Raw genomic sequence first — 113,106 nt, forward strand, 5'->3', positions numbered from 1 at the left:
ACCCTTTCATCGGTTAAATTTTACAGCTTAAGCATCCAACACAGTATAGACCACTTTTTAAAGTGACCCAAATATAATCTTCATCCCACACATACCTCTAGACATATTTATTTTCATCAAAGACGTGTCTCAGAAATGCTGAATCACTGAACAGAGGTAACAGAAAATGTTATTTTTATCAAGCAATTAACACAACTCATACTGCATTCCTACACATGTTAAATGCTCCTGTCTTATATGAAAATCTTCCACTGCTCTTTGTGTAGAAGCAGAAACGTCAGAGGATCATGTCTGATTCTTCCTCTGCCTAATATCTGACTGCAGTTGTCGGAAATCAGGATAGTGAGAACAGCTTTCCTCTTCACCAGCAGTGCTGAACAATTAACTGGTCCCACCATTGGGAATGGGCTTGTACACATATCCTTGCTGCAGTGTGCTTTGCCCAGCTGGCAATCCCAAGCCTGGCAACAATCTGTTAGCATTCTCCATGCTGATCTAGATTCCCTGCATGGGCAGACCGACTGGAGAGGAAATACTCACGCTGAGGATTCCTGGTCTCATCTATTGGGAGCCTCATCCTGTAAAGAAGGTGCTAATAAGAGAGAAAGTGGAGAAGGAGGGTCTCTAGAACATCAAGGTGACCACTGAAAGGTAGGAGCTCCTGTCTCAGCCCCACCATCACTTCCCAGGGACCCCCACAGGGATCTGAACAGTGGCAGTTAAAGCCCAAACCCAGGCTAACCTCCTCTGTAGGCTCTGGTACTGTGGCACTTACGTAGGTGACTCAACATACCCAGTTCTTATGGCTAGAGCAACCTCTGAGTGAGAAACACTCAGGAGCTCTGCCAGTTTAGTGTCCAAAGAACTCACCAGTGGATATTGCTTCCCATATGTGCTCTAACTGCTTTTCACTCTGTCACTCCTGTCCTTGTCTGAAACATGGTTCTGCCTGTCATCAAGAAGTGAAGTACATCCCCAGATGGCTCTAGATATTTGCTTCCTTTAAGCAGAGCTTTGTACTGCTGCACAGGATTGCAAGACATTACAGAGTATCAGAGAAAGAAAACACAATGCTCAGCCTACTGCTAAAGAGGCTAAAAACTACAGAAGATGTTATTATGAAAGGCACCACTTGGAACACAGGAGGTACACAGTAACTTAGGGGTTTGTTGAGCCTCTGGTAAGGGAATCTGGCATTTAATGATGTATAGATAGATAGATTGATCATTCCCAGGGAGAAAGAATATTCAGTACATTCGGAGGACCAATAAAGTAGTTGTTGTAGACTGAAAATGTACTGACAACAAAAACTGAAACAGGTTTTTATTTTACTGCTAGTGCTTAACAGGCAATTAGCATATGCACTTGTGGTAATTACAAATTAAAATATGCAATTGGTCATGCATTTTGTGTATGTAATTTTGAGTCCAATTCATCATCTGGCCCAGGAAATACTGGGAACAGCTATCATTTACAGTCGTGTTTATTTACACCACTCTGGAAGAGAAACTCTTGGGCTGGCTGACTGTTCCCTGCAAGATCAGTGTACGGTGATCGGAGCATAAATGTCACAGAGTTGAGTAGAACAGGCATTCAGGTGTTCCCTGCCTACCCAATCACTACTCATGTGCTTTTGCTTCATGTTACTACATTTGGCAAAAGAACTCCAGCTCCTGCCCAATCTTAAAAAAAAGAATTACTGAGGAAGGCTGGGAATTCCAGCAGGAGATCTGCAGGTGATAGACAGGCAAAAGGAGGAATACAAAATCCTAAAGAAACAAGGTCCACGTTAATGTTACACATTCCATAAGCCTTTAAGCTGCCAGCAGAGTATCTCTTTGATTCTGCACTTTTTATAACTGCTACAGGCTTCAAGAGCAGTTCCAGCCACTCACAAAACGAAGGGTCAGCCCCTCAGAGACTGATAAGATTATTATAGAGATTACTAGAAAGGAAGAGAGACACCCACTGAGGGTGTACTCTGCTAAAAAAGGACATACTAGGAAAAAAACTGTCTTTCAAAAGAAGCAGAAATCAGGTAGGATCTGCCTTGTATTGTGGCTGGGTTTAGAAGCACAGCACAGCCCAACTTAGGCAAAGGCCTAAACTCAAATTAAGGAATCCCACCTTCCCAGAAGTAGGAGAAGAAGATGGATCTTGCGTTCACTTAAGACTCCTCTCAGGCTTGCTCATCATTCATTATATAGTTTTGTAGATGCTGAAAAATGAGTTCCTCACTGAGGAATTAAAGAGGAGGCAGGCTAAGAGTGCCATAAACACGGCATGGGAATGAGATGAGAACCTAAGGAAAATCTCATACCACATTTCCTGGAAGTGAGCTTCTGTCAGAACGATGACCATGACTGCATTAACAAGCCCCCTAGTTATTCCCAGCAACTTGACTTTCAACATAATGACAACTTTGCAGTATTAAAGCTTAATTTGTTGTGAGTCGAATTCTTCCCTGATTTTTCTCTCCACTGACTCTGATGCAATTAATTCCCCTGACAATGCTGCTTATAAAACCAGATAAGTCAAGTTAAAGCAGTTAGTAAGAAATGTATCTGGATTTTTTCCCCTGCCTGCAGTATCTTGTGCATATCTTTATGCAGAAACAGTGATTCTCCTTGAAAGTTCTATATAGTTCATGCGGTGAGAGGCTGGAATCCTTGGTTTTACAAACATATACATTAACAAACTTTGGAAGAAAATTGCTGCAAGTCAGAACCTTATGCAGCTTTCAGAAATGAGAATTGGATCTAGGTCAAAACTGAAGCTTTAAATAAATACCACAGACTTCAGGGAAATTGAGGTCTAGACTGTGCAGCTTTGGTTCTTTAAACAGGAAAGATTATTCTGTACTTTCACTGGCATGTAATTCACGTTACAATCCAGGCTTGAACAAACAAATAATGTGATCGCTTCCAAAACGTTTTTCCTAACTGCTAATGAATCCTTGGGAAACATAATAACAGGGTAGGATGTTGGGATCTTTCCTTCTGCACAACCCTCAAGCACACACCCCCTGGAAACTCCAGATTATAGAAGGAGATGTGGTATGTTGAATAAGGCTTCTCTATGCCTGGAGTTAACTGAGTCTTTGCCCTTTGATTCCACAGTCAGCACTTCAACGATACAGGCACCTTGCCGCTGAATCATGGGCACCTCGCAGCCTCACAGTCCTGATCTGGTAGCACTGCCTGAGGGTCCAAAGCAGGATCAAAGTTCCCCTTGCAAAGTTTTTTGTCAAAGCCATATTGTGAATATAATGCTTTGGAAAGACCTGGATTGATGCTGTAGACTATGAACAGCTGAACTGGTAACTGCCTGACTGTGACATCACCAAAACTACTTATTCTTCCAAACCAGTCATCCATAATCAGACCTGGGACATACACTGGGAGTCAGGTACTATTAAAATACTAATAGTATCAATAATAGCACCATTAATGCTATCATAGACTTGCACTGGTACTCTGAGAAACATGTTACACAGTGTGTAGTTGTGCCCATAGAATAATAACTGCTCCAGGTTCGGTGTGTCATCTCTATTAAGCTATCACACATACTGCTGCACGTACAACATTCCACCTGACTTGGAGCTGACAGACAGTATTCACAAGCAGAGCACAGCTTTGCCCAATTTTCCTCATCAGCCTTTCAGTGGCACACTGCCAAAGAGCTGCAGTCATGGGCAAAACCGTACCTACCCCACAGAGCTTACAGCCCAAGCAGCACTGCACAGACTGCGTGGAGTTACTACTATGAAGCAGACAAGCTGGGTCTGCTCACCAGCCATAGGTAAGTCTTATGTTCACTCTCCATTCTAAAACTGTAGGTGCAAGACCAAGTATTTCTGTGAAACAACCCTCCTATCTCACCCATCAGTAGGGGCACACAAGGAGAGCTGGCAGCAGACAGCGTACCAGCCTCTGCTCCCAACTCTTGCATGTAAAACTGCTGACTTCATTAGAGCAAAAGATGCTTGGGTTCCTGATGAAGTTAGGTGGAAAGCAAAGCAAGGACTTCGATTGTGCTGCAAATTAGTTAGTGGTCAAACCACTCCTGGATAAAGGAGGATGCTGGCTTTGTCCTATTCTAGATGGATCCCATCAAGGCCTCAAGTTCACTCTTTCATAGCTACACCACCTCCAATCCCATTCACTGGAAGTACAAACCCCTCTTTGGCTGTCCCAGCCAGAAGCAAGCCCAGGCTCACACTGTCCAATGTAACAAACATTAGCACTGTCAGGTTAGCTCCATGTTCACCTCAACTCATTCTGTGCCCTTGCACCTATGTTTCTGGCTCTCTTCATTTTAGATATTTTCTCCTAAAGCCTCATACAGACTATCTAGGGCCTTGCCAAGAAGAGCTTCAGAGCTGCCTGCCGTTCAGCTAGTGGGAGGAAGGCATATAAAATCTGTTACCAGCAGGCCAAAGTTTCTTTGCAAACCATTCTATCCTTTTAGAAACCATTGCACTGGTGGTACATCCTTAAACCATGTTGTCCTTTTGCAGTAGTCAGTCCCCAGACTCCTCGACAGACGTGAGTCTGACCAAACATTGGTTCAAAAAACATTCTGTACATCAAACAGAGCCCACAGAAGTACCAGTGGGACATTCCAACACTAAAGTTGCTGTTCCCATCCTTTCTATTGAGAAATGAACTCCTAATGTGCTTGCAGAACTGCTAATTAAAACCTACTAAGAGCTTCTGCAGACACAGTATGCCAGGTAAGTGCCAATCCTTTCTGTAGGTAACATACGACAGTGGAAAGGTAAGAGAACAGCAGTAGTGAAACAGAGTCAGAAAGTGCTATCAGGTGATAGGCAGGAGAGCGACTGTACCTGAACACGTACCCTTGTAGTTAAAGAAGGCTGTTCTTGCTACATGGAGACATGCAGGAGTCCTGACCAGAGCTGCTAAAATATAAACATTGTAAAACTGCTGGGATGCTGTTGCTGCCACTTATCTTTGAAGAGGACTTTAGCTATTTTTGATCTGATGGAATGGTTTGAAATGCATCAGATATGAAATTATTACTCTTTCTCCAATTCACTGAACCTTTTGCTGCTCTCCCCCTTTCTAATTTAATTTTAAATCTCTGAAAAATGAAGTGTGATGCATTGCTGCCAGTAGTAATGGGTGAAAGGGAAAGGATTCCTTGCACCACAGAGCAGAAGTCTCATCCTGATCCAGGAGAGAATGCCTCTTTCTCCTCACTGCCATGCTTTCCCTTCCTCCAGGCTCCAGCTACAATGCATGTTGCCCTTAGCTATTATCTAACTTAGAAATGCACAATATTTACTTTCAGAAAACAGTTGCTCCTGACCCTTGATGGCAATTCTTCATTGTGCAAGCATCTGAAAAATGCTTTGCATCATCCAGCTTTGGCTGGAGGCACTCCCAACAACAGCAGCTGGGTGTGTGCAGCCATAGTGACTGGGGTGAGAAGAACTTCAGCAATCTTGTTTCTCAACAAGTCCTTAATGTTTTGTTTGATGTTCTCCATGCCAAGAAGCAAATCTCTGGTGGATTCGGGGGATCAGGTATGTGGGAGCACATTTCTCCCCTGGTCTGTTGAAATCTGTACTCTCAGTGAATGCCTTTATGATGTGGCTGAAGTAATTTCTCTGAAGAAACAAAGAACAAATAAGACATGGAGATGACTCGTTAGCACAAACAGATCTCTCTGTAGGAAGTGCCCTCACTATTTCTTTGGCTCTGGATGCCAGAAAAACACTGAACATCTACTGAGGGACAAATCACTAAGTGCTTCCTGTACTCTAACTTCATATTAAAACTTCTCTCCAATAATCCTGGGTGGACAGTGCGGGCCTGAGGACCTATGGAGTCAGGGTGTTGAGACAGGCAGCTCAGTTATCAAATGGCTATTTCAGACCATCTTCAACAGTGAAAAGTATTGAGTTACCAGCTGACCACTGGCAGCACGCAGCTTCTCTTCTGCATGCCTCAGACAGGACGTGTCCCAGCTCTCCTGAGAACTCTCTTGTGTGTGTTGGAGTCTGCACTGACAGAATGGCAGTGTCAAAGGCACCATCAGGAATCAGAAGTCCCAAGGTCCCTACATGACTGCTGGAGCATGGAGATGCCTTCTGCACCTCAGCTGGGGACAGAACATTCCCACCAAGGCACTACCTCGGGAGCTGCTTAGGAACAACAGAAATGAGAGCAGAGGAGGAAGGGTATCACCCAGACATGGCTGAATGTAAAGACATCTTCTGTGATCACACTGATAAAATAGATTGTGCTTGGGTGGAAACTACTGGGACAAGAGATGACACAAACTACCCCAGAAGGACAGTGCTAAGGATCTTTTGCAGCCTTCTTCCTTTATTCAAACTGCAAAATAAATTATAAGGGATGTAAAATTACAGGAAAAGAATTAGTTTGTGTTAGAATTTAACTTCCCAAACATAATGCAGGAAATAAACGCCACCAATGATGGCAGAGCTCCATCAAAGACACAGGCATGGTAAAAGATGGATTCCTTTAATAATCCATTAACTAACAAGAGCTAGCAATACTTCAGTGAGAAGTAGAAGACCTTTGCTTTCATTTACATAAGGCTGATGACAGACAGAGATGATATGTAAAGGAAACAGGAGCAGTGAAACAGGAATTACAATATCTTTAAAGAAACAGTTTTTCTTACCACAAAACCATTGAGGGATACATACAATCTTTTCCCTAGTATTTTGTGATAACAGGTATTTGAAAGTATAAGTAAAAGCACCCAATGTTTAGTTTAATGAATTTGAATGAAAGATTGCCTAGAATTTCAGTATAGCAAATATAATGTTTCCATTCTAAAAAAGGGTTTTGATAAAGAATATATATTCTAAAATGTGGGTTTTTTTAATTCAGTATAATGCTACCTCTCAGAACAAATTTTGAAAGAAAGAACAGATAATTGCAGGGAGGCACAGAGAATGTGAGAAAAAAAACATGGTTTACCAAAGTAGAGGAATTCAAACTGAGCTAGTGTATTTTGAGTAAGATAATTGTCTTTTTAGAACTGAATAATGCAGTGAATTCAGTCTGCTGAAGTTGAAACAGATCGTTTGATACAGTGCTCCGCAGGAAATCATTACTGAAAGTGGAGATTATAGGGATTAATCCAAAGGCAATGTGAGCAAGGAGCAACAAGTCATCATAAAAAAAGGAGTTAGAAGAATGGAGCAAATTACCCGAGGGTGTTCCTCGGGGACCAGTCTTTGGAGCAATACCATTTCATGTATACTCCTGTGAACTGGGAATAATGATCAGGCCCAGCCTCAAAAAGTTTGCATGGAAGGGATTGCCATTACTGAGGAGGACCAGATCATCATACTGGAATTAGATGACCTTCTTGCCTGCAGTGATAGAAATTTAATAATGTGAACTGCAAAGTCATGTTCTTGGGATTCATCAGCTGGAAGCAACGGAGAAGGAAAAAGATCCGAGTGTTCTGATAGACTGTCAGTGTGCCAGAGCTGCCAGGGCAACACAGCTGTGGAAACAGATAATGGAATGTTCACATGGGGTAGGGGAGATTTTTTAGGAGAGAAGGAAATATTGGTACTTTCAGACAAGGCACTGGTAAGATTTTGTGTGAAATATTTATACAATTCCAGTCAGCAGTATAGAAACAGGTGAGCTTAAACTGGGATCAGCGCAGACTGGCTATTAGAATGATTACAGACATACCAGTCTTAGGGAGGGATAAAAGAGCATGGTTTGTTCAGTGTGACAGAGGAGAAACAATACACAAGTCCTTTATAAATAGATTTTTGAGACAGATAGCATGGAAAAAGAACCAAGTTCAAGTTTACCATGACTGTGAGATTATTTTTTTACAATCTGATCAGCAGTATGTTTAGATTGAACACTAAATAAAACACTTTTAACTATTCAAGAAGATCACACATTGGCATGATCTTTCAAAGAGAACAGTAAGGGCAAGGAACCTAAACAGTCTTGGGATGGAACTGGATGAACCCATGGGAGAGCTGTAGAACTAAGAAAATGAGTCTGTGGTTAATGAATATTTTGGATATCTGTGAGGTCTGAGACGAGTAGCTCCGTATTTCTTGTGTATGGATCCCATGCTGCACAAAGCTTTCTGATTGCCAAGAGTTTCCACCAACAGGGAGCCAGTGGATTCCTCCCAACACCTCCCCATCGCTGCACAAGTTAGCTTGAGGTGTTTCCATGCTCCTCTGGAACGCTGGAGCCTTGCTGATTGTTCCGTGTCAGCTCTGAAAGAAGACATCTGCCTGGGCAGCGAGTGTTGCATTGGGTGAGATGTAGCTAACCCACAGCACCACACCAATGTGTGGAGGGACACACATGGTGGGACCTCACCAGACCAGCTCCTCCTCTCCAGTTCCCCTTCTCTGGTGCAGTGGCACAGCGCCTAACAATGCAGCCAGGCTCTCCCTTTCCAAACTGAATACACTCTCTTCTGTCACCTAAATGAATTATCAGTTGACATTTTATTCTCTACAACCTTATGGCTGAATTTTCATTCCTTAAGTGCCTGCCTTTTCTATTCTTACTTATTCAGGTATAAATCAGGAGTAATCCTTCTGTAGGTTCCCCCAGCAATTGAAATTGGACGTGGAGTTTTATAAAGGACTTGGGAAACTCGGATTGCTTATCATATTCTATTCAAATACCCTTTGCCTCCTAAGAATTCTATTCAGCATCAGCTGTTCAGTCTCCACTCTCTGCTTTATTGATTCTTCTCCCTTTTATCAAAGTATGGTATGTGATAAAGAACTTTCCCTCTGATGCTATTTGAGTTCAAGGACGCCACTTCTGTACCTGCCAAAGGTGATTCTCTGAACTACTGCAGGATGGCTGAATGTCTTTGTATTACTCTGTTCTCTACAGCTGTCATCTTCCCCACCCATTTTTATGAAGAGAACAAGCCAGAATAGTTAGTTACCTAACATGTTCTCAACAGGAAGCAAACTAATTGCCAATATTGTATTTTATTTATGTCAAACTGGAAAAACACTCCTGTCCCAGTGTGAACTACCTGGCCAAACAGAATCCTTTCTTTGGGGGGAACAGTATTAGCAACAGTAACAATAACAACACATTTACCAGCGTTTGAACCCACTCTGTTATGTTCCTTTTAAGCTTTTTCCCAACGGTATCATAATCTGTCTGCAGAGCTCCCACATAGCCCACTCAGGTTGTCCATCACAGCAAATCTTTTCTTATTTTTCTGGATTTTTAAACATGTGAAATTGGTGTGAACAACTCTGATTTAATCACAGAATCCTCTGTAACTTGTAGCCTGTCAGGATAAACTGATTTATTCTCTTAGAATAAGTGTAATTCCAAGAGGCTCTGCCCATGCACACAGACACTGCAGCGTCCCAATGGATATAGTACTGCAGGATATTTCAAATCCCAGAGGACTCCTTTGGTTGAAATTGAGTCCTCTATTCAGTCAAGGATCCACTTTCTGAAGTTCCTACATAATAGAAGGCATCTACATAAGGTTTAGCATGGGTGGGTATGATTCAGGTAGCGATGCCAATGGGAGCTCTTCATAGCTCTATGGGGAAAACCTTTCTGGAGAGCTGAACCTCCACCGTGGAGAAATGCACTAGGAAAGATGGCAGCAGAGTGAAGGCTCTTGTGTAAGACACCCTGGCAGCATGAAAGGGGTTGGGACATCTCAGAGCAGCTCTGTACTCACCTGTGGGAACTGGAGAAGTCACAGGAGAACAAAAACAACAGAGGAGCTGGAAGGGGCAGCACTGGAAACTTCCTCAACTTTGCTGCTGATATCTCATTTCTCCATTTTTGCACTTCAGGGCAGGATTCAGTGATCTATCACTAAATCCTCCCAATCATCCTCCCAGCTAACTCAGCAGTCAGAGGGGTAGACTTTTTCATAAAATATGACTGCAAGTGCTTTTACAGGTTGTATTTTTACATACATAAGGCCTCAGCTTGTCAGCGTAGCTTGCGTGCACATTGTAGAACCCAACAGCATGCTGACAGGACATGATGTTCTGTGAGAACAGTTAACTCCCAACCTGATCCTGCTGCCTCCTGGCACAGAAGAACCACTCCTCATCCCTTCCCCACCAGCCCCGGGACCTCGTCCACAGCCCAGCAGCCACACGGTGGTGCTCCTCCACCTCTGCATGCCCAGAGCCTGGACACCGCAAGCTGGGCTGGGCTGGAGACAGGCTAGTGGCTGGGAGCCAAGCTGGGAGACTCCTTCAGACACTTGGTTCTCGAACAAGTGTTTTCTACATGAGAGGTCACATTTGAAAATTCTCCACGTCTAGAGGCTTTACATTTTAACAAGTCTTATGAAGGGTAACAAACATATGAAGGGGAAGAAAACTGAGGGAGTCAAGAGACTTGCTAACGTACCGATGTCGATCCTATGAGAGCTCATAGCTCAGTGTTTCAGGCTCACCACCCTTGTCCTGTTCCCTTCTCCCTTGATCTCTCATCAGTCTCCATTCTCTGCTTCTCAGAAGACATAAAGGAAGCAAGCCAGCCCCTGACTGCTGTGCACACAGCCTCCATCTCCCCAGCCTTGCCGCAGCGGCCGCAGCAGCACCATACTGCAGAGTGCAAGTCAGAGATGGATCGCTCGCTGCAGTCTGAAAACCAGCTTCTGTCTAAAGAGCTTACATTTAATCATAGCTTAATTATTGTAAGCAAAGGAAAGACAACTACACCTCACTGGTCATGATGGAAAGCTCTCCCTAAACAAGATCTTGGTTATGATCACAGCCCCCTCTTTCCTGTATTTCTGCTGTCAGAGCAGGTCAGGCCATGTATGCTGCATCGTGTCAGTGTGCAGCCCATGCAGCACATGGTACCTGTGTTGATACTGGTTGGGCAAAAGAAGGTCTCTGTATTTATTTCTATTGTACTTCGTCTCAGAACAGGTGGCCTCCCTGATTTCTTGGCATCCCCAGCATGTGTGAGGCCCATTCTTGCATGCACTGACGTCTGTGGCTGCTATAGTTGTATGACTTATCCCTGGGTAATGCCAACTAAATCAAAATTATGTTTATGCATAAGAACTGCTTTATTTTTCAGGCATCCAGCTTTAGTGCAGGCAGCTCATAAATGCTTTCCCTTCTTTCCTCCCTAATACCTTGTCAGAATTTGATTAGTGTGTTATCCTTCTATTCTTCCAGGACCAGCCTTCAAGCAACACTCTTCTTTTCCATCTATTCTTATGACATTTCCTCTTAGACAAATCCTGACTGCTCCACGATTACAAAAGACTCCAAAAATAACCTAATCTGCAAGGATTGACTACCAAATGGGCACAGAATTCCATGGCGGTGGCCACATCCTGAGCAAAGCCCAGTTTCGTGGTTGTTGACTGCCACATACCTAGAAAATAGAACAGAATGCAAGGCACATGCTTAGGATAAATGAAAATCCACTGCCATCGCTCCACATCACCCTCCAGGAGCATCACAGCAACATCAGAGCCATTAAAAACCCTCTGGTGGCACTGTGCCCATTGGCCCTGGTGAGACAGCTCTGAGCTGCTGCTGAATGCTTCAGCTAAGCTAGAGGAGACAGAACTCATCCTCCCGCTTTGGTTTGAGTCAGGCCAGTCAATTAGTCCAGCTTGATCCCAATACTGCTCCAGCAATGATTATCCAACATACAGCATTCCTTTGACCATGGTAAGAGCAGAACACTCCAGGGGACTGTTCCAACAGGATACTTTAAGCATCCAAAAGCAAAGCACTGCTCATCTGCTACAAAAAGCTGGAAGACCTCAATTCCCACCTCACTGCTTCAGTCACTCAGGAACAAGTCCTGAATCTTTAAATGCCATTCAGAGATCACAGAGATGTGTTGCCATATCCATGACGATTCACCAATTGTTCAGTTGCTCTTTTGTCAATCAGAACAAAGTGATTAATAAATCCCAGCAGTTTCAAAAAGGCCCGTTGGACATTCAGGGGATGGTGGTATCTATCACTTTGGGAGTTCTACAGGCCACCCATGAACAGCTACTTTTAATTACAATTAGCCCCCAGCTCTTCACCTATAGAAGGAAGATAATTCTGTGATGAGTTCATAGGTTTGTGCTTTATTTAAAGGAGACACACTGAGTAAAACCCAAGTGCAGAATTACTGACTGACCAACTGAGCAACAGTCAAAATCTGCATGGTCTTTCCCCACATTTTTACACTGGTATAGCCTCTAACATTACTTAAAGCATTCCCTACTGCTGAGAGTAATCTAATTTATTTACATATTTATTCTTGTGCTGCTCCAAATCCCAGTACAACAGCTACCTCACAGAGAACGGGGCTTTGGGGAAAAAAATTAATCAAAACAACCTACAAAACCAGATCCAAATAGATCTGTTCTAGAACTGAGCTTCCCCTCATTCATCCACACAAACACTGCTGTTCATATGGTTTATAAAAGTAGCTGTTGGGCACCTGCCTAAAAATAGAAAGCTCTGAATTTTTAACTTCAAACAAAAAGCAAACCAGATAAAATATTCTCTGAGTACTCTCTATCTGATGCTGGAGGACTGTTTTAGAAGTTAGCTAATTACTAAAAAATATAATTCCCTTTTTTTATGAGAGTTCCCTGGCACACAGTTGGTAGAAAGTCACAGGTTAGGTTTTCAGGGTGAAAGGTACTTAGAGAATATAATCATGGCCCTACACATTCACTTTTATGATACCTGTTGAGCCTGTGAGGACTAATACAGCTGATTACCAGTAGAAATGCAATGACTGGCCCTTTCCTTAAAAAGGAAGCACCTTGCCCCATCTTCTGGTCAAAAAGTGGCTGAACAGGACGCCGAGTTTCGCCGCAGGCCACTCCAAGCACGCACACTCACAAGTACCAGCGATGAGGAGTTCAACACACTGAGTTTGCGAGGGGATGTCAGCAGATTTTAGGTCTAACCCTGGCTCTGATATGGGTTCACAAAGTACAGTATTGGGCTGTAAGACCGCAGAGTAACGGTGTTCCCCGCAGCCCTGAGCAGAGCTCCTCACTGGCCACCACTCCCGAGGGTAATGTTAGTACACACAGGGTAGGGAGGATGGAGGGTTAATGTAGCCCAGTGTCAGCATGTCACTTCTTAGCTTCAGTAAGCTAGGGATCTTGTGTCTGCACTGAAGAATGACTCATTTCAAAAGAATGTAGGTATCAAAATGCAGGCAGTTCTCCAACTACATGCAAGTCAGACTATCTGTTTCTTGCTGATACAAATTTTCACACACTAGGGGGGAAAAGTGCTGGTTTCATGCATCACTTTGCACTGGATTGTGTCCAGTTGCTTTACTTATCATTATGCAACTTAACCCAGGGCAATTCAACACCCGAAGACAAAATTAGAAATACATAAATATATTTGCACTGTTTCTTTGCTCTCCATAACAATATTTGTTTCACTCCCCAACCCAAGATGAACTGTACACCACAAAACGAAGGATGGAAAAAATACCAGTGATTTGATTTTTCTGACCTGTTTTGCCATTTATTGTTGTCTTGCATGGCAGATCAGGTAGGGCTATTTCAGTTTAAAAAAAACGTACCATCTTGATAACTGGGAAAATTCCTACACTGACCAAATCTACCACAAAGCAGCCCTAAATCAGGGAAAATTTCAAGTCACTTCCAGTAGCAGCGTTGTCGATACAGGGATAAGCAAGGACTCAGGACTAACGTAAGCCCAATTCTGGTTTTACCAAAATCAAGAATCTACAGAAAAACTAAACCAAAAAGAACTGGCCTGTATTTAAGTTCAATTTTTCATCCCCAGAATTAATTAATGGTAATTAGCAAGTTCATTCGACACCTTATAAAGTCACTAACGAGATGAGTCTTGTTTTGCTCATAGGGAAACAGCCTCTTAAAGAACATATAAGAACTTTGTGATGGACCAAATGGATCTGATTCCTAAATCCACTTGTAATGAAGCAGTTTGTAGCACAGGAATCTATCCAGCAGACACTGAGGCGATGTCACAGTTTGCCCTTTTGGCTTTATCCTCCTCCTTCGCCCCCCTCTGAGGCACAAAGCCTGTCACTGGAGTGCACGGGTGGCAGACTGCGCAGGGAGGAACCGACACAAAGCACATGACAAATAATCGCTGTCCAGGGTCACTGGGAGGCTCAACATCAGAATCAGGATTCAGATGTCCCACCCTGAGTTTTGCTTATGTCTCTCTGATAAGTGTAAATGGTTTAAATATAAAGAGAGGAGTTAGGGGGTGGCAGAACTACAGCACATACAGCACTGGGTCCAGCCCTGCACGTGCTGTTGGTCCCTAGTAGAGTGGATCCTTACTCCTAAACTCAGCTCATGTGAACTACTCAGCCAAATACCAACCTGCTGCCTTACCTGGGGGTCTCAGGAGTGTCCTGTTTCCTCCCCATACTGAAAATTGCCACCTTCCTTTGACCATACGTTGAAATGTTCCTCTTTTGACTGCAAATTACATTAAAGAATCCAGCTAGTATTCTGAAGAATATGACTGATAATAATGACATCACCTAAACAGAAACTTTCATTTGCTTTGACAAAGAGCCCACAAAGTAGGTTCCACTAATAATACAACAGCTTTAACCAGGCTGAGGTACAGGATGAAAAATTCATAGAGCTTGGTAAAAACAAGGACACTATTTAATTTTAAAGTAGTAGAGAAACAAAGAAAGGCTCAAGTCATACTAATGATCCACAGCTTCTGCAGCTATCAGATCTACCTCATTAAGTAGCTTCCCAATGCTAATTATATCATAATTTTAATGGGAAACATTTGTCTTATTGCGGTCCAGATTCTGTTGGCACTGAAGTCAATGGGAATTTTGCCACTGACTTCAATGGAAACAGGAAGTCTGGGTATAGTATGCATTTATAAATATCATATGTGTGTTTCCCTGGAATTTAGAAATGATTGCTCTGCTTGGGAGACTGAATCTCACTTCAGTCCCTGTAAAAAGCCATGGAATTTCCTTGTCTTGGACCCAGGAATGCCGTGTAGGCGCTGCATTGTATTTGTGCCTGTAAGGGAAAGTTCATTTCATTCTGCAATCTCATCTGTTCTCTAGCCAATACAGAAATGAGAGCAGCAGCCTCTGAAACAGGCTCTGATGTCCAGCTCTCACCAGCCAAAGTCACTGTCACTCTGCTATATGAACTGGCAAGACTGGAGGGGCAGGACACAGGGATATTACTCATCTCGGACAGACCCTGGGGACACCCAGGGTGAGACCCACTGAGGTTTCAACTAGATCCATTTGCCGAGAAAAACTAATCCTGGTCTGCGGGATTCCTTAATGCAGGATAAAACCACCTGATTGCCAACAGTTGCCACAAAGTGCAGTTCTCTGAGCATCCCCTTCTTATAAAGTACAAAGAATCATGAGGTCTGATACAGCTGCCGCACACATACAGGATCTGTCTTTCCACACACAGGGGAAAATCCTTTCTGGATGCTACCACCTTCAAAAGATCATTTCTTTGCAAGTATTTCAGCTGGGAGGATTTAAATACAAATACTAAGTTAAGAGGCCACAATCCCAATGCTGAGAAACTCAGGAGATTTTACAAAAATGAAAAGCAAAGAAAATTACTATACATAGGTGCATGTATTACATTTCAGTGTGGTCATATTTAGCAACACAGTACCAAAAACCCTGTTGTATAGGCCCTTTGCCCATATCAAACAAAGAGAGAGATTGATCCCACGATCTGTATTCATTAAATTCCCACCCACTCCTTACCAGAGCTCTATTTAGAAATTTGCCAAGACTCCTGTTCCCTATAACTTCACAGCTGTAGAGTTTACAATCCAATTCACCGCTGAGCAAACGTTGCCTGCAGAAATGCCAGATGATGCAGATCTCAGAAAGATATGGCAAGTGCTCAGTGTTCCTCTGAACAGAAATAGCTGTTACCACCAGGGAAACATTCCTACCACATACGATGCAAAGAAATGGACATAAGAATATTAATTGCATATATTTAAAGGTTGGTACAATACAGACAGTGCACTACACTTGTTTGGGGAGTGGGCTGATCATCAATGTTCACTGCACCAGCAGTTTCTGCTATGGTATTTACAGACATATCTTTCAAACCTTGTATTCAGTGAGCAGCTCTTTCAAAAAACTAACTCTAGTAATGTTATCAGGTACAAGGCAAAAAGGTGTTTTGTCCACATTGGGCAGGAGAAACGCTGTTAGCTCTGCTTCTGCAGACATGTGCTCTGGGCATCATCAGAAAACACATCCCTTCTCCCTAGCTTGGCAAGACTGCACTTTCTCACCTGCATGAAAAGAAAGGAAACATGATGCTGCATTTTTACCAACACTACAGAGAAAGGAGATGAAGTCCTTGAGAGGTAAAAATTGGATGCATTTAAAGAAAACACCTTCCATCTATTTACCTCCAAACTTCATCCCTCAACTAAGCACAATCTCATAGATTTTGAAACCAGTATGTGGCATGTAACCAACAGGAGAAGCTAGGGAGAATTTGGATTCCAGTGGCTCTTTTGGATACGGAGGCAGAGTGTATCACCCAAACACAGAACTCAGTGTTTTTGTTAAATATAGCCCTAAACTCTCGCTATGCTTGAAAGCATGTGTCAGCTTTATTTGCATTGACCAGTCTGTAATTTTACACCCTATCAGGGATCTGTAAAAACAGTCTTAACATGAACAAGGTCTGTTTAGCTCACAGAGAGCCTGTACTTTTATAAAACCCTGGGGCTGCAGTGAAAGTCATGCTCTTCTTCAATTTTGTACTGTTGCTTTTGCAGCAGGACCTCACTGTTAGTGCTGTGAGCAGCAGCACAAGCCAGATAGTTCTTAAAACAGTGTCATTCAGCTCTGCACAGTGTAAGCACAGTGGGAATAAGATACATGATCCTTAAAGACTAGAGTTTTGAAGGAAAAAAAATTAATGAAGGGTCCTAGAAAGATTCTGACTTTTCACTTAAATTTTTCGTGGAATTTCCCACCAAGGAGAGCGATGCATTAAGCTTCTCTTATTTTCTACTTAATTCATTGTTATTAATGAATTTCATTAAATAGCAGCAAAAATTAATAATATTCAAGGCACCATCCTTTACTGCTGAGATTCTTAATACTGATGCCATTATATTTTAAATTAAATCTTCTGCCATGATCAGGTAAACAAGTCTGTGGGTCACTAAGTATGCATGGTTCTCTTAAGAGTCGTGCTAAAGCCATCATGGGGATTTTGGGTCAGCTGAGACACAGGATATCTGATCCAGCAGATCCGAACTGGAATTTCCTTAGTAGCTGAAACAGTAGAGGACAAGCTGAATTATCAACTTCATCAGACAACTTAAAATGGTCCTAAATTAAGTGGTGGAGTTAAACATACTGATTTGTTTTTGCTAGGCTGGAGTACAGGGAAATGAGGATCACTTTGATAAACACTGTTTGAGTCAAATTAATTTGATTCTTCTTTTTTTGTATCTTAAGCCTTTTTCACCCTAACACCCTTCAAAATAATCAGGAGAGAGACATACATAGAAATCTCATGTTTGTCACTTTAATTGTGCACATTTCTCATCTATAATTCTAGGGCTTTTTTAATCTCTTCCATCTGCTCTGCATGTGTTCAGCATTCCCTGGACACACACAGACAGTTTAGTAACTGTATTAGCTCAGTTCTGAATTTCTTACATCAAGCTCATGTCATTATAAGCAAGTAGGTTTGGCTGCTTAGGCTTACTCCTACTGCTTATAGTAAGGCTGTAGAATAGTTACAGCAACTGGCCTACAGGCCACTGCTGGCACTCTGGAGTACCTTCTGTAGATCGCTTCAGGGAAACAAATTGCTGCTGTAGTTCAGTGGGGTTTACCCAGATTATTTTACATGAACAAGGAAAAAAGTTATAATGAGGCAGTGTCTCAAAACAGATTTTGCTCTTTGGAGAAAGCCGAATTTCCGGCTATTTTTCTTCCTAGATGCACCCAGCACAGCTGAGTTGGGACATGTAACCGTGGTTTCTATTGCTCCAAGCCAGCTGCAATGTCCCCAGGCTGCCGTGGGCTCTAACCAGGCTTACTGGAGAAGCTGAGATAACAAGGACCAAAGAGCCATGCCATCACCCCATGACTCTCATGCCATCTCAAATCCCACCTCCCAGGCAAGATCCTTACACAAGGGATACTCTAGAGTGCAGTCTCCAGAAGGTTTATGGATGTTTCCCTCAATAGAATAGCAAAAAAGCAACTGTGGAAAGGCAGTTACAGCATTTTAACCTCTAAAGTTTGCACTTTTATTTTCCATTTTACTGATTGGTTTTGTTTTTCTGATAGCTGTCTTGCTATTTTTGCCATTGTTGTTGTTTACACAGTTTCACTTGGAAAGCTGTGGGGTTGCTGAAGAACTGGCAGAATTAGGACGCCAAGATACAGTGAAAGAGATGCCTGATTCTCAGACTATGCTTTACATACTGCTAGCTTCAAAACTGTGTGGAATCCAATTCCACTCACCCAAAGAAAATCCTCCTTTGGGAAGGCAATGTCCTGGCCATATCAGCAGAAGATGAGTTCCCATGTTACGCTTTGTTTTATTAATAACACTTAGCTAAATGCTGTTGACATACCTGGGGTGGAACTAGAAGTCTGTTCTGTGAATATAAGTGGTACTGAAGATGTTCAGGTGAATGCCCCAGATAAGCAGGTCACCCCTATGTCAGAAGTCCTTCTCCTTCAGATCCATCAGAGTTACTGCTTGTCAGAGAGCTCCCTAGACCACCTCTGCCAAGATGGAAGCTAATCGTTCCAGCTGCCTGCATCCATAAAGGCACTGACATAACTGCTTACAGATACTTTAATTGAAGAGCGGTGCCCTTATATACCAACCTGGAACAACTATCAAGCATTATTCAGTGGGTGCTTCCCTATCTGATTTGTAACACCTACATATTTAACAGAAAAATACGCTTGGCTGCCCAGATATTCATGAACGTTAAACCATGTCTAACTTTGTACTTTCCTCCAAAGCATGACTTGAATTCTTCTACTAGTTCTAATAATGCATACCCTTTAATTCCTATGCCAAAAATTTCCATCATTCATAACCAGAAGCATTCATAATTTAAATGACTGTCTCTGCTGTTGATGACACCATCAATTATAAGGTTACGTGGTGGGCAAGATCTTCTGCACTGATTAGCAGGCATTTTTCAACATCGCTGTTAAGTAAAGTTTTATATAGCTGTAGCTTTCAGGAAATAGCTGGGATTTGGTAGTCTGAAATCACCTCAGATATTCTGAGATAACATCTTTGGAGCACTGCTTAGTAAAGGCTTCACATTCAATATCAAATTTCAGTAACAACACATTGTGCACAGGAGTAATTAACATTCCAGCAAAAAACCTTAGTGCCAAATTTTGCCCAGAACTATACAGCCTCTACAGCCCAGCTCAGCACTGTGTACGACATACAATACACTTGCAAAACGGTCTTCCCTAATTCAGCAAAGCATTTAGGCACATATTCTGCTTAACACCTGCTTCCATTCCTCTACTCAGAAAAGGACAAGCCAATATGGAAAACTCAGGAATCAGCAAGATACCTTCTGCTCTCACCTTCTGGATTTTCAAATCTGGAGGTTGCTATACAGTACATCCAAATGCAGAAGGGAAAAAATAACGAGTCAAACCCTTCAAAAACTGTTAGGCTGATACAAGAATCTGAAGAGTTTTATTCACCTATTGGTTGCCTATGCATTAGAAAGTTACTCTGCAAGCTGTCTCACAGACTAATATATGCAGTCAAGCATCTCCCCATTTACAGCTGGCAGGCCTCGTCTTGTGTGAGCAAGAGCTCGCGGCCGATTTCTGAACAGTTCAAGGACATTTTCTGCTGCAGCAGCTAACCATCACAGCCAGGCTCAAATCAATTGAGAGGGAGACAAGACACCAGCGTTACAGCTTCACCTAGCCTCTTCCTCCTCGGTTTCCAGTTTAGTAAGACTCCTTTTTAAATGTATCCTTTTAATAAAGCACCATCAGTGCTGTAATTCAGCTCAGAGGGGGGCCATGACCAACCAAGGAAAGACTGTTACATCAATCTGTCACCAAAATACATTTATTTTTTTCATTCAGAGCAATGGATTTGAAGTGATTTACTTCACACCTGACTGCAACAATTTGCTAATAGCATCCATGGTGAATAGAATGCAGTTTGTCCATAAATGAGCACTAAGAACTCACATTTTCTGTCTGTGTTGCTCTCTATTGTATAACAAAGCTTGGAATCACTGGCCTGTCTGGACACTGGTATTACACAGGAGCTACAGCACAAATGCAGCGCTGTATGGGAAGAACAATGCCCGCTTCTGTCTTTTCATCCCACTGATCCTTTCAATATTTGAACAGTGGAATCACTTTATTGATGCACCATTTGATTAAACCAGGCTTAGTTCTCAAGTGCTCAATGAATTCTTATTTGTAAAGACCTAATGCTGTCATATCCGATGCCATTATGTCTCTAGTACCAATTTCCATATTAATTCAGCTTACTTTCCTATAGTCCTCATTCTAATTATTGTCAGTGCTGTTGGCAGTGTTTAGTGGGGGTGGAAGGAACGCCTCTGAGTTCCTGAGTGCGGGTGCATGGCCCGGAGACATCAACTCCACATTTGGACAATGCCCAAACACACATCAGCCCCTCATCACGCTCTAGTTTCCATAGAAAAGAAGCCCAAGCACACAGGCTGTCCTGGAGCTGTGACAAGTTGTGACCATTTCCAGATCTCAGCAAATGCAGGAGTGAGGAGTTATGTCACACCTCACCAGGCACTGAGAAATCAGATGGTTCACGGGCTTGGTGCACAAGGAAAACACCTCAGAGAGTAAATCTTTTGTTGGTTAGCTCTGGGATTTTTTGAAACCCACATATCCTTGAAATATATATATGTATATATATACCCTTGACAAGCAAATCTGCCAGAAGCATCAAAGGCCCTGCTTTATTCAGCACTAGATCAGTATATACATGAATAATGACCCAGTTCTCATCTCATGCTCCTGCAATTACGTAACTGCCAGGAGTTGTTTCTGTTTACAGTGGGATACGCTGTTTACACAGTGTGATCAGGACTACACAAGAATATACAGACAGGCTCAAAAACATCTGAGTTCGTTTCAAACACCTATATTTGAAAGCCTGCTGCAATGGATGATTATTTATAGTGCTTATAAACCACAGTCAGGTAGCAGGACTGCACCTCCCTACACAGTGTAAACACAGACTAATGTTACAAGTCCTGTGAAAAGGACCCTCTTCAGGGATGTTACCAGTCACCAGCTGAGGGACCCAGCTCAAGAACAGAATAACTGGATCAAATACTGAATAAAACCTCTGTCTTCAGCACGTATCTTCACTTCCAACTTAGCTAGGGAAGATTGCCTTGCCAGAACTGATTTTATTTTCTACTCAAAAAACATGATTATCCCACACAGACCTTTTTATTGGCAATTTCATTAGGGTAGTTCCAAAAACAGTAAGCGTTTTTTTTCAGAATTCAAGCAGGAAAATGATTTGTCCTGTAGGCTTTCCGACACTTGCTGCATGTAATTTTTAAACCATGAATGGAGTCATTTGGAGGTTCAAGTATTTTGTTCATTTATGGATGACTGTATCAGATTTAGCAGACACAGGAATCTATCATCTCAGAAATCATTCTATGTGAACATCTGTCTTAAAAAAAAGAGCTTTCTTCTTTCTGCATCAATGCATGAACATTTTCAGAAAGCAATAGAAATGGAAGCGAACTAGAAAGTCTGAATTGAGAAAAATCTCAAACTACAGCTTGGGAAATCATCGATTTTACATCTGGACCATATTCCTTTCAAATTGTGGAGTCAGAATCGAAACTCTTTCTTGTTAATTTCGGATATGCAGAACCAGAAATTGTATGATGGATGTAAACAATCCAATTGGCTTAAAAAATTCTCTTTACACATGTAAGAAAAAGATGGCTGAAGAAATTTTGCCAATTAGCACTTTAAAGGGTACTCAAAGTTGAAAACTTAAATCGTAAATTCTTAGAATGTCTAAAGATCTACCTCAGAGGCTGAGGCCTCTTGTCACTAGAATGATAGAGGGTGAAAAATAATTTACCTAATTTTTTGTGCTCTGTTCAAGTTTGCAAGAATAAGGCAGATGTTGTTTGGTATGTGCAGTTTCCTCTCCCCCAGAGCAACTGGTTTAGTGTTTTTCTTTTTCAGCATTTTACCAGGGGGGCAGTTGCAAGGTGTCTAAAGATATTAGATTAAGGAATATAAACCTAAACCCACTCACAAATATTTCCAGATCACTCCAAGAGTTATGCTCCTCAAATGACAGGAGCACGATGCATTCATACAATTACACTAAATTACATTCATACAATTGCTTTCATCTCACGTATTCCCAAAGCAAATTACAAGCTGAATGAATGAACATTTCACTTTCACTATTCACATGTCATTTAAGAATAGGCTAAACACATTATACAAGGTGATTTTGTTCTGTGACTGGTGACTATGGATATGCTGAGCGCTGGCATTCAGGGAGATCAATCATGGACTTACGCAAGGGCAGCAGATCACACCCATTCGAACCAAAGCAGGCACTCAAAACTGCTTGGTGTATTCTCGTTATTTCATTGCATACACCACTCATGTCAGCACTCAAAGAAGGACAAGCACATAGTCAGGAACAAACAGAGAATTTATGATGACCTAGAATACAGTTTTTCAGCCTAGGGAGGTAACTTTGGCTATTAGAAAAGCTAAGATGGAAAATGGAGCATCCCATTAGAGGGTCCTCTAGAAGGCAATGAGGCTTAAGGAAAGTGAAATCCTCAATCCCAGAGTTTAAAACTGCTTTTAGTGGTTACTTGACAATCTGAAAAGGATATCTTCTCCTTACTTTTTAGTACTTCCCCAGGTCCTCTCCTGCCCAGTTGGACAGCAGCTGGAAAGTTACTAACTGTATTTAAGAAAATCAAAATGACCAGACAGATGTTTTTGCAATCTCTAATGTAGAGCTTGAAAATAAAATGGTTGTTGGAGGCTGGTTGTAAATAGAGTTACATGATCCTTGTGCATTTCATCCTGCCAGCCAGTGCACGTGTTCTTGGATCTCTACTGCCTCCAATCTCACTGCAAAAGTGACTCCAAAATTTGCTGGAGTCTGAATGTAGCTCAACAGACTAGAGCCATAAATCATTTGATGTTCATGCTTTATCCTTAAAATTTCAGAGAACAAAAGGAATCATCTTGTTTAAAAAACAGAGCACGCTTTTGAAGACTGGATCCTTATGTGATTTGCACACAAAAGTTCAAACTAATGGCAACAGTCCACAGGCATTAAGGGAAATAACAGCAATCAATGCTATTTTTAAAGGGAAGAGTGGGGGCGAGGGGTTAACATATGTGGAATTAGCTCTGGGCAAAATGAGAAGCCGTTGCATCTAAAATCAAATGCATTCTCTGAAACAGACACCAGAGACCAAATTCCCATGTAGACTCCTGCAGTCCAAGAGTTTCAGCAGAATTTGGCCTTCCTCTTAACTTAGCTTCATTAGGTCATATCATGCCATCAGTTTTTATCTTGGACGCCCTACTTACTTCACATCAGTTGTCGACACTATGTAGGCAATTTTCCGAATTGGAGGGGGACAAAAGGGACAAAAGGGTGGTCTGTGTGCACAAGGGAGAGGAATTTTCTTCTCATGTAGAATAAAAGTCGTTTCTCAGAAGAGTTGAGGGGGGGATGTTTGTATCCCTTCTACCAGATGTCACCAGTGGCAACAAGAGCCAGTATTAAATATCTACCCATCAAATTCTTCTTGAAATTTTTCAGCGTCAGCTGGTCAACAACCCATTCAGAAAACTGGGAAAGCTGCAATCTTCCACAGCCATCCTTAACCAACAGCTCTTCCCCTCACAAGAATCATCTGTCTGAAACTTTTTCATGAAGGCCAGGCATGCAGGATTTGTAAAAAGGGAAAAAAAAATCCCAGCCTCGTAGCAACCATTTTTCTTATGTTTATCTGCAGTAAGTGAACTAACAGCCCCTCTGTACACAGGATCTTCTGCAATAGCCTTTTGTTGCTTTTCCATCAGCTGCTGTCCATGTTGGACACGCTGAGGTCTCACAGGTACCCCATGTGCTGCTTTTTCTGCCTCAGACTGTGGTTTGTTAGCAGTTGGCTTCAGTGCTTGGCTAGGTTTGCCTTCCACCTTAGAGAGAGATGCTTTGGGAAGAAGATGCCTCGATACTCCCTCTGACATTAAGCCAGTGTCTGCACTGCCACCTCTTCCTGTGCCACCACCTCAAGCTGTGATGCCAAGTGCACTGTCATCCCTCGCCATCCCTTACCCCTGGCCATAACGCTATCATGTGCTGTCAGCCATATGACTTGTCTTTCACTGTTCCGCTGCCTCAAGCCGCAAGTGAGATCTAAGCTGACAGGCTCCTCACCCAGTTAGGCTGCAATGTTCCTGAGAGAAAATGGAGATGATCACATTGTTTGTATGGTAATTTAGAACCGAAAAGTAACCAGCACAAAGGAACACTTGGAAACAGCGCTGGCCAAAAACTAAACTAAAAATATAATAATGAAATAATCAGTTAAAAGGGATCAGAAGGCAGGCTGCACAATTGCTAAAGCACTCTTCGCACGTTGTTCCCTGCAGTGATGCTGCCATCAACATTTTTCTCTCTATTCTGAAAGCAAAGATCTTTCAAGCAGGGCTCAGGGGCTTTTGTCTCAGAGACAGCTGGGTAGATCACAACCCCTGTGCTTCATACATACGCGACTAAACAGGATGTCAGAACCTTGCAGAATTCTAAGATTTTCTCTGGAAACATACCAGACGAAATACCCTCCCCCAACCAACTGTTCCATGGATTGACATAATATTATTTTACCTCCTGTAGCAACAAATTCACTGTGTGGTTTGGGGTTTTTTTTGCAAAACAACAACAGACCAGACGTTGGGGAGACAACACGACTATTCTTTTCCCTAAACACGAGCAGTATTTCAACAGGATGTCTTCCATTTTTTTCATGTTTCATGCTCTAGTGATGAAACTCTACCACATGTAGTGTCTAGAGATAAGATAACAAGTTAGCACATTTAAACATTCATTAAAAGCATCTCTTCAAAGTTGGTAAGTGTTTCATTTCATCTGACTCCTTGGATCAAGCGTATCACATCATGGGGTGTTTTTTTTCTTGCCCTACATCAGATAGAGAAGTTGGTAGTTTCTGCTTAAATCAGAAGAAATTTAATATGACTCTGTCCTCTTCGCCTATCTGGCCACTTATCTTGTTTCGTTTGCAAATATCATATGTATTCTCTTGAGATAAAAATAGTGCAAGATGATTAGTTAGGCAAGTTCATTTGACACCATTCCCCCTTCGTGACGCTGAAATCTAAAATCTGTATATGGTATACAACTTAAAGTATATATATGCAAGCTCAGCTCTGCTGGAGACACACAGCAAGTACGTTCCTCCCAACCAGACTGCTTCCTTACCCAGTCCAGAAGACCACAAAGGTAAGCTGATTAGATCCTCTGCTTTCAGAAAATGAAACACAAAAGCAAAAGGCTCTCTAAAATGAAAGCACATATGCAATTAAAATATTCTTATAACAGCTTCCAGTATGTTGTATCTTAACAAGCTAACATAGAATAGAATCAGCCTTCAGATCACAGGATGGAAAAAGACAGGAGTGATGCCCCGTGTTAAAAATGCTGCAGTTTTTAGGTTTTCCTTCAGCTCTTCCCCGTTTTTAATCCTGTCAGCAGTGAGAATTGGGTGAATGGCAGAGCTCCAAATGATCTGCCTCATGCTGAGAGGGGAAGTACTTTGTAGAAGAAGCCACTGGGACAGAATAATTGCTAGCAAAACAAAAGTAACTCATCTGCCTTCGCTGGAGAAGTACGCATTGGCATCAGCGTGAATTTGTCCCATTGTCTCCTTGCACCTTCTGAGATATTCAGAAAGGGACAGAAATGATGGACAAATTCCTCAGCTGTAAAGCAACAGGTACAGAGGCATTTATGGAATCACAGAACCAGTCAGGTTGGAAGAGACCTTCAAGATCATCGAGTCCAACCACATATTTTAGGCAAAGATTAAACCTGACTGTAGATCTCAGACCAGCACACTGACAGGAAATGGTTACCAGCACTGGTTTCCTTCTCATGCATGCTGCTTTCTGTGCTTAGACAGGGAGAAAGATGATGAAGATCAGTTAGGGACTCATGAAAAGGTGTTTCTGTTCTCTTGTGGCTTTCAAGAATGACTTTTCTGTGCCTTAGTTCCCCTTCCTTCATTAACGTGATGCTACTTTACAGTAATGTGCAAGTTTGACGCTGTAACCAGCCCGTGCTGGGGCAGTTTATCAAACTGTCAGTGCATCCCTGCCATGTTCACACTAAAAAAATGATCAGAAATTCAGGGCTTCCAGCATTTTCTGGAGTGACAGATACCACAGAGGCAAACCAGTGCAGCTGTTGGTGGCTGAATGGGACAAAGAGTGTATTTTGTCAGATGCTTCTGAATCAGAAAAAAATGACTACTAGGAACTAATACTAAGTCTCAATGTTTATTAGAACCTCTGTTCAAAGCCCATCAATATACTGAAATGCCAAAATCTGGATAAAAATCTGGTTTACTATCACCTATGTGGAATTAAAAGAAAACCTGACAACATACTGAAGAAAACTTTTCTATTAAGCTATTGTGGAATGTAGTCTTTTAATGATGCAGCAGCCCAGCAAGCCAAATTGATAGTGTAATTATATTTATTGTTGCAACTAAATAGAGGAGGAACTTACTCTCCAAATTTAATTTCCTTGAAATGAGTAAAATTACTATTCCTTATTCTACACTATTAATTCTTTGAAAAGATCACTCACATTTACTGAGAATAATTTTTAAAATTCCAATTACATTTCTGCCAGATATAGTTCTAGGGGAGATACTGAGCCTTATCTTTTATGTATGCTGTAAATATACGCCGATTTTAATTGAGTAATAATCCACCTCCAGGCAAACCCACACAGAAGTCATGAAGATTTGTGGTGCTAGACACCTTTGATTCGCTCTCCCAGCACAGTACAGACATCAGATCTTCCCGCAGACCCACAGAATTCCTCCCCCATTACCCAGCTTTAAGTGGAAGCACCTGCTGCAGACATCTGTTACAGTATGCTCTGCTCACAATTAGATGAATAATGTCTCCCCTATCATATACTGTCACAGCAGCAACTTCAAATAGAGCCATGAACGAGGTAGAGAAGTCATTTTAATGACTAAGTAGCTCACATTTAATTTATTTTACAGTTCAACAATGGCCATCACTGACATCCTTTCTTCTAAAGATATTGAATCTGCTCTCTCCAGCTGCCAGGGTAAGGAATGGTCTCTCTGCAGCCAGAAGATGCATATCATTTTTATGTCTTAAGACGACATGCCTATCATTTTCCCCTTAGATTCCTTCCCCGTGAGATCTCTTTCTAGCTACATTACAGTACAGCCCCTTGAATTCAGACGGCTCCCAAGTGGGTGGTTGGTGGGTAACATTCCCCAAAACACAGAGCAGCTATTCAAGTTTCAGTTAGGGCTGGCTTAAGTCTAATCTCTGACAAATTTGAAACCTAATACAGACTTAAATTTAAATAATTAGTCTTCTCCTTCAAAATGCCCCAAAAGGCCTCAGCTTGCAGAATTGAAGTGTCATTTGTGAGGCAATGACCAGTCTCAGTTCTATTATGAGATCCTTGCTGAGACCAAGCCCATTTCCCAAATGCTCAAAGAGCTACTGTGACTGAGAATTCCTCCTTACTTTCCTACCAAATTGCTCACTGAAGTAAGGACTAAATGCAAAGGAAATAAGAATTACAAGAGTTGGTCTGTAAACCACAGTAGCATCCTCTAAATACTTACAATTAATTGCATGTGACACATTAAATAAATCTGAATTTAGCAGAGTGTGCATTGTAGCAGAAAACTCCAAATGGGCTGAAGGGATGTATGACCACAGGCAGAGGGGAAATTATCCACTGGATCTTCAAGGAGTGGACTGGTGCTTAAGACAAGACATACATATTCCCAAGAAATACATACAGTAGTAGCAACTTCCAGGCAAAATATCTGAACAGCTTCTGTTTCTTTCAGCTGCTGATTCCTTCAACTACAAGTCTTTCTTCTCCACTGTTGGTCTATCCACCAAAACCCCTGATCAGATAAGGAAAGTTTTTGGAATCCTTGATCAGGACAAGAGTGGTTTCATCGAAGAAGAAGAGCTGCAGTAAGTACTGTTCAGCTGCTGTGTTTCTTTAAACAGTGTAAACCTTTGAGCTTGCTTGGTCTACTAGAAGAAACTTGCTGTTATTTTAAAAATAAAACACAATTCCTGGTCTTTCCTTGAATCTGTGTGGATCTCCTCAGATAACAAGAGCAGGCATTACCAGATGGGATTTTTGGCATGGGTTTAAGAGAACCAGAAATACCAACACACCAAGGACACGTCAGAGAATAAAACTCAAGCACAGTTCTGCTCTATTTCAGGCTCTTTCTGAAGAACTTCTCTTCGAATGCCAGAGCCCTCACCTCTGCGGAGACCAAGGCTTTTCTGGCTGCAGGTGACAGTGATGGTGATGGCAAAATTGGAGTGGAAGGTAAGACTTTTGGAAACTGGAAATTTGTGCTTTAAAATGCATGCATTTAGGGCTGCATTTAAACTGTGGCATGAAGAGTATGTACAGGTACTTTGGCCTGGTACGTTCTGCCACAATTTTTATACTAGCAAATACTCCTTTATTTTCACAGCTTTATTCCCATTTGGTCCCTGTTGCTGCAACAGCACATTTAGGCCTGATGTAAAGCCTTCCAGTAATAACAGTGTTGGGGTTAATTCTACCCTGTGTCTGATCCACAGGCTCAATGTGCCAGATTTTTAAGACATCCTCAACACCTATTCATCTTCTGAATTTCCGTTTTGGTGGCAGATGCTCTGCACTCCTGGCTATATGTCACCATCAATTTTAAACATTCTACTTAAACTTATTTCTTCAACTACCACTATCAAACACTGGCCAGTATTACTGAGTGGTTAATTCAGTAATGTAAAGTAAGACTGGTATTGTTCTTTGAGGCTGGAACTGCTGCAATGCAGCATGGAATTCTGTGCAAAGAGCGAATTTCACCGGGCAGTCCTATGAGAAAGAAAATCAAATTCCTAAGGAAAACCTCCCAGGGATGATGTGAACTGGCCAGGATGATTTCTTTTAGAAACTGCAGCAAAGGAAAATAGGACATTATGCATCATATATTAGAGCTGAAGTCACTGAAAACAGGGCTGTCTCAGCTGAACTAGGACAGGTGGCAATAACTCTAACAGACACACGTGCTAATCTTAGCCAGAGTTTGGGAGGAGAGGGAGATACACTGTTGGAGGAATTTGCTTTAGCAGCAGCTTTTGCAGCTTCTGAGTCCCAAATAGGGCATTATATTATTCAGCCCTTAGCCCTTAACCACTGAATCTCCCATTCTGAAATCACATCACTGATTTTTTCCCTTTGGAATAACAAACCAAAAACTCCCTTGTATTCAAAGCTGCAGGCTCGACCTAATTCGTTCTCTGCTGCTTTGACTATTCTCAGTTTGTAATGGGTTAAAGATAGTTTACCTTTAACTCAGGATTTCCCACAAATATGAATCTACAGGAGCAATCCTCCTCTCTGCACTTACTCTTTTTAAGGAGTGAAAAATCTGTTACGCCTCCAGAATCTCAGTTTAGCAGTAGCTTGTGCAGTGTTATAATAACTTTGGGAGCCCTCCATGGCTAGGAGTTTAAGTCATTTTTATCTCTCTTTTCTAAAGATGTTAAAACCCCCTTTCATCTGGTTTTATTCTCTGCCTTTCTCATTTTCTTCCTTGACAGAATTCCAATCTCTGGTGAAGGCATAAACAGCATTAGACCAAAGGCAACCTTGGACTGACTCTTCCAATTACCTCGTCCAACAAGCACTTCACACTCAGCATGTGTTTGTACATTTTTGTATTATTTCAGGCCTTAACAATTCCCCTCACATCAAGTTCACACAGGGAATTGCTGAGAAATCTTGCAACGTACAGATGTTTCAGTCATGTGGTAGTGTTACATTTCCACTGTAAAGAAGGCACTTCGTGATTTTCAACCACTCCTAATGTTGAAATTGTGGCTGGAAGAATGGGAGAAAAACAAATAATAATAAAAAACCCAAACAAACAATTTGGGGGGAAAAAGCTGCTTTTTAAATTTTGTTTAGGTTTTCCATCCTTGACCATGCTGACTTGCCAAGACAGTTTTGATGATCTTAAGCAATGTGGCAACTTTTAAGGCTCAATTGTACTGATTTCATTGAGTTTTATTTGTGCTTAATTCTCTGATCCTTGAGGAAAAGCAATGCTAGCAAGATAACGAAGAAGAATTTATACTAACTCCCAATCCTGGGCATGGGAGAAAAAAATTTAAGAAGAGTTGACACAGCTCAAAGGGGGGGGAAGAAGTTTGTGGGCAATTTTACAAAATTAAGTATTAGGCTACAGCATGTATCATCAGAAAGTGTTTATGGCTGAAAATGTAACTCTCCCTTAAGAAGATTTATCTTTCATGAAATCTAAGGCAGCTGTGAGATAGAGGAGAAGGGTCTAATCCCAACTCTGACACTGCCACAAGTCACAGTCCCCTGACAACGTGGGCCACAGGCCTGGAGGTTTTTCTGGGAATCACAAACACGTTGCTTGTTACCTCTTACCAAGAACAAAACAATAGTACTTGGCCTCATTGGTGAATTTCTGTGTTTCCTACAGAGGAAACAACAGCCAGTTTTGCTCTCTGATTACCTGCAAGGTCTATTACATCACTAAATAACGGCCTTTACTCAATTCTTTCATTTATTATATGAACAATCTTCTACAGAACCCATATTATTAGCCATTTTCTTCAGTCTAAAAATTACTAAGAACTACAATTTCCTTTGATAAGTGTCTTAGAGGATTTAGAGCTAGTTATAGCATTGTCTTCATTAATGGACAAAGTAAATAATGCTTATAGTTAAAAGCAGAGCTCAGTGGGCTGAGTGGATGTTGTGCCTTTCTGGCTGAGTGGGTTGGAAATTTCCCACCAACACTGAGTCGTCTCCTTTCCCATCTACCATGAGGTGGTTCCAGCTCACAAGTAGACTGTCATTTTAAAATTCCCTGCTGAAACTGGATAATTATAACATAATTTGGCAGCTGTTTTGAAGAAGAGCAGAAACAAAGGCTTTTGGAACTTTTATGTAACATTCAGTGTCGGCATTTCCATGAATTGGGAGATGATTATGTGAGGCAAGCACAGCTCGCTGTACCCAGGCATGTAAGAGAGCTGCTCGTCACATTTCAGACAGCTAATGCAAAGGAGGAATTCTAGCAATCATGCTCACTGAAGCCCTGGCAGAATTATAATGAATATAAATCCTAATTCTATCCCCACTGCCTTTGATGTTAAATCTGGGCTTAAATTACAGCTGTTGTTAATTGCAGCACTGAAATGTTGTGCATAATGATGAGACTCTGTTGGTTCCCTTTACCTCATTCATCTTCCTATCTGCTGAAGACAAAAACCCAGAGCAATCCAGACCTGCAGTACTATACAGATGTAATACATACATTAGTGGGTACTTCATGCTGCCAGTCACTAAACCAGCATGTCACTAGTTCACAAAGCAGATGGCTCACACAATACCATAGGTGACAAACCTGAGACTGCATTTCTTGCACATCTGAATGTCTCATGTGGAATGCAAGAAAAGCAAGACTACACAGAGATGCTAAACTGCACGTCCCATGTTCCAGAGATGTTAAACTGCACAACCCTGGCTGCTGCTGCGAGGGGGATTTAGTACTTCTGAGAATTGGGCAGTTCTTGTCCATGTCCCAACTTTACAGAAAACTTAGAGAATTCTGTTTACAAGAAAATGTGTTGCTACACAGTGACATGTGGGGAGATGAGTTTTACTAAAATTGTTTATGCTACATCAATTCAGAATGGATCTAACAGCAGCCTGCATTATCCCACTGATGGCCTGTTCTGGGGTTTAGAGTGAGACCGCCTACTGCTTCATAACTCCCAGGTTGGTGCAAGTGTTGCTTATACACTTTACTGTTACTTCAGACAACTAAATAGCAACCCAAAATGTGAGTGGCAAATCTGAGTTCCACTGACCCCAAAGACTGTGAGCTCTCAGACACACGTCAGTCCCCCAATTTCCCTGCATGGCCAGTCAGTCATCTAATCCTCCCAAAACTTCTTGTGAAATAAAGTCACACTAAGATCTCTTTAAGTGGGAACTCAACAGAAATAAATTAATTGTCCTACTCAAGCTCTTAGACAAATGGTATAGAGGGCCTGAGTGTGGAACCCAGTAACCCCCAATCCTCCCTAGTGGAATCCATCAGCTCTCTTAGCATCCACCTTATCTTCTCCTAATAGAGAAGCAGAATCATGCATAAGATAAAATCTCCTGCCTTTAGTGGAAGCCAGCTGCATCCCAACTTCACGTTCCTTTGGAAATCCCAACCTAGAGCCATTTGTAAACTTCAGATTCTATTTCAGCTCTCCAACTGTTCAAAATCTCAGAGTCATCTTCTAACAAGTAAGAGAGCACAGAAAGGGCAAGGGGATGTCAGAACATTCATTGCACACACAGACTGGTAAAGTTTCTTCTTTGAGTTAGCAGCCAGCCCATGTGGAAAATGTTTGATGCAGCATCATCAGAGGCGCCTGGAGCTCTTCACACAAACAGTGTGGGCAGAGGGGGCCAAGGCTGGATTCATTTCCTGGAATGGGTTATTGAAATAGATACATCTTGATTAAATCCCTGAACAGACGTGTACCCAACATTTTCACGCTTAATTGTTAATATATTTTAAAACATTTTCCTAAGTGTATGCTGTGGAGTATCAACTAATTGAAAGTGTTCACATTTCATGAAACCTCATTTCCATATTACTTTTGCCTGCAAGTAGAGAGATACACCACAACTTCAGACTGGCCTCTCTGTGCCAAAGGCCTATGGAGCAAATTGTCCAGCAACTGGGATATGGCTGCTCCATGCTTATCATCATGTCCTACACTCATGAAAAGCAGGAAATGAGGTTTTGTAGATCAAGCTCCGGAAAAGCAAATCAGATCATCACATTGGCTACCATATGCAAAGATGGTACCCCTAGAAAATGCCTTCCCCTGCAGTTATAAAGATATAGTTCAAAGGGGAACTCGTGTCACAGTAGAACACACAAATACTTGGCTCCAGAATGATTTCTAAGTTTTCAATTTACAAATTAGTCTGTTTATGTTCCAGTCTTCTGAATTATTTGGTAGGCTAGACTTCTTTTAAATCTCTGTTCCTTCCTCCTCTGTGCTTTGCTCATGGCCACCCACCTGTCAACCTGTTATTCTCAGTTCCTTGGTTTTCTGTCACCTTAAGTAGTCCCAGAGAGATTTCAGGGCTGGACTTGACTGTCTTTGGTGCCATCTACAGGCAAGTTACCTTTTATCGATAAATACTCGGTGATCTCACTGTGGTCTTCTCACAAGGATTAGTTCTTGAATGCTTAGTAACTGTGGCACAGTTACCAGATCCTCCGATCCCAGGTCAAGCTCTCCATTATTTCCTAGGAATCTGACACAAAGGCAAACCTTGGTTCCCAAATGGAAAGACCAGATCATCTGGTTTATATATCCATCAGTTCAGGATAAAATACCTTTAAAAGTAACTTTGTCAGTTGATTTTATATAGTCCAGAAAACTTTGCTTTCACAATGTTCAATTTACCACACAGCATGGGTTTAGAATTGATAATGTTCCTCCTAAGTGTTCTTCTCTTGAAGACATCATCAAGGGAAACTAAGATGTGCAAGGTGAGGTTGTCTGTATTTCATTTATATAATTTTTGAAAGAAAAGACAGCAGTTTCATGTTATATTGACCAAGTGTTAGGCTTTACTTTAAATGTGATGGCATCACTCAAATATTATTTAAATCTCCGTGCACATTTATGTATGTGTGCCTGTGAAATGTTCTCCCAGTGGCTTTTTGCACCTTTGCCCAGTTTCAGCCATTCCCAAAGCCATTAATTTCCAACAGATTTCATGAGATAGCTGAGCAGAGGATCCTATTAATAACTGGTAAGAGAAGAGCTGCAGCTTGAGCTAAGCTACTGTCTGAATCCAGATATCACAGATTTTACTGCTCAGTTTCACTCGCTGCCATTAATTGATGCACACTCCTGAACTGACAAGCTTCATTCTATAAATGGACACATTTATTATGATGATTTAAAATGTGCAACTTGCAATGAATTAATATTGAGAAAATGTCTTCAGTATTAAGACTTTTATAGCCTGAAGCACGTATTTCAGTAATTGGGTAACCAAAGCTTATATATCAGCTTATTAAAAAGAGTTTGGGCTGATTGAAAATTAAAAGTTTTACCTGTGAGATTCTACTTGTATGTCAGATATGTCTGTCACAAATCAATCAGTATTACTGTTATTTGAAGACTATTAGGGCAATTGCAGGAGTAATGTTTCCTGGGTAATTCCTATCAGGATCAGCCCCTCAGAAGTCAGTCTCCTATGAAGATGTTGATTTGTTGCTATCTCTAAGCAATACATTTTTATTTTTGTTCTTATTCCCAGATCAAAAATCATTCACTAGACTAAAAATAGGCACAAGCTGAGTAGATTTACTTTGTATGGCACTAAACCTTATATATTGTCTAAAACACCATGCACATTCCTTTGGGATATAAATATCAATCTGATTAGCTAGCAGGTCTTGTCAGCCACTGTAACTTATCCCCTGGGGTATCTGAGCCATCACGTGGCTCTAGGACTTCTGTAAAAGGTCAAGAGGACTTAACTAAATTCTATATAAGTCATTATCTCTGTCATTTGAAAAAGAATTAAGTCAAGAGGACTCTGCAGATCTTTTACCTTACAGGTTTTTTCTGTTCTTGCTTTTTTATTGCCTAAAGATGCAGGGTAAGATCCGAAATATTCCTTTTCCATCTATCCCTTTGGATAAGAGACAGTGGTGTCTATGCACACACGTGTGTGTGCTTGTGCTAAAGGAACTGTGAGACAGATAATGAAGAAGAGGCTGGATCACAATGAGAAAACACTTGTTTCATGTAGGGATAACTGACACTGTGAAGATAAAAACAGCAGTTCTGCTAGAGTTTGCTTTTTATTATTGCAAGATTTTTTTCTAACTGAATTCAAAGGGCTATTTTTCTCTCATCTTTCTATCACATAAATCCTATCTTCCAGATCACAGTCGTTTGTCTTTGAAGTTAAAAAGCAAGGTTAGAAAAACTCTTGCCATTCTTAAGAGACTACATCACAGGAGAAGAGAAGGAGGAAGACACAGGAGGGAAGATGAATCCTGCCAGTGTAGAATCAGTTTTAACTCTGCCTTTTTAATCTAATGAAACCAAAATGTCATCAAGGATTTTTACATGTTGCGACGTAACACCCCCTTACTTTCTTACCCTTATTGTCACTGAAGGAAGTTTTGAAGTTGAATTCAAAATGATTTACAAAAAGCCTTTGACATAATCTCAAGAATTAAGCCAGGCTTGGAATTTCACAACTATGACCAAGAAGAAGCTCTGACTGCTTTCAGAACTCAGTACATCTCACTCATTTGTCCTCTCACCTTTAACCAGACTTTTCCTCCAGACTGATGCTGAGACAAAGGCATTCCTAGCAGGAGGTCACAGTGATGGAGATGGTGGAACTGGAGCAGATGGCAAGGCTGCCTTTTATTAAACAGAGTAATACCTGCTTTTGAGATTTCCTAGCAGCTTGCACTAAGGCAGCTGTCCTGCTCCATACACTTGATGATATGGATCTGATTCTGAGGTGCTCAAATCTGCTCCATACTGTAAAAGAGCATCTAATACAGCAAGTGGTCTATATTCTGCCCTTGGCTACAGGTGGTCAGTCCCTTTTTCCATCAACAGAGATTCTTTCAGGACTGGAACCTGAATTAACATTTTAATAAAATTGTAGTAAATAATGCTACTGCTTTTTACTACTAAACTATTGTACACTGTGATACTGGTTACAGTAACTGGTGGCACTGGTATTTAATCAAGAGGTATATTTAATGCTCCATATAGTCTTACATCATTCTTTATGCTACTATTTATATTTCATATACTAGTTAAATGGCAGTACTTAGCACTAATTAGCTGTCAATTTGAATAGAAGATCAACTGGATCCAGGATGAATCCAGCTACTGAAACAGTGATAGATTCAAAGTTCTCCAAGGAACCGCTTGCCTTCCTGCCCACCTGATGGCACTATTGTTCCGCTTACACCACGTTCAGAGAGTTCTGTCTGCTCGATTTAATCCAAATCGGAACACTTCCAGTATCCCACCTCCCCACTTCTGTTAATGGCTTAGCTTTTCCAAATTAAATCCCCTCTGAACACAGGTTGCTAACATTTTGTTCTCCAGAGGGGACCCTATGCCTCAGATCTCGGGAGCAGGATGGAAGTCTCCAGAAAGCTCTGTGGTGCTGGTTTGGGAAATAAATCCCTTTTGTTGGGGCACACTGGGTGCCCTTTAGTGCAATCCATATGGCACTGAATATCCAGCTGGATTTGGCAAGTGGCATGCCACGGCACAGAGATGAAGAGGAGCAAGACATGGGGTACCCACACTGGGGCAGGAGTGCCCCTCCCTGTCAGTATGAGACTTGATGCTCTGCACAGTCAGTACCCTTTAATCACATCAACACCACTCATGCTATTATGAGTTCTTGTAAGATGACTCTACAGAGTATTAATTGCTACCATAGTTCTATGGTTTTTATTTTACATGGAAGTCTAATTAGAGAAGACATGTTTTCACAACCCTCACAAATGCAACAGAAGGAAAGGGAGCTATGTTTTGGATGCAACTAGGTGAAAAGCACTGTGAGAAATCAACTCGTGGTACTCCATAATGGCAAATCGGGGCAAGCTGCACCAGTAATCAATATTCTGCTGCTCTTCTCCATCTGAAAACTGAGGATAACACAATGCCCACATCTCACAGGGTTGTAAAAATAAATGCATAAACATTTGTGAGGAAAGTATAATAAAATGGAGAGCACCACACTTTACAAGGCAGACATAAGGAATGGGATGAATGCAAAATTCTGAACAGTTTCTCATTAACTGAACTTTATCCAGCTTGTGCACCAAGTTAGGGTGCCAGTTGAAAAGCAGGAAGATGGTGTCATCATGATTTTATCATAATACAAACACACAGAGCAATCGATTAGATTACAAAAATGAACTAATTGCTAAGAGGACACTAACTAGACACTATGATGCATGGCTTTTTTAGGCTTACACATGTGATCAAAATAGACATTCGAGCAACCTTTTAAACATTCCGGATGGCTTTAACCATCCTGATCATTACAGTTCCAGCATAACAGTTACTCCTATGCACCCTACTTGAAATATTTGGAACTCTTGAAAAGTGTATTCTTGGGCTTTAGTCTTGCAAAAGCCTGTATGACAGCTGTCTTGTACTGTATTGGTTGGAGCTATTTAGTTTGTCTCAGTATTTGCAGATCAAAAATCTGCTCTTCAAAATTATCTAATAATGCTATAGTGGTTCTGATGCACAAGACATTTATGATATTATGGGGAAGGAAATACATCAGTACAACGTCGGGGAAAGCATCATATCACACAAAATTAAAGCAATCTGCAGGACTTTAATGAATACTCATTAATGGGTTCATGAGATCTATGTTAGCCAAAAATCTGTTTCTATTAACTCTAATGAATTAATCAGGCCCTAATATTGTAGAATTTTTCTTAACAGTGAAAAAAATAATTACCCATCAAATTCACTTTTGTGATTTCAATGTCATCTCAGAAGAGCAATAAACAAAGGAAATTCTGAGGAATTAGTAACTGCAGTCTGACTGCAGGGCTAAGAGCTCTCATGATAGTCAGAAATGCTGTCTCTCAGCTGATAATGTGTTTTATATTTTCACCATATACCAATATTAATGGCCAAATGAGAGAGAAAGGCCCAAGCAGCTCAGATAGAAATTATGTGAGTTAGCAGGCTGCTCCTTGATTTTACCACACTCACTTCCACAGTGATTAGCTTGCTAGGTCTACAAATCTAAGGCAATTTCACCCCTTACCACACCATTAAGTACAGTAAAAAATTAATGACTAGATGAGTCTGATATCAGGTTCGGTAATCACTCCAGAAAGTTAAGAAGACCTTCTGACTACACACGTTTTTAGACCTTTCCTTCTTTCAGCGTTACCACTTAGCAGATGGGTAGAGAAAATGCTTTCTGCCTACAAGAATATACTTTTTTCCTTTCTTTTCTTCTCTGTCTCTCTCTCACCCAGGCTGTTAGGCACTGTGAAATTTCTGAAACTGCTTCTCATGTGCTTTAAGAAAGCTCTTCAAACTGTCCCTGTAAGGCCACAGCTGGAACGACTGCTCAAGATCATAAACATACATTCCCACACAGCTCCCTTACAAAGTGAAGAACGCTCTTCTGGAACCAAAAACTTCGAGGTCTGAGCCCACAGCCTGTATTCTGCAAATGTTTCCATCCAATCCTTTCCACCAGACTCTCTAGATATGTGGTTGCTTTTAGTCTTGGCACATGCTTTATGTGTGTGTTTTATGTGCCTGTCTGAATCCAGACACCTGCTCCTCCTATACTTTGAAGGCCACTGCTGTTAAAGAAGTGACTTTTGACGATTACTTAATATCAGGTTAACTCTAATTATAGGGTATTTTTACTTTATACCTCACTAAGGGTTACACATCCTTTTACTGCCGAAATTAACAGCAGAAATCCCACCAACATCAGTGAAGATAGGCAGTGACCCTTGATGATCTTTAAGTCCCTTCCAGCCCTAAGCATTCTATGATTCTGTGAATATAGAAACCCCTGGAACCACTTCAGTGCCATTCGCTCTCTTTTACCATGGCTGCGTACACTATGAAATGCAGCCATGGCCAAAAGCCTTTGGTAACAGTATAGTACCACTGCACATATCTTTTACATGTCACAAACAGCAGCATCCAGATTATTTCACAGCCTCCAACCTTAGGGCACAGTTATTCATAAAATACACAGAAAAGCTGAACGATGCAGACTTTTAAAGATCATTCCATCTGACACTGTGTATAATGCTGATAGCAGACAGAAACATCTTAGACAATTACATTTAGAGACAGAGACAGAAAATTGTGTTACTGAGTCACAGAAGCACTTACAAATGCATTTAAAGACAAACACACAGCATATCAAATGCTGACAGAGATCTTCCAGGACAGGTTTTAAGTGAAAAAAATATCCCGATTAGAACAATCTCTGTGAATTAGTTAAGCTATTAATCAGTTATGTAAGTCTATTCTGCTATCATTTTCAAACAGAAATCAATGTCATTTACACAGAATGACGAGGACATAATTTAAACTGGGAAAAACACATAAGACATTTTTCCTAACAAGAGAGAAGTACCTGTCTTTGTTTAGCTCCACACCCACAGTGCTGCAGGATGTAGCTTGTACCTTGGATTCTACGATCCAGATCTCTGGTCAGTGCTCTGGGTAATATTCTCTCTGTGCTGCAGGGAAAGAAAGCTTTGTCACTGAGGCTTCCAAGGCCTGCATTTCATCCCTCATTGGAATAACAAACAGTCCCAGAAAAGTCAAATATAAAATCACGTTCTTAAACTTCTCTATTAAGATACGGTAAAAGACCTTGGCCGAAGAAACTGTTCAAATCAATCAGATTCTGCAATTATTTCTACAGGATTAAAACATGTGCCTTAAAAGACAACCTGAAGCAGCAGAATATAACCGATATTTTGTTGCAAAGGCCCTTTTCAATGATTATAGCTACATCCATACCAAATTCTCTGCCATCACCGTTGAGACATGACATTATTAATGACCAACCACCTAGGTTGCTGAGTATCTATTTTAGTTACTTCCAAACTCATTACAAAGGCAGAACCTGTTATCCAGGATCATGATACAATTGTTCTGTCCCTAACACAACCAGGGCTGAAAGATGGGGTTGTATGGGTTTTAGAACAGCTGCTACAGCATCTCTTTACACTGCTGTAGTTGGTCTCAGGTTAACACCTCTCCTCTGATCTCACCCGAGACAACTGCTGATGTTTCTTTTGCATCTGCTGGAAGTCCTGTCCTTGGTTGATTGCCACTGCTAATTAACTCTCTACTTTATACCAAACAGAACACAAAGAGTACAAGACTAGTCCAGGATCTGTCAATGATCTGTCAAAACACAACTTTCCTCTGCTTATTAGAGAAGTGAATGGTACTTGTTTTGTATGTTTAGATTCCAGGCAAGAAGTTACTAATAGGAACATTTTCTATTTCTCAGAACTACACTTTCAAGTTTAATTCTGGAAGTCTGAGACAAAAAAATGGCTTTAATTTTCCTATGTACATTGTGCATAAAAACACCTTGGGGGAAAGCAACATAAGTAAAGTACATAAATCTTCAGATTAAAAACTCAATAGCGCTCTCAGATGTCCCCAAGGAAATAAAAAAAAAAAGCCCCAAACCAAATAAAAGCAAATAAACAAAGAAAAACAATTAATATTTTTCATACATTCCTGGAAGCTATGCAGTACTCAGATTCTGTATCAGATTTTGCACTACTGTTAACTGCCCATTCCCTAGCAGTGCATTATTAGGTATTTTCTTTATAGCATTGCATTGTTTGCATAATATCTTTTGGAAAATTCCCTCTGTAGATCTCAGTTTTTGAACCCCTAAAGTGATTACAATCACCTAAGCCAACACATACCCCAGACACAAGGAAAACAAGCAGATAATTTAGATTATCTAATTAAAGCATCATTTTATATAGTATATTCATCCCTGATTATTTCATTCTAATTGTAGTGGAGGGAAACCTGTACTTCAGATGAAGGGTCATTAATAAATAAATAAACCCCAGTAACCCTAGATTCCCACCTGTATCAATATACAGTGACATCAACTTGATTCTGAAATTCAGCTCTTTTAGGCTTTTGTAAACCATCTTTCCGCCAGCATTAGCAGCACTTTTGTTGTCAGTGTTGAATTTCAAACTTTCAAAGATCCCTTCATAAGCAGTAACAGTGAGGTTAGCGTAGCAACTACCTCACTTTCATTTGAAATCATGTTTTAATATGTCTACTGCTGCTGAATACATGTAAAACCAACTCAGCACCCTGTGTGCTGTGGCAGAGTGTCTGAGGTACCCCGATGCCATTCTTTGAGCATTCAGTGTTTATATTTTAACGCAGTGCCTGAATTACTCACAGACTATTTTGAGCTTGAGTATTACATGCTCACCTTGATCTTGTCATTTTCCTCTACTTCAGTTCTATTTCCTCATTCACATTAGCTATTAATAATTAGGGTCATATGGCAAGTCAAAGATTAAAACAAAGCAAGCAGTTCAAAGAGCAGTGTGTAGGAGCAAAGAGAATACTATTAAGTAACATCTATGGTACTATCATAGAAGTCTAAAAAAAACGTTTCTTTTCTCTAGAAACATCTTGGCAGTAAAAATGTCAGGAGGAATGGGTATAAAAACCCTTCTGTTACAACTCATATCAACTTGAGATGCTCATAAAGGAGAAAATTCACAACAGACTGCAGAAAGGTGCCTTCATCATGCAAGCTTTGTCAGGATGATTCTGTAGGAAGCAGAGTGTGTGCTTCATCCCCACTGCCACTGTCTGATAGATCACAGTATCACGCAAATCTCAGGCAGAAAGCAGTATGAATAGATGGTACTGAATGAAGAAGAGAAATGGGAAGAACTCCAGAATATCTGAGATCAGATCTTCAACCTGTACAAATCAACACTGTTCAATCTATTTTAATCAGACAATACTAATTTACAACAGCCCATAGTTCTTAGGTTTACTGGGAAAGCATTCTCGATTACTATAAACAATTTTCCCACTGAAAGAGGTACCAGAGAGCGTTCTGATACAGTTAATATTTGGGATTAAAGGTACATCTGATTGATTATGATTTATGCCTCCTTTTATGAATTTTCTCCACACAAACCCTCTTAAAGATGGAAACGAGTTTTGGTCTGAGAAGGAAAACCTCATATCTGCTGTTCCCAACTTTATTAAGTTTTTTTTTCTTTCTTTCCAAACTGAATGTTCTTGAAACACATAAAAAACTCCAACTTATTTATACATGCAGTTTGATTTCATACCAAGGAAATAAGATTGCAAGAGCGGGTGTTGTAAGATGCATATAAATCTATCTCCACACTAACAAAGTCTGACTCCTGCAACTTCAAGTGAGTCTAGTATTGATTTAACATAATTGAAAATATTCAAAATAGATCATTAAGTAGGCCACTGGATTATACATAATCTTCTGAGGAATACAGACAAGAAGATTAGTTTATTCAGCTTCACTGCATTTCAGGTTTGTGGTCGCTGCAAGGCAGAGGTAGGGACAGCACTGCAAGTCAGAAAATGGTCAGGAAATATGAAGGTTACTGTAGGGAGATCACCCCAAATTACAGCATGCTTTCCTCTGTCCTAGTGACAAGCTATCTTTGTCAGAATGACACACTGTCACCTATGATCTTTCATCCCCAACTTCCTTTATACATTCCAAAGGATCATCAGACTTAAGGAAACTAAACTAGTTTCTTTTCCTAAGGATTTGACCGCTGAAGTCGCCTTCCGATGAGCTGCAAGGCCCAAAGGTTAACTGAAAAATCTTTAGCATACTTGGGCATTGATCTTTTGATGCCAGAGCTGTATTTAATTAAGCAGAAGTGGATTTATTAAAGAGAAATGTTCTTCTTCTCCATATTATCTTAAGATATAAATAGAAAGAAAAGTTTAATTAGTTAAGGAAGAAATTTGAGCTAGGTCTCCAATCAAACATTTGATCCATGAAACAGTAACCTAAGTAGTGGTTATTGTCACCTTTTGAATCCTTTATAAGCCAGAGTGGCAAGCCAGAGCCAACATTACTATTTTGCCTGGTATCTCCTCAGCTATTTTTCCTTTACCTAGCTGAGAAAACGATAAAGGTGAGCAGCTGACCTGAGATTAATTAAATTACATTACTGTGCAGAGCTGCACCAGTAGTAAGTACAATAACCCTTGTTGTAAGATTTTTTTTTATTTTAACTGCTGGAATTACATATGGATGGACTTTATATAGATAAGTATCAGTTTTCTTTTTATTCTTGTGAGCTGTTGGGGGAGAAAGCAGAAGCAAACCTTTCCTTTTTCCACTGCACATACTGTTATTTGTATTGAATATGCATTCCAGTAAGACTAATCATTAGATTAACGGTTACATAGAGTGTAAAAAGGTGCTGTACTTAAATAGGATACAGGTAAATGATGTAAAACTGATCATCAACTCACAGCACCATTTATGTAATCCTTCTCATTAAAAAATATTATTTCAGCACTGTTATTTTTAGGGAAGTAAGGTACTGAATCTTCTGATTTGTTTAGGAATAGCAGCAATGTTGGTTTGATCAATTAGATTCACCTACCCTTAGCAGCTTGTTAGCCATGTAGCATGCTTCGAAGCACAGAAAAAGCAATTTGTTTTAAGATGCATTTGCATTTCACAAATCTGTTTGGAATATACTATTTTGCACAGGTTTAAAATGAGCCTTACAGACATTCTAAGCTCTTCTGATATCGCTGCTGCTCTGCGGGACTGCCAAGGTGAGAAAACAATTAAGACTCTAAAAATCTACTCTTCTGTGTAACACGTGGTGAGTTTAATTCAGTCCCAAGGGAATACTGAACAAGCACAAACTATAAACAGATTTCTGTAATCTCTTTTCTCAGCTGTCACAGTATATTTGTTCATGACTGGTTTATATCATCAGCTTGTAACTTATCCCCATGTGATTTATTTTTTTTAATGCCTAGGAGGGTATGGTGCAGTGTGGTGAGATGCATCCTTTGACAGGCTGTATCTATTGACACATTTAGAACAATTACAATGTAATAAAGCTGCATCCTCAGACCATTTATGAACAGTGAACACAGTGGTCTGGGGTTAATTTATTTATTAATTTATTTTCAGCTCCAGATTCCTTTAGTCCCAAAAAATTCTTTCAGATCAGTGGGATGTCTAAAAAGAGTAGCAGCCAGCTCAAGGAGATCTTCCGGATTCTCGACAATGACCAAAGTGGCTTTATTGAGGAAGATGAGCTCAAGTAAGGACTTTCTGTGTTAACTATTTAGAGGCTATCCCCAAACCAGCACTTTTTTATTTCCAGAATAGTTCTGTAAACCTGAGTGCAAGCTATGCTGAACATTGATAAAAAAGTATATAATCCCTATAGACAAATACAAATTAGTAAATATCTGCCTTTAGCGCTCAGTACAGGAAAAAAAACCAAACTGCCCAGGGATGGATTTTGGTGGTGGGCAAAAACTGTATCAGTGCTGGACTTACAAGGCAGAAATGTATTTAGTTTGCCAAAGCAGTGTTTGGAGGTCTTGGCTATTGTGGTAAATAATTTATTTATAGATAGCTATTGCTTATACAGACAGTATAAAAGAGTAATATTCTGTGAAACTCATAATCACAGTAGTTTTCTTCCTAGGTATTTCCTTCAGAGGTTTGAGTGTGGAGCCAGAGTGTTAACCACCTCAGAAACCAAGACCTTCTTGGCAGCTGCAGATCATGATGGGGATGGTAAAATTGGGGCTGAAGGTATTAACTTCTTTATGTATAGCATAAGGCTCCTCAAGATGTGTTGTAAATGATGAGAGATTGTCCTTTCTTTTATGTTAATAGTACATTAATGAACTGCCAGTAGTTTTACTGAAACCCCTGCCTGTTTAAAGGGAGAAACAATCCCTGATCTTACAGGTTCATCTCTGCGATTCCTTATGCACAAGCAAGGAATAAAACCCACACAGGCTGCCCTAAGGAACTTTCTCACTGCCACTCACACACAGATTTCCAGTTGTTTTGAAAGGAACGGCCCCTTATTCCTCCTCCCGCTTACTCTGATGTGACGCTGCACTACTATTGCTTGTAACACACAAACGTAGATTCAGGGACAAAAGAACCAGCACCACACAGAAGAATCATCAGCACATACATCAGCTTCTTTGCAGCAGTTATCTCCCAGCAGAAATTCCACTAGTCAGTGAAATCACTCACAGTGTAAGAGCTAGCAGCACATAGCTCAGAATTTCTTTTGCAGAATAAGGAGAAGAGAATGATCAAGTGTCACTGCCTCGACACAAGATCCCACAACAGGCTCTGTGCACGGAGACGGACACTATTTATCTGCAGCGGCCGGCTAAAGACCAGATAGGAAGGAGCAGCTGTCTTAGGAAGCAGCATATTGCACTCACCCTATGGAAACACCAGTGTGATTTAATGGCTGCTCAGTGCAGAAACCTCCTGATCCCATAATTCCGGATTTCTGCATCCTATTTGGAACAGGAAGCACACACTCACACAAAGGGCTTGCAGCCCAAGGCAACTCAGCCCATGACAGAAGCAAGCTGCCTAGACAGGCATGAAAGGGGCTTAGGGAATTGCATGCAGGGAATGTGCTGGCGTGCAGATTCCCCAGCTCACTGCGCCAGGAGGACAGAACTCTTCTGTTTCTTTCTTTGGAAGGAATTAAATCCAGTTCCATAGGAAATGTGCCAGAATAAACACACATGATTTATGAAGCAATCTGTATACTAATACAGTCGTTCAGGGACAGGACTGATCAGATACTCCAACTCACAGAAGCCAAACATTTAAAAGATGTTCCCAAGAACGATCTTATTGTGCAACACAATACTGCAGTGTCACACCACACAGAACTGCACAATGGGTTTGGCTTTAGACTGTGCTCTAAATCAACACTTCTCAACTGCTGAAGCACTACAAACAGCTAGTAAGATACACAGACTTGCTTTTCATTCTTTTACTTCAGTTCTTAACTTCTTCTTACTCAAATTCTCTATTATCCATCCCATTATTTTTGCCCGAGATGATTATTATGCAGAGAGAAGACTAAAACTACCCTGAACATTTTATTAATCCTTATAAATGTCAACAAAACACTGCCTTTCCATCTGTTGTTCAGAAGAGGAAGTTCAGATAAATTCCCTTCCATAAACATTTCTTCTCCTCTTGTCATCCACCAGGTAATTGTTTTCTGTTCATTTCTTTTCTAAATCTCTTGATATGTCACAAAGCTTCTACTCCTAATCCTTTCATTTTAATATTTTTACTGTAAATATTCTCTTATCTTTTGCAGAATTCCAGGAACTGGTGCAGTCTTAGAGGTTCAAAAGGATCAAACGAGATAGAATCAGGATGAATCTGCATGAGACATTCCAAAACTTTGAAAATCAGGAGTCCCTTGTTTATCTTGACAGTGTCTGTTATTTGTTCATTGCCTTAGCAACCGAATGAAACACTGATTAATGATTTTTTTTTTTCATTTCATTGTGTGGTCCATTTACCATGTTCTAAACTCTACTTTAGCAGACACTTCCCTTAAAAAATATACAATAAAAATTAATCATATACAGTAGCTTTTGCCTGGTTTTGACTGATAAACTGAAATGGGTGAATTCTCAAACTGAAAGTGTTAATCTCTCCAAGATCTTGATTTTATCAGACCTCCAAATACAGAATATCTTTTGAAATCAGCAGAAGTTCTGCTTACAGGCCTTCTGGATTAAGCTTGAAGTTCTCAAAACACTCAGATCTTTGCCAAAGACTAGCAGCTCAGATACAGTTGTGAGGTAGGTGAGGACAAAATCTCTTGTTGGCTTCCCAGTGAAGAGTGGTCACATGTTTTTGCTGAAAAACACTGCAGTTTCAAACTGCTCTTTTCAGTTAAGAGAAGAAAGAAAAACCCACATGCTTTCCTGCAGTAAGAGTTAAAAGGAAAGCCTGTGTAGACTTGAGGTTTCAGATAACTGTGAGGCTTTAAAAAACAGAGGGGAAGCGAAATATACATTCTTGGTGGTACTGTCTAGCTTTCTCAACAGGGAGGACTAAAAGCAGGGAGGAAGAATTTGTAGAAATGCATGTTGAGAAAGCTCCAACGTTCTCTACCTGGTATTTCTGAGCAGTGCCTGCCATATTAAAAACGTCCATCACAAAGCATCCATCTCATCTCTGGGGATGCTAAGAAATGTCTTTTTATGAACAAACACTTCAGTCATTAGAAAAGAGAGATGTTTGGATGCTCTGCTGGAGTATTTACATAGTCATTTGTTTTCTTAGTATTAACCAGTGCTATGCACTGCAGTTCACGGACACACAGCTTGAAGGAGTCACTAGAACAAACAGGAGCACACTGTGTGGTTTAGGGCCACTCAGTTTCAATGCATTTCTTCCCTTCCTGCAAATGACTGTTTAAAATTAACTGCATTTTTATTTTCTATTCAAATGTCTCTATAAATACTGGTAATGATGCAGAAAAACAGACTGGCATTGTTTCTGAGCTAACCAGCTATTCCTGGGTAAGAGACTAAAGAGCTAAAAAGCTTCCAGAGCAGCAGAGTCACACAGTCCATATGGTCAATGCTTTGATACGTTGGGCCCTCTGCTCCCTCCCAGCCAAACCCAACAAAACAGTAACTGAAAAACTCCCGTTGGCCTCAAAGATGTTCATCATCAAAGAAAAAGCAGTTACACAAATTACAGTCCTCCTTTATGTGGGAAAAAAGTGGAGTGACATCCTCCAAGGCACCCCAGACAGCTTCACCAATACAAATCCTGGAATGATTCACCCCTGAGTACTCACCTCCATGTCTTCTGTGCAGCCACCTACTCCTTTGGGACCCAAGTACTGGAGAGCCAGCCAAGAAACACCTACTGCCTTTGAAAAAAACAAAAAAAAAAGTATATATTAATCTACAATTCTGAACAGTTAATGGCTGAAAACAGAATTTCAGTCACATTTCAAAGGCATTTTCAGGCAGCTTAACTTTGCATACAAGCTGCTTGTAAGCTGGCATGCTCGGCACAAAAATAATACAAACTGATAAAAAAGGAACATAGAAATTTAGTAACATTTTTCAACATTATGAAACATGCTATCCTGGCATAAATCAGTAGAGTATCCATGAGTTAAAACAGAGCTACTCAGATTGACACAAGCTGAGGATCTGACCCATGGACATCACAGGATATTCACAAAAAACCAAGTGTGTTCTTGGCAGTGAAACCAGTGGGATGACAGAAGGGTCTTGGACTAGTTCATGTGTGAATAACAAAAAATTGCTCTCCATTTCATTTACAATTAAGTGTCCTGACCTTGACTAACCACATTACATCAAGCCGGTAAATGCCAGTAAAATAAAGACTTTTCTAGTTGCTGTTGCACTCTGAACTCCAGCTCCTCTCAGTCCCTGCACCATGGACTTTGCCCAGACACCCAGAGGCAAAGCACAAGTTCAGTAATTCTCCACCAAGATGCAGCACACTGCTGGAGCAGGTCACTGGACAGAAGATTTCTGCAGCACTCTGGGCCCACAAGAAATCTGTGAGTGACATTCATTTCCCAAGAAGAAGAATATGTCCCAGCTGTCTACATCTGCAGTTCCTGTAAAACATCTGTACTACAAAATCTACTTAGGCCCCACCAAGAGGCAAGGAACAAAAAGACAAGGGAAGCATTTCTTGGCTTGACACTTGTATGTAAAGACTTTAGGAAAACTCTTGTTCAGCATTCACTAACTTAAAACATGTCTCAGTTGCTTCATAGAATCCCAGAATCTCCAGAGCTGGAAGAGACCCATAAGGACCATTGAGTCCAACTCCTGGCTCCACACAGGGCCAGCCAGGTCACAGCATGGGACTGAGGGCATCGTCCAGATGCTTCTTGACCTCAGCCCAGCTGTCTGCATTAATAAACTGCATTCACTGCAAAGATTTGATGTGAGAGGCAGCACTCAGAAATTAGCTACTACTGACCATCACACTTACAGGCTACAAAAAGGGTTGCAACTAGTTATCAGAATTACCACTTTAACATTCTGTACTAAAATACTTCACCAGACACAACAGCAATTAAACCACATTTTTAGAAGATACAAAAATACTTGTGATGCCACTAAAATACTGTTCCCCAGAGTTCCAGTTCATGCTCATATTATTAATATATATTATTAATACCATGTTCTATGTTACCCTGTCAGTGAATAGCTACAATTAAAATAAAAAGAATAAACAGTGGCCTTATTCAACCTTTAAGCATAAAACCCACCATGCTTGCAGTATGTCAAACTATGACATGCAGTGATCAGCAGGGAAAACATTAACATATTACTATAGCTCACCTTCAGAGCTGAAATCCTTTTAACTGCCTAGCCCTTTCCTCACCCTCTCTTCCCAGTTTTTCTTTCCCACGTACTACAGATCCAGGCTAGTAACAACACCTAGGCATTCCTGTTCCACACATGAAACAAACCGAAACATTTAAATACCTCAAGTTTTGCATGAAAGCAGCTTTTAATTTTTATTCAGTGACTTTGCATCCAAAGTTCCTGCCTTCCTTTATGAAACCCCTGATCCTGCAAAACAAATGCATCCATTATTAAACTGCCTTTACTCACCATGACACTCAGTTGCTCACATTCCTTGACATAACACTAAGAAGCAATCTGGGGGAGATGAATGCAGGACCCCTGCAGTGCTGCGTTTTCACACAGAGGTACACAGGCCTGTTAGAGCATTAACAAAGCGTGCAGAGCAGGGATACACAGGCATTGTGCTTTTTGCTGGATCGCGGTGCTATTTTGTAATTTATTTGCTAAACTAATCCCAAACTGCTGAGTCTACACGTTTGTTAACACATTTAGATCGCATACTGTCAATGGAACAGCTATTTGAGCTGTCAGCTGTATTTATTTACAGCTGCCAGCTCTAACACCCTGAGTGATTTATACTATACCTTTTTGTTAAGTCTGCTACTAATGCAGTTAACAGAAATGCTCAAAATAGCACTTAGAAACAGGCTCAACAAACCCAAAAGTATGATTACACGATGCTGAAGATACTATTTCTTACCCCTATGTAATTTTTTAACTAAATTGGAATCGCTCATGAAGTTGTTAATTATTTGTCTCTTGATGCAGAACTTGTCCTGTCAAATTCTCAATGTATTTATGCAGCAGTTTAATTTTACATAATCATGGGCTAGGAATCACATTTCAAACTCGGGGTGATCCGATGCCACTTTGCAAATGTCAAGGTGTGGTGTTACTGCACATACAATTAAGAAGATGGGATGAAATTGGAACCACAATTGAAGTTTCTTCCTGCCCTGTTAATTTGTACATTAGAAATGTAATCAGTTAAGTTAATTGAATCTGTTATCGCTTACTCTTTGTAGATTCTCACAAGTACTTCCACCCAAAGCAATGTCAAGTTACAGATGAGGTGGCACTGAGCAGAAATACATTTTAGCAATCACTACACATACATTAATTTCCTTCCAGAGGAAAGTTTGGAAGGGAAACTACTTAGCAATCACCAATTACAGCAAGCATCCACTGTCCAACCACGCGTCACCACAATATGCCCCTCACAACAGCACTTGTATTACAGCGGTAAATAGGCACTAGGATCTCCATTGTGTTAAATCCTGAACAAACATACATCTAGAGATTTAACTGACATGAGCCCAAATCCACAGCGACTGCAGTTTTCTGATTTCTTTGGCAATAAATTAATTGACTATCAGTGCCACCAATTTTAAGAATTTCCAAGTTTTGCATTAAGTGAGCAGTATAAAGAAGTTAACTCCCCCCCCCCCAAGCTGCAGTATAACACCAGGGAGGGAGGGGAACACGACACACTTCCCCTTTTTCATTTGACATATTCAATCCCAACTGTATGTTCCCAGAAATTCTCTCATCTGTGTTGCAGCCTTCAAACAGACAGACCGTGGCTCTACCAGGCTGATCTGCACACCCTGCTGAATTTTAACTCACAGCTGTAGGGTAGGAAGCAAGAATTGCTGTATTTGGATACCTCCTCCTGACACATTTGGCCTGATCCTTACTCAGCGGCTGTTCAGGGAAACCCTGTGGAGCTCAGCACAGCAGGACCTTCCCTCATCCTGCTTGCACGTGCTGACAGGAGGCACCTTCCACCATGGCCTCTCTGAAAACACCTGCAGTAAATGATAAATCAGGTTCTCTCTGCAGCTTTGGAAACGTTCCTGACAGCTGCTTGAGACCTGGCTGGCACTGAATGGGAATGTTCTGTATGCTCTGTGGCTCAGCATGTTGTACAGGCTGTGAGAAGCTGCTCAGCTCTTGAGAGGTTTGGGTTTAACATCATACCTGGAGGAAGATGACACCCAAGATGGTGTAGAGCTCTGCACCCACGGAAAGGGAGTCTGCACAGGTCAACCACCATGTCCAACCAGCCTGAGAGCGCCTCAGCATGGCTGCCCCCCAGGCTGCACAGACACCCAGCACTTCCATTTGGTGCCTTCCCTCCTCAAGAGAAGCAGCCCCCTCTATTTTGTGCCTCACGAGAAGCAGCCCCTTCTATTTTGCCCCTCGTGTCCCTCACAATCAAACCCCTCCATTTTGTGCCTCATGAGAAGCAGCCCCTTCTATTTTGTCCCTCGCAATCAAACCCCTCCATTTTGTGCCTCACGAGAAGCAGGCCCTTCTATTTTGTCCCTCACATCCCTCACAATCAAACCCCTCCATTTTGTGCCTCACGAGAAGCAGCCCCTTCTATTTTGTCCCTCACATCCCTCACAATCAAACCCCTCCATTTTGTGCCTCACAAGAAGCAGCCCCTTCTATTTTGTCCCTCACATCCCTCACAAGCAGCCCCCTCCATTTAGTGCCTCACAAGAAGCAGCCCCCTCCATTTTGTGCCTCCCCTCCCTCACAGGAGGCAGCTGCCTCCCTCCGGGCAGGCACCAGGAGCCTGCAGCCATGGCAGGGCTGTAGGGATGATGCAGCTGCATGCCGACTACCAGCCCAGGGCAAAGTAGTGGTCATCTCTCTTGCATGCACCGCTCACTTTTTGAGCACAGACATTAAATATTAAATTACTGCAGTCTTACGGCATCTTTATTCCACACAGCACTCCTACAGCACTGCGTTGGCTTCTCAAGGAAGCCATCAACTGCTGAGGCTCATGGGGACTATCCAGAATGACGCTGCTGGTGCTGAAAGTTAATATAAACCGAGTAGGGGTAGGAACCAAAATAGCAACAAAAGTGAAAATTAAGAACTAGAAATAACATTTTCTCTCAGATTTAGTCTGGCATAACTCTAAGGAAGCTTACCCCGGTACATTTTTCTACATGACCCTGTGGAATGAGATACTCAATTGTATCTCTGTACCTTACTGAGGTGTTTATTGAAGCAATTTTGTAACTTGAGTTTATTTAGACTCCTAAACATCATAGCTGTATGTGGTACATCTCTTACTGTGTAGCTGGATTTACTTATAATTTATGTCACACTGAATTTTTAATAAAATTGGAAAAATAATAGAAAAACTGAGTAATTTAGCAGTTAAATGCTGCTACCTTAAAAGTGCCAGACAAAAAGGAAAAAAAAACCCAAAATAATCAGAAAAATATAAGGTATCTATTTATGGAGAAAGGATTACCTGCACTAAGTGATGCTGGATGACATTTCCTTCAACATACTCAAACGTGTAGCTCTCATCTTTCAAATCTCGGCTTTTATCTCTAAAAACAAAGCGTTTCTACTCTTTTTCAGCTGCCGGGCAGCTGCGATGGGATCAGCGGGCACTGAACCGCACTCAGCTGGCTCTTCGGGGAAGGGGCGTTGCGGGCAGTCTGCAGCCCCGGCCGGCCGCACCACTGGCTGGGGAGGGGCTGTGCTGGGCAGCGCTCGTGGATCCCTGAGGGAAGACCAGATCCCCGGGGCCCCCCTAAGCTCATATGAGCCCCCTAGATCGCCAGGCCGTCACCAGAGCCGGTTGCCCCAACAGCCCCCGCTCCTGCCCGGCACCTGCCGTTCTTCTCCTTGCCGGCGGGGACGCTGCGGGGCTCCTGGCCCCCGCCGGCCCCGGGAGCGCTTCCTGGCCCGCACCGTGCGCTTCCGGGGCGGGGGGAGAAGGCGGAAGTGGTGCGGGGCCGGTGCCGGCGGGGGGCCCCGGGCTGCTCCCTGATGCTGTGTGGCGGCTACCGGCCCCAGGCGCGCTCGCTTCAGGCTCGGTATGGCGGCGGCGGCGGCGGGGGGAGCCGGGCAGGAGAAACAGCTCGCTCCGACCCTGCTCAGTTTCTTCATCTACAACCCCAAGCTGGGCCCCAAGGAGGGAGAGGTACCGGGCGGCGGGCGCCGCGTCCCGGGCAGCGGGGGGGAGGAAGGCATCCCGCGGCCCGGCTCTCTCCTGGCCTCGGTTGCTACAGGGGACCCGGGGGTGGCTGTCCCGGCTCTGCCGCCCCTCCCCGGGGCCTGGGCCGTAGCGTGTGCCCGCGGGTTTAACGCTTCGCCCCCGCGGAGCGTCTCCGAACAAAGGCGGGCTCGGGGCGCAGAGCGGTGCTGGGGAGGAGGGAGCTGCGGCTTCCCCTGCCCGCAGCCCCGGCCGCCGTGTCAGCACCCGGCGCTCGTGTATCGGCTCTGCGGCGGGGCAGGGACAGCTGCCGCCTACGTCTGGATCCGGCTGCTTCGGGGTAAAAAGGAACAGCAACCCAGGGTGTTTTCAACTGTAGCGCGTAAAATACGGCCGATGGGAGCTGGTGTGTCCGTAACCATCTCCTGCTGATGCAGTAGCTCTTTATAGAAAATTACGGTAGATACGATGTGGTAGAAAGCTTAGGGTTTAACTTTGATGAATTCAAGTTATCACTCGTGTTCTCTTGCTATTATGGGCTTAAAAAGGTAAATTCAGGAGGCTACAGTCCCTGTTTTTAGTGACAGTGTGGCTCATGTGATAATCATAAGTTTCTGGACAAGGCAGTGTGGTTCTTAACGACCAGGGTGGTGAGACCAATTGCATCCTCGATGAGTCCACGGGTGACTCCAACCCGGGGGGCCGTTAGCACCAGAGGACAGGGCTGCTGTTCAGGGGCCCCACAGGCAGCTGGGGAGTGGGCCAGCAGGAACCTCCTGGAGCTCCGTGACGGCAGATGCAGAGTCCTGTGCGTGGGATGAAATGATCTCACGTAGGATGCCTGGCCAGGGGCTGACTGGTTAGAAAGCAGCTTTGCAGAACAGGATGGGGGAGTCCTAGGGAACAACAGGTGGTACGTGAATCAGCAGTGTGCCCTTGTGGCAGTGAAAACTAACAGCGTACCGGGCTGTGTGAGTGAGCCTGCACGAGCAGGTCGAGTGAAGCGATCGCTTTCCCCTCTGCACACCATCTGTGAAGCTGCTGGTGGGCACTGGCTTCGTCTGGGGCTTCCCAGAGCAAGAATAATACCAACAAGTTGAAGCAAGCCCAGTGGAGGGCCCCTGAGTTGGTCAGGGGGCTGCAGCCTGTGATGTACTGGGACAGCCTTAGGTAACTCGATTTGTGCAATCTGTCTTCTTGCTGAAAAGAGACAGATACATCTGTCATCTTCTCACTGAAGAGGAGATGCTGTAGAAGGGGGTCTTCACCTGCCTAAAGGGTGACTATAAAGGATGGAATGAGGTTCTCCTTGAAGTGAAAGGGTGACAGGTAATGGAAGAAGTTTCAGCGAGGGAAATTCTGCTGAGATGGAAGGAAAAAAAATCTTTCACAGTGGAGTGGTCAAACAGCAGAGTGGGTGCTGGAAAGGTTGGGGAATCTCCATCTTTGGAGCTATTCAGAACTTGACTGGGCAAGGCCTTGAGCAATCTGAGCTAGCTCTGCAGCCAGCCATGCTTTGATCTCACTTTGAAGCTAGCCTTGCTTTGAACTGGCTGTGAAGTGACCAGGTCCTATGATTTCAATAGCCTTCAATGTAGAAATCATTTTGAGCTATCTTGGGATGACTGCTTAAGTCTGCTCAAATGTGCCTTTTGTTGGTCGTACAGAAGCCCATTTAGGTACAAGATAAAGTTCTGCTGAGGAAATTAAGGGATTGAAGTTAAAAAAAACAAGCGAACCATGAACTCAGTTTTCTTTGACTCCTTTAAAATGCTTTTTTTTTCTGAAATCTTAGGAAGAAAAGAAGATTCTCTTCTATCACCCAAACGAAGTAGAAAAGAATGAAAAAATTAGAAACGTGGGTCTATGCGAAGCTATAGTACAGTTCACAAGGTATGAAGCCTCAGCTGTGTGGCTCCCTGTGGTAGCACAAGCACTCCCTTTATATACACTTTGGTTTTGTGTGTATAAATAGCTATGTCTGCATATGTATTTTCTTTCCAGGACCTTTAGTCCAACAAAACCTGCAAAATCCCTACACACGCAGAAGAATAGACAATTTTTCCATGAACCTGAAGAAAACTTCTGGATGGTCATGGTACTTATGCATATGAAATGCATATTTCTAAAGCAGCATCTCGCAATGTTCTCCATGCATTCTGCATTGTCTAATACCAGCCTGTTCCACTTTCTAGGTTGTGAGGAATCCCATAATAGAAAAACACAAAGATGGAAAGCCAGTCTATGAGTATCAGGAGGAAGAATTATTGGTAATGTAGAACTTTTTCAATTTGTTTGCTCTTTTTAATGGATTATATTGTATTTTAAAGAGCACCTCCAGAAATATCTTAGTTTGATTCTCCTTGAACTGCTGCCAGACTGATGTTATATCTATCTCTCCATAAATGGAAAAAGGGCAAGGTACTTCTCAGTAAAGTTTAAAGCACAGAGCAAGACACCAGTTTATCCAGATAGCATTAGATTGGAATAGGCAAATACTTCTTAGGATCTGTTTGTTTAATAAAGTTCTTGCAATATTATAAATTGGTGTATTTTTATTAGGTTTAAGTACATGTGTTAACCACTTAAGACTGCTAGTAGTCTTTACTAATAATCTGCAAAAAGAGACAGCTCATAATTATCATGGGATTTCCTGTCCAGACTGCAGTATCATCAGGTCAGTTTAACTGTATGCAGGAAGGGTGTTTGGCTGGGCTGGATAATATTTAAAAAGCTGGTTCCTTATGCTGCCTCCCTTCATTAGAGTGCACTAGTTTTGTTCCTCTTTTTGTTCTAAGAAAAGGATCAGTGTGCAATCTGCACTGCACCTGGGTTAAGATCCTAGCCCAAAAAAAACCCTCTCATGGTGTCCCACTTCCTTTGGCTTGGATGAAGAGAAAGCTGGTCAGGAATAAGTTTGCTTTCATTGATGATTTGCCTTAGAGAAGGGCACTGTCAGTAACTGGTATCTTGCAGTGAGTTAATAGGGTGCTTTTGGCATTAAATGTAAGGGGTGAAGGGATTCCCTGTATTAAAATAGCACCTTCTATGTACAAAGACATTTCTAGATTGAAAACTCTATTTAACTTTTCATGGATTGATTCCTGTGTTTGCTCTTTGAAAGCATGTCATGTATAGCTCAGCCAAGATATCTGAAGTTCTGCCCCTGCTGATTCTAACGTCCTGCTTTTTTTTTCTGCAGGACAAGGTTTACAGTTCAGTCCTACAGCAGTGCTACAGCATGTATAAGGTAGAGTTAATGCTAGAGGCTCCTCTTCTGAGCAGAGGAAGAGATCCTCATGGTATCATTGGGATGGGCAAGCTCATCATTGCTTTGACACTCTTGTCTCACTACTGTTGCCTGCTCTCTTTCTGAAGCTGTAATGGTGTTGAATTGGAGAGGAAAATAAACTAGTTACCTGCACTAGTTCATCAGCTTATTGTAAAACTAGAAGCATTCTGATTTCTGTGATGTCCAGATTTCTCCTTTCCTGGGTAGTTACACTACTAAGCATTTGATTTTGATGGTGTTAGGTATTATCTGTTGGAGAAACACCACTGGATAAAGGCCATCGGTCTGGCTTTTACAAAGTAAGGGCATAAGATACTTAAGTGACACATGTAAATAATTTCGCTGCCATTAAAAACTTGAGTTTCCTTTTCCATCTAATTCTGCCTCTGCTGCCATGTATACCTGGACTCTGAATCTGAGAGGGTTTTTCCATAAAGGAGTACATTCAGATCTGTATGGAGTCCAAATACTGAGAAACAGGAGCTATACTGCAATCTAGTTATACTCGTGGCTGAAGTGTAAGACATAACTGTACATGATTACCCAACTGATATTTTTTTTTGTAACTATTAGCTTTTCAACGGTACGTTCCTGAAAGCCATGGAAGATGGAGGTGTAAAAGTTCTAAAGGAGAGACTAGAGAAATTCTTCCATAGGGTAAGATCTTATTTTTTCAGTGTGATTCCACATTGGATATACAATGCAAAACTCTCCTCTGACTGGCCATGGAAAAGGTGTGGTGGCAACACAGAAAGTCTGTTTACTCATGTTTTTCAGATACTTCCTGCTTCCTCCTAACGTGGTAGGGCCTTTAAGAGGAGTTGAATCACAAGCAGGGTTATGACTTGATGGAACAGCTTAGCTGTTGGAGATTTTTATCTTTCAAACATTTTCTTTGAGGTTGCTACTGAAGATAAAACAGTAATCAATGCAGATTTGTGTAACAGAAAGGAATTCTCTCTTTCACTGGGGAATTAGAAATGCTTAAAAAGTTTGGTCGTGCCAAGTTGTTTTATTATAACCCCACTGAACGAATTGGCTACATGTTGCTGGCATGCTCAGCCTGCACTGGAACTCTGAAAGGAAAAGAGATGTAGATTGTCAACTGTGACAGAGTCTGTCATACTATCTCTTAAGTATTTTGCTTGGGTTTTTTCTGGTAATGTGAAATGACTGTAGAGGGAGCCATTGGATAACTCATCTTTCACAGAGCAGCGCATTTGAAATCTCTTGGTAAAGGTTACAGTCTGTCAAGAAAGAGAATAATAGAAGTTGTCTTTTCCTTTGCACATTGAACTCTAATGGATTTATCTGTTAATATTTCTATGGAGTTAGTTCTGGAATTAAATATTAGTAAGACAGGCTATGCTTTTTTATGGTCTCAAAAGATCTTGAGCTAGCCTGATGTCGCTATGATTAAGTAATAGCAAGCTGAACATCTGGAATTGTATTCAGACAGAGAATCACCCAAAGGTTTGGACTGGAGGGGATCTGTAAAGCTCATCTAGTCCATCCCCCTGCCATAAACAGGGACATCTTCAACCAGATCAGGCTGCTCAGAGCCCTGCCCAACCTGACCTTGAATGTCTCCAGGAATGGGGCATTGACCACATCTTTGGGCAACCTGGGCAAGTGTTTCACCAGCCTCATTGTAAAAATCCCTCTTCCTTATTTCTAGTCTGAATCTACCTTCTTTTAGTTGAAAACCATTTCCCTTGTCTTACTGCTACAGACCCTGCTAAAAGTCTGTCCCCACATGAAGCAGTATATGTCATACAAGCAGAACTGGAAGGGGTTTTTAGGATCGCTGGGTTATTGGACTCACATTTGTCATTTAAGTCTACACATTGGGAGTTTTCTGACTTCTAAAACCTGTTGTTTTCCTGTCATTCTTCTTGCAGTACTTGCAGACACTGCATTTACAGTCTTGTGATCTGCTGGATGTATTTTGTGGAATCAGCTTCTTTCCTCTGGATAAAATGACTTACTTGAAAATTCAGTCATTTATTAATAGGATGGAAGAAAGCCTGAACATAGTCAAGTACACTGCATTTCTATACAATGACCAGCTGATCTGGTAGGTACTTCGGCAATTTTTCTGTCTGCCTTCCATTTCTCATCCTATGAATAAGTGCCATTATAGCACAGCTCCTGAATCAGAGGGAGAGTTGCATGAAAATGAGAAAACTGAATGGCAGGATGAGTGATAGGTGAGAAGGGCATTGGCCTTCAGATTTAAACTGTCTAACCTGTACCAAATTATTACTTCCAAGTTAATCTGAGCAGTTAAAAAAGTGTCCTTGTCATTTCCATTACACTGAGCCTCTGTAGGATCCCCTAGTAGAGAAGGGTAGTTAAAGGTTTGTTCTATACATGGTTCTGACCTAGGAAGTTGCAATGCTTGTGAAGAGTTCTACTTAAACATGGGTTTAAGAATAGCAAACTTGATCTCTCTTTAAATATTGTTTCTATTTCTCTTATGGCTTATGGATGATGTAACTGTGTTCTCTATTTAGCAAATAAATTAACATTTTATTTTAAAATGAATGATCTGGGACTGAATCTACTGAGAACCTGAAATGTTGCTACCCGAGTTTGCTGTGTGCTTAGCGTGAGTTTTGGTTAGAGGAAAATGTTTGATCTGAACTGCAGCACAACCACTACCTGCATTTCTTTTTCTCCCTGGTGTTCTAGGAGTGGACTGGAACAAGATGACATGAGAATTTTGTACAAGTATCTCACAACATCTCTGTTTCCAAGGCACATGGAGCCCGAGGTATGGTAGTTGGGCTTTTTGGGGGTGTAGAGGGCAGAGGTGGTTGTTGTTATTAGTTTTGTGGTTGTCTTTTTGTTGTTTTTTTTCTTTCTGTTTATCTGGTACCCCTCAGGGGTAAAATACCAAAGAGGAGATCCTTTCTTTCTCTACCCTTTTAAATTTTAGTAGAGGAATTCTGAGATTTATTGCTTTTGGGGCACTGAACACTTACAGTATGAATTGTGCTGCTAATTTGTATATGGGATAGTGATAAGGAGTTTGCTGAATGTTGATACTTGCTGACTGCTCATTACTGCAAACAAATCACTTCAGTGTAAAGGCTAAATGCAGCACTGCATGGCTGGAGTTAGTTATCCCTCTGCCCACCAAAAAGCTCCACAAGCCAAGTTTTGAAGTTGAGAAATGCAAAACCAGAATGCTCTATTCTACCACCATCTCTTACACTTCAGCTTTAGCTCCTGTGTTGTAACAGAGTACATGTCTTCATGAGTGGGTTGCTTTGATTCAAAGACAGTTCACAAAAAGTGACAGACAATACCTCTGAGTAGCTTTTTCTTGTTTTTTGTTTCAGTTAGCAGGAAGAGATTCTCCAATACGTGCTGAAATGCCAGGAAACCTACAGCACTATGGAAGGTAGCTCGTTTACTGTCACCATATAGTGCCTCCTTCAAGGGCATGTTTGGGAGGAGTACATATATTTGGAATACATCTTCCACACACAATTCCTTCCAGACAGTCAGACAGTAGTTGATGCAATGTAAAACTTTACCTCTGGAAAAGAAAGGGAAAAGGCTTCATTAACATCAATGTGTATTTATTCTTCCCCACTGTTCTTAATACACTGCATGAAAAATTGTGGAAGTGCTGTGGTTACTTCTCTTCAGTCAGGAACTTCAGACAAAGATGCAGACTTAATAGAGATTTATCTTCTTTTTTAATCTGTTTTTAAGAGATTTATATATTAATTTTTTCTCTGTACTCAGCATGTCAGAGTGAGGAATTCTGTACTTAAGCAGCTGGGCAGCAATATTTTGAATAACTGTGTTTCTGGACACATTTCTTCAATCCAGATAATTTCTCTTGCCTGATGTATTGTGTTCTTTTTAGATCAAAGCACTGGCACACGCTCCCTGTCATCCCCCACCCTGTCCTCACCCAAGTTTAGGTGCTTCTGTATGCCCATTCTACAGAAACTGATCCGAACGTACTGTTGGAAAGCAAAGAGAGCTTTCCCAGTAGCAAACAAAAAGGGGTTTTAAAGATAGTCACAACTTGAATGTGGAAAGAGATTGGTTGTTTCTTTTATGATCTCTGCAGTTTATTTCCTTGGTGTCATTCTGACTTTCTGATCCTGTTTCAGTAACTCCTTGGAGCATGTATGCAGATAGCACTTTGAAAGAGTGCTGAGATAATACATAAAGGGCTCTACATCTATCTAGATAGCTGAAAACTGATTTTATTCAAATATATTCATAATGCAAGTAATCACTAGTTTCAAAAGCATCTGTTAAATATGAAAAGCTGAAATAGAATTCCTTTTATCTGACCTACTGAATTATTTTCTAGGTTTCTTACTGGACCTTTAAATCTTAATGATCCAGAAGCAAAATGCCGTTTCCCAAAAATATTTGTTAACACTGATGACACTTATGAAGAGCTTCACTTAATTGTTTATAAGGTATTAATTTTTTCCCTGTAACTATTCCACAGAATCAGGAACCTACACACAATGGACACAACAGTGATGTGAAGTACTAGGGAATTGTATAGAACAATGTATTGATATGACCAGGTTAAGACAGACAGAAAACTCTTTGGTGTTTCTAGCAACAAGCTTTAAAGCCTGAGTCCTTTTTTTCCCTCCTCTACCCTTCCCAAAACAAACACTTATTTTATTAAAACTAAGTATCAGCCTTCAGTTACTTTTAGTGGTTTCGTGCCCGGCTTCATGTAGCACCTATCAATAAAACAAAACCTGCAAATTATCTCGCAGATGTATATTGTTGAATAAAATGCATTTTTAGCAAAGTTTGCCTTTCCCCATCAACTTAAAACCTGTTAACTGGGCTGAAATTAAAACCCACAACTACCCTGGGTTGTGCAGGATTGCAAAGAGATGATCCTATTGAAGTGTTACCTGTAAACTAGATAGTTTTTTCTTTAACTCTAACTGGTTTACCTTTGTGTGACCTCATATAAGTATTGTCATTTATTTGAGGTAGTTGAGGTAACCTCTTGTAAATTGGGTTTTTTTGCTTTATTTTTTTTGTTCCAGGCCATGAGTGCAGCTGTCTGCTTTATGATTGATGGTAAGTACCTATTAGCATCCCTTACTTGGCAAGACACAGCACATAATACCATTTTGTACGACTTGTTTTACTTTTGAACAATCCTCATGTTAATTTCTTCAGTCTGTTCTTCATGAGTGCTTTGATCGGTCTTTTGATTTTGGTTCCAGTGCTAGAATTAACTAAGTTTTCATAATAAAATTACTAAATATTGCTTTATTTAACTTTATGGATAATTTTGAAAGTGATGGCTGCTGTTAAAAGGCTGTTTAAAGAAAAAGCTACAGAAACTTGTACCTTCAACTATGGGAAGAATCTCATTTCATCTCTCCCTTTTCCTTACCCTCCAATAGCTTCAATTCCACCTACGCTGGAGTTCTGCCGTAAACTGGACAGCATTGTTGGGCCTCAACTCACTGTCTTAGCATCAGACATATGTGAACAATACAACATCAACAAGAGGATATCAGGGTTTGTACCACACTTCTGTTCCTGGTGCAGTCTCCCATTAGTTGGTTACAAAGTAGGTTTAATGAACTGCTTAAATAATGGTAATGTGAGCTGAAATACTGCAAGCATTGAGATAACTGTGTAGTTTACATGATATTTATCTACCTTTCTGCATCTTAAGCATTTATAACGTGCCTGTTGTTGCCTATTTAGGTCTCCCTGAAGTAACAACATATATGTGTTTAATTTAGGAACAAATGGTTATTGTGTGGCTGCTGAAACCTTCCTCTGTGTGCTTAAATGTTGCAGAAAAAGTCAGGTAGATATTAAGATAAATTTCATTCTTATCAGTTCAGATTCTGCCTCCTTATCCCCCCACTGTGAGTAGATTGCTCAGATAGAAGAGGTGGACCTTCTAGGTTTTGTTCCTTTCGTGTGTGAACTGACAGTAGGTGGCCTGTGGAGATGATGGGTTCAGCAGCTTACTGGGATTGCAGGAATGTATCCGGGGGCAGAAGTGCCAACTGAAGTGGCAGCCTTCTGTCACTGTTCCCCATGTTGAAGTAGAGAAGTAGTAGTTCCTGCAAAAACCTTAACTTCTGTTTATGCTTTCTAGCTTTTCTTGAGGAAAAGAGATTCTTGTAACATTCACAGATAGCCTTTGGGCTGGCAGAACATTTGACTTAAAAGAAATCATTAAAAATACCACTGCCCTTGTGCCCACATCCTCCTCTGGGCTGATTTCCTTTGACTTCTGCTTTGACTTTCTGCTGTGTAACGTCCAGCTTAAGGGGACACTGACAGCACTACCCTGGACTCCGTTACAAATCCAAAAGGAAAATGAAGGTCTAGATACAAGAACAACTTCTGTTTTACGGTTTGAAATGGGGAATCTAAGTGGATTATTTGGTTACAATGCATGTTTACAGTGGAGTGCTTTTTTCCCTGCAATTACTGCTGCTTAAAGTGTTGCTAGGTATAGCAGTAGGTGAGGAATAAACCCTGTTATTTTTTTTGTGTCTTGCAAGACAAAGATAACTACTTGAGGGGAGGGGATTCAAATGGGAAAAGATGTTAATGGTTCAGAAGATATACTTCACTTAGAACTATAGCTGACTTTCTATAAAACTGTATTTATTTTTAGATAGACTTGTTAGTTGGGGAAGCAAGAACTGCATCACTTGAGAACGAAAGAGGAATTAAACCAAAGATAGGTGTGTGACTAAACTTAGTGGGAGCATGCCAAATCAGCAAAATTGCAGGGTATAGAATAGGATGTGCTTGAAATTGTGCCAATCTACTAAATCATTAAACCTGGGGGGTTTTAATGTCATCTGGGACTGGCTTTGGCAGCTTTAACTCTTTTAAAAGTTTAATGCTGTGGTGTCCTGAAAACATGATACAGTTTCTTGATACTAGTGCATCTGGGTGATGGGGGTAAGGGTATCTAGTGGTTTGCTAAGGTGAGTGGTGTCATCACAGCATCTCCCTGCTTTCAATAATACATAGCCTGAAGTACCAATTGCTGCCACTAGTTTTTGCCAGCCTCAAATTGTTGTTACTTCTACCAAAGCTACAGCTCTAAGTGACAGATTTTATGTGAATTTAATAAAAGGGGAAATGGAGGATGCTTGCCAAGGCTGGAGTTGAAAATAGTCTCTTGCTTGGCCCGCACAAATGGGAAGGAGTTACTTCTTTTAATTGTAACAAGTAACAAAGACATGAGTGGAAGATCACTTATTAATTAAATTTAAGATGCAGCATCTATTCAAACCAGATTGGACTGGCATAGGGGGGAGCAAGGAAAGAAACTGGGGGACAGGTTTAAAAATAGCTCATTAGAAAAATGCAAACTACTACAGAAAAGTGGGACAAGGCCTTCAGTCTCCTCTGTCTATTCACTGTCAGCTTCAGCAGCAGAAGAAGAAAAACCTGGTTGTTTTTGCAGGGTTGTGGTTTGTTTTGTTGGGGTGTTGTTGTGGGGGTTTCAGTGTTAAAATGACATTTGATTATGCCACAAATCTTAAAAGTACTTGGTCTCTTCGGTAGGAAAGTAACTTCAGGATGTTTGAGTGAGCTTTGCACTGGCCAGTGCCCTGTTCTCTGTGAAGCCTTTGCTTGCAGAACAAGGCAGCATTCACAAATCCTTTTTTTTTTTTTTTTTTTCAAACTCTTCCCAGGGCTGAGAAGGAGCCTCAGTTTAAGTTTATCTATTTCAATCACATGAACCTGGCAGAGAAAAGTACCATTCACATGAGGAAAACACCCAGTGTATCACTTGCATCTGTTCACCCTGACCTCATGAAGATTCTCGGTGACATCAACAGTGACTTCTCCAGGTAATGCTTAACTATTAAATAGTCTGTAAGTCCTGTCAGTAGATTTCTTGTTTTCAAATCAGTGAAGCTTTTATGTCTCCTTGTTCATGGGCAGATGTTGATAGCTCTGAGATAAATAGGGTAATGTTGGTCGTATTTGGTATTCATAGTCTCTTAAAACTTCTGTTGTCCTTTTAAAACAATAATTTAAAGAAGGGCTAGGGCCACTATCCAAGAACACATCTCTTTCAAGCTTCAGAGCAGCCATAACAAATTCTGAAGGGATGTGAAGCCTCATGCTTATGAACTTCAGTCTGTCTAATGTCTGGGTAAGCAGTATGCGGACAGGGAAACCTGGCACTGCTTATGTTATCCCCTCCTCTGCGACAGCTGGCTGCTTTTAGGAAATAGACAATAAATGAAATGCAAACCTTGCAGTTACTGAAATAATGCTGATAACTGGAAATACCCACTGATGGGAAGTCAGTTACCATGCTTAAGGATAAAGTTTCCATTTTTCTATAAATGAAAAAAGAATGTTTCTTGATAATGTGGAAGTCCTGGGTTAGCAACAGCTTTATGCAGTGTTTCTAGTTGAGCATGGTTTAGCTCTAGATTTAACAATTAGGTACGTGAAAGCTTAATGTCACCAGATTGTTGTCTGGTCATATCATCATTCTGTGAAGTTTGCCAACAGTATGGAGAGTGGGTGTTTTCTTCAGAGCACTGGTGTGTTTGGCTCAGGGACCAATTAATGATTTCTTCACCTGGGTATGTAATTGTGCTAAGCAGCCATGCACGAAGCCTTTGTCCTGGACTGCTGAATTATGTTGGTGTTAGTACTGGTAAGTCTCTGATGCTGCACAGCCACAACAATTGATGACATTATGCTGTTATAATGACTAGAAATAAAATTATTGAAGATGAACTTGCTGCCACCTTCTTTACTTTCTAAAACTTTTTCAGAGTTGATGAAGATGAGGAAATTATTGTGAAGGCAATGAGTGATTACTGGGTAGTTGGGAAAAAGTCTGACCAGCGAGAACTGTACGTTATTTTGAATCAAAAAAATGCAAATCTGATTGAAGTTAATGGTAAGGATTAGTTTTTATTACCTTTAACTACAGTTACCACTAAAATGTATGTCTATGGAGAAGTAATAAAATCCATCTCACAAGAAAAGAGAGGGATTGATCTCTGATAGACCAGGTAAGTTTGGATATGGTTTTAGTCTGCTTTCTACCACCTGTCAAAGAACAGAATAAATATTCAGCAGGCATCCTGAATTATTAATCAGTCATTCTTCCTCCTTCAAATAAGAAGAGAGCTCTGTGTAAATAATGAAGTGTTACAGGTGAGAGATTAACATATTTACATCTGAGTTAGGTGTTATTTGTCAGTGATCCGTGGGTAGGTTACTTAGGATAGATATAATATCTGTCTTACTTTTAATGCTGTTTTAAGAATGATTTCCTGAGTGCAAATTAAGCTGTTAAGGAGACTTTCAAAGAAAGGGCAGTTTCAGTCTAACTTGCAGAAGTGTTAGGGCTCTGTTTAACAGGAGGCAGTGTGGTTGCTGGGATGATGGGAGAGCTAATGCTTTTCCAAGACCAAAGCCTAGCAACCTAAATTTGAAAGAGAGAAACTAGTTACATGACTGAAGCAATGATTTCTAGTTGTCTTTCAGGATCAAACCAGCTCTACAGAAACAGTATATTAGTGTATACATACTGCTACCCCCAAATTGGTGTCTGCCAAATAGTTTTTAACTTGCCACTAATACCCCCTTCCCCTGAAAAGGGGTTATGATTTACTTCCTTGTGTTGAAGCTCAGTCTGCTGCTGTTGCAGTATAAAAGTCTGACAGTATGAATGGCCCAGCAGTGAACTCAAACCACCATTTACACTTCAGCCACTTAAAATCCAACTCATCTTTCAGTGTAAAGTGTCAGACTCGACTGAACTTTCTCTTCCTGAACAGAGAATCGAGTTAATTGTATTTCTACACTAGAACCTCCCAGGGTTTTTTTTCTGTTTTAATTTAATGTTATTCTCATCAGTGATCCCTAGGGGGTTTTCTTGCAGAGGGTCCTGTACCATACACTGAAATACCTTATTTTTATTTTTTACAGAAGAAGTGAAGAAACTTTGTGCAACACAGTTTAATAATATTTTCTTCTTGGATTGATCTGCAAAGGGCTGATTTATTGAAGATGTCAAAGTCAGACACTTGTTCCAACATGAAAAGTTATTAGTCATATTATTGACTGGAATAATGACAATAGTAAAGCAATACTTGCTTTGTAAGAATCAAAATTTCTACTAAAATCTGTAAACTCTGATCATAAAATTTTTAGATTTTAAAAATGTTTATGTGCAAACATTAAAAACCAGTCTGAATTCATCTGTACCATTCCATTCTGATATCATTATGTGAATATTTTACTGGAAAATAAAATTAATCCTTGTTACACTTTTAAGGGCATCTTCTTGTTTTCCTGTGTTCATTTCCATCCTCGTGTAACTTTCTATAATGTAAAGCTCTCAAAAGACCCCCAAACAAGGAACTTTCTAGGTTGGTGTGTTCCTTACAGCTGCTGTAGAGGTTCTGTCGAATTCTCACACACTCGTTCACAGGTTGTATTTCAGTCAAACCACAGTTTAAGCAGAAACAGTTTCATTGGAATATAGGGTCATAACAAGATACCATTACAAGGTAATATTCTATTATCTTAACACTGAGGTACGTTTTAGCTACAGGTCCAATATTGACTTCTGGAATAGTTTTATTTAACAGGTTACACATATAAGTGACTCTACTCTCTTTGCCTGACTCTACTCTCTTTGCCAAGACCTGTGGTGCAAGAGCAGTTTCCCTCTGAAACCACCATACAGTTTTATCATACTTTTCTTTTAGACCTAACTGAATGTGAGGTTCTTTGTTGTTAGGTTTTTTCTTTATCCAAAGAATACTTACTTAGCTGAAGCTTCAATGGTTGTGAGCAGAAGATTTATTTCTTCTTTCTCTTTTTGCCAGCACGCTTCTTAGCACTAGCAGGACTTACTGCCCTGTGTGCTGCCTCCTTTGGATGGGGTACTAACTGTGTGACCGGCTCCTTCAAATCCGCACTCTCAGAGTCAAGTGTTGTTGCTGCTGCAGCTGCCTCTTGCCTCTTTGCCTCTTCTGCTTCTCTTTCAGCAATAAGTCTGAGTGAACAAAGTTTGAATTTAATGTACTGCAAGAGGAGAGGAGACAGATTTCTGCTGGCTAAGCAACTGCAGCTGTGTTCCCAGTATGAACTGTCACAGTGGGGAGAAGCAGGAAATGTGGCTAGTTACCACTTCAAGGCTGACTTTTTTACAGTGTGTAAGAAAACCACAGCACAGAGCAGGGCTCAAGTGCCATGAAATAGAGCGTTAACAGTTCTGTAATGTAAAAGCAGCCTGTATTTGTTAGTCCTAACAGTAACAGAAGTTGTAAGTTAAATCCAGGTACAATAAGCAACATACAGAATGTGTTTTCCCAGTTGCAGTACACTACACGACTTTTTCAAAGCATACTTCTCATTTTCAGTTACTCTGTTAACAGGAGATAAGAGATAACAGTACTTCAAGATAAGATGCACCACTCACTGTGCCAGCTCTTCATCCTTGATCTTTCTCAGCTCAGCTAATTCAGCATCCCGTATTCTGTTTTCTTTTATTTTTTCCCTCAGCACTTTTTCATGCTGGTAGGCAGCAAAGAGCTTAGTTGTAAAAAAGATTTGCACCTGACACATCCACAGTCTAAATTCCCCATCTTGTTCAGTTTTGGCTTCTTTTGGTTCATCTACAACATATAAATTAAGTTATGTTTAGCAGGGCACTGCAACAATTTTGGACTACAGCTCTGGTACCCTGAAATGGGAAAGCCTGGCTTCTGCCTGGCAGGGAAGATGACAACTGTGAGAAAGTTTTAACTGCTGCATGTGAAAGGGGATGGCCCTTCTGTGGGTCTTCAGAGAGACCTGGCCCTGGGAACTGCATGAAAAGAATATGAATGTTCTCCTTTAATCTTAGGAGAAATGTCTTCTGCAGTAATCTGATGACAGTTCAGTACCCATGTTCATGCCTGGAGGAATGAGGAATAAACACTTGCATGCAACCATCCAAACATAACTGACAAAAAAGAAGCTGGGGCCCATGTGCTGGCTGGTTAAGAAACAATTGTTTTTTCACATCTGTAACTTGTCAGTCATCAGATTTCAATGAAAGAGCTGGTGACTACACAAAGATCCTTGTCTACCTACAGCTGGAGTTGGGTTCTTTATCTATAGAAAAGATTTAGCAAGAAAAAAAATATTCCAGATGAGATCTGCTCATCAGCCAGAAGGGAGATGGTGTAGAACAGTTACTAGCATCAGCATCAATGAAAATGCTCTTCCTGACTTCTGCATGAATGCTGGCCTGTCCTAAGATACATTATCCCAGCTAGTGGTGGCATGCTGCAATTCAGAGTGTTTATATTAAGAAGTGAGACATAGTGGATAGTGGTAATATCTTTTCTTTGTCTAAGTCATTGAAAAATAGGCAGGCTTGTAGATTGAGTTTCTCAGAGCAAACACAAATTACAGCTTACAGATGCACTACAAATAAAAGGCGACATTTTAAAACTGTGGAAACTATTTAAGTCAGTACTTAGATGTCTCAATTACTAAATTTCATTTCCTTTAAAAAAATTTTAACAAATTTTCTTTAAATATCTTCCTCCAGAATTATTGTTCACTTACTGCCCTCTTGTGACAAGCTGAAATCTGCATATCCAATTAAAATTTTGCAATTCAAGAGCTACAAGGAGTTTTTTTGTTAGTCTTAAAACAGGAGTGCTGCTTTACCTGTCAAACGCTTTGCTAGACAGAAATCTTGTTCTTTTTCTGCATCCCAGCTGAATAATGATGATGAAACATTACTGGTAGCTCCATGAATTGCATGAAGTGAGAGGGCAGTATCTGATACTGCAAAGAAAATTAAAATTACTCAGTTTGTATCTCTGTGCATTAAATACCAGGTTTGATATTCAGCATAAACAGACATTTGTCATCTGACCTTACAGCCAGACCTGTGGTTGAAATACTTCTGTACTGGTTCAAGGGTTGTTTGAAATGAAGGCACAGTGCAGAGTTCAATCTCCCGCACCCATTCCCATATGAGTGGGGCAGAACAGGAGGAATTTAGTTTTTAAAAGCCCTTAAATTTTTAAGGAAAATATGATAGCTTCAGACTTCAAACTTGCCCGGGTGTAAGAGGTGTGGTAAGCCAAACGTAAACTTTGTCAAATGTAAACAGCTACCCTCTGTAACAGCAACACATCCAGCATTTCAATAGTCAGCTACTATTTCCATCACCTTCCAAGTTGCAGAAAGAGTGAATCTCCTCTAGCACTGCTTACAGATGCTTATGGTAACTACAGAACTCACCAGGTTGAAATTCCTGCAGAAGATGCTCTCTGTCTTCACAAGAGCTCAGTGGCTGGCAAGAAGTTTAAATTCCATTATTAAATGTCTGGACTTGAGTTCAAATTAAAAGTGAGATCACGTGTTCATTTGAGCAATGAAAATTCCTTTTGCCAAAACATTCTACTAACTAAATGCATTCTACAATTATGCCTGTTGCAAAACATTTGAATTGCAATTCTGTTTCACACTTACAAGTATTAGCAAATATTAACACTTTACCCTTGTTATCAGCCAAGGAAGTAGGATAATCCTATTTCAGAGCTAGAAATTTAACAATCTGAAGTAGCAACAAACAGAAAAAGCCACAGGACCCAATCAAACAACTGCTGATGCCTAAAGAGGAAGTCGGTTTCCATGTTCAAGCAACACAGAACACCTGCAGGGCCTAACTTAGCCTTCTAAGTGGACACATCATAATATTTAACAGGTTTGCATCGCCTTTACCTGGGAGAGAGAATATTCTGAGTACAGAGATGCATATGTGGTTGCCTTGGAGAGACCCTCGCTTCTGAAGCTCCTTCTTTCCTGATCACCATCTCCTTGCTCCTTAATCATCTCTCTGGTAACATACACCGATGCACAATCGAAAAGAGCTTCAACAAATTCAAGAAATACCAACTAGGGCAAAGCAAACACAACGATTAATTAATTCATTTTTGCAAAAATCCCTTCAGTAATGGGCAGGTTTCTTGGATCACCAGAATTTCAGCATCAGTGGGTTCACACCTTAATTCCTGATCCATCCTAACATTTCCAGTGGTTGCCTTGGCAGCTGGAAGTGCTGGGATTCATTCCCGTGCACTGTATGCACCTATTGTCAGGCAACTGCCCCACAGACAGAACTACTATTAGCAGCAGTCTGCTAGAAATGCTGTGTGACCTTCTGGCTTACAGCACTCTCAAGGATCTATGTGTATGGTCAGGTGTGCTGAGACTGTACTAAGGAGGGCAGGATAACTAAAGCATGTAAGTACATGAGCTAAATCAGATGATACAGGCAGAACAAATGAAGACAAAAACCAGAGGGTCAAGTTTATACTCCTTTTTTTTTTTTAATAAATGAATCCATTTACCTCCAGCAGCATTTTTTAAAAGTGATTTCAATTGTTCTTGTAGCAATGAACCATGATGTGTTTTTTCCCATACACACCTCCTGCTCCAGGTTGGTATCATGTAGAGAGGGACCATCTTTGACAAGTATTTTCACAAGTCTTGAAGCAGTTAATTGGTTGTTGAGAAGTTTAAAGTCCTGGGTAAGATTAAATGTTACATGTTAACAGCACTTATGGTATTCCCCCATGGAACTGATCTAATTCCCCTTAAAGCCTGTATCAAACTTCCCAGGGGTGTCAAATGATACTTCCACATACATAATTCATGACAGTAAGTTCTGAATGGGAATTTTTTCTAGACTGCAAAAACAGCATTAAGAAACAATTTGTGAAAGCTCATAAAAATATAAGAAATTAAATTTTTGCCATCTATTATTTCAATTTTTTTTCATTAAGAAAAGGCTTGGATTTAAAACTGTGATGGTGACTTAAACCCAGGACTATCAATGGGAATCGCTCCCTAGCTTCAGCGTAACCTTGATCTGTCCCCAAATTACTGATTTTTAGTAAAAAAGGTCATGTTCATCATTCAGTACATTAAATTAATACATTATTAAAATGGTGTACTGTGTTATTTCAAAAGCTGCTAGCCTGTGAGTTCTACCAGTAAGACATTTTTATATACATTTTACAGGATGGAATATAAAAAAAGCCAGCAAAAATATTATTCCATTAAAACAGATTTGTCTAGAATTTGATTCTTTAAAACGACTAAGAAATCAGAATTCAATCCTGCAAAAGTACATAAATAACATCTGTAGAACAAATGTCTCTCTAATGTTTTTAGACAGTTTGTACAAATAACATCACTCCTGCTTTTTCAATGGTGCAGACTGTAAAATGCCCATATAAACAGAACAAATAAAGCACATCCAATCACACACACACACAAATAATTTAGATTACCTTCAACATCCAAAGGAAGTGCCTCATTTTCATTATGGGTTCAAATGGAGGTCTGGCACTTGGTCTACAAAAATCTCTGTATATTTCCCAGCATTTGCTGATGTAGCTTATAGCAAAATCAGTACGTCGTTTTTCAGAAAATAAGATACCTTTAAAAATAAATTGGGAAAAAATAACAGATACAGGAAAAGCTGTGATATATGTAGTACTAATGGATGAATTCTGCACAGCACAGAAGAAATACCATTACTTACCCTGGATACGACAGGCAGAGGGAGTAATATTCCTGGACATAATTTCTAAGAAACACTTATGCAGATGAGAACCTTTCTCCCTGCTGCTGAAACAAAAACACTCTTGTCTGGGAAGACTCAAACTGATTACGCTGAAATAAATTTCATTAAAAGATGAAACTTACTTGTGCTCTTCATGATAGATATGAAATGCCAGACAAATAAGGTAAGATAAAAACGTTCTGAACAGTAAAGTCACATGGGGACAATGTATCTCCTCAAGTGGTGTTTTATCACCTAAAAAAATTTGACAAAATAAATCTGGATTGCTATCATGTACATTAAAATGCTCACAGCCATATTGACTTGCCAGTCTTTCTTATCCTTCCCATCTCTACCTACTAGAGTATGACAACACTCCTGGAACAATCAGGACTGGATACAGCACCAGTTCCAACAGCAGGTCAAGAGAGAAGCATCCACCTATAGTTGAATCTTATAAAATTCTCCTTTTCTAGAAATGCATCCGCTCAGCACATCGGAACAAGAGAAGGAGCAAAGTTGCATTTAAACTCTTCACATACTTGGGGCGATGCACTGCCATCTCACTGCAGGTCTAAATGGAACCAGTTAACTGGCTCTATGGGAGAAAAAACCCCACATATTACATGCAAACAGAAGTTGAGACTACTGGAGAAAAAAAAGAAAAAAAAAATGTGTTTCTTCTGCTTTTCTTTCTCAGACCTCTTAAAACTATGTGTAATAGGAATGGGAAGACCAGGGATGAACACAGTTTTTAAACAGACAACTCTTCAGAACGATTTAAGTGATGCTTTAATTCTGCATGCTCTCACCTAAGCACCTGAAGTACCTGGAGAAGCGTCCATTTATCCACTGAGAACTCAGTGGCACAGAGGTATGCACTTCGCCCTGCTTAACTACCACAGCTGAGCTATCAATACAACTTGCCACTCCAACTCTCCACTTACTATTAATATTCCCAGGATCTAGACTCAAACCAACAGAAATACCAACCACTCAATATCCGATCCATTTCAGCAAGAGTTCTGTTGGCATGATGAAACTTGCAGTCCTTCACAAGTCTCCAAAACTGAAGCTTAGTCATGAGGAAGGCGTTGTCAAGAGAACAATCACAGCCTAAGCTGCTGTAGAAGGTGTAAACTCTTCTCAGTTCTGTAATATGCCTTAACACAGCAAATTCTGCCTAAATAAAGTAGGATATGTTTTCAGTAGCATCTCACAACAAGTAGGGATCAGCAATCCTGTACCTGGGCATGTAATGCTTTTTATCTTACAGCTTTGAAGAGTATTTCCCTGGTTAAGTACTCATGAGAGCATTACTCAGTTGTAGATATAATAGGTATTTTTTGGTGACTGATAAAGTAAATTAAGTTTCTTGTCAGCAGAAACCTCACAGTAGCCTTGAGTAGTTACTAAATGCCCTCCAGATGTGCTAGTGGATGCCCAGGAAGAGGCAATACTGTCTATTAATTCCTTCTGCTTTTCTGTTCCCACGGCCTTTAGATTTCTGAGTAACTATTTAACAGAAAGAGTTACTTTAATACATATAAACCAGAAATGAAAGAATATTCAACAACCAATAGACTCATACTTGTTTCACTTCTTCATCTCTCTCTTCCCTTGGAAAGCAGTCAAGCACTGAAGATAGAGCCAACTCAATATCTGATCCCAGAATAGAAGTATTTTCTGAACCATTAACGACTGTGATGTTTTCTACTATGCAAATAAAATAAAGTGGAACAAAATAAAATGCAGTTAAATGTATACACACAAAGAGAGGGAAAATAAAACATTCCTTCTTATCTTACTGACTTCAAACTGAAAATGACAGAGACTCCTTTATAGTGAGTAGTAGAGATTTAATAATCACCAGAACTCTAGAGAAATTCTGTCAAATTCAACCCATAGCCCAAAGGAAATGCAGATAGTACATATGTTACAAAACTTTCAGGCAACAGTGTTCCAGAAGCATTGAAAGATGCAGTGATGAGTCACTCAGGGCCATGCACAGGAAACAAGAGGCATGGAAGCAAAAGTCATTACTTATTAAGGTAACTCCCATCTTTATCAAAGCTCTTTGAAAAAAAGATGTCTCGTCCTGAGTAAGTACAAACAGCTTCACATTACAGAGAAAACAACCAACAAAATGTGAACTGAGCAGAATTGGTGTTTTTAAGCTGCCTACCAGTGTTAAGATGAGTTCCTGGGCAAAAGGCATTCAGCTCCTCTGCACTCACTGCATCCACTTGAACAGCAGGATATTCTACTATATGATCATCTATGAACTCTCCTTCATAAACGTGACCGTTCTTGAAGACAAACTTGCCCTATCAACAGATTAATATGAATCAGAGATCAGAAAAAAACCCCTAATGCTATCAAATTTCCTTTTCAGAATATTAGCTAAAATACAGTATATGAGATAAAATAAAACAAAATAGTTTTCCTAGCTTCTTTTTATAAGGTACTCAATAATTTGATAAACTACACTGCTGGGACAAAGAACTGCCTATATAGACAAATCTGAAAAGTATTTTGATGAAAAAACATTTCACTCCCCATACAGAAACACTTGATTGTAATCTTTACTTTGTACACATGGCACTCCACTCACAGGCCTGGGGTTTTTTTAAACAGCCTGTTAATGTGACAGCATCTTTCTGCATGGGTAGCTTGAGATCCGTTAGTCTGAAAGTAGTGAGCAACTGCTGCAAAAAATCATGATACACCTACTGCACTGAAATCTCCCTGGTAAAACAGTTTTGGGTTTGTTTGGTTTTTTTAATACACATGACAGACATCTAACCAGAGTCAAATCTGTGGCCCGGCAAGGTCCTTGGAAGGACTCCTATTGCTTTCAGTGGACTCTGCCCTTCACGTTGGGATTCCACCCTCATCCAGTTGAGTATTATTTTCCATACAGAAGTCCAGACAGCCTACACACAGCAGAATGGTCTCTTCTGGCGCTGTCTGTACTACCTGTCAATACTTGCCTTGCCATGCTTCTTGTCACAAACCCATTCGCCATCATACACTGCTCCACTGGCATACATGAACTTCCCATGGCCATGCCGTTCCCCGTTGACAAAATCACCTATGTATTCATTCCTTAAACAATACTGAGGTACAGGCATTCTCTTCAAATACCATATGTGGGTGCCATACCCCTGCTGAAAAACAGAATTGTGTGTTTAAAAAATAGTAATTCCTTAAGTAATTTTATGCAGAGTGAAAAGACAGAGGAAGCACCTTATGTTATTTTTCCAACAGAATAATAACTGGAAGAGACACAAAATGCCAAAAATGATCTTCCATCATAAAACTTTTACAAGAGGGAACAGTATTGTCTAGTATTTTACAAGTGAGACAGAACCAAATTTCCAGATATACTGACTGCTGAAGCTATATCTCAAGCTTAGTAGTCACAAACATGCAACCTTTTAAACTTTTTTAATTAAGGTTTACGTTTTCCATTAGAGAATTAAATTCTGATTTTTTAAGTCTAAGTCAAAAGCCTTTAAAAAATTTCTAAAAATATTGCTAGCATGAGAATCAACTTACAATAAATAGCCAATTTCCACTATCTCAACTGGCAAAACCCATACAAAGCTCATTGATACTGCACAAAACTCCCTACCTACTTATACTAGTGTAATGAACAGATGCTGAACTTGAGAAGTTGCTGGGGAAGAAACTAACTAAAACACTAATACCTGTATGCCATGCACCCACTGTCCCATATACTCTTGATTAGCTGTTAACCACCTCATTCTTCCTTTTCCATGACGTACATTTTTCTCCCACTGACCTTCATAGATATTTCCAGACCTGTAGCTGCAAGAAAACAATAGCAGTTAATGACTCATTCACAGTAAATTCTGAGTGGATCTTATGAAAGCAAAATTTATGCAAAACGGCATTGCTAATAAATTTAGCATTTATTTATGCTAAATATAAGCATTAATTTGAACCTTGGCTCACTGTGACACGGCTGCAGAGGTTTGATTGTACCCACTGTTTGCCTCCTTATGAATCTGGATTCTGAAATTTTGTCTTTAAACACTATTTTTCCATGAGAATGATCAGCAGAAATACACCAACATAAAAACGTAAGCTACAGAGGAGGTCTATTTTATCATTATTATAAAGCACTTTGTACAATAATTTATTCCATTGCAGAGAGTCCACACTACTATGAAATAGCAGCATTTGTATCCATTTTAAACAGTAGCAGAAATATGTAAGATGACATGTAAAACAAAAAATACAAGAACAAGTGTTATTACATTTACCATCTCATTCCCCATCCTTCTCTGATGTTATTTACCCAGTCACCTGAATACCAAGAGGTACATTCCTGATCATAATAAACGGTGCCCTGAAACAAACAGTGCAGTCAATTGAAATACCTACTCATCTACATTACTAATACACAGCATACAAATGATGTCAGACATATGTAATCACGCTCTTAATTGTAGTCACTGAGACACTACTGAAAGCAACTCAATTGATACAATTAAAAAGCAACCTCTTTTGATGAATATTAATTAAAACCTCAAAAAAGACTAAGTGTATCAAAAAGCTCCCATACTACATTGCATCAAGGTCTACCATGATTTCCAAACCACTTGGAAATACTTTCTTATAGCGAACTGTGGCAACTTAATCACAGTAGTGACTCTGAGGTACATCAGTTTTCTGACTCATTCAGACTTCAGCTTCCAGCAGTAGGCCTACAGCATTGACTGTTCTGTCACTATCTGATAGCTTCCTCCCAGAACTGGACAGACCATTCTGCTGGTGACCAGCCAGATCACACTGTGTAGTTTAGTGTCTCACTGGTGACACAGACCAAATAACATGTGATTAGGTTGAATCTTCCTGAGATGCTGAGGAATGCCTTCAAAATGTCAGGCCCAGGAGAGTGCCTCAATCTGGATGCACAAAAGTGAGACAAGTAAAAGCACCACCTGCCTTCAAAAAGTTGGAACTAGATGGTGCTTCCAGTAGATGAGGCAGTCTTAATTGTAATTACAATACGTGCCCACGTAGCACATGGGAGGTGGGATCACTTTGTCATTACAAGGAAGCTAATTGTTCTCTCATTCTTATGTGGTTATTGATACAGTGGCCAAGTTTTGACTTGATAACCACCTACCTGGAGCTGCACTGAGGACAAACCATTGAGTTACTCTTTTAGGACATCATTCATCTCTTCCACTACAAACCAGATCCCATCCCAATTGTTTTAATTAGCAATCACAACTTCAGAGAAGATCCCATGAAAAACTGATCTCTACATAGCATTAAGACCACGCAGTGGCACAAAAGATTTTTACAAAACCTCTCCACAAGAATGCCTGCTGTTGTAGAAGGCAGTCACCTAAAACCATGCTCTCATTTGGTGATCTTACTTACCTTTCCATGTCTTTTCCCTTTACACCAATACCCAATATAAGAAACAGGATGAGTACCACTCCTGAAAAATCCAAATCCGTGCCTGAGTCCATTACTGATTGATCCTTCATAACTGCTGCCATCATTCCATGTATAATGGCCACTTATCATCTGCACATTCTTAATAAATGTTCCCTAAAAGATTAAATTACAACATTTACAAACAGAGACTCGCTGTTCCCTATCTGAAAGAAGTCAGCCTTGTGACTGAAATCCGTGCTGTAGTTCTGCAGTTGCCACCCATTCTGCACCAATTACTGTAATTTACCTACTTTTCTTGAATTTGCACATCTAATTGGCCATAGTTGTATTCAGTGATAAGTTAAATTGCACTATACCTCGTACTTCACTCCGTCAGCCCATCTGTAAGTCCCTTGTCCATGCATAAGCCCTTCAGAAAACATGCCCTTCAAAATTAAGAGAATAGCATCATTTGCAAATGAAGCCCACAGCAACTGTAAGATTTCAAAACAATGACATATTAATTCCCCTCCAAATAGTTTCAAAAGAAATGTTAATGCCAGAAACCAACAGAGCTTTCAACACTTAACTTTCTACGTGCTCAACCTCTATCTACATTAAAAGAAATTAGCCTGCCTGTTCTAGAAAAAGAACTTGATCCACTACTTCAATTTGAACACTCACCTTATATGTGTTTCCCCCCTCAAAACATGCAAATCCTTCACCCTCATACAATCCATGGACTTTTTCACCTTCATAACTACAAGGCAAACAAACTAAAGGTGAAGCTTTCAAGTCACTGTCACTAAATCACTACAGACATATAATAAATGACCTTTGATTTACCATATTCTACATATAGGCCAGTTGTCACATCTTATGTATTAAAATGAGATACAATAAAATTTCCATTTTTTTGTACCTTCCTTGTAATATTTCACCTAATTGATGTGTTTCCTCTCACCCTTATTTCTTTCAAATAACAAAACAAAGCACATTGGTACCATTTACTACCTTACAACCAGGCAACATGCTCAGTATATAAAACATGACATGTATTTCCCTTGAACTACTAAAGGATTTGATTAACACTGCCATTCACTTCTTTCCTCAGTTTAGGATATTCTTAAGGAGCATGAGTAGCCCTAAACATTAAAAGGCAGCAACAACTGAACACTAAACAACAGAACTAAATTTTCCTCATCAACTGCATGCATAGGTAGAAAAAACTTCACTGTAAGTGAACAAGCTAAAAGAATAAGACTTTTGGCAGGCAGAAAGCACCAGCAAAACTCTAGGATGCAAGGCAGTGGAGTTTCACGTGTATCAGTCTCATAAGGTGTCACAGCTACTAGGTCTGAATAATCTGATTCGCTGCTTCAAATCAAGAGTGAAATCCATCTTTGTATGACACGGGTGCATGAGATACTTAAATGAGGATTTTTTACTTCACTAATATAATAAGCATACCTTTTCACAATAACTTGAGTAAGAAGTGGCTCCTCATAGCATTGAGGAATATCTTGGACTGGATGTTTCTCCACCTTCTCTGGTTCTTTATCTGGTGTCACTGGATTTGCTTTTGTTTCTTCTACTCTATTCACTGAGGTCTGCAGATCTATCAGGTTTGTTGAACTACCCTCAGCTGTAGTATCTTGTGCAGGAACTGGAGGATGGTCAGATTTTTCTACCTTCTTGCCATCTTTCTTCTTATCCTTTGCCATAACTACTGTATGGTTTCAATGTGTGTTCTTCTCTGAACATTTATAGTCTATTTGATTAAAAAAAAAAAAATCAATGAAGCAAAACAAAATCAAATACAACAGAACAGCTAACTGCATGAAAAAACCCCAATCTTTTCTTAATTCTTTTATGTGTATGTATTTTATTTCTGAAATAAAATTCCTGGAGACAGTGGTTTGTTTGTGGTTGGCAGACCACAGGACCAACAGGAAGCGATACCTGTTAATTACCTCAAAGAAGTCCATCAAAAACATAACACTACTTCTGTTGCGAACAGCCTTACTTCTGCTACACTGAGGTCTCCATCTTTACTACCTGTAAATTTCATCACCTTGAAAAGCTGGAGAGCATTTCTCAGAGGTAAGTGCTGGGTTCATTCTAACTTACAGCTGCACTGGTTATTATCAACTTGCTTTCAAAGTTTTGAGTTGCAGATTGAACCACAGCACAGGATAACCGCTGTAGCTTAGAAAAACCGTCATTTTGCCAGTGAAGAGCTACCTGAAGGTTACAGGACAGCCTGAACAGCTGTCATCACAATTCCCGCCATTTCACAGACCGATCGCCACTGCTCTGCAGCACAATAATCAGCCCCGCGCGCTGCAGCGGCGAGGGGTGGCAGGGACAGCCTCAAGCAACCGCCATGTTCTCACCGCAGCTCGCTCCAGCCAGCGCCCCGTTCCACTCGGGCAATTACAGTATCAGATCAACTGCCGAAGTGCCCGACTAGGAGAGCGAGGGAGAGCAAGGGCGGCTCGGTGCCGGACGCCCTTGCAGCCCCGCCACACCGGGGAGCTCCCTGCCGCGCCGGGCCGCCGCCCCTCGCCTCACAACCACCGTCCGCTCCCCACGCGGCGCAGCCGCAGTGCGGGGATAGCGGCCGTAGCCATACCAACCGCGGGGCCGGCCCCGCCGCCCGGCGAGGCACAGCCCCACCGGCGGGAAAGCGCTGCGGACGACCGGTACGCCGAGTTCAGGGAAGCGACCGCCCCGTTAACCCCGAGGAGGGCGCTGCGGCAGCAGCCTGCCTAGCCCGCCTAGCACGCCCCTGAGGAGAGCGTGTCCTTGGGCTTGCGTGGGCAGGGTGGTTCTCTGCCTCACCCAAACCAGCGGGAAACCGCCGTGTCTGGGTTCGTTTTAACACCGAGCAATCCTGCATGGAGAATACCGGTTAGCAGGCGTTGCACGTGTCCCGGACAGCGTACAGGGAACCTGTGGTAGTCGTCCTGTTCCCACACTGACAGTTACAGACAATGCACATTACGACTCTCTGTAAGCCCAGCCCATCGCTCCCAGCCCCGAGGAGGGGCAGGCAGCAGCAGCATTGCAGCCGCAGTGCTCTGTAAGTGGGAAAGGGAGGTGCTAGGAAAAAGGCATTGATAAAAATAAGGATCTCTTAGGTCAGGTATCTGTCCTACCAAAATGGAAGAACTCAGCTATTTGGTTAAATGGATTTCTGATTCAAAAAGGCAATTTTCTAACTGGTGTGCTTCTACTGAGAGAATTTGGACTGACCTGATCAGCAGTGCCTGGGGATACAGCTTTTATTCCATTCCTTCTCAGAGAAAGAAGCCCTGTTCTTAGAAACAAAGTGTTTAGAATACAGATGGGAACAAAAAGTAAAGTAAATATGCCAGATAAACTACTGTATTCAAGTATTAAACCAATATTAATGCCTACCTAATGAAACCCAGCTGTAGTATAAGTGCATCATTTACATTTTAATATTATCACATACAAGATGTATAAACACAGAAAGTTGATGCTTGTTTTATAGCATTACTAGAGACTTAAATTCACATTCCACTTAATTCTAAGAATCAGTGTATGTGGTATAAGTGACAATTTACATACTCTTGATTTTTATATATAAACATTTATTTTTTAAAAAAAGTCTTGACTGCAAAAATAAGTAACACACAGTAAGTGGCAATAAAAGAAATGTTATTTACACATTAATTCTAGTATGTCAATATTGTGGACTTGATAGGAGTAGCAGTGAAACCGTGATGAATGCCTTTCAGTGTCATTGTCTTCAAATCTGAAGCAGGCTAAAATTTTTATACTCAAAATAAGAGTCATGATAAAAGGTCGAAATATCACCAAGAATTAAAATTGATGATAAACAGCAGCTGCCTTATTCTGGTGAAATCAAATCTAAACTGATTAGGTGTCTCATGGTAGGCCTTCCGTGGGGGCAGTTCCAGGGATGCTCGATCTCACCCATATGGGTGATGAGTTTTCTCATTTCCTGCACATTCAGTGCAGTTCCAATCATCACCTACAAGTAAAGCCAAAAAAACCCAAATGAGAGCAGTACTTTGGCTACTGCAACAAATTAATACTGCGCAAGGCATTGAAAGCTGAAAGACAAGACGACCAAACGCAGCTAAGGATATCTGTATGTGCACTAGTTGAAAGAAAACAAAGTAACAGAGATTTTTCCCAAGTTATGGCAGACAAAAATACAATGGAGAAAATTAAGGATATCAGCTGTTGACACTCAATAAGCTTCCCCTGCAATATCTATAGATACAGCCACCCATAATACAACAGAAAATTTGGTGTTTATTTGAAAACAAGCATCAAGTGCTATACTTACAGACTTTCTGCAAGCTCGAGAAGCAAACATCTGCCTGACCCTGGAGGGCCTACACATGACTCCAGGGCAGTCACTTAACATGAAGATCAGCTCATCTATGTCTTGTGAACCAAAAGTCCAGTTTTTGCTTGTTGGCAGTGATATTAACTTAACTCTCTGAGTTACAGGAGCTGAAAGATTTGCAATAATTCAAAAAAAAAAAAGAGCATTACAGGAAATTACCTCTTTTCAAGAGGAAAAACTGAGAATACTTTGATATCTGAATATCACGTGACCTACATATATGTGAAGGTTTACACAGAGAAATAATTTACAATATTCTGTTCCATAATGCAAAGAGACCACAGAATCCTAAGTCTTAAAAAACAAGTAAGGCATATATTATATAATGCATATTATTTCAAAGTTTCTGATAACTACCAAAAGAGATTTTTACATGGTAAGATGAAGTGGAACTTTTTTATTTCACATAATTCTGGCCCAAACTCACCATTTTCATTTATGACAAAATCAAACCCATTTTTTCTGAATATTTCCAGGTTTTCAATCAATACAGTTTCATTTACAGCTGTTAAACTCAGATTTTGAGGCCTGGAAGAGACAGAAAAATATGGTCTTGCATAGGTACATATATAACACAGGCCACTTCAGATTGCTTCAACTATTATCTGTGAAATTTATTTTTCAAGTGAAGATTGACTCTTTGAAGCACTGCATATAAAGGCAACTTTTGTCTTAAGTCTTTTGAATGTGAATAATCACAGATATCCTGCTGAAGCATCAAATGAAACTTAAAAAATAGTATTTTAAAACGCGGAAAATACTTACACTATCAGCTTCTGACCTTGAAGAACAGTGTGTTGTTGTAACATCTCGAAGTTGTATTTCTCATCAGTAGCATGTTGGTCAATTATGAAGAGATCAGAATTCAACTTGGCTATTATAAACCCTAAATTGAACTGGCCAACAATTTCCATTTTTGCAAACATTTCTTTACTGCACACAGAAAACAAAGTTTATAGATTACACCTCATCAGTTATCATGTTAGACTGTAAAACTTTTTTCTCATCTGTAGAACACTTTACATTTAAAAAAGTAAGTCTCAATTAAGCAGGACATGAATGTGAAAAGGCAGAGTTATCTCAAGTGTGCCACTGAGGAATGTGGCCATTTCTGGCAGAATACAATACATCACTAAGATAGAACTTGTTCAGGATTCTTCCATTTTAAATAGTCACTGGTGATAGTAAAAGTAGAAATGGGTCGTATGGTAACAGTCCAACTCAGTAACATTGAAGGCAGCATCATGATTTTGAAGCAAGGCAGCTGACAAAGCTGATTTCTTTTTGCAATTAGGCTTCCCTAACATTTTTTTAATCCAAAATTTAAAAACTATACACTTTTACTGTCCAGTGACCACATGAATGCAGCTTATTTTCATAGCCATGTTTCTCAGACTACACTGCAAATCATAAGTCTGAACTCAGTCAAATCAATACGGCCTTTTTAGTGGCTTTTTCACATTCTGTTTGCACTTAGTTCAAACAGCTGCTCTGTCAGGTAAAATAACTTGTCAAATGGATGTTTTAGTGGCATAAGTGAAATAAAAGTTATATCCAAATGTAACAGGCATATTAAACCTCCTGCCCACCCCCAAAGACAGCTCTTGCATTTTTCCTTAACTACTTTTATTAATTGATGAACACAGAAGAAGGTGAAAATACCTGATCTCTTTTCTTAATTCATCTTCTGCTACTTTATTTTCTCCAGGACTAATTTTTGCTTTGAATCTTCTGTAATTTAGTGTTTCTGTACTTTTCTGTTGTTGCTGTATTACCTTTTTTACCTTTTCTGCCAAAACCTTCATAGAGAATTCAAGTGGCACGGTTTTCTTTTTAACTTCCACTAGTACATCAACACTTGGCATAGAGTTCCTAATATTCTTCACTTCAGGACATTTACCTGGGTCAGAGTCATCTGCTTCCCTTTTAAAGCTGCTGCTTTTAATACATTTTACTCTTGAGAAAGAGTCCTTGGCTTCTTGAGATGACTTACTTTGATTAGTCCAGTCATTCCCTTGATCCAACTTATGTTCAGTGCCAGAGACCTGAACGTCACATTCCAGTGATTTCTCACTGCATCTAACAGTTCTAGGACATTCATTCTGAAGTTGTTCTGAGCTACAGAATCCTTCATCAGGAGGATTAATTACACTTTCACTATCAACACTGCTCCCAGCTTCTGGTGTACTACACCCAGCATCGGATTCAGAAGTGCTACAGAATCCAGAATCTGTATTATCTTTTAATTTTCTCAAATATCTGCTTGGAATTGAGGTCTTTGAGTCCAGCTTATGACAACTCCCAAACTGCTTAGTCAAGACAGCCTTTTGAGTCTTCACAGTACTCAAAGTGGCATCAAGTGACATCTGTCTAGGGGAGTTGTGCTGCTGTTTTACATTTTTAGGGCTTCGAAAATTGCTGTCTGTTGTCTGATGGAGAGAGAATGACTCCCTTAATCTGGCAAGAGTCATTATTCTTTTTCCTTCACTGCTTGGATTTTCAGCCTCAGAGTCAGGCAGCATTTCCACCCGGGGCTTTTCTATCTCTTCAGGAAGCGTCTTCTTTAAGTTGCCTAATACAACCAAAATAAAGAATATTTCAAGATTCTGAGTTAGTTGGAAACACAAATTAAATTATGTGGTTTAGTAAAGCCAATTAAAAGAGAAAAAAAAAAGCAGACTTCCCACAGGAGCCTTTAAGCTTCAGACAGTGACCCAACATGGGGCTGAAATGCATCAACACCCAACAGACAGGCAGTTACATCTTCAATAAACTTAATCGTAGTCACATGAAAGGATTTCTAATCTCTTTTTAATCTGGAAGAGCAATCAGTCTGATCATCACATTTATTTATATCATCAAAAGATTTAATGACTGAGTGACAATGAAAAGTCAATGGCTCTTACATGGTAACGGTCGCTATAATAGCCCGTTGGCAAGGCGTTACGGCACTGGCACCATAGATACTTGCAGTCGATGTGATAATCAGAGGGCTTCAACCACACAAACTGTCAGCCCAACATGTATTGTACTAAAGATTAATTTAAAATAACACTAAGAATGAGACTGCAACTGATTTTATGTCAGTAAAAAAGGAAATTAGAAGGGGTTCTGTTGAAAGAAATGAGGAGGTAGTGCTAACCTAGAAGACCAGTTCTGAAAGATTATACAGTCATGAGACAATCAGCAATTTCTGTACTTATCATAAAAGGGTCAACTTTCAAAATCCAAGAACTTGTACTCAAATTTCTGAGTTACGAGACCTTAACCATTCTTCAGGAAATGAACACAGCTCTCTGCCAGTGTCTCAAGAGAAATCTTTTTCAAGCATTATCAGTTAATTTTTGGTCAATCTTTTGCCCACAAAGTTGACTGTAAATCATCTGTAATTTCTCTAACAGTCACTAAATAACTTGAGGTCTTCCTTTGTTATCTGATGTCAGTAACAATCTTTCAATGTAAGCAACACATCAAAAACCTGCCCTGAAAGGTATATCAATTAACAACCAGACACTTTTTTCCTGTCTTCTTTGGGTTTCCAAAACCACATTATTTCATTTTCAATTCTCTACCATGTATCATACAAAAACCCATCCCATTTTATCTCCTACCTGCAATGTCCAGAACTTTCTGATTGACATTCAGTTTGTTAACATCACTACCAAACAGCTGCATCAGAGAAGTTTTTAAAATTGCCAATAAAAGCTTTTCCTCCTGAAGTAAAATTTGCCTTTTGTCTGGAGTAACATTGATGTCAACACACTCTAAAGAAAAAAAAAAGAAAAGCAACCATATTAAAAAAAAAGTATTTTAAGAATCCACCCTTGGATCAAAGATTTGCCCCTTCACCCTCCATTTTTATTGCACAGGATTAAAACCAAAGCCACAGTTAACATGAATTAATGTCTGTGAATTAAACTTGTAACTTTCCAGCAAACAAAACAGAAACTAATTCTGTGCAATAGCAGGATACAAGTTTTCTTGTAGTGGCTACCCACAAGATTGCCCGTTTTTCATTACTTGAGATAAGACACTTGAGTATAGGAGAAGTAGAGGAGGGAAAATGTGGATCCAGAGCTAGAGCCAACATCTACCTGCTGCAGATCAAAAAAAAGGTTACCACAGTGCCAGAACTCACAGAGATAAAAATGACAATATTCTTTACATCACAATACAATCTATTCTTCAATGAAATTGTAGCCTCTACTGAAGTTACTGAAAGTTACTCATAACTTACCAGAATCTACACAAATGTTAAGGACCACAAATGGATACTGGTGTTTATTATACTGGTGATAAACTTCATTCACAAGCTTGATAACCTGCAGAGAAATGAAAAAAACAAGAGATGTCAATACAATAACTATCTATTTCCCACCATGATCTGTTACTTATTCCCCTTCATAAAACACATCCTGTATGATTGTGCTTCTGTTCACACAAATAGACACAATGAAGACAAGAAAAACCTTACAGCGTCAAGCCACAAATACACATACAAGCTACTAATCCAGTGGTTTTCAAACAAATGAATGCTGGAGATGTTAGAAAAATAAAAGCCTCACCTTTGCAGGATCACATGGACGTTGGTTGATAAAGAAAAACTGTCTGTCTGTTGTACTCCTTCCAACACCATGATCAGAACGAGAAACGAAGCCTGTAATGCTGTTGAACAATAATATAACAGTAAGGTAAAATGGAGGTGCAAAGCAAAACAATTTTTTCTGATTCTGAGCATATTTAACAGGAGAACATTTTATAAGGAGCTAAAAGAAATACTGTCATACAGCATCAGTAACTATGCACATATATTTCCTCTTTCCTCAGTAACACTACTGAAGAAATACAGACACAAACAATAGATACAATTAATCCATCCAGTTACTCAGAGCACTGACAAAGGTGACATTCAGCAGGGGATAACAGGAATAGCAGTAGTTTTGCTCATCCCACTCATCTGACTAGCAACATCTTAGCCCTGAAGTGACTTTTTTAATGATTTTTTCCCCAAAATGTACACTATCTACTACGCTTTTCTTAGTTAGTTTTAAGTGTTAACCACCACGCTTTTTTATTTTAAGTTTGGGTTACAGTAAAACTGACAACACTCATTTTTACTTTCCTAATTACCTATAAAGATTTTGTGGCATGTCAGTAGCATTGAGTCCATATTCTTCACAAACAGCTTCATTAGGAGGCAGCTGAACAAAAGGAATGAGGCTCTGCAACTACAAAAAAAAAAGTGAAACATTAAACACGTATAATATATTTTTCCTTCTATTTTGTTACTTATTAGCCTTACAATCTCTTGGATAAAATGTGGGTTTTTCTAAGTTGGCCGAGTCAAATACTTGAAATACCCAAACCTACTAGAAGACACTGCTTAACTGAGAAACAGAACAATGCCTTAAAAATATTGCTGTTCTCATCCTTTGGTATCATTACTTTTGCCTTAGTTATTTCACAGACCCTTACTTTAAAACATACGTAGACAGAACAACAAAAGGATTGACACAATTTGGACTCCCCGGCTACATAGATATGACCTAGTCAAGTGACATGCAAAACCAAAAAAGCAAAAAGAGCAACAGAAGTTTCTTCTGAAAGAAAAATACAGCTATTAGAAAAGATCTGTTATTTGAATCACAATCTGCCTACATGTAGATATGTTTACCAGAAACACATTCCACATCATACCACTGCTATTTTTCTGCAATTAAAGCCTCTCCTACTGATTTTACACAGAAGTATTTTACATTAAATAAGCAGGCTGTAAGCTAACCATTCTATTCAGGTATCACTGAATTTTAAGCGATGCTTGTTGCTATGTGGCAAGATGAAGTTACATCTTTCACCTTGTCTTTCAACCACAGCATGAGCAGGCCTTGAAGCAAGGGCACTGTAGGAAGAGCTTAACAACCAGCAGCTATCTACCACTCAATATTCCTGATGGTTGTAATAGGCATAGGATGTTTTTTTCATCTTTGATTTCTTCTAGAGGATAACAATTCTTTTTACAGCGATCTTTCAGAAAGCACCACAGTCCACAACTCTACAGGAACTGACTGCAACTCCATTTAAAGGCTAACGAGAACACTAATGAAACTTAGTTTCACAGGAAAAGGTTGCAAAAGGTAGAAACCCTTAGTTTTCTGTTCCTCAAGACTTGCACATCACACCATTTTTAGGAGTTTTTTTTTTAATTGCTTATCCTTGCAACATACAGATCATGATGCCCATACTATTTTTTCAAAAGCACAAGCCTTCAGAGGCTTGCTGGCACAACAAACAGCTCATAAAACTGGCTCCAGAGAGATACTGTGCAGTAACACTATCTCTTAAAGCACTTCTCTTCCATCAAAACGTTTCTAGCCAGATGTAGAAACATCAAAGGAACCTGTGGCAGCTTCACCGCTTCTCCTTTTTTAACCTGTAGGGTGTGCTAGAAATCAACACATGCTCCATCCTCTTGTGGCTTTTAAAGGGTCTCTACCTCCCCTCTATTTTTCAGATATTAAATATCTCCCAACACAGTTGTATTATCTCTCTTTTCAATAATTAAATACCTGTTTTTGCCCAAATACTGCTCCAATGTTTTCCTTTAAACTAGGGCTTCCAGCAGTGGATACCACAGAGCTTTTTTTCCCTTGACCCACTTGATTAGTGCAGTTAATTCGCACTCCTTTTGAAACAATACAGTATGCCTGCAGTAGCTGGACCATTTTTGCATATTCCTATTAAAGAAAAAAGAAAAATCACAAATATATGAAATGTCTTTTTTAAAAGCAAAAACGTATACACAAAATGTTCAGTATCTGCAGGTAACACAAAAAGGGGGTGGGAGAGTGAATTAAATATTTTCTTACATCTTCACTAAATAATTAAAAAGGAAAGAATAGTGCTTGAAAAGCAAACATCACATTGACAAGATTGATATTAAACCATAAGAGAGCAGCTCCTGGTTTTAAAACATACAAAAGTGATCATCAATACTAATTCTTTTAAAAATTTGAAAATTTGAGAGTCCCTTTAAAACCAATCTTTACAAGATAGAAGAGGAAAGCATACAAGATCATTTCCCTATTGGATGAAGAGAAGAGACAGGCATGAGCTATATAATCAGTTTAAAAAACACACCTAATCAATGTATTTTATAGAGAACTGAATATACTTCAGCAGCGAATAAATTCTGGGGTATGGCATTCCTCAGAAATACTGTTTTCTATCTAACCTACCTTTTTAATGTTTCTTTGGAATTCCTTATGCCGCACAGGCAAAGTGTAAAATAGCTGCTGTATGTTAACAGTCGTCCCTTGTTGCCGTGGAAAAGGTGTTTTCTGAGTGATTTTACCATTGTGATCAAACACCAAACGAGTCCCAACCTTTGCATTCTTATGGCAGGTAACAATGGTAACATCACTAGTGGAGTGAAAGGCAAGAAAATTACTCACAGAGCAATGTATTTTCTTATCCATTCCTCACAGCCCAGCCAAGCACAGAAACTATTCCTAAGGAAAACCAGCTGTTCACCACAAACAACTACAAACATACCTGAAGAGTAGTGTAACATTTTCCTGACTACAATGCAAACACTTTTTATCGTATCCCTTTCATTCTTCTCCTGTAAAATGCAATGTTAAAGCCTGGTTTTGTTGGATACTACATTCCCCATACTAGTAAAAAGCAGAATATTCCCAACACACAGAGCTGTGTACAAAAGCTGTGCTAGTTTAAATGAATACTTTGTCTGGGAGGAGTTAAATACAGTTCTAATGAGTTACCACCTAGCAAACACAGCAGATACTACAGTGCTTTACATTAGAGAATCAAATGCTTACACAGATATACTGATTGATCCTGTAAAGATTTGCATACTTAAATAATACTTTGGTTTTTTACATAAAAGGACCGATCTGGTGCTTAGAATCATTGAATAATTTTTGGTTGGAATGGACTCAGGACGCCATGCAACTAACTTACTGCACACCGCTGATCTGACATTAAGGAACTGGAAGTTCCCAAATCATCATTTTAGCAAAACTGAGAATGAAAATGTGGCTTTAGTTACTAGTAGAAAGTTACTACATGCACAACAATAAGAAGCTTAATGTTGATACCTCAATGCACACAGTGAACTCAGAGCTTCACCTCGAAATCCGAATGTTTCAACATGTATTAGATCAGAAAAATCTTGTATCTTTGATGTATAGTGTTTCAAAGCTGGAAAAAAGATATTTAAAATTATATTTCACTTCAAAGTGACACTGGTTTATGCAAGTAGATTTTGCATGCGTATCAACAAGCAAAAACCTCTGTATTATTAATTTGAAACAAAGTAATTAAACATTTGATGTTTCCTTTCCCCCTTTACTATAAGCAGGATCTCTAAAATCCTCAGGTAGACCTGTTATTCCATACTTACACCCCAAATTCTTATGGCATTACAAGATGCCTCTTAGCAGCACACAGTACCTCCCTCTGCTACTATCACAGACCTTGCGCTGCAAGAAAATGACCGAGGTGCGGTGCATGGTACAGAGCACAGGCATAAAACTATTCCTCTACAACTCAACCTACACGATCGGTGCAGCACTAGTCACCACGTAACAAGCCAAGTGAGTAGCAGCCCCTGAACTTTCACTGTCCTGGAACAGCACAAGACTTTCTGATGTACCATGCACACAAAGTAACTCAGTAAGAACTTATGGTCAAAGTCATTATATGACAAAAGAAACATGGGAATTTCCACCTACTAGGTAGATATTGTAGTATTGGTTCTGCTCCCATTTTGTGCAATTTAAAAGCAGCAAATGGAAAATCTGAGAATCAGGCATGCAATATCAGTTCACTTCAGCAACTACTCAAGTTTATAATTCACCTCTCAAAACCAGTTGCTTTCACAAAGCTTGACTCCAACAGTGATGACTCAACATACATGAATCTAAACACACACAGGACGTTCTCTTGTAGAATAAGATCTACTCTTTGCAGCACTTAAATGAGCAATCAAATTAAAGACTACTGAGCTACAAAAATTAACCACAATAGCACCACAGAAATCCAGGCTACTGTTGCCCAAGTCTTGCAGGGCATGCACACATTATGGAAAAGCCAAGTATCCATTAAAAATTATTATTATTTTTAAAACAGCTTTTTCACTGAACATAGACTTTCAAAAAGTCCAAGCCTAAATTATCATAATCTGCGTCAGGTTGGAAGGGAACTTTAGAGGCCATCTAGTCCCAGCCCCTACAGTGAGCAGGGACATCTTCACTAGAGCAGGTCACTCAGAGCCCTGTCAAGCCTGACCCCAGGGATGAGGCCTCCACTGCCTCTCTGGGTAATCTGTGCCAGTGACCCACCACCCTCAGAGTGATTTTTTTTTTCTAATATCCAACCTAAACCGCCTTTTTCTAGTTTAAAACCATCACCCCTCACCCTATTGCTGCATGCCTTCGTAAACAAATTATGAAAAAGGTTCAACTTACTCAAGCCTTCAAAGTTTTCCTCCTCCACTCCACCTCCATTATCTGAAACCTCTATCAGTTCTGCTCCATGATCCTTAAGTTTTATATCTAGAAAATTGAGTATTTTAGTTCTGCATGTTCATACAGAGCATTCATCATTAGTTATATTCTTGATGTCTGACAAACAAAAAGGTGCTCATAGCAGTCAAAAGTGAGGTCAATCTAATGCAAAGCAGCCTGCACTTGCAGGTAGTTCAGCTTCACTGTACTTGTGCTTGAGACAAAGGTTACCCGCTTGTAGCAGCTATCATCCCAGCAGCTCTGGAAACCACAACCCTGCCCTAACCGCCTGCTAGCTTGAGGCCAGTGGCCATCAGAGCCAGTGCTGCACAGGCCACATACCTTTAGTGGCAAATGGGGCTACAAATAAGAATCACACAGGCAAAATTACATGTTTCAGGGCACCCAGCTGGAGCCTGGGAATCAAAACGCTTTATTTGCCTGGGGGGTAGAACCACGGCAGGCACGCCTAGCCCAGGCAGAAAGCACACACACAGATTTGTGACCACACTCCCTGCTTTGAGGGAAAGAAGCCTGAACTTTTACAAAAGGACGACGAAGAGGTTACCAATGTTGGTCGATCCAGCATCCAGGCTGTTTTCCACCAGCTCCTTCACGGCAGTGCCAAGATTCAGCACAACCTGCCCCGAACAGATCCGATGAACCGACTTACGGTCGATGGGCTTGATGGCTTTGGCAGGCGAGAGGCTGGAAAGGGAGCAGGGACAGGAAGAAACACGGCGGGGTAAAGCAGCGGTACGGGCCCGCCCCGCCCCACCCCGCTCCTCCCAAGCGAGGGGAACCCGCACCCGGGCGCGGGGCGGGAGACGGAACGCCGATACCCCAGGTAGCCGCATCCGAGAGCCCAAGAAGCCCCGCGGCCTTTCCCGGACAAGTCGGAGGAGAAGCGGGACCCGAGCGGCAGCCAAGGAGGCCGCCACCGCGCCAGCTGCCACGGCACGGCCCGCCGCAGGGGAGCTAGGCCCCAAGCCTCCCACAGGGAGAAGCGGGCTGGGCAGGGGAGGCCAAGCGAGAGCAGCCCCCCTCCACCGCCGCTGCAAATCCAGGGCTCCCTCCAACCCCCGGGCCAGCGCTCACCAAGGCGGAACCTCCTCCTCCATCGGAACCTCAGCAGAACGCGCCGCGCTCGCCTCAGGAGCCTCTTCTGCAGGCTCCGCCCCCGCTCAGTCACTGGCCGCTGGAAGAAAGAACCCGCCAATCGTAGACAAATCTTTCATCTCTCGACACCAGTTGGTCAATGTCTCTACCCAGTCAGAGCTGGAAGACGTATCTTCTGCCCTATGAGGACTCGCTTAAGGAATCAATGTACACGCTGACCCATAGAAAGAAGACAAGGAGGCGGTGCGGCAGCTGCCAGAGTCTATTGGCTCGCGGGTGAGTCAGTAAGGCGCCGTGCTTCCGCCTGGCCCAATGAGTGCGGCGGGGGGGCGGGTCCTTCAGCGGGCCCAGGGTGGACGCGCGGCGCGGGGGGTGCCGCCATGCCCATGTACAAGGTGAGGCCCTTCCACAGGGCCAGCGGGGACGTGTTGGCGGTGCAGCTGCCCACCTGCATGTACAGTTTGCCCAACCTGCATCGCCGCGCCTCGTCGCCGCAGGTAGGAGCGATAGAGCGGTGGGCGGGCTGGTCCGCACGGCCGGCCGGGGGAAAGGCCTGATCGTGCTGCGGCACTCGTCATGGCGGCCTCGGCCGCGGGCCGGAGCCTGGAGGGCCAGGGCCGGGCTGGGTCGGCGCTTCCCCCGGGCGGGGCGTGCTCTCGGGGCTGGGGGAAGGCGACGGGGAGCTGTGGGTCCCTTGGCTGGCGGGAGGGCAGCACTGGCTCCCCGTCGCTTAGCGGCTCTGCATCCCTGGGATGCTTCCGAAGCTTCCGGCACTTCCCGACTGGGATTTTCTGGGCTCAGCGGCGCCTCCTTCTCAGGTTTCGTTTCGAAACGGCCGCGCCCGCAGCCCGTGTCCCTGCCCGCGGCGACGTCGCCGCGCCCCTGGCTCGGCTGTTGCCGGTGCTGCCGTGCAGAGAGCAGCCGCGCAGCACACACCGCTTCTGGGCCTTTCGTGAATACGGGGAAGATGCGCAACGCCGCGTCACGCTGCTCCAGTCGCCTTCAGCCCCTCTCGGCGGCCAGGAACGCCTCCCGCTCTTCCAGGCTGCGTGTGGCTATTTGTAGTCTGATGCCGTCATGTCTTCTCTGTGAGCGCTTGCTGTGCCCTCCTCCGTTGCAGTCGCCCCAGAGAGCAGGCTGTATCTCAGGGCATTGTGCACTGGCCCAATACTGGACCCTTAAGAGGTGTTTCCATGTCTTGGCTCTGAGAATATTGTGCAGGTTCTTTCTTTAGCCCTTAGACTGAGAAGAAAGTTTGCCGGTCGGTTGGGCCTCATTAATCCCTGTTCAGAACGCATAGAAATGGATTATCCATATAAAGATTTTTCTAGTTTTCATCTTTTACACGAGTAGTATTGTAAGATAATTGAGGTAACAAAAAGATGCATTGGGATTAACACGTAACAAAGCCTCAGGTCTCCTATGTTCTCTGAAACCAAGAATGACTGTAAAGAGCGATTTCATGAGATACACCATCCATCTAAACCTGCAGCTCTTCTAGCTTTTCATGACCCAACAAGGTCACACACTTCCCTTGTTTGGCAGCGTCAGCACAAACTCTCCATCTGCTCTTCTGGATTGACAGGAATCCTGGCGATGGAACCTTGGTTTCAGGTTTTAATTTGGCCCTTCACTGCCAACTTCTTTCTGTGGGTGTGGTCCCATTTTTACTACACTATTGAGTTTGTTGTAGCTGGAGTTTTAAAAAATACATTAAACAAGAGGAGGTCAGAGTCAGTTAAATCTCTCACCACTCATACAGAGAAAAGATGATGGACAATTAATGGGCGTTCCAGTTACTTGACTGCTTTTGAAGTCTTTCAGCACTCACTGTAAAGTGAGTTATGGACTGTTCTGCTGCTGAGTGAACATTTACATGAGGTTGTCTTTTCCTCCCCTGCAGGAAGAGGCTGACCCCTCACTTCAAGCACTCGAATCCCGCCAGGAGGAGATTCTGAAACGCTTGTATGAACTGAAGAGCGCTGTTGATGGTCTCTCAAAGATGATACAAACCCCAGATGCTGACTTGGATGTAACTAATATAATTCAAACTGATGAGTGTTCTCCTTTGACAAAAACTGGAGCAGACTTAGATTTGATGCTTGGAAAGGTAAGTTTAGTTGAGCATATACATTGATAGCTGCTTTCCTTGCTCTCAGATTTTCAGCTTTGGAAGGGTGGCATTAAAACCTGGGACATACAGAACTCAATGTACAACTTCTATATCCTTACGAGTAACCTACAGCTACTATTTAATTTTGGGCATCCAGATGAAGGTACTAGCATTTATAAATCCTGAACTCTATGTATTCTCACTTGGATGAGTGAGAATGATTGATTAATTTTGAAATTATGACAGTTGGCTTCTTATTACAACTGGAAATTTTAACTTTGGCTTCAGATTGGACTAGAATTTACCTTAGTCCAATCTTGACTTGTATGTTGAAGGAGGATCGTTACTGGTTTGACCAAGTTTTAAACGTCCAAGCCTGATTTGCATATAATTAGAATTTCAGTTATACACATGCAGGACTACGTACACTTTGGTCAAATGAAAACTCCACTACTTCAAAGTCTGACCCAGAATGTGTCTTATCTGCCAAATGTTTTACTTTCCATTCAGGATTACGGTGCCCTGAAAGATATTGTCATCAATGCAAATCCCTCTCTACCTCCGCTGTCATTATTAGTACTACACAGTCTGCTTTGTGAGCACTACAAAATACTATCAGCTGTTCACACACACTCATCGGTGAAAAGCGTGCCAGAAAACCTCCTGAAATGCTTTGGAGAGCAGACAAAGCAGCAGCCACGTCATGAGTATCAGTTGGGCTTTACTCTCATTTGGAAGGATGGTAAGAATTAAATTATCTTGTAGATCGGTATTTTATGGTTTTTTTAATAGAACCATGTCTCAGTTTCCACAACTAAGTTAGCTAGATGGGAAGTGAGGTGGGAGAGTAGGCTGAAGTTTGACAAAAAGCCATCTCTGTAGCCCCAGTTCCTGCCTTTAGTCTAAATACTTAGACTAAGAAAACTGTTGATGAGCTTAATGATGTTAACATCAACAAAATTAAAATCCTGGGGTTTTATAAAGTAGCATTACTGATGTGTTAAAAGTTCTCTGTGATCGGGGATTACTCACTTTTTCCTTTTCTTCATTTCAGTTCCAAAACCCCAGATGAAGTTCAGCATTCAAACCATGTGCCCAATCGAAGGAGAGGGGAACATCGCTAGGTTTCTCTTTTCCCTGTTTGGCCACAAGTACAACGCAGTTACTTCAACTCTGATTGACAGCTGGGTTGATACAGCCATCTTCCAGCTGAAAGGTGGCAGCAGTAAGGAGAAAGCAGCTGTCTTGCGCTCTATGAATGCTGCCCTGGGCAAGACAGCGTGGCTGGTGGGAAACGAACTCACCGTAGCAGACATTGTTGCGTGGTGCGTGCTTCAGCAGACAGGTAGTGTGAACGCTGCCCCAGCCAACGTGCAGAAGTGGATGAAATCATGTGAGAACTTGGCACCTTTCAGCTCTGTTCTGAAGCTGCTAAAGTAGCCTGTCCTCTTCACAATGGCGTGGTTTTAATCTTGCTCCTGCTCACGCCTGGCTGTAGTGGTTTGAGTCCTTTCTGAGATGCATTCTCCTACTACAGTTGCCAGGACTCAAAACCCAATAAAAACATTACAGCTACCTTCTGGGTGTGACCTTGCTTTTTTTTTTTTTGGTAACTGAGGCCTATCATGCACGGTTGTTTCATGATTAAAAGGCTCTAAACTACTCCCACACGCTGCACTTTTAATTTTCCCTTTCTGTTTTTCCCTGTAACCCAAATACTTTTTTCCACAAGTTAAATTATACTGAGGCTAAATGCAATGTGAATTGTTTCAGTTGACCAGAGACTTCTGAACTAAAAAAAAAAAAAAAAGGTAAATGCCTTGAAAATGACAGGAAAATCAAAATGCATTGAAATCTTTTTATGTAAAAAAAAGAAACATTTTATATAACTTAGCATACAATAAAGGTTAATTCTTCCTGTACTTAAACAGGAGAACCTAGTCTCATATGTTCATCTTGTTCTTCAGAAAGCAGTCGTATTCTCTCTCTTAGTTTCTCTATTTCTTCCTCTTGCTGTCTCACCTTCTGTTGTAGGTTGGAAATGACCTGGGAATGAGAATCAGTTCACTTCAGTTAGAGACAGGCAAGGACAATATCACACAGACACAAAGCCAGGCTGTGTATTTGATATTATAACTTAATCCACAAACGAGACAGTGCAGCAAGGAAAGGGAAAATTATAAAGAGCTTTTCTGACTGATAAAAATACCTCAAGATATATGTAAATCGACTTCCAATCTTTACAAAGTTACCTATACTTAATGACCATTTAACTAACTGCAAAGACACCAGAGGCATTAATACAGTGTCATAAATATTGTGTAATCTTAAACTGAAGACCAAAAAATCCCCATAATACAGGCAAGGAAACAAAGGGCATTCTCTGTTTTGTATTTCTTTATCCTGTAAAGGTTGAGGTTACTGGCAAAACTTACATGTTCTGTGGTATGAAACAGTTCACTCTCACAAAGCTGAGCAGCAGTTGGTCTCTCTGATGCTCTCTGACTGGTGAGGAGTTGAACATACTTGGCTTGAACAGGCCACTGTTTGCAAAAAGCCTGAGGAATGTGGCCAGTCCGTAAGCGTGTGAGAACTTCTGTTCTCTCCATTTCTGTTCCAAAGGGTTGGAAGAGTTCTAGCAGGATAACGCCTGTGCTGTACATGTCTGACTGGTAAGGGGGTGAAAAAAGCATACTGGGTAACTGCTGGTTTAACTGCTACATTTCTTTCTCTCATGTAAAAAATCACAATGTGGAAGTTTCATGACAGTGAAGCTTCAAGATGGTATGAAAAGTATCATGACACTACTAAAGAAACACAAAGTCAAATCTATATACACTCCTCCAGATTATCTTAGAAACAGAATTTTTGCATTAGTAGAAAACTAGAAGGCAAAGTTGAAATCTGTATTTCAGCTAAAACAGAAGTAACATCAGGAGAAATATTTATGCACTTGTAATACCAAAAGGCTTGGTTTATTACTATTATCAATCATCATGTGTGACTAGGAAAAAACCCCAGAACACAAACAGCTCCTTACCTTGAAATCGTAGTGAGAGCCCTCCAATTGTTCTGGTGAGGCATAGAGGCAAGTCCCCACTCCTGAAGTATGCGTCAGTCCTTCAAAAAGGAAATTCCAACTTACTGAGCTAGCCTTACACTGTTACCATTTCACTTCAGAACTGATTTAATATCATAAAAACATAACACTCCCCCTTATTTTTTTTACCATTTATCCTTTCTGTCTTAAACCAGTGGTCTGCATCATCCCAAAGGAGGTCTTTGCAGGCTAGTCCAAAGTCTCCTATTTTTACATGACGATCTGATCCATGCAGAAAGATATTTCTGGGCTACAAAACAAGACATAACATATAATCTAAACTTTATCTTCATAAATAATTATGAAAATCCAAAGTATCTAAAATCCAGTGTTTCACAGGTTGTTGAAGATAATTATTTAACACTTTCATTAGCAAGGAAAAAACCCAGTCATGATTGATCCCAAGTTATGTGTTAGCAACACTGGACAGAAAGATCACATAGGAAGGTCTGACAAAAAAGGAAGAGAAGCCAAGCAGGAAAAACAAAGATTTAGTGGAAAGATGAAGTACTTCTGGTTGGTTTAAGTCTTTAATTGATTCACCAAAACTTTTCCTTCAGTCACTAACATCACCTACAATTTCAGTCCCTTAGAGGAGACAGCGACCGTTGTGAAAGACAGCAGTTACTGAGGGATTGTTGTTTTATTTTTTAAAGCAAGGAACTAAAACTTGAGCATACTGTCAAAAACTAATTGAAACTGTCAGCAAACAGAGGTGTAGTAAAGGGGCTTTGCTTATTTTTATAGTTACCCAAATTACTTTTTTTGGTAATTAGGTAATTTAGGTCCTGCCCTGGTTAAGGAAAGACCAAGGCAAAACAAAACCAGTCCCTGTCCATCCCTGCTTAGGACAAGAAAGTGGCTTCACAAAGCAGGAAGCATTTCCAGAGCCTAATCACAATTCTCCCATAACACATATTATCTTTGCTGTCTTCAACCTCAAGTAATTGCTTGATGAACTTACTTTAATGTCTCGATGCATCACTCCCATGCTGTGGATGTAGCACACTCCTTCTAATAACTCTTGAAAAATTTTCATTGTCCAGTGGACGTCCACAAGGTGATATGGACCTTAAAACAATTTAAAATCTGGATTATTTCAGCTAATTTTACTGAGTTATTTAAGTGTATGGTGGTATGTCTTGCTGAATTCTGTTTATGGATGAATTTTTCAACAGAATGAGCATAGTTTAAAAATGAAATTTCCTGTGCTTCTCAGATAATATTTTTGAAACAGCAAAAAGTCACTAACCTCAGAATTCCAAAGAGGAACATGAACATACATTTGCCTGAAAAAGATACCTCCAGATCCTGTCAGACAGTTATTTGACAATTATTTGTCAGATAGTTAATTGATAGTTAGGGTTTCTGAATGTCTAACCTATGACAGCATTCACCTTTCCTGACACCTCTCAAACTGTGTGAAAATGGTGTTTTGCAAGGTCAAATGCCCTAGTAATCCTGTCATTCCCTGACCTGGAACATCATCTTTTTAGCTTATGAAAGCTAAACATCATCTTATGAAAGCTAAAAAGACGATGTTCCTGGTCAGGGAATAATCTTTTGGTTTATGAAAGCTAAAAAGACAATGATTACAGGCAGATTAGTGGCAGTCACCTGATAGTTAGCAGGGAAACCTCACTCCATTAGAGCAACAGGTTTATCTTAATAGTGATTAAAACTCAGATTAAACATTAAACATACAGTTTATGTCTTACAATCTGTTAAGCATATGCTTTTTTTACACAACCAACCCAGAGAAATGAACATGTCTCTAATGCTTTAAGAGCATTAGACTCGCTCTTCCAACTGTCAACAATTACTGAGGGTGGTTTGGTATCGGAGCAGGAACTCCTCTGGCCACTCCAGCAAAATACATTTTAGATCTTTTAGATCAATGACAAATTAGTCTGTGTAGGAGTTTTGATCCCCAAGAACAAACTTAAAAGCTTTGAAGTATGTTGTAGCCTGCCTGGAACAAGAGATGTATTTGTATTTCCCACAGCAGATAAATTAGCCTGTGAAGAGCTCTGTTTTTATAGCAGCAAGACTACTACCAAAGCAAGATTCCCATTATCTAAACAGCTTACTGAGGAATTGCAGATTCTGTCAATAAACAGCTTTATTCCAACAAACCCAGGCACAGATCTCTCCAGGTAACAACTATGCCTCAGGCATACATTCATTTTTCTGGAAGAGCTGTCTAAAACTTGTGAACTTAAATCTCTTTTACAAGCAGCTATGATAAAAAGATTAAATATCAGCTGATATTTGATGAGGTGAATAAAGAATCCAATGAAGATCTATATTACAAGCCACATTAAAGCAGGCAAGTGGACTTCCAATTAAAAAAAGATAAATATTTGCTTTATAATGATTAAGTGAATTTTTAAGACAGTCATGAATCTTACTGGAAGCTTCCTCTGTTCTCTCATTGCACCTTCTGTTACGGTCAGCGATCCAGTCCCACAGGGATATTTCACACAGCTGCATTTGTATGTAAAGCATCAAACGATACTCCACCTAACAGAAAAACAACAGGCTGTGATTTTACCACTGCAGTACGACCAATACTTCATTAGTTATTTTCTTTAAAGCTAACAATCCCCCAATTTATTAAACAGACACCAACATGACATTAAATGCAGTATTACTAATCCACAACATTCAAGAAATAGATGCAACAACACTACATTAGGATTTTTTTTTTTGCTTGTTCCTCAAATTTTAACAACGGTTACATGATAAAAGCTAACTGAACAGCCTGCTACGTGCCCTAATATGCATATCAGAATTTAAAAGCTTCTAGACATGCTGAACAGAAGTTCATTCTGGCTAGAGAATAGCATAAATTAACATAAAATAACAAAAATATTCAAGCCCTTGATAAGAATTGTATGATTTATTAATGTATGTTCTAAATCTGTAACTTCATACTTGGTTTCTGATTGTGTACTAGACTGATAACCTGGACAACTCATGCAAACACCTTGAAAACCTTGGATTTCTTATGGGAGAGAACTCCAAATGATAGCAAAACCCTGAAGCATTCCAAGGCTGGCTGCTACACAAAACATTTCAGTGGTATGAATGCAAACAGGCTTTAGAAGCATAGCAAAGTGTTGATTCCCTGCCCTGATCTTGCTTCTGTTTTTCACATGTAATCCTCCACTGCAGAGGCACGACGTTACATACCTACTTGCTTTCAGAGAATCACAGACGCGTAGGGGTGGGAAGGGACCTTGAAAGATCATCTCGTCCAACCCCAACTACCTACACACTTTCATCAATAATGTGTGAATTAGCCACCATTACTGAAAGCTGGAAATTTCCAAGGTTGATGTCAGGGTTTCTATATGCAGGAGCAGTACTTTTTATTCATGTAGGTACTCTGAAAGGACCAGAGATGACTGACACATTGAAACTCACTTGTAGGAAGAGTTTTACCAACTCTGGTCAGCTTCCCTGTAATGGTGTCACCCACTGAAGTAAAAACTCCCTGTATTTTTGACTCTAATCACAGTCATTTCTTTTTTAAATTTATCACTGTAAATCATTCCTGTCTACCAAACTCTATTTTAAAACATCGTTAAGTTAGACAGTAGTTAAGTATATTTAAATGAGAACTGTATTCACCTCACACTCGCCACAGAGAGCTACATCTTTCTTGGAGCATTCTTCAGTGCAGGACATGCTTTCAGTGCTGGCATCCTGATCCAGCCCAGAATGAGATCTCTGTGCTGAATGATTTTTCACATCAGCTGATGTACTACTAACACCACTTACAGTGTCTTCTTGGAATTCTATGGATAATTCACGTGTATTTGGTTCTGTACACTGTTTACTATTGCTGTTTGTAAAATCATTCCTTACATCCATCTTCTGCACTGAATCACTGCCTGGATTTTTAAGACTGGTACTGTCACAGGACTTGTTCTCTTGTGAAGTAAGGTCAGCAAAGATAATTGAACTATCACTGTCCATACTCTGAACACGACAGCGACCACTGAAAATAACAAAGTAGGAGAGAGGAATCAAAATAACGTAAAATATGTAGAGTTTTATACCACCCACTGGTATAAATACATTCTGAGAACTTTTATTGGTTTTAAATGGCAATCTGCATTCCAGAGTAAGAGTTCAGCTGCTCCCCCACATAAAACTTTAGGTTCACATAACCAACAGTGTAGGCTCCAGCCTTTTTAATACCTCCCCCCAGCAGGGTTTTCTGACAGCTGACCCAGACAGCTCACAGATATGCACAGTCCTAGGTCAAAGTATGACTCATCTCTGTTTCTTTAACTTAGGAAGTGATGCTGTATTTCTCTCAGGAATCCATCTCCTTATTAAAAGGGCTAATCAATACTTCTGAGGAACAGGAGGCCTCATCACTCTAGTAAGATCCCAGAGTACCCAACAGTGCTGGCACAGAGCTTGTGAAGCAAATCTGAAGCCCAGTACTGCATTCAGATCCAAGGAATGCAGAAGTATCCAGTAACATTCCTTCAGCTTACACAACAAAGAGAAACAACAAGGACAATCAAGACTATTTTGGTTATGATTTGGAAGCAAAAAGCACTTGTGCAATGTATGCTGAATTCTGTACTCTTTTAACATCACTTTAAAATAGCCAAACGTTATCATTGAGATTTACAATCCTTACTTGCTACCTTCTTGCTCCAAAGATAATGGCTTCAACTCCATTACTGTTTGATCTGTTGGATGAAAAGATAAATATGGTATTTTACAAACCAAAGCATTTTACTACACTTGTACATTTAAGCTACAGCACCTTACTGAATTTAACTTCATTGCCTGTAGGTATCTTTTTCTCTATTCCTGCTTCTCCAAAAGGTGCTTGTTGGTCTACTACACAGGAACCCTAATATGTTTTTTTTCTTTAAATGAAAAAACGTATCACATTAAAGGGTTGTGCTGGGTTCTCTTACTCACCTACATTTCACCTTTAAAAATTTAGCCTGTTTAAAACTAGGGCTTAGGATGTGTGTGATAATACACAGTTAAGGAAGCAACTCCACAAGGCATCACCCTTTGCAACACCCTGCTGCTGTTTTGACAACACTTGGTATTTTGGAAGTAATTTTCATTAGAGTTGTGTATTTATGTGAGAAAAGCAGTTTGTCTTAGCATCCAGAAGCAAATATGAAACACCCGCCTCATAAACCAAGGTACTCATTAAGTACCACAGGACCTACCTTGAGATCTAGTTATGTACTTATATGATTACTATTAAACAGTAGGAGTACTCACAGCACTACAACTTGCATTCTTTGAGATTCTGGGTATCATTGGTTTCAAAGTCTTATTACACTGTCAACTTCCTACACATTTTCTTTTGCACTTACAGATAATGCAGCATCAAGTCACTGACTTGGAAAGCAATAAAGTCTCATAGAGCATAAGCAAACCTCCCACTAAGAGGGGATCAAAAGATTTAAGTGCTGCAGGCATGCCGGGAAAGGACAAGAAAGGAAGGGACCAAGGGTTTAGGGTTACAAAGGGACCAAAGGACAAAGTGTGGGAAGAGCCAAGAACAGAGAAACCAAAGAGGAAAAAAAAAGGAGCAGCAAAGAAGGTGTAAAATTAACATACATAGATAAATTCTCAACAGTTAGAGACACAAAAAGACTCCAAACAAATAGATTGCTCTGTCACTGCAAAACTATGAAACACAATTAATCACATTTCAAAATTCTCCTGTAGAAAACAAAATAAGAGGGAATCTTTTTTTCCCCTCATGACATTTTCTTCAGTTTTTCTAAGCTCTTCCAGACAGGAAGAAGCATAATGGGAAACTTAAGACTAGTTTTGCTGTAAATCTTGAGATTTCAAAACATGCTAGGGTTTTTTCTGCTACTCATCACTTTCCCTGGTATCTGAAGTGTCTCATTCCCCAGTATTCAATCTTCTCCTCACCAACCCACTACTTTCTGCATTAAAAGGTTTTCATTGCATTCTCTGAATTTCACACAACTTTAAAATCCTCCTCGTATATTACCAGACATGAAGCTAATACTTCCACTGTTCCAAATTCATCATTAGGTAACAGAAAAGTTACTGGGCAAGAGATTGAAGTGGATGGAAGGACACAAAGACCTGGTGGTCACCTGTACTTTGCTTTTTATTGGTTGCTGTAAGGAGGGGAAAAAACAAGTTATTTTCTCAGAAAACTAATATCCTCCTGCAAGTGACAGTACAGAGGCTGTAAGTAGGATGCAAGCAAGAACTGCACAATATGCTGTACTTTCCTTTTGGGCGTACTCTTTGAACTTGTTCCATCCAAGCAGTGTGATAGCCCACAATATTAGGATGCTGCAGTCCAGCCAGCACTTTAACCTCCCGTAGCACCTGAAGAGACCAAAAGAAACAGTGTGACTGTCCTTCATTCTGAGTGCTTAGTAAAACCAAAAGGTAACAAAAAACCCCCACACACAGTTTCTGACAGCGAAAGAATAAATGAAATTATTGCAGTAATGGAGAAAATTTGGAAGCTTTAAAACAACTCACACTTTTCAGTTGCAGAAATGATCAAATTCAAGTTAATAATATTTTCTTTCAATGTACTTAAATACCTCTTATTTACCCTTTTTTATTAGGTATTGATAGAGCCAAATCTTCAAAAACTCGGCATAAAACCCCCTGTTATGAGTTTTCTGATGTTTTGGGAGTTAACAACTGCATTAGTAAAAAATCAGGATCAGCTAGAGCAGACAGGGAGTTAAATGAGAGAAGAAACACAGGAAAAAAAAATACCTTCATGCAGTCTCTTCTTGTAGCCTTCTTAATGTTAATTTTTTTAATTGCATAGAACTGACCATCTAACTTGTTTCTGACCTGAAAACAATTGCAAAAGGACAGAAGGAGATGTTAAGGTGTTTAGAGTAACGCATTGTTACATCTTTAGAGCCATCTATTTTCTACAAATTAATTTCTGGGCTCCATTCATGTAACTTCTCACCCATATCAGACTGGAACTGGGACACTCTATTTTTGTCTTCTTTCAAGACCACAAACACCTAATGCAATCTTTGTGAAATAAATAGCTTTACAGCTATCTTTCCAGTGACAAAGAACCACTGATAGCTCCAGGTAACTACTTAAACAGCACATATTACATGGGGAACTTTAGTCTGACCACACACTACAAGTATTTAATACAATTCAACCTTGGGTTGGACAGTTTATGTTCATATTAAGGCTGGGTTTTATTCAAGAAGCCACAATTGGAACATTGGGGTGTGCTGACTAATCTGTTCCCATAGCTGTTTAAAGCCAATATATCACAATAATTCCCATGAGAAATTAGGGGTTTTCATTCAGTTTAAATGCATCAAGTAAAACATCTGACATATCCTGCTTTCGATGGAGAACAGAAACCACAGCTAGACATCTTCTGAAATGAAATGCCAACATCATTTACATGTGCAGGTTGGTGCCTGTTCTATTGGAAAATTATGATTTTTTGTTTTCCTTAGAAAGTAGCACAGTCAAAACAGTAACTCTAAATTAAAAAAAAAAACTAGATAACTGATCAGTTATAAACAGAAGGTAAAGAATACCTTGTATACTTTACCATATCCTCCTTCTCCTAGCCTTGCAACCTCATCAAACTCATTCAAGTATCGCGAAGTCTGTGCTTCAAAGAGAACTTCTTTTTCCCTGATCAAAACAAGTTAGGCTGCATTAAACTAATCACAACGTATAAATACACTGCTTACACATGTACACACTCTAGAAATACCACTTACATTACAAAAAGAAGAAAATACTCTCATGTTACTATAGTAAATACTGAAAACCAGCAGACTGCAACAGCATGCACACGTGCTACAAATCCACACTCTCTGTTTAACAGAAGCATTATGATGATTGATTTAAGTTTATCCTGGATAAACCTTGTTTTCCTGAATGGTGACACTAACTGCAAGAGTTGTGCTGCAGGAGGAATTTTCACTATGAGAGTTTGGAATGATTTGCACTTTTTGTTTCAGAGCCAAAATGTGAGATGCAGTATTAACTAAATTCTGAGTGGAGTACAAAACTTTAGGGAGGGAGTCAGGTTTAATATTTCTAAATCATTTTAATACATACCCAATTGCACGAAGATCTCCATCATCAAGTTCCTATGAAGCAACAAAATCCAACATAAAAACATGACACACAGAGTAACAGGTCCAACATGCCATCTGCAGAGACATCTTAATCAAAACAGAAGCAACAACTGTGTTCTTAGAAGAAAATGAGGTTACTGATAGCCATTCACATTCTGCAGAGAGCTTCACAGATTAAAGTATTATTATCCCACCAGTAATCTGCTAACATCTCTCTGATGCAGAGATTACTGCCCTTTAGAGTTCTGCTGGCAAACAGGATAAAATGAGTGCTATGAAATGTGCTTAAGACAAAATTAACTAGCTTAGTTCAAGCAGTAAGATAAGCAAACTGGTATAATTCAGCCTGCAGCACCTTAATGCTATATACAAATCACGCCCTCTGCTAAATAAATACTAGGGTGTTACCATAAACAACTGAAACAGAAGTTGAAAATGGATCTGTTCACTGTTGAAAAAATGCTGTAGTGATACTTAAAACACCTTGTTTGTATTTATAAGGAACAATATACTGCTGCCTTCAAAAGCTTTGGTTTGCTCCTACAGAAACCAACAACTAAGATAGAAGCACCATATTGTACAATGACTGAAAAGACCCAATCCAAGGTTAAAAGAACACCCCAACAGAAGCTTCTTTGGCTACAAGAATTTGGATGCATCAGTTCCTTAACACAGAGGTTGCCAGAAAAATTTAACAAATCTTACCCCATTAAGTATTTGTCGACTAGCTGCTTTCATTAGTTCAGTAATGGCTCTATTATGCTGCAGTCTTACAGTACTAAATTCATCACAGAAGGCAAAAGGAGATAGCAACCCCGTTCTGGTGAAAGCCTGTCGAAGTACTGTACAAAGGAACAGAGAAAGGTCACATTAAATTAAGCCCACTGGTAAGACCTTGTGAACAGCTGTTTTTTAAATGAGAAACTTTATTTGAAATACAGTGCCTCTGAAAAAACAGTCACTCCTACTCTAATGCCTTTTACCAGACTCACAGCAAAAAAACCCTAATTAAATCCAAACTAGAGCTGCTCTGTGGGAATCCCTTTGCATAACACAGTTAACTGCGATGTCCTTCATGGTCACAACTGCATCTCCTCCTCTTGCTCAACTCAGCAGATGAATTCTAAGAACATCCACCCATTCACATGTCACCCTTGGAGTAAATCTCATCATTGAAGTGAGAAGTTCAAAGCCTGTTCACAATTATGAGAACATGTTTATAATATAAAGTGGCAATGTCCGGATTTTCTAATTCACATACAAACTCTCACATTTGTGCACATGCTCAGAGTGGAGAATGAAGTCACTCCCCTCCACCCCCTGCAAAGCACCACATCTTCCTCATTTGGAGTAAAGCAGTGCTGTGGCAGACAGAAAACTGGCACATACTGGAGACGGGTGCAACTGTGAAGATGCTACAAAAACTTACTTAGAAGTTTTAGGAGTTCCAAAGCCTTACAACCAACTTGCTCCTAAGAGGTTTTTGAGGTATTTCTTTGGCACCAGTATTTCACAACTCTGCTGTTACTTTATCTTTTAAAGAAGGTGAAATTAATTCTAAGTGAAACAGAAGATTTTTGCTACACAAGCCTTCCTATCCTTGCCAACATTACACCAGCCTAAACCACAAACAGATAAGATTATTGCAGTGTATTTTTCTTTTATTTATCGAGTTTATTTAACCTGGGAAACTGGCAGTTTAAACTACACCAGTGGAGGAAGGTCATTTTCCATAGATGTACACCAGGAAGCTGAGCAGCTAAATATTTTGCGGGTTTGAGGTTTTTTTGTTGTGGTTTGTCTGGTTGTTCCTCTCAGAAAAGGAAGAGATTTGGTTGGGATTTTTTTTTCCCCTGATATTTTCGGTTCCAATAGAGACAACAGTAGGACCCAGGGCCAATCATCTACATTACACTTTTAAAAGAACAGTTGTCTGCACTGCTGATACCAGATGCTATAAATGGCTTCAATTTTAAGTACATTTTATTTTATATTTATTCCTACAATCATGTATAGTAAGGAAAAAAAAACCCTCGGAGATTGTTTCTCAAATGCAGTAAGTATGGGCCTAAACGAACAAAATACAGGTAAGTTCCGTACCAAAAAGACGTTTCAAAAGAAGCACTTCACACCTACAAATCCAAGCTCCCTAAATTGTCTCAAAAATCTCTATGGGAAAATAAAGAGCTTACAAAGGTATTTACTTTGATTTTCACAGACCATAATTTCCTAAGATTTAGTGATGACTATGCCAGTTATTTCTATTTTTATATTAAATTTCTCTCCTGTGTGTTCAGAGCAGGCCTAACAGCCAATTTACCCTGCTACCCTCCTCATGACGCAATTCACATGATTTAGCTGGAACAGAACTGCCTGACCTTTGCATCTACGACAATATTCTGTTACTGTTTTCAAAAATAAGCCCCATTCCCAATTACGTTGATTCAGGGCGTTCATCCGCCTCTCTGAATTAGTCTCAGTGGGATGAGATCTACAGCTCCACAATGATTTTACACCCTAATTCTGCACAGAAGAATCCAGTTTGCATTGAAATAAGGCAGTTTAAGAGACAGGAAAGAACTCCTCTTACTAACTTCGGAACAAACACCTTGAATGCACCGGGTTGTGCGTGTACATGTGGCAGAGATGCTCCAGCAACGACACAAGCAGCAGCTGGTTTTGGATGGTTGAAGTGAAGTTCACAAACTTTTGGGACCCGTTGGCAACACGCAGCTCTGCCGGCACATCCGATTCTGGAAAGGACAGTCAGACACACGAGTTCAGGCCTCAGAATGCCTATTTACATCAAAACCCACAGGGCTGCAACACAACCCTGGCTCGCTAAAGGCACCGCACGAGCTGCCACTGAAGGAGGAACTTAAGACGCTAATTAGGAAGCGAATTATAATTAATTTTTGTAAGTGCACATAAAAAGAACCTAACCGGAGAGGACGAGGCTTTCCTCGAGGGAAGGGGAGCTGGCACAGCGGCCTCAGGGCAGGGAGCCGGCTGCCAAGGGCCTGCCCGCTCTTGCATCACCCCCCCGCGGCCTCCGGTTCCTCGAGGCGACGGGGAAGGAAGGAAAGGAGGACGGCGGCGGTTCTACCTTCCCTCCCACCCTGCCGACCGGGGGCCCCGCCATCACCCGAGGGACGGGAAGACCTCCCCGCTCCCCAGCGCTACCACAGGGCCGCCCCCCGCGCCCCGCTTACCGTCAAAGCGAGGCTCCGGGCTCTCCTCAGGAAACTCGATGGCGGGCGGCGGCGCTCGGAGGGCCGCGGCCCCCGGCGGGCACCCTCCTCGCCACATGCCGGGCCCTGGGGTCCCGGCCTTTCGCCGCCCGCCCCCACTCCCCGTGGGCGGCCGCGGGGGCCGAGCCAGCGTTTGCGGCTGCTCTTTGAGCGCGGAGCAATTAACCGGAGGAATAAATGGGAGAGAGTGAAATACGGCCCGGAAGGCAGGTACGAGAGGGAAAGCTACTGCCGAGGCAGGGGCTCGCACCGAAGCTTCGCGGAGGGCAGCCGAGCCGTCCCCTCACGCAGCGGGGCCGGCGGACACCCCTTACCTCCGCGCAGGGCCGGGGCTGCCCGCATCGCCCGCCGAGCCCTCGCGCGGCCCCAGGCCCGCGCCGCCCCCTCAGCCCCGCGGGAGCCCCCTCGTCGCAGCGTCCTCGGCCCCGAGCCCCTGACTGGGGGTCGCCGAGCCCCCTCTAGCGGCTCCCGGCAGCGGCACAGGGGCGGTGCTGGTCCCCGTGTGACCCGGAGGAGCTCGCTTCTCCCCGCCGCCGCCGCCGCCGCCTCCTTTCCTCCCCCCGCCCGCTTGCCCGGCCGGCGCCGGGCCCCGGATGCAAGAGGCCGGCGGAGGGACGTCATTGTTCCCCGACGGGCCGTAACAGTAGGCGGAGCGGGCCGGGCTGAGGCGGGGGCTGCGGCGAGGGGGACCCGGCAGCGCCGAGTCAAGCGGGGCCGAGCCAGGTAATGGGGCCGGGGGGGAGAGTCGGGCCTGGCGGCGGCCTGGCAGAACCCGGCAGCGCCGCGTGTGTCTCCCTGCCTGGAAATCAATGGGCCGGGGGGGAGGGGCCCGGGAAAAGGAAGGGAAAGCGCCCGGCGGGAGCAGCCGGCTCTGCCTCGCCTTGCCCTGCCCAGCCCAGCCCGCCGGGGCGCCGGCCGGGCGCTCGGCCGCTGCCCTCCTGGCTGGCGGGCAGCCGGAGGGGGTGGGACCCCCGGGCGGGGCGGGGCGCCGTCCCCAGCACGCGGCGGAGGGACTCAGCCCCGCCGCCGCCGCCACCCCCTGGGCCGGCGGGACCGGCCCCCTCCCGGCGCGGCGGGGGGGTGGCGGTGACCGCTGCGATGCCTCAGCTCCGCGCCCGCCGCCTCCGTTAAGGCGACGGGGTCCCGCCGGTGCCCGCCCGCCTCCTCCTCCTCCTGCCGGCGCGGGGACGCGGCATTGCTTCCCCACGTCCCCGGTGCCGGCGGGAGGGCGGCCGGGTTCCCCTTATCCCGAGTCCCGCGGCGTGAGCGGCGTTGTTCCACGCTCGGCGAGGCGGCGGCTCCCCGCGGGGCCTGCCGCCTCCCGCTCGGAGGGTTCGGGTTCGATTCGTCTCCCCTTCCCGGCCCCCCCACCGCGGCTCCCGGCGCCGCCCCCCCACTCCCCCCCGCCGCGTTGCCATGGGCACGGAGTCGCCGTTGGGCGATGCCTGCCGCGGTCCTGCCTCCGGACGGGCTGTGTGGCGCGGGCCCGGGCCCGGAAAAGGCGGGCGTTGAGGCGGCGCGGCACGCCGCTGGGCCTGCCCCCGGTTGGGGTAGGGACCTGCGGGGCCGGGGTGCGCGGTGGCTCGTCGGGGCGGTGTGCGGAGCCGCTTCCCGGCCCCCCCTTGCCTCGCGTGTCGGGTTCGGCGTTGTTTTGTGTGCCTTCGGGCTCTTGGCGCTCCCGAGTACGGACATGTTGCGTGCGGGCGAGCTGCGCCCGCCCGTGAAAGCGGCCTTTTATTGTCGGTGCCGAGCCCTCCCCAGGAGCGCAGACCCTTCAGAAAGGCAGAGCAAAGGGGCGGCCGAGTCGGCACCGCCGGTAATAAAAAGCCGTCGGAGGCGGATGCTTTCATTCTGAACGGGAACAAACGCGTTAAACGACGTGGGGTTTGGAGCCAGGTTGAAGGCGTCGCGGCCCGGGATGAGCAGCCGAGCGAGCGCCGGGGCTGCCCGGACTCCCGCGGTCTCCAACCCCGGTGCCGCCGCACGAAGCCTCGGCGCCGAGGAAGCGGCGGCTGGGTCCGGGAGCCGGGCGCGCCCCGCCTAAACGGGGCCGCGCTTCTCCTGCGGGACTGGCTGCCAGTGCCGGGTAACGTCACCGTTCCAGTCGCCTTGCCTGGCTGTGGTGGCCGGAGCATTTTTCGTTTAAATGAAAGTAAAAGTAGCGCGGCGTGCGTGTGTGTGTGTGTGTGTGTGCTTGTGCCCGGGCTGCTGCCTCCTTCCCTCTGCGTTTGTGTTTTCCTTGCGGTGGTGCCGGTGTGGAAGCGGGGTTTGCCGTGTAGAGAGAGATGTAAACCGGCTCCGTGCTACGGTCGCTTTCTATCGCTCCTTATTTCCCACCTGGGCGGTTTGGTGTGGGTTCGCTATTTATTGATTACTGTTTTTTACAATCCCTGCTGAAAGAGTTTGTTTTGCAGTGAGAGGAATGCGTAATGAAGCGCAGGTTTTGTGCCTGGGATCTGGTATAAAACCTGCTGGAGCTGTGATTTATTGTATGCAAAGTGGAGTCCACACATCAATATTTCGGTCCAAGTGATGCCTTTTGTAACGAGACCGCTGAACAAAATGTGAACGAGCCTGATGCCAGACCCCAGCTGGGAGGAAAAACAACTGTTTTATCCATTTTCCTTTTCAATACTGTGCTGGGGAAAGTGTATTACGACATCTGCTCAGTGCACACTGCAATGGAAACTTGTGTTCAGCAGTGGTACAGGAACAGAATCTGTATGTGTGTTGAACAGTGGGAGAAAAAAGAAATCAGTGTTTGTAGCTTTTATACTTTTTTTTTCCTCACAGAGTTATGTCCAAAATAAGAATTATGTTGGCGTATTTTGAAAAAGTAGTGGGTCTGATTTATGCTTGCTGGCACTGATACTCACTGTCATATAGTGTTTGATATATGGTAACATGTCACTTGGTTGTCAAAAGTAAATTAAAAAAAGTATATGAGGCTTACCTTGTTGGTCAATAGGATGCACAAGCTTTTTTTCTGACGATATTCTTCTGTTTGCCTTTCAGTGCAGTCTTGATTCTGGTTTTTGTCCCACGAATGTGCTTTGAATATGTTGTTAACGCTTCCCCTTTCAATTGGGGGGAAGAAGGAGATGCCACTGGTATGTCCAACTTCAAGATGGGGTCTTGTATGAATATCACTGAGCCCAAGAACTGTCATCTTAGTCTTCCAAATGGCCATGGATGTCTTCTTTTCTCAGTAAAACAAGAATTTTCCAGTTCTGTACATTCTCAGAAATGGAAAATGTGTGTAGAGTGGATTTAAAATTGAAATTATAGAGGGGAGAAGGTCTAATTAAAGGCTTTGCACATAATTTGTCTATTGTGGGACCAGAAGTTCTCTGATGTCCCGCGTTTTGCTTAACCTACCTTAAGTTTTATCAATAGCAATCAAGTTGTGCCATAAATCTAAAACTGCTTTATGCTTTGTTTGCTCAGTTATTTCAGGATAACAAAGAAGCTTATGCTTTAAATCCTCATTTAAGTTTATAGTTTCCTTAAACTTAAAAAGGCCCTACGTGCTATAGTAAGATAGCAGCAAACATTTACGTGAAGGAATTGCTAACTTCATTATTCAGCAGCTCACTATGCACACACAATTACCCATATTTAAAGAGGTATCATCTTGAAACCTAATCAG

At 41.3% G+C, this 113,106-nt stretch overlaps 7 protein-coding genes across 7 annotated transcripts; 4 read left to right on the forward strand and 3 right to left on the reverse strand.

The window, feature by feature from the left end:
* Window positions 1–27,395: 27,395 nt before the first annotated feature.
* On the forward strand, window positions 27,396–30,016 carry LOC311197275 (parvalbumin, thymic; the record flags this gene model as incomplete). Its single annotated transcript, XM_084271010.1, has 4 exons — window positions 27,396–27,456; window positions 28,223–28,355; window positions 28,616–28,725; window positions 29,991–30,016. The coding sequence occupies 4 exons, from the start codon at window positions 27,396–27,398 to the stop codon at window positions 30,014–30,016; spliced, it is 330 nt and encodes a 109-aa protein (XP_084127136.1).
* A 13,797-nt stretch (window positions 30,017–43,813) lies between these two features.
* Window positions 43,814–46,461, forward strand: LOC311197206 (parvalbumin, thymic CPV3; the record flags this gene model as incomplete). Its single annotated transcript, XM_084270936.1, has 4 exons — window positions 43,814–43,874; window positions 44,242–44,374; window positions 44,768–44,877; window positions 46,436–46,461. 4 exons carry the CDS (start codon window positions 43,814–43,816, stop codon window positions 46,459–46,461), a joined length of 330 nt encoding a protein of 109 aa, XP_084127062.1.
* A 6,882-nt stretch (window positions 46,462–53,343) lies between these two features.
* Window positions 53,344–67,077, forward strand: CCZ1 (CCZ1 homolog, vacuolar protein trafficking and biogenesis associated). Its single transcript, XM_084271171.1, has 15 exons — window positions 53,344–53,463; window positions 55,271–55,368; window positions 55,480–55,573; window positions 55,671–55,745; window positions 56,678–56,725; window positions 57,341–57,424; window positions 58,669–58,844; window positions 59,462–59,543; window positions 60,115–60,176; window positions 61,110–61,221; window positions 61,819–61,852; window positions 62,185–62,302; window positions 64,462–64,620; window positions 65,566–65,693; window positions 66,731–67,077. The coding sequence occupies exons 1-15, from the start codon at window positions 53,359–53,361 to the stop codon at window positions 66,784–66,786; spliced, it is 1,431 nt and encodes a 476-aa protein (XP_084127297.1). The 5' UTR covers window positions 53,344–53,358; the 3' UTR covers window positions 66,787–67,077.
* Window positions 60,293–79,531, reverse strand: RSPH10B (radial spoke head 10 homolog B; the record flags this gene model as incomplete). Its single annotated transcript, XM_084270938.1, has 20 exons — window positions 60,293–60,314; window positions 67,576–67,805; window positions 68,232–68,427; window positions 69,473–69,586; window positions 70,055–70,118; window positions 70,538–70,711; window positions 71,244–71,342; window positions 72,112–72,260; window positions 72,366–72,445; window positions 72,530–72,641; window positions 73,380–73,569; window positions 73,978–74,102; window positions 74,572–74,713; window positions 75,380–75,556; window positions 76,100–76,220; window positions 76,679–76,764; window positions 77,808–77,981; window positions 78,185–78,253; window positions 78,492–78,567; window positions 79,278–79,531. 19 exons carry the CDS (start codon window positions 79,529–79,531, stop codon window positions 67,610–67,612), a joined length of 2,598 nt encoding a protein of 865 aa, XP_084127064.1. The 3' UTR covers window positions 60,293–60,314; window positions 67,576–67,609.
* Window positions 79,532–80,721: 1,190 nt separating this feature from the next.
* Window positions 80,722–92,863, reverse strand: PMS2 (PMS1 homolog 2, mismatch repair system component; the record flags this gene model as incomplete). The annotated part of the gene is given in 18 exon segments (XM_084270939.1): window positions 80,722–80,787; window positions 81,066–81,095; window positions 81,097–81,129; window positions 81,718–81,831; window positions 82,153–82,322; window positions 82,643–82,743; window positions 82,981–83,148; window positions 83,878–84,787; window positions 85,827–85,979; window positions 86,453–86,537; window positions 86,781–86,880; window positions 87,346–87,443; window positions 88,782–88,949; window positions 89,451–89,634; window positions 90,333–90,435; window positions 91,704–91,790; window positions 92,311–92,450; window positions 92,841–92,863. Coding segments are annotated over 18 exon segments (2,733 nt in total).
* Window positions 92,864–93,210: 347 nt separating this feature from the next.
* On the forward strand, window positions 93,211–96,902 carry AIMP2 (aminoacyl tRNA synthetase complex interacting multifunctional protein 2). Its single transcript, XM_084271115.1, has 4 exons — window positions 93,211–93,358; window positions 94,765–94,971; window positions 95,485–95,716; window positions 96,029–96,902. Exons 1-4 carry the CDS (start codon window positions 93,242–93,244, stop codon window positions 96,412–96,414), a joined length of 942 nt encoding a protein of 313 aa, XP_084127241.1. The 5' UTR covers window positions 93,211–93,241; the 3' UTR covers window positions 96,415–96,902.
* EIF2AK1 (eukaryotic translation initiation factor 2 alpha kinase 1) lies at window positions 96,819–109,616 on the reverse strand. Its single transcript, XM_084271114.1, has 15 exons — window positions 109,419–109,616; window positions 108,801–108,959; window positions 106,912–107,048; window positions 106,187–106,218; window positions 105,655–105,754; window positions 104,849–104,929; window positions 104,344–104,443; window positions 102,738–102,789; window positions 101,711–102,080; window positions 100,486–100,597; window positions 99,039–99,145; window positions 98,204–98,324; window positions 98,015–98,094; window positions 97,410–97,643; window positions 96,819–97,020 (listed from the first exon to the last, which is right to left on the reverse strand). Exons 1-15 carry the CDS (start codon window positions 109,513–109,515, stop codon window positions 96,898–96,900), a joined length of 1,905 nt encoding a protein of 634 aa, XP_084127240.1. The 5' UTR covers window positions 109,516–109,616; the 3' UTR covers window positions 96,819–96,897.
* Between the last annotated feature and the right edge of the window lie 3,490 nt (window positions 109,617–113,106).

Source organism: Gallinula chloropus (genome assembly GCF_964237585.1).
Source record: "Gallinula chloropus genome assembly, chromosome: 15".
Classification (NCBI taxonomy): domain Eukaryota; kingdom Metazoa; phylum Chordata; class Aves; order Gruiformes; family Rallidae; genus Gallinula; species Gallinula chloropus.

Bases quoted from the DNA above. Each gene is read 5' to 3' on its own strand.
- CCZ1 (XM_084271171.1), top strand. From the start codon at position 53,359: ATGGCGGCGGCGGCGGCGGGGGGAGCCGGGCAGGAGAAACAGCTCGCT. The intron at 55,369-55,479 runs GTATGAAGCCTC...TTTTCTTTCCAG, and splicing joins GCTATAGTACAGTTCACAAG to GACCTTTAGTCCAACAAAAC. The intron at 65,694-66,730 runs GTAAGGATTAGT...TATTTTTTACAG, and splicing joins AAATCTGATTGAAGTTAATG to AAGAAGTGAAGAAACTTTGT.
- EIF2AK1 (XM_084271114.1), bottom strand. From the start codon at position 109,515: ATGTGGCGAGGAGGGTGCCCGCCGGGGGCCGCGGCCCTCCGAGCGCCG. The intron at 102,790-104,343 runs GAAAGTACAGCA...TTCATCCAACAG, and splicing joins TCAAAGAGTACGCCCAAAAG to ATCAAACAGTAATGGAGTTG. The intron at 97,021-97,409 runs GTAAGTTTTGCC...TCTCATTCCCAG, and splicing joins TGTTTCATACCACAGAACAT to GTCATTTCCAACCTACAACA.
- AIMP2 (XM_084271115.1), top strand. From the start codon at position 93,242: ATGCCCATGTACAAGGTGAGGCCCTTCCACAGGGCCAGCGGGGACGTG. The intron at 93,359-94,764 runs GTAGGAGCGATA...CCTCCCCTGCAG, and splicing joins GCCGCGCCTCGTCGCCGCAG to GAAGAGGCTGACCCCTCACT. The intron at 95,717-96,028 runs GTAAGAATTAAA...TCTTCATTTCAG, and splicing joins TACTCTCATTTGGAAGGATG to TTCCAAAACCCCAGATGAAG.